Source organism: Alligator mississippiensis, chromosome 2 (genome assembly GCF_030867095.1).
Source record: "Alligator mississippiensis isolate rAllMis1 chromosome 2, rAllMis1, whole genome shotgun sequence".
NCBI classification, from domain to species: Eukaryota; Metazoa; Chordata; order Crocodylia; family Alligatoridae; genus Alligator; species Alligator mississippiensis.
The window spans coordinates 274782708-274926886 of record NC_081825.1 but is presented as its reverse complement, the minus strand read 5'-3'; the positions used below and the strand labels follow the sequence as shown (position 1 = coordinate 274926886).

The window sequence follows — 144179 nt, the reverse complement described above, 5'->3', positions numbered from 1 at the left end:
CCACCTTCCCACCACCTGGAACTGCCTGGGAATGGGCTGGCTTCACCCTAGGGCAGTGTGGATAAGCCGCAGGAGGGTGGTTGTGTTTGCTGGCAGCTGGAAAAGGCAGCAGGAATGGTGCACGGTGCACTAGAAGCTGGGTAGGCTCAGGGAAGTGTTGGATCCAGTGGGTGCTGCGAGCTGGAGCAGCACTCAGCCCACTAGCTGCCTGCCCAGGCAGCCTACTGCCACAAAGGGAAGGACCGGGGGCCCCCACAGGTCAGGGGCCACTCAGTCAGCTGGCAGCTCACATGGACAGGCTCCTCTGGAAAAAAAAAAAAAAGTGGCAAGGGACCCAGTCCTTTTTTTTCACAGATCCTGTCTGTGATCAGGGGGGAGCTGCCAGTGGCCCCTGAGCTGTGGGGGGCCCCAGTCCTTCCCTTCCCCAAGGGGGCTGCTAGTGGGCTGGGGCCTGCCCCAGCTCAGAGTCAGCACCCAGCCTGATCTAAATGTTGCCCAAGCTGGCCCACTCGCAGCCCCTGGCCCACTGGCAGTCCACTTGGGCAGCCCTGGGTGGCACTGCCACTATGGAAGGAAGCACCAGGGCCCCCCCACAGCTCAGGGACCACTTGACCCACTGGCAGCTCACCCCACAGCCTCTGGAGAGGCAGCCAGGCATTGTAGGTGTGGGGGAAAGATTGGGCCCTTTGCCATAACAGTGATGGAAGCTCCTAAATCGAAACAGTGGGTCTTTAATCGTCATAATTAAAAATCCACTGTTTCAACTTAGGGGACTAAACCCCTGTCACATGTACAAGCGCCCCATGGGACCCAAAGTCATAACTGTTTATCTAAACCACTTCTGTAATACTCCAGGAAAACTTCTGCAATTTCAGTTTCCCAGCTAGTTCCAATTTGTTCATATCTCAACTCTAATTTAGCATTTGGTTTGTTTCCAAATGGTTTTCAGTTTCTGTCCAAGAGAAGTCCAGAACCTGAGTAAAACTGAGGCATTGCTTAGACAGTTATGGGTAGGCTTTCCCCGTTCTGTTTATTTCACTCTCCTACACACTCCACTGAAGCTAATAGACCTGAGATACTTTACACCAGCTGAGGATATGATTAAAATTATAATGCACATGCACAGACCTATTAAAAGCTTCAAGATACTGAATTTCTAACATATTCCTTTCTCTTAGGTATCCACCTGTTTCTATAGCTATGATCCATTTAAAGAATGGTACAGTTGTCTGCCCTATAGAACTCAGGATACAAAAAAATTTTCTGGGCGAGTGGTGGCATTTCTTATTGACTATCAACAGGACACTGCAGTAGCTCTTATAACTATTCAGGTACAGTATGAAACCAGGGACAGTATTTGCTATTTTGAGCCTCTGAACTTTAGCTATTTTGATTCAGTTGCCCAACCTTCTTTGCCACACTGTTATTCTGTTAAGGAAAACAGTTTTTGAGACAGGATGCTGCACAGTGTTGATGAGTAGTTAAAGCAGGGGACTGAAAAAGAAGAGATATGGGTTGTATTCCTGACTCCAGCTTCTCCATCAGTTAAAAAAAAAGAAGGGGGGGGGAATGTGATAATTTACAGGAGTGTAGCAAGGATGAAGTCCTTCTGTGAAATGCACCCCAGTACAGAAGTCCAGAACAAGCTTATTGGAAATAAGTGGTTTACAGGCTTTATGCTGCACTTCTGGATAAGGGTGAGTTTTACCCTAAGCATTTGGAGATCTTGACTGGGACGTGCTACTGAAGTGGAACACAGAAATAAAAATACTGCTAGTGTGTTTTTATCTATTATTCTTTCTATTAAAATGGGTTCTTCCCTGGCACTGAAAAAGTTATCTCAGCAAATGCCTTTTCATAAGCACCAATATTCTGAAGAAGAAAATACAACATTTAATTCAAATTTGCAGGCTATCTTGAAGCCCTGCTAGAAATACCACACAGCTGTTCTTACTCCCAGCTCCTTTTCCCTGCATCAGAGGTAGTTCTTCATCTTCCAAATATCATAAAAAGCCTTTCCCTTAGATTACAAGTAATAAAAAATATTTGTATTTGATCAATCAGTAGAAAACAAAAATATGTTCCCAGGCACATGATAATATGCTTGTTATTTTATTCAAGTTCTATGTACTAGCTGCTGTCTCCAGATGTAAAATTCATTATCAACTTAACTGTGCTGATTCTAATACTTTGCATGCTAGTAGTTCTGTTATCTATTGTTAATAATATTGTTATTCATTTTTAGAATAAGGCAAAGGTTTCGGTATACAAGATAACAGACCACAAATTGCACACACGGACAAAATTTCCATCATTTTGGTTTCCAGATACTAAATTTTTTCCTACTGGAATGTTTTTCCATCCAAACAGTCACTTTCTCTATGTTTATGGAAACCAGGTGAGTATGCGTGGGAACAGACATAAGGTTGATGACTTGAGGAGGAAATTCTAATTCTGTTTCCTAGAAGTAATTTTATCAAACTCTTACTAACTTCAGTGGAAGCAACCCAAAATATCAAATTGTCACAGATTTTCTAAATGTTTGAAAAAAAAAATTACTTTACTTGATAGTGCTAACTCTGCATCCCTTACTTGCACTGAATGGTTTCTGTGAATGCTCGCATTAAGTCACAGTGGATGTGTCTACACAAGATGCTAACTTCTCAGTAGCCTAGTAACATTGTGCAGTAGCGTGCAGGACAAAAACCATGCTAATACACTACTGCGCAGTAGTATTAAGCTACTGTTCAGTTAGCATCACTAAAAAGCTGTGTGCTGGCGCTATTTTGCAGTAGCACCAGTTACTGTGCATTGATTTAGTACTTGGTTATACAAGTACTAAGCGTAATGCATGATAACTACAGTGCATTGATGAACATGTAGACACCCAGTGAGATTTTGCAAACTGAGGTACTATTCAGTATGAGTCAGGTTGTCAGAATTAGGCCTTAGAGAAAAAATCATTCATTTTAATAATGGGGAAAACGTTAAAGAAATATATTTTAATTTTGCAAGATGCAAAGATTTCTGTGGGTAATATATTTCATTGAGCCAAAACCATGGTTGGGATAGATTTAGACAAGCTTTTGAATACAGCACTTTCTTTTTGTCTATCTATCAATCTTTGAAGACCACTTCTCTACATGTCGAGCCCATCCTGATGGTAGCTTGCTAAATGGATTCCACCTTTCCTCCCATCACTGTTTGTTTCTCCAGCCATAGACAGTGATGACAGTGGCAGGCCCAGTACCCACCTGACACCCATTGAGAACAGTGGTGGGATCTACTTTGAAATCCTTTTCTGCATTGTAGGCACTGTATGTGTGGGCAGTCAAAGTGCATCATGCCCATCCCCCAGCTGCTTATCCTGATGTGACCTGGAGGTGGCACCTAGTGGTAGCAACACCAAAGCAAGCCTGCCTGGCCTGGTACACCCCATATGAGCTATCCTTCAGCAAGAGAACTGGCAATCTCCAATATTTCCATTTCTTGGTCCAGTCATGTATCACACATGAATTTGGACAGTTAACTTTGCAACAAAATGTTTATATTGCACTGGACCATCAAGGGTGCATTCTGCAACATGAAAGATGAATAGTTGGTCTTGAATATGTAACTCCATAAAAGACATGAGAGAGGGGGTTTCAGTCTCTAGTAATTTAGTGTTTTTGACATTCAGAAAACTAAGGGCCTCCATCAACAAGCTTGTAATGACCAGATCCCAGACCCAGTAATTCAGATTCAGGGTGAGACTGGTGAAGGTTGAGTATTTCCCATACCTCAGAGGCCACCTCTCACAGAAGGCTGACATTGACAAAGAAATCCAACATTGCCTCAGATGTGCAAGTGTAACAAGTGGAAACAAGTGTCTGAAGATCATAGTATCAAATCCTAAACCAAGCACATGGTTTATCAAGCAGTTGTGATCGCCACGAGCATCAAGACAATGATTATCCAACATTAATTTTGCTGGGCTGGCCACCTCATCTGGAGAACTGACTCCAGACTTCTGAAGCAAGTTTTATTCTCCCAGCTCAGTCAAGGTATACACTCAAGAGTAGGGCAGAGAAAGCACTTCAAAGATATCCTCAAGGCCGACTTGAAAAAATGCACCATCAATATCAACTCTTGGGAGACTATCATCCAGGGCTGCCTGAAATAGAGGAAGAGTCTAATGCAAGGATCTCAGTACTTTGAAACCTTACAGGAGACAGAAAAACAGAAGTGGCAGAAACAGTGTGTTGTAAACTGAACCAAGAACTCGAAGCCACCCACCCACACAGAAACATGTGCCCAAGCTGCAAGAGTCTGTCGATCCCAGATAGGCCTCATCAGCCATCTTCAGACCCACAAATAAAGCAAGCATGAAAGATAATCATCCTTGACTGTAAGGGATTGCCAATGATGATAAGTGTTTTTGTTGCTGACAAGTGTTTCATGCTTGGCCCCTAGGAGGGGGCCACACTGTTTTTGCACTTCCAGCCTTTTAAAATATTTTTATAATAATGGATTAAAAGCAAAAGTTTTTCTTATGCCATGCGTTATTCTTAAATTACTTATGTACAAATTATAGATATCAGGAAATCTGCTATCATCAGATAGGATCTAATATCTAGAAACATTAACTCCTGGATTTTGGATTAGCTTGGTATATTTGTTGTATATTTGTTGCATCTCTGTCTTAATAAAGAAAGTATATTTTTATAATTTGGGGGCTGGTGTCTCTGCCTTGAGTATACCAATATTCAATTAGAAGAGTCTCTATAGTGAATCTGTCTCCAATTTAAATGAAGGCAGTAATTTAAGAGTGCTATTTGGTTTTTTTCCCTAGGTATGGTTTTCTGATGATGGAGGCAACACTTTTGTGCTATTATTGAACCTGAAGAATGAAATAGTTGTGAAAATAAATACATGTGTTTACAGTCAGTCAATTACTTTTGTAACTAATAAGGGAAGTATCTTCTATACTAAGGCAGGTGAGGCATTCATAACTAGCTCTCTGAGGGTCAACCCAAACCAGGCCTGGAAAGGTTTCTCACTGAAGTTAATGGGATTGAGAGGTCCACCCCAGTGTGCAGTGCAGGATCAGGATGCTAAATGTTACATCTTTTAGGAGATGATCATGCCAGTAAATGTATTTGTTGTGTTGTTTCAAATGGCTATTTATTAACTTTACAAAGCTTGTTTAAGATTTTTCAAAGTAGGGGCATTAAGACCTCCCTACTCCCACTAGGAGTTGCCAGTAGGAACAGCAACACTCTTCAGTCACACTACTATAGTGGCTAGTGTGCCTGACCCATTTTAAACTTACTGTCCTCTGTCTTTTCTCTGTAGGTTTTGAAAGATATGCAAAACTTACGACTTCACAACACAGTGTTTTTACTTTGTACTTTGACCACTTGGGAGCTTTACATCTAATTGTTCTGAATGAGTCAGACCCTGATTGTGTGGATATAGATCAACTTGATTTTATTTCTTTACTTCAGGTCAGTTGTCTAACAAAATGTAATAAACTTGTAAAATATTCTTAAAACCCACAGAGAGATGCTTTTTAGGGATGTACAAAATGGGCCCTATTCAATTAGGATTCAGATTTGACCCAAATTGGGGACAGTAATTCAATTTGTTGATATGGACCACTGTCCCTGATTTAATTCGGCTGAATCTGAAGATTTGATGCTGATTCAGAGAATCAGCAATTCGGCCATAGACACAGCTTTAAATGTTTTTTCTACATACCTCGAGGTACCAGGTGCAGCTCGTGACCACTGCAATGCTGGGATGGATGGAGCATCCCACAGGAGGACAGGGTGAGCCCCCGCATGATTGGCAGCAAACCCAGAAGTGGACAAGAAGTACTTCCGGGTGTGCTGGGGATCATGGTGGGGGCTCCCTGGCACCCCCCCCCCCCACCAGCTTGACAAATGGCCATGGGGGGAACCCCCGGGGCCCCCCCCAGACCCAGGAGGCACCAGTCACCAAACTGGGGAAGTGCACGGGGGGGCCCCCAGCACACTCCCCGGCAGACCCAGAAGTGGACTGGAAGTACTTCTGGTACACTTCTGGTTCTGCTGCCGAGCATGCTGGGGAGCCCCCTGCATTCCTGTGGGATGCTCCATCCACCCCAGCATCGCAGCATTCGTAAGCCACCTGCTACCTAAAGGTATGTAGAAAAAACATTTAAAGCTGTGTCTATATCCAAATCGCCGAATCTCTCAAAATTGATTTGGAGGGTTCCGATTTGATTTGGAGAGAGTAAAGGGTCCTTTGATTTGATTCAGATTCAGAGATTCGACCACCAAATTGGGCCAAATCTCCACCAAATCGAATCAGAGACTGAAGCTTTGCACAGCCCTAATGCTTTTCCTTCCCCATAAACAAAGTGCAAGAAAAGGATGGGCTCTATCCTCAGCCCCAGAAAGTGTAAAGTGACAGTGCAGTCCCTGTATTTGCATTTTCAGTCCATGAGAAGGAGTAAGGAGCAGTCTTTTTGCACCTTTTTGCAGAGTACAAAGAAGTGCAGATCCTCTAGTTCCTCTCTCCTTCCTAATGGAAACAATCATCATCCGATTATCTTCCCTGTAAAGTAAGCAGGCTCACAAAGGCCACCTTTCACTGGCTGGTGAAATCATGCTGTACTTAGCTGTTGTAGAGGGTTTTGAGTGTATGCTTTGGCCATGGTGATTTTCACCTTAAGGAAAGAAAAGAGAGATTAGCAAAACTGTTACATGCTAAGGATGCAGTAGGAAGCTGGTATAATACTGTTAAATCAAAATCTCTTAAATTAAGAGGGCATCAGTACAATTTGTATTTTATATTATTTAACAAAAGAAGACTAAAGATAACCTTCTCTCTCTTATTCTAGGAGACTGACTTAGGTTTTGATAACCCATTGGTTTTACAATATGTCACTGAAGAGCAAGTGATATTTTTTCAACATATCGCTTTGAATAACAGCTCAAGTGATAGACCAGAGCCCAGATTTACTCATGTACATAAAGACCAAATACTAATTCAAGGGTAAATATTAATGATGTATCTAAAGTTAATATAGCAGGTATTAATCAGCTAAAATGACATTGCCAAATTCGTTATCGTAGTTTTTATTTTAAATAATTTAAAATACTATTTTAGGAACTTGGAAATATTTGGCAAAACTCTGCCCTCCATAAAATGGGCAAACCCTTTGGTTTCTGTAGGATTGCATAAGTAGATTAATATAAATTTTTCTGTCAATTATTACTTTTCCTATTCTATAAATGATTGGTTCAGTCTTGCAGTCCTAGTTCAAGCAAAGCATATACTGAAGACTTGTGGATGCCTTGTCACCACTGAAAAGCTTTTATTTGCCAATTGCTAACAGAAAAACTTCAGAAATTTGATTTGCTTGCCTTCTGCTTGGCCAATAGAATGCTAGTAGTAAACACTCAAGGTAAAATGGCACAGTCATGGGGAAGATATATACGGTATAGGAATGGTGTTTCTTAGACTACTGAGTTTAATGTGACTTCTCACGTGGAAATTCTGCTTGATGGAAAAGTGTAGGTTGTGGTCCTTGAATTTTTGTTTGGTGTTTTAGTGCAGGCCAGAATGACTCTGCTTGGGTTAGAAGGCAGACACTAGAACCTGGCCACTACTGCTGCCACTTCACTACACAGCAGTGTGAGGAAGAGTTCTCATGGCCAATACTTCTTCCTACGGTAGTACAAAGAGAGTGACTACCACCAAAGCCCCCTGCTGCCAAAAGGTGCCAAAGTCTGTAGGTCAAACAGAATGACTTTGCAAGCCACCAGCCCATGGATCTTTGGTTGTCATCCCCTATTTTAGTGGATTTTTCTATTTATTATAATAGCTTTTTATTTAGTTTATTCTCGTACACTGATAATAGGCACTAAATCCCTGTAGAGGCCTGTGCCGGCTGTAGGCGTTATCTGGCCTCTGACCTCTGCCAAGAGACTGCCGACCTACAGGTGGTGACAGGGTGGACTCTGGAGTAGGATTGCCTGGTCTGCCCAGAGGATGATCTTTTTCCTCCCACCTGCCATGACTAGATGGAATAAATTCTTAGGAGGCGGTTCCCTGTGAGTGATCTTCCTGGGTCCAGTCCCTGTCTTCTTTGTGGGGCTCCAACCTCCCCGTTACCCTACCCTAACCACTCCAGTCTTTGGTGGAGTTAAATCTAGGCTGAGGACTGATGATGAATACCTCAGTGGCTCAAAACTATAGCATGGTCAGTAGCTAGCAGCCTCGGGGCACAAAGCCCAGTGTGCAGCAGCAGCCGCCTCACCCCGTGCACAGAGCAGGGGGCCATGTGCCCCCGGGGCCTCTGCCAGGGTGCATGCAGCAGCAGGAGCCCCCATCCTGCACACCTGGACGAGTCACCTCGGCTCCGACCCTCCCCTGGCCCAGCCCGGTTGGGACCCCATTCAACCGGTGGCAGGGGGCACAGAGGGGGATCATCCCACTCACCCAGCCCGGCCCCAGTGGCAGGGGGTGCAGTTCAGCCTAGCCATGTGCATCCTGCCACTCATACGTCCTGCTGCTCCCGGACTGCATCCTGTCCACTCCCCACGTGCATCCCACTGCTCCCAATTGCAGAGCCTCTGACAGTCGATCTCAGTCTGGGGCAGCTAGCCCCCCAAATTGAAATAGAATGCCAGGGGCTCCCCAATCGACCAGTCGATCTCAATCAGCTGGTTGGTGACCAGTGCTGTAGAGGTATCTCATTCAGAATTTGATAAAGCCATGATGAAATCCTTGTTTTGCTATTCACCAAGCACTCTCCGGTTTGTCAGTCACTAGAAGTGGAGCACACAATGGTAAACACTGAAAGAATTCCTGTTACAATACAGGTAAGTATTTTCCCTTTGTTTGTCTCAGAATACAGACAAAAGAGTTTATAGTTAACAAAGCCAATCTGCATCCATGCTGTGCATATGTTAGTTACTTCCATTAACAGTTTAGTCTAATAATGGATATGTGCTTCTGTTAATGTAGGTCAGTAGGATCAGGTGTGATAGTCAATATTTTCCAACATGACCATCATCCATACTATTTATCTTCAATCATCCTAGACATTCTGAAAAAGTTTCACATTGAATCTGAAATAGACAGTCCTTGCGCAGTGAATGTGTTAACTATTTTTAAGGAATCAGACAGCAGCTCAGTTAGGCTTCATATTTCAAAATCTGGTAAGTATCAATATTGTAAGATATTGACTGTAATGGGGATAGTTTAAAAAACTCATATGTAAACTTTTACAGAAGTCTCCCACTCTAGTTGCATCAGTGTATGCTACGTTTAACCTCCATAAAAAGGACTTCATGTGTCAGGTGTATTAGTTCGAACTGTTTCTTCCCCCTGTTTCATTATGGCTAGATTTTTTTCATATTTAATTTCCAGGGCATATGGTTTTTGACTATCAGACAGATGACTATTTCGAAGTTTGTTTTTTTCCTTCTTTTCCCTAAAATTGTATCTGTTTATTGTATCCAAATAGTTTATATTACTGTATTTTCTTATATACCACACATTCTCCAGTAAGACCTTGCTTTGGGAAGGCAAAATGACAAACAAGATTTTTCCATAGCAGGGGATCCAGACTTCAGTGGCTGTGAGAGGGGTAATGCTGTAGCTCTGTCCCTGAGGGATGACCTCTACCCTCTCCCTCACTGAGGCTGGCAAGGGAAAAAGCACAGCCAGTAGTGAAACAAAGTAGGGAGGGCAATCAGGCCTGCTCATGGTCAGATAAATTGCCATATTTGAGGTCAGGAAGAAATTTTACCCTGTGGCCAGACTGGTATTGACTGTGGGGTTTTGCCTTCCTCTGTAGCAGGAGTGTGGCCCTCTTCCTAGAATCTCTTAAGAATATATTAACTCTAAAAGCAAGAAGACATCAGTTTGGCCAAAAATCTCATGATTTTTGGTGCTGTTCTTCATAGATTTCATAGACATTAGGGCTGGAAGGGACCTTGGAAGATCATCGAGTCCAGCCCCCCGCCCAAAGGGCAGGAAGTCAGCTGGGGTCATAGGATCCCAGCAAGATAAGCATCCAGTTTCATCTTGAAGGTGTTCAATGTAGGCGCTTGAACCACCTCCAGCAGCAGGCTATTCCAGACCTCGGGGGCTCGGACAGTAAAGAAATTCTTCCTTATGTCCAGCCTGAAACGGTCTTGTAGTAGTTTATGACCATTCGACCTAGTCGTCATCCCTTGGGGCGCTCTGGTGAACAAACGTTCCCCCAGATACTGGTGGTCACCCCTGATAAACTTATAGATGGCCATCAGATCACCCCTGAGCCTGTGCTTTTCCAGGCTAAAGAGCCCCAGGGCTCTCAGCCTGTCATCGTAGGGTCTGTTTCCCTGACCTCTGATCATGCGCGTGGCTCTTCTCTGGACTCTCTCAAGCTTCTCCACATCCTTTTTGAATTGTGGAGCCCAAAACTGGACGCAGTACTCCAGCTGCGGCCTCACTAAGGCCGAGTACAAGGGGAGAATGACGTCCCGGGATTTGGAAAAACTTAGCTCATTCTTTTAAAATATATATAAAAGAAAGAGCTAAGTTTTTTTTTCACATTCCCAAAGTGTAGACTTTAAGAACAGTGCCAAAAATCATGACAGTTGGCAATACTGCATCATCTACTGTGGTCCCCCTGCTTTACCTATAGCAGGTTAGGGTGTTGTGTAAAGGTTGATTGTGTAGTTTTGCTAAGAGGTTAGTGTAACTTGGGCTATGGACAAACATTCAAAATACCTGAGCGTGAATTGATTCAATCTTTGCAAGCAGAAAATGAAGAAGGGCAAAGTCTGCAAGGCCAGGGACCCACAGCCCAAGAGGGGTGCAACCTGAGAGGGTCAGCCTGAGAGGGGCATGACCAGAGCCCAAGCCCGGAAACCAGGTCCAGTGTATGGGCCTAGACTGAGAGGGGCCAGAGCCCAGAAACCAGGTCTGGCATAGTGGGCCTAGGCTGAGAGGGGCAGCCAGATAAAAAGAGGCCAAAGCCAGGAAGGCAGTAGCTCCAACAGGGGCATGGAGGCCTGAGGAGGCCTAAAGTGATAACTGGTAACATCTGTTAGGCATAGGCATGGCTGTAGGGATGGAAGGAGAACACAAATAGACCTCAAGACAACTGGTACCCTGGGGTGTAGACAGGCCAGAAGGGCCCACCTAGTGCTCAAGAGGCAGGACTGGAACCAGCTGGATCCAGGGGGCCTCTGCTGGCTGACAGACAGACAAGAGCTGGCTCTGGGACCCTAGAGCAGCCTTCCTTTTTACAAATTAACTAATTGCATCAAGGTGTAGCAGATGAGAGAAAAGGGAAGGTACCCACAGAGCCGGAGCAGGGCAGAAGCCATGTGACCACCATCATCACAGTTTCTCCTGGGGTCCAAACCAACTACAGTTAGACAATGGATTTATATAGGATATTCTGGATAGGGATGATCCTGCCTCAGGCAGCAGATTGGTCTAAATGACCTCTCAAAGTGCCTTCCAGCCCTACTTCTTTATAACTATAATTCTCACTGATTCTATGATTCCACAGTTATCTCTCTCCCTTGGATTATATATTGATAATATCTAACATCTGTCAAGAGGTACAGTTACCAGAGACTGCACCCTTGGGTGCTCAGGACTAGTGCTCCAGTCATCCACCCCTCATTACAATACTGCCTGTTCCTGAAAGCCCACTACAGTTCTTTTGTTGAATCCAAGAATAATCGAAGAATAACCCCAAGAGGGGTTCCAAAGACATCTCTGATGTTTTGGCAAAGAATGGACAAGCTAAGAGTCACAATGTAGCAGAATCTCTCCAGAAGTGCAGGAGGAGACTGGAAGAGATTCAGGCAAATATTTGCAGGATTCTTGGAAGCAAGTAGAGCTACGGAATAAGATGAGGAACAGGGGGCAACCATTTTTCTGAAGAGGGCCATGTAAGTAGGTACTTTATGGGCACTGAAAGAAGTGATATTTGTTGCACAATTAGCCCCCTGAAAACACTCTACAGCCATGCCTTGACAGAAGTGCACAGCTGCAAGAGCACTTTAAAAGTGCCCAATCACACAACAAATTAACCCTCATTTAATGTGGGTTCAGATTTATTAAGGGTTCAGATGAAGGTGCTCCATTTTGGAGCACCTTCATTAACTTCTGTTTGTCCCTGCTCATGAACAGGGCTGGGCTGCATCAGCCCTGCTCCTGGTACTGTCTTTAGGATGGGAGGGGGAGGGAGCTTGGTTTGAGGACAGGGCAGGTGGATTGGAGCTTCCACATTTAGGCTGAACAAACCCCAGACAAGAACTCCCTCACCTGCTCTCTCTCTCCTCCCATCCTGAAGACAGCACTGGAGCTGGGAGTGAAGGGCAGGGCAAGGGGAGAGAAACTGCAGACACACAGCCTCTCTCCACTGGATCAGCTCCAAAGTAGAGCTTGATTTCCTCTCCCCTCCCCACCAACTAAACAGTGAACATCTGTTGGGTCTGGGGGGAATGGGCATTGCTGTAATTCATGACACTTTCAGTGAGGCACCATGAGCTACAGTGGGAAGCTGCATGTCTGTCAGTGCCTGAAGTTGCTGCCTAACTAAGGCTAACCCCTTAGTGTGTGTGTGGGAGGCGGCGGCTGAGTGGAGCCGGGCCGGGTCAAGCCCCGCCCAGGCCCCTACTTGGCCCAGCCCCCCAGGGAGAGAGAGAGAGGAGTGGGGGTACTCACCAGCCCCCCTCCAGTAGGGCAGGGTCCCCCAAATCCTGGGCAGGGCCCCCTTATTGCCCTAAGAGCAGCTTCCTCGACGGCAGGCCCACTGTGCATGTGCGCAGTTTAAAAGGGCCCGCCGACCGGGAAAAAGCCCAGTTAGGCTCGGAAGTGGCGGGAGACGCGCGGGCGATAGCTCGCTGCGCCCCCGCTCCCCCAAAGCCCCCCAGAAACCCTCCAGCAGCCGTGGAGCCCCCCGCCGACCCCCAGCACAGCCGGGGTAAGCGGGGCCCGTGGAGAGAGGGGGCTAACCCCTTAGTGTGTGTGTGGGAGGCGGCGGCTGAGTGGAGCCGGGCCGGGTCAAGCCCCGCCCAGGCCCCTACTTTGCCCAGCCCCCCAGGGAGCCACGCAACCGGAGCCACGCAAACAGGCGCGCTTCTCTGCCGGCACGTGAGTTAGTGCGGAGTTTGCACGGGAGGGCGTGCGGGAGGGCGCCGGACCCTGCCTGCGCACCCCCCAGGGTAGACAGCCCCAGCCGTAGCCAGCCTGACAGAGGCATGACACGGATGGGCATGCGCCACACCCCGAGGGTCCCCTCGGGCTCCGCGGCCCCCCCCTCTGACACCTCAGAGACGGCCACCCAGACGGAGCCCCTGGTTCCGGGCTCCACGCAGACGGAGCCCCTGGTTCTCGGCTGTGGGGGCTGCCTGTCCCTTTTCCAGGCTCTGGGGCCTGGGAGCATGGTGACCTCCCCTTGCGGGGTCTGCTCCATTTTGGGGTCTCTGGTGTGCCAGCTGGAGGAGCTCCAGGCCACAGTCCAGAGACTGCATGCCATCAGGGACTGCGAGCAGGAGATAGACTCCTACTGCCAGGCCCTTCTCCCCCGGGAGGCAGAGGGTAGATCACAGTCTCCCTCCACGCCAAAGGAGGACTCTGGGACCTCCTGCTGTGTCCAGCCAGGGGCATGGACCAAGGTGGTCAAGGGCCCTAAGGCCCGCCGCACCAAAGCCCCTCCCCCACCAGAACTGAGCAACAGGTACGCACCTCTTGCTGCCTCAGCAGAACCTGCTGAGTTGCCGGCTCCTGCAGGCAACATGGGCCTAACTGCACCTACCGCCCCTGCTCTCCCCAAGACAAAACGTAAGGTGTTTGTTGTGGGAGACTCCCTCCTGAGGGGGACGGAGGGGCCAATCTGCCAGCCCGACCTCTTAGCCTGGCAAGTCTGCTGCTTCCCAGGGGCCCGCATCTGGGACATTGCGAAGAGGATCCCCAAGCTCCTCAAACCCACAGACCACTATCCCATGCTCCTTATTCATGTGGGCACCAATGACATGGCTCAGAGCACTCCCAGCCAGGTCATGAGGTGCTACAGGGATTTGGGAGCAGGGCTTAAGGGTCTGGGGGCACAGGTGGTGTTCTCATCGATCCTCCCAGTCTCAGGCTATGGGCTGAGAAGGGACAGGAGGATCTATGTGGTCAACAAAAGACTGCAGCGCTGGTGTCGTCAGGAAGGCTTTGGCTTTCATGACCACAGCCCGCTCTTTGGCGAGAGAGGCAGCGAGCTGCTGGGAAGAGATGGTCTCCACCTCTCTCCCCTAGGGAGGAGGCTCTTCTCAGCCAGACTGGCTGACCTGCTTCACCGGGCTTTAAACTAAGCCCGTTGGGGGACGGGGGGACTACCGCCACTGCTGGCCCACTGAGCAATCCTTGCAAAGCCAGCGGATCACGGCACTCAAGGGAGACCACCCCGGCCCCAGCCCTGGTAAAATCTGTGGGCAAGAAAGGAGCCCCCCAGGGGGCACTTGCCTGCCTGTACACTAATGCCAGGAGCCTAGGGAATAAGCAGGAGGAGCTCAAAGTGCAAACAATTACGATGTCATAGGGATAACGGAGACCTGGTGGGACTCCACCCATGACTGGACCACGGGGATAGATGGCTATACCCTGTACAGGAGGGATTGTGTAGAGAAAAGGGGCGGGGGTGTAGCTCTCTATATTAAGGAAAGCTACGCATCCCTGCAAGCCGATATTGGTGACCAGGGTGGACGGCTGGAGACCCTCTGGGTTAAAATCCGTGGGGAACACGGCACAGGGGACACAATGGTGGGAGTCTATTACAGACCTCCCACCCAAAGTCCTGAGCTTGACCAGGAGTTTGCCCAGGAACTGGCTGAGGCAGCTTGCTCCAGGACCATGGTTGTCATGGGTGACTTCAATTACCCAGACATCTCGTGGGAGGATCGCTCAGCAAAATCTGAGCGGTCGCAAAGCTTCCTCTCGTGCGTGGATGACCTCTACCTGACTCAAGAAGTCTATGGGCCAACGAGAGGCAAAGCACTGCTCGACCTGGTACTGGCTACTGGGGATGACCTAGTCAGCGACCTAGTGATCGATGGGAAGCTGGGTGACAGCGACCACGAGCTGATCACCTTCACCATCCGTTGAAAAGCTGGCAAGTCAGTCAGCAACACGGAAGTCCTTGACTTCAGGAAAGCCAACTTTGACAAGCTCAGGAGGCTTGTCAGTGAGGCCCTAAGGGACTGTGACCACAGGGAGAGGGGAGTTCAAGAAGAGTGGTTGCTCCTCAAGGGAGCGATCCTCAATGCACAAACTAAGTCTATTCCATCTCGGAGGAAAGGCAGCAAGAGGGCACAGCAGCACCCCTGGCTCTCCAGGGACCTAGCAGACCTTCTGAGGCTAAAAAGAAAGGCCTACAAAGGATGGAGGATGGGAGTCACCTCCAAGGAGGATTATTTTGCACTGGTCCGGTCCTGTAGGGAGCTGATCAGGAAAGCCAAGGCTGCAACTGAACTCCAGCTAGCTTTGAGCATCAAGGACAATAAAAAGTCCTTTTTCAGATATGTGGGGAGCCGGAGGAAAAGCAGGGGCAACGTTGGACCCCTGCTGAACCAGATGGGGCAACTGACAACTGACACCCAGGAAAAAGCCAACCTATTAAATAGGTACTTTGCGTCGGTCTTTCATCAGCCCCGTAGGACGTCCATGCCCGCTACAGGGCCGGGAAGTCCGGATGAGGGTGATCCCCTGCCCTCCATTAATGCTGACTTCATGAAGGAACATCTTGAGAAGCTGGATACCTTCAAGTCAGCTGGCCCTGACAATCTTCACCCCAGGGTACTCAAGGAGCTGGCGAGCATCATAGCCCAGCCTCTAGCGCAGATCTTTGAAAACTCTTGGTGCTCTGGTGTAGTGCCCGAAGACTGGAAGAAGGCCAATGTGGTGCCTATCTTCAAGAAAGGGAGGAAAGTGGATCCGGCTAACTATAGGCCCATCAGGCTGACTTCTATCCCAGGGAAGATCTTAGAAAAGTTTATTAAGGAGGCCATCCTTAATGGACTGGCCGACACCAACATCTTAAGGGATAGCCAGCACGGGTTTGTTGCGGGTAGGTCTTGCTTGACCAATCTCATTTCCTTCTACGACCAGGTGACCTATCACCTGGACAAGGGAGATGAGATTGATGTCATATATCTTGACTTCAAAAAAGCCTTCGATCTGGTGTCCCATGATCGTCTCTTGGAGAAACTGGCCAATTGTCGCCTTGGGTCCCCCACGATCCACTGGCTGGAAAATTGGCTCCGGGGTCGGACCCAGAGGGTAGTAAATGATGGAAGTCACTCATCATGGTGTCCTGTGATCAGTGGGGTCCCCCAGGGCTCTGTCCTTGGACCCATACTGTTCAACATCTTCATTAATGATGTGGACACTGGAGTCAGAAGCGGACTGGCCAAGTTCGCAGATGACACCAAACTTTGGGGCAAAGCATGCACACCAGACGACAGGCGGATGATCCAGGCTGACCTGGACAGGCTCAGCAAGTGGGCGGATGAGAATCTGATGGTGTTCAACGCCGATAAATGCAAGGTTCTTCACCTTGGGAAGAAAAACCCGCAGCATCCTTATAGGCTCGGCAGTGCTATGTTGGCTAGCACTATGGAAGAAAGAGACTTGGGGGTCATCATTGACCACAAGATGAACATGAGCCTGCAGTGCAATGCTGTGGCTAGTAAAGCGACCAAAACACTGGCTTGCATCCATAGATGCTTCTCAAGCAAATCCCGGGACGTCATTCTCCCCCTGTACTCGGCCTTAGTGAGGCCGCAGCTGGAGTACTGTGTCCAGTTTTGGGCTCCACAATTGAAAAAGGATGTGGAGAAGCTTGAGAGAGTCCAGAGAAGAGCCACGCGCATGATCAGAGGTCAGGGAAACAGACCCTACGATGACAGGCTGAGAGCCCTGGGGCTCTTTAGCCTGGAAAAGCGCAGGCTCAGGGGTGATCTGATGGCCACCTACAAGTTTATCAGGGGTGACCACCAGTATCTGGGGGAACGTTTGTTCACCAGAGCGCCCCAAGGGATGACAAGGTCGAATGGTCACAAACTACTACAAGATCGTTTCAGGCTGGGCATAAGGAAGAATTTCTTTACTGTCCGAGCCCCCAAGGTCTGGAACAGCCTGCCACCGGAGGTTGTTCAAGCGCCTACATTGAACACCTTCAAGATGAAACTGGATGCTTATCTTGCTGGGATCCTATGACCCCAGCTGACTTCCTGCCCTTTGGGCGGGGGGCTGGACTCGATGATCTTCCGAGGTCCCTTCCAGCCCTAATGTCTATGAAATCTATGAAATCTATCAGCCAGTTGGTCCTACCAGCTATTGGTCCTACCAAATAAACTTCAGTCTCAAGTAACACAAATAGAGCAAACCAAATCCTCCATCCTCTCTGGACATTAAGAGAAAAACCACTTTCCACTCGGTTTTCCCAGCACAGCAGTTTAGCTTCTCCTCCTTGCAAACTGTTACCTCACAGACTGCCACATCTGCTCTCTCCTCTGGGTTTTAACATCCCTGTGGGACACTCCTTTATTATCTCCTTTCTGAAGGTCCTTACCAGAATTGACTTCCCCTTTCTAAAGGGACAGGCCACCCTGTTACAGGCAAGTACAGAGGCAGTAACTATGTTCAATAGTTTTGCTCTGATTGAAAGCAAATAACCCAGTTTTGAGACAATGACTATATTTAAAGAATATTGTATGACTAAAACAAATGAGGATTTGGGGAGGCATTGGTTTCAAGACATCAAAGAGGAGGAGAGACTTTTGATTGTTTGCTAAGTCAAGAATGCAGTTTCAAAGACTAGACTTAAATTTGGTTCAAGTGGTTTGAATCTGCCAGGCTGCTGAGCTAAAACAGCACAGAACACAAGTTTTGGATGGCAAACAAGACTCAGCTACTGTTGAGCTGATTACAAAGCAAATAAAGTTGCAAACAATAGAAAATAAGCATGATGTTTCAGGCAAGGAAAGCTGCTAGTGTCGCCAAAAGTATGTTAACTGCAAGCAAAGAGTGAAAGCAGCTATTAGCAACATGAAGACTGCAGACAGTAGGCATGTCTACATACAGCGCACTATGGCAACACTGCAATCACGTGGGTCTACATATGATTGCCTGTTACACTGCCGTAGCAGCACACTCCCCGTGTATGGTGCACTGCTATGGTGATGTAGCAGGGAAATCTAAGCATGCTCTGCCCGCACAGTGCAGTAACTGCCCGTACTGCGCCATGCTTTAGCACAGCACCGTAGCAACATCACCGTATGGTTATACGTAATGCACCCACAATGGAAGAAAATACAGACCTAGACAATATTCGGACTATAGACAGAAATGTCATGCAGGAAGTTCTCTTAGCACTTAGAAATGAAAAGAAAGGAAGAGATTTTGCTGCAAATGGCAGATGCTAAATATTTCTCCACACTAGATGCCTCATATTGGTTCTTAGGTACCTCAAGAAAAAAAAAGCAACTAAGGTGGCTACATTCCTACAAGCCTCTTAAAGGGCCAATATCTTTAAATCTGCATATTGCTTTAATTCCCTTTTTGAAGTCTCCAGCTGCTTTAGATTTTGTTTTACTTTATTTTGGGCATCTTTGACTTCTGTGAACATCTCCATTATCTGTTCCCATATTGGTCCACCAAAAAACAAATTATATCTTCTCTGCCTGGAAACTTCATGTGGTTCCTGATGTTTGTTACTCTTCTTCCTACCAGAATGCTCCATTAAATCTGTAAGTTCACTTACCCAAAAATACTTTACATTAAAACTAGGACCAGTTGTTAGTTCCTGCTGCAGTGCACAAATAAACTTCAAAGCAGACTTAAGTAGCTTTCTGAGGATTTTCCTACCAAGTCAGTATCCCATACTGTTACAGGGCTTGTATAGCAGGTCCTATGTCACTTGTGGCTGACCCTTCCCAGCAAAAAGGCATAGTTGAAGCAAAGGTGGTTTGGTCAGAGAGCTTCCACATCTATTCAGTGCTTGGTTATTGTAATGGCACTTGGTGCTCTTAGCGGGGTTTTTTATTTGGTTGTTAAATAAAGCATTTCAAAATGAACTATGGGCACCATCTTATGAAACTGAACACTCTCTCTTCCACATTAAAATTAGGTGCTCAGCAGTTCACAGGACCAAGTTCCTTGTTTAATAAAATGTATTGCTGTTATAACTAACACGAAACCTTGAAACCCAATATGAAATATTGTTCATAAACTCTTACTGATGAATATTCTTTTACTGAATACAGATTCTGCCACTGTCATTCATATTGAGTAATAACTTAATTCATGCATGTTTATATGAGTAGAGGGATAAAATACCAGTACTGTCAGGGTGCAGCCAGGTGCCCTGGGACAAAGTGGAAGTGGGGATTTCAGTGTCATGTTGCAAATACAGAGCTGCCAGCAGCAGCCTTTTTTTCACCCCTTTCCTTCCCAGTCAGCATCCAAGTCAGTTGCCCCTATCGCCCCCACTAGTTATTCCACTGTAAAATACAGCTCAAAATAAGTAAGGGTGCCATAACTTGATCCAAGATTTGCATGCTAAAAATTAATAAACAGAAAATGTAACTATTCTATTTGCTTTATTTTAGAGGAGGGCAAAAATTTCTCTATCAGCAAAATATTCATGCAGTCTGATATAGAAAAGAGTGTGGTGATTCCAGGCTATAGCAGTTTCTTGATCATTGAGATTAAAAATGATCTGAATGCTTTGGCTCATCCTACGATGCCTGACAAAGTGCCTTTCAACAAAAGTTTCCAGCCATATACATGGTTCTTATATGACTTTGGTACTAAGAATGAAAGACAATGGAAGATTAAGGTAGATGACTGTAGGTACTGGATACAAGAAGTTAGTGAGCTACCAAAGAATGCCATTAAATACATGGATCTTGGAGAAGTCAACACATTTACATTCAGAGTAACTCCTGTTGATACAGGTAAGAAATTTGAAATGTATTGTTTATTTTTGAGCTCTAGTTTCCTTTCTGGAAGGTGAAAGAGATGGGCTTGAACCACCTCAGGCTGATGAGACCATTTAGCCTGGTTCTCCCATGTCCTAGGTGAGCTCTCTAGCTAGTATGTTATTCTACCAGGGCAGGGGCAGGCAATCATTTTGGGTGGAGGGTGGCTTACAGTGTTTAGGCAAGCTGTCAAGGGCTGCATAGGTAGCCCTGCCCTTTGACAGATGCATTCCCCTGGTTGCCATCTTGTGATCAGAAATCCCACCCCCTAACCCCTGGCTTTTGCCACCAGAAGGCTTTCCCTTTGCCCCTGGAAATACTCCTTTCAGCAAGGGTTTTTGCCATCTCAGAACCAGAAAAATACCAAATTATATTCTAAAAATTGAACATCTATTTAATTTGATTTTAAAAAATGTCCTGATTTACATGTTTGTGTAGTGCACATAGAAGTGATTGCTTAAAATGAAGTCTTACTTTTGTATATTGTAGGGGGTGGGGGACATGGAAGGGTGGGTATAGGTTTGTTGGGGGGCTGTTGGTGTGTGGGTATGTGGGGTGTGGGTAGGTATGGGAGGCTGTGTGGGGGGAAGGTGGCTGGCATGTGTGAGGAGGTGTGGCCTGGGGGCCTGCATGTATAGCAATGCAAGGGACAGGTGCATGTGTATGGTGGGGTGTGCGTGGGACTTGCCCGATGAACAAACACACACATACACACGCACACACACGCTGTCCCTCCTCCCTCACCACACACACACACACACACACACACACACACACACTCTGTCTCTGCCTCCCCCCCTCATTGCACGCACACACACATACACATACACACAGTCTCTCCCTCCCTCATTGCTCTCGCTGTCTGTCTCTCCCCCTTCCTCACTGCAGGGACGCATGTGCATGCAGACACACACACACATGTGCGCACACATGTGAGCACATGCACACACATGCACACACCTGGGGTACTGGCATGCGCCCTCTTCTCCTGCAATCTGGTGATGCAGCCATGGGCCAAGTGGTGCTCGAGCTGCTGACTGGCAGGCAGGGAAGCAGTGAAAGCTGCGGCAGGCAGAGGCTTCCAGTTTGGGGGGGTGGCGGTGGGAGGGGGCTGGAGGCCGGGCGGGGCTGGGCTGGCCTTGCTACTTTTAGCTTTCCCTGCGTCTTACTGCCCCTGGCTCCTGTCATTTTTTACAGGAACCAGGGACAGATAAATATAAATTTTCTAAATTTTTAAGGGTCCCTGTGGGCCAGATGGAATGGCCTGATGGGCCGAATCCAGCCCACAGGCCATATTTTGCCCACCCCTGTACTAGAGAATGGGTAGTGTTATCACTACCAGTACCACCACCTCTGTTTTAAAAATGAAATAGCTATAAATAAGTTTGCTGGGGGCATATCTTGTTGTGGGGGAATGAGGCATGTTCTAAGCACACCAATCAGATCAAATCTCTGAGAGGACCTATTCAAAGTCAGATTCAGAGAAGAGAGTGAGATGATCAATGAGGTGGTTAGCTATGTTACACTTAAGTCAGGCAGAATTTAGGACAGGGTATCAAGGTGAGACTAACCAGTTCAGAGAGGCATGAGCTTTTGTAGGCAACAACCTACTTTGCCAAAGGTTATGGTAGAAAGAAATGGTTTTACATGGAAGAGAAAGGGACAGGGAGGAGACCATGTTAAGAGATGTAAAAGTAGGTTGACTGGATCAACTGACAATTAATATCTTGAGGGGCACTGGAGTTAACAACTAGTTCAGGTAATGTGATAAGAATTCTGGTGAGACTATAGTTAAGTCAAGTCTGTGGATGATTTATTCTGCCATTTTGTATTCAGGCTGGTTTTTGAAGATCTTTTAAGGACGGTCAGTGATGGTCAGTGACGGAATGTCTGGGGAGGTTAATATGCTCTGCTGCAGACTTTTGTGTGTTTCTGGAATTGATTTTGAATCAGTGTCCATTAATTCTTTTACTTAGAGGTTGCCCCATTTGACCAATATAGACAGAAGAGAGGCACTGTAAGTGAATGATTACATATATGATGTTGATGGAAGAGCGTGAATGTGGAGGAAACTTAGCGGAGGCAGGAGAAAGGCGGCAGGATGCCGTGCCAGTGGCTGACAGCAGTGAAAATGAAAACACGGCAGTGGGAGTCGCCGTGGACCAAGATCAAAAGGAAAACCTGAGGTGGAGCCAGGAGGAGCCAGGAATGGCTCCCATGTCTGTTTGGACACGCTTTGTAAAAGTGTGCCAAGGGTGATTGGCCAGGTGGCCACCCAGTGCCAGGATAAAAGGCCCAGCAGGAAGGAAGCTGGGTGGACTGGAAGTAGTGTCCCCAATTGGCCCAGAGAGGCCAGAGAGTGCCAAGGATCCTACAGAGGAGGAGACATGGTGGCATCCCAGAGGGGGAACCACGGAAGGCAAGTTGGGCCAGCAAGGACCCAAGGAGTCACCTACGAGGCTGGCGTGGGCGGAGGCTGGCAACAGCAGGGGCTAGGACACCAGTGGAGACAATGGAGCCAGAACCCAGACACGGACACCAGACAACAGGTACCAAACCCAGTGTGGGAACGATGCACCAAAGGCCGTCCTGAGGCCCGGGCAGAGTCAGGCACCGCATGAACTGGGAGATACCGAAGAGTGGTGGTGGCCACTCAGTGCAAGTATCACCTGTAGCCCACAGATGCAGCCCCTAAGTAACTGACCGTCAGTGAGGGCCAGAACACCAGCCCTGATGGACAACATCACGGTTGGTGTTAGGCAGGGTGTAGGGAAGGTGGAGCCCCAAGAAGCAATAGCCACGAGCATGACCGAGGGGGAGTACCAGGGGAGACAGGACCAGACGCCATCCTCCCACTAGAAAACCAGTCATCATCAAAGACGTGGCAGGCGAGACCCCTGGGGAGCTGACCCAAGGCCGTTCCCAGTAGCCTGGCCGTGCAGCCCAGAAGGTGACAGCAGGTTTGAAAGAAACCCAGACGCATGACGCTCAGGGGGAGAGGCACGGAAAGCTACAACTTGGTGCCTTGGACGGTCATGATGAAGCCAGGGAAACCCTGGAGGCTGATACTGTTATGGAAGTGAACCTAAGTGAATTTCAACAAGGAGAAATGCAAAGTGCTGCACCTAGGGAGGAAAAATGTCCAGCACACCTACAGCCTAGGGAATGACCTGCTGGGTGGCACAGAGGTGGAAAGGGATCTTGGAGTCCTAGCGGACTCCAAGATGAACATGAGCCGGCAGTGTGACGAAGCCATCAGAAAAGCCAATGGCACTTTATCGTGCATCAGAAGATGCATGACAAATAGGTCCAGGGAGGTGATACTTCCCCTCTATAGGGCGTTGGTCAGACCGCAGTTGGAGTACTGCGTGCAATTCTGGGCGCCACACTTCAAGAAGGATGCGGATAACCTGGAGAGGGTACAGAGAAGGGCAACTCGTATGGTCAAGGGCCTGCAGACCAAGCCCTACGAGGAGAGACTAGAGAAACTGGACCTTTTCAGCCTCCGCAAGAGAAGGTTGAGAGGCGACCTTGTGGCTGCCTATAAGTTCATCACGGGGGCACAGAAGGGAATTGGTGAGGATTTATTCACCAAGGCGCCCCCGGGGGTTACAAGAAACAATGGCCACAAGCTAGTAGAGAGCAGATTTAGACTGGACATAAGGAAGAACTTCTTCACAGTTCGAGTGGCCAAGGTCTGGAACGGGCTCCCAAGGGAGGTGGTGCTCTCCCCTACCCTGGGGGTCTTCAAGAGAAGGTTAGACGAGTATCTAGCTGGGGTCATCTAGACCCAGCACGCTTTCCTGCTTATGCAGGGGGTCGGACTCGATGATCTATTGAGGTCCCTTCCGACCCTAACATCTATGAATCTATGAATCTAAACCCCCAGATCAAGTTGTTAGGCCAGATATTGCATGCAGTGTCAAAAGTTCTTGAGGTCCAACAACAACAAGCCATTCAACAACAGGAATGGATGCTCTGAAACTGGACTGCTTTCCGAATGCATCGTATGATGTTAGAGGATGATGTAGAGACCTACATTGAATCTTCCAAGAGAATGGCGATCCTGGCTGGGGTGGACTGGCTGCAATGGGCCAGCCAGCTCAGGTCCCCAGTATTGGGCAAGACGCAGGCCGCTTATAGGGTCTTGCTGTGGGAAGAGGCTTACGATTACAAAAAAGTTAAGGCGGTGATATTACAGCAGTTGGAACTCTTCCCAGACCACTATCGCAGGCTGTTCCAGGCCTGAAAGAGCAAAGAAGACCGCAGGCCCCAAAACTTGAGGCAGTTATGGAAAGATCTTAAATAAATGGGTGCCACCAGGAAAGGTTGATCGAGCAGCCCTAGCTGACCAGATCCTACTGGAATAATTTGTGAAGGATATGGATGAGGACACCCAGCTATGGATGTGCCAACATTTTTCTTGGATGACCGCTGAAGCCTTAAGGGTTGCAGAGGCTTTCACTACCTCAGAAGGGGAGCCACTGCGGAAAAAGAACTACAGAAGTACAGGAGCGACTCCTAAGAGGGAGGATGAGACCCGGCGGGGGCCTGTATACTATAGCAGGTGAGGAATTGTATGTTACCAGTGTGGTAAGACATGGCACATGTCTTGGGAATGTGCCTTAGGGGCCCCGGAGAAGTGGAGACCCACCGGAGAGGTGACAGGGTTGAAGGCGTACCATGAGGTCCATGAACCAGTCGTAGAAATGGGCTGTAGCTTCAGGCATTGCAAAGAGGTAGAGGGATGGGACCGCCCGATGGTGACAGCGTGGGTGGCAGGCAAGCCACTATGGGCTACACTGCTCCCAAACACTGATGCGGGCCGAGGTGATCCCCCAGAGTGTCATTGAATGGTGCCCTCCAGTCCGGATGCTCTGCATACACGGCAAAACCAAATAATACGAAAGGGGCTTTGTGGACGTGAGGATTGCCAGTCGCAAAGGCAGATTACTCATCAGTCTGGCTCCACACTGGATGGCCAGATGATTGTAGGAAGAGACTGGCCACCCCTCTGTCAAATATTAGAAGAAGTGCGCATTGAAGAACTAAGACAGGGAAGACCTGAGAGGAAGGTTGGATAGCAGAAGAGGATTCGAATTTATCCAACGAGGAATAGTAGGTTAGCCTTGGGGTGAGCACTGAGGACATGCACTTTCATATGGCCCAAGAGGAGGACAGCGAACTACAGAGGATACGGGAGATGGAAGTGGCCCTGGTGGAAGAAGAGACCATACAGCCTGGGATGGACATAAGTGACACTTATTTTTGGATATATCAGGGTTTGTTATATGAGGTGGCAAAATGCCCGGTCCAAGGGGAGTGGACCCAACAGCTAGTAGTCCCCATGAGAAGGTATGGAGGTTGGCACATGCCAGCCTGATGGGTGGTCACCTCAGGGCAGACAAGACCAGCAGGCATTGGGGGAGTCCCTGTTCCCCCGAACACTACCAGGAGTAACAAGAAATAATGGTCACAAGCTGGCAGAGGGTAGATTCAGGCTAGATATCAGGAGGCGCTACTTCACTGTCAGGGTGGCTAGGATCTGGAACCAACTTGCAAGAGAAGTGGTGCTGGATCCTATCCTGGGGGTCTTTAAAAGGAGGCTGGATGAACACCTTGCTGGGGTTGTTTGACCCCAGTACTCTTTCCTGCCATGGCAGGGGGTCGGACTTGATGACCTGCTCAGGTCCCTTCTGACCCTGCCAAGTGTGAAACTATGAAGACAGTGACCAGAGTGGGGCAGTGGTTTTTCTGGCCGGGGATGAGGGATGACATTATGTGGCACTGTGAGGCCTGCCCAGAGTGCCAGAAGGTCCAGGAGAGACGGCCCCCCTGGGCACCATTACAACCGATGCCCCTCATTGAGGTACCCTTTGATTGGATAGTGCTAGATGTGGTGGGGCCCTTAATCAAGAGTAGCGCTGGGCATTAATATATATTAGTCATCATTGACTATGCTACACACTACCTGGATGCTATACCACTGTGATCAGTGACAGCCCCCTAGATCACGGAGGAATTATTAGAATGCGTGTCCCAGGTGGGAGTTCTGAGAGAGATAATCACGGACCAGGGGACAAACTTTATGTCTGGGGTCATCTGGGCCATGTGTCAGCTGTTGAAGATATGGCAGCTCTATACCTCGGTCTACCACCCGCAGACCAACGTGCTGGTAGAACACCTAAATGGCACAATTAAATGCCTATTGCGGCGATGTGCCCAGGACAAAACGAGGATGTGGGATTTGATCCTAATACTCCTCCTCTTCGCACTCAGGGATGCCCCACAGGCGTCCATGTGGCTGTCCCCATTTGAGCTGATATATGGCCACAAGCCCCGGGGGCTGTTGCAAGGGATAAAAGAGGAATGGGAAAACACGGGACAGCCCAAAGTTGGGGTACACCACTACCAACAGGAAATGCTAGAGCAGTTAACGAAGGTGAGGCAGCTAGCCCAGGAACATTTGGCCGAGGCCCAGTGGAACAAGCAATGTGGGTATGACAAAGGGGCCCGCGCCCAAGACTTCCACGTTGGGGATAAGGTCCTCATACTGCTCTCCACTACCGCAGACAAATTGCTGATGCAGTGGCAAGGCCCATTCGAAATTGTGTGGAAGGCAGGGCCAGTGGACCACAAAGTCCATAGCCCCAGGCAGAGAAAAGAATGGCAAATTTACCATGTCAACTTATTGAGGGCATGGCAGGAGCCAGAAGGCTGGCTGTTGAGCCCAGAAGACCCCTGGGAGGACCTAGGACCCGAGGCAGAAAAGCTACCAGAAGGGCCAGAACCAGGTGGTCCACCAATGTACAGCTCTGAACTCAACGCCCGCCAGTGCGACCAGTTGGGAAGGATGATGGTAAAGTTCCGGGAAGTATTCGACGAGAGGTCCAGACGGGCCCAAGGGATACAACACGAGATAGATACACTGAAGGGGGTCGTCATATGAGAAAGGCGGAGGCCCATCCCGCATCATTGGTGAGAGAAGGTCTGGGAAGAGCTACGAAAGATGCTGACCCAAGGGGTCATCATGCCGTCGCATAGTCCCTGGCGCAGTCCAATAGTAATAGTGCCAAAGAGTGATGGTACGTTCCGACTATGCATTGATTTTTGGAAGGTTAATGAGGTTGCCAAATTCAATGCCTTCCCCATGCCACATGTAGAAGAACTACTAGAGCGGATAGGGCAGGCTCAATATATCTCCACTATCAACATGGCAAAAGGATGCTGGCAAATCCCCATGGCAGGAAGAGACCAGCCAAAGACGGCCTTCGGCACCCTCTGGGGGCTGTATGAGTTTACACGGAAGCCCTTCGGCCTGCACAGGGCCGCTGCAACCGTCCAATGGCTGATGGACCACATGCTAGCCCCATACACAATGTATGCAGCCGCATACATCTACGATGTACTAATTTACTCACAGACTTGGGAACAGCACTTATGCCATGTAGCAGTGGTGCTGCAAGAAATACGCCGGGTAGGCCTGATGGTTAACCCAAAAAAATGCACCTTAGGGGTGCGAGAGACGAATTACTTGGGATTTAGAGTAGGGCAAGGTAAGATATGCCCTCTAGCAAGTAAGATAGATATAATAAAAAGATACCTGCCTCCGTGGACAAAGCAACAGATGCGGGCTTTCCTGGGACTAGCGAACCATTACAGGCAATTCATTCCCTGCTTTGCGGAGAAAACCATAGAGCTAATGGAGGCTATAAGAGGGAAAGTACAGGGCCCCATAAAGTGGACACTTGAGATGGCGAAAGGGTTTGAAGACGTCAAAAAAGATTTGTGTGGTGAAGTGGTTGTCATAATACCCGACTTCTCAAAAACTTTCATTCTACAGACAGACGCCTCCGAGACAGCCATAGGGGCAGTGCTTTGCCAGGAACAAGGGGGTGTAGATCGCCCGATCACCTATGCTAGCTGAAAGTTAAACAGCACAGAAACCAGGTATTCCACCATTGAAAGGGAGTGCCTAACCATAAAGTGAACTATTTTAGATATTACTTAATGGGGCGAGAGTTCAACCTAGTTACTGATCATGCACCCACCCCTACAATGGCTGAATATTAAGCACAACAATGCCCGGATAACCAGATGGACATTGTCACTACAGCCATTTCAGTTCAAAGTAAGATATTGACCAGGGTCGGCTAATCATGTTGCTGATTTCCTATCGAGGTGCGTTGAGAGGAAAGAAATGGACAATGAGACACCCCAAGGCAACTTAAATGGGGGGGGGGGCGTGGAGGAAGCTTACTAGAGGCAGGAGAAAGGCAGCGGGATGCCGCACTGGTGGCTGGCAGCAGTGAAAGTGAAACCACGGCAGCAGGAGCCGCCGCAGACCAAGATCAAAAGGAAAAGGAGACTCCGTGGCAGAGCCAGGAGGAGCCAGGAATGGCTCCCGCATCTGTTTGGGCATGCTTTGTAAAAGCAAGGGCAATTGGCCAGGCGGCCACCTGGTGCCAAGATAAAAGGCCCAGCAGGAAGGAAGCCAGGGGGGACCGGAAGTAGTGTCCCCAACTGGCCCAGAGAGGCCAGAGAGTGCCAAGGATCCTACAGAAGAGGAGACGTGGTGGCACCCCAGAGGGGAACCACAGAAGGCAAGTCGGGCCAGTGAGGGCCCAAGGAGTCACGTACGAGGCTGGTGTGGGCGGAGGCTGGCAATAGCCGGGGCTGGGACACTGGTGGAGAAAATGGAGCCAGAACCCAGACACGGACACCAGACAACAGGTACCAAACCCAGGGTGGGAACGACGCACCAAGGGCCGTCCTGAGACCTGGGCGGAGTCAGGCACTGTGTGAACTGGGAGACACCGAAGGACGGTGGTGTACGCTCAGTGCAGTTACCACCTGTAGCCCATAGCCACAGCCCCTAAATAACCAAGTGTCAGTGAGGGCCAGAACACCAGCCCTGATGGACAACATCACGGTTGGCGGTAGGCGGGGTGTAGGGGAGGTGGAGCTCTGAGAAGCAATGGCCACGAGGATGACCAAGGGGGAGTACCAGGCAAGATGGGACCTGACACCATCCTCCTGCTAGAAAACCAATCATCATCAAAGACGTGGCAGGCGAGACCCCTGGGGAGCTGACCCAAGGCTGCTCTAGTAGCCTGGCTGTGCAGCCCAGAAGGCAATGGCGAGGTTCAAAAGACACCCAGATGCGCGATGCTCGGGGGGAGAGGCACAGAAAGCTACAGTGAATTAATCTCAGATGTTATAATTCATATTGTTTGATCCAGTGATGATGTGGTCTGCATTAATGAGAGGCACAGCAAGTCCTAGTGGTTTAGTGAGAATTGGAGTTAGGTAGTCTTTTACTCCAAAGATATCATTTAAGTTTGGGAGATGTTTGTAAACCAGGACAGACTTGTCCCTCAATGGTACACTGAGATGGTCATCATTGTCCAAGAGGTGTTGGAAGTCATAAGTGGTGTGTTGCAGGTGTTCAAGCTGGGGGCTGTAAGTAATGACTTGAGGGATTCTCTTGTCATTATTATGGGGTTGATATTGGTCAGTGGGGGGTCTTAGTCTGGCTCTGTTGATTTAAGTGGCTATGGTTTTGGAATTGTACTGTAAGTGTAGGAAACCCTGTTCTAGAATCCTCTGGTATCAGTGGGATCAAAGCAGATATGGCTGTAATATAGAGCTTGGCTGTAAAAAATGTCTCTAGTAATTATTTTGGTTGAAGACCTATAGCATGATCACTATAATAAAAGATAACAGGAAATATGAAGATATGTCTTTTGAACCCACCTTCTGCATAATGCATCAATGGCAATGAGAGATCAAATAATAAATTCAGCCAAATGAAGAAGCAGTTACTGAAGATGAGGAGGACATGCTGAGCTATGTGTAAGGAAAAGGCCATTCCTTTTCCTGTTCTTAGTCACAGAGCTTGCATTTTGAATGGAGCTCTTTGCTTAAATGATTATTTCCTAAGTGTTTCTATAACAAGGAAATATAGGATTCCAAGTCATTATTTTCATTTTTATTCTTTGTTTCACAGGCTTTCCAGTTTTTCATATTCCATTGATGAAGGTAGTGGTTGGAAATCCTTCCCTAGTTGAAGTGGAAACCAAAGAATACTGGGATGATACTGACAGTTACATAATAGAATTCTCTGTTATAAGCAAGTTTTATAAACAAGTAAGAACAGACAAATGATAAGTAATATCCTGTCTCCTACAATAGTATCTGTTTTATTTAGAAATGTTTTAATAATTGAAAGGCAGACCTGAAGATTATGCATGCATCAGGGACTGGTGTTACTGTAGTTTTGTTTCATATAGAATACATACATCCAGTCATGTGAATTAACTAGTTAATTAACTAGTTAAAAAGTTAAAGAAATGGCTAACTTTTAACTTTAACTAGTTAAATTTTTCAGTTGTCAACTTTTAACTTTAACTAGTTAAAAAAAAAGTTAATTTTAACTTAAAAGTTTTAAAAAGTGAAATATGGTTTTCCCAGAGTTTTTCCTGACAGCCACTCTCTAGGACTTACAAGGAACAATATTTCTTTATTGAAAGTCTAGGACTTCTTGATGAGAGACGGAGTAGTGTGCCTTCCTATGAGCTATGGTCTCTTAAGAACTACAAGTCCCAGAGTTCCTTAGTTCATCCTGGCATTTTCAGAAGTCAACAGGGTAGCCAGTTGGCTGCAGGAGAGGGAACAAGAACAAGCAAGCAGAGACATTGATCGCAGTAGGAGTGGCAGCAAGTAGTGATGGTGAAGCAGATGATGACTTTTTTAATTTTAATGAAGATCAGAACCAGCAGCCCAGGGCCCAAGAAGTTGAGAATTACTTCTCATCTGTGAAAAACTTATCTGAGATGTCACCTACTATAGAAAAGCTATTTATCTGTTATAACACAAGCATTCCCTCATCTGCCCATGTAGAGCGATTGTTCGGTAGTGGGGGTTTAGTTTTGCAAGACAGATGAGGAAAATTGTCAGATGTAAATTTTGAAATACAGCTTTTGCTGCAGTTCAATAAGCATGATTAAACAGTTTCTGCTATGCAACTGAACATTCTTTTTCTCATTTAAACTGATTTTCTTATTTCAGTCTAATTTTGATTTTCAGACGCTTTCATTATTTCTAATTCAGATATATTTCATACCCTTTTGTTACCTTTTGAGCAATACAAATTGTAACAACAGAGGTTTTCTGTGGAAACAGCTTTAATTTGTCACCTGAATATCTCCTTTCTGTTATTCTGGTATACCTCTATGATGCATTAACTTTTACAAAGTACTTCACATGGAGAGGGTGAGAAGGAGCTAACATTATATAGGTATTGGTAAATTCTTATTCTGAAAACTGTATGACAAGTATAACATTGTTTTTAGGTAAAGCAGGGTGAGTTCTGAGTAAATTAGTGCGCTTCTGTGGGCTTATGGAAAAGAAACCCACTTATTGCATTTGAAAATGAAAAATGATGCCAAGAGGCAATTCACCATGTTTCATGCATTTCTCATGAATTAACTTCACTTTTACCTAATTACTCTCTTTTTAACTTGCCTTTTAACTAGTTAAAAGTGGAAATATTTAACTTTTAACTTAACTCAAGTGAATTTTAAAGGCTGCTAACTTTTAACTAGTTACATTTTTCATAAACTTTTCCCATGACTGCATACATCTGATCAACATTTTACAGAAAGTTATTGCTGTTGATTCTTCACCCTTGCATAGCTCTCATATAGATCTATGAGCTCCACCAGTGGAATGAGTATTGCCCAAGACACATACAGGCTGTTGTTGAAAATGAATATATGGAAGGTATCCCCTGTCCCTGATGTTTTGTTCTTAATTCTTTCCCCTTGTTGTGATCTATTGCAATTTGTTCATGTTATTCATTACCCTTGCAGTTTATTTTCTAATCTCAGAGTAGAGTCCTTTTCATGTTGGATTTATACATGGGTGTATATGATTTGATTTGCTTCTAGATGTACTCGTTTAAGATTAATATATACAGATTGATATATCCCTATAATGTTAGGGATGTTAGTGAGAATGTCCCTTGGGAAAGGACCATGATAAGAGTGAAAATCTTAAATTTGTGATATGTGAGTCACCCATCTGGCTTTCCTTTCAACAGTGACTTTCAACATATGTAGCTCTAAGATTAAAGCAAAAATGATCAAGTAGTAGAGAACAGCTTGGGAAAAAACATGCCTTATTGAAATGCCATTTCTTTCATTCTGACAGTTTGTATATATTCCTCTTCCATTGATGTGGACACTTTCACAGTTGCCGCATCTACACGTGCACTTGACTGTGGAGTAGACTAATTAGTTGTGGAGTAAAGCATCACTGTCTACACGTGCAACAGTACTGGGCTGCAGTAAACTAATTAACACCACCGTAAGATAGTACTGTTCCTATCAGTACTATCAGGGACACTGTTATCTTACGGCAGAGTAACTGACTGCAATTAAATGCACATGTAGACGCTGATGACCGTGGGCGTGAATTGCATCCCATCAGCCCAGGCAACAGGGGGGCACACTTCTGCCTGCCACCTAGCCACACATCTCTGCACTTTCAGCACCCTCATACTGCAGCCAGCCCCTCCACTGCCAGACACCACCACCCAGAGCCTGGGGCAAGGCAGGGCAGGAATGGGCTTCGTGTAAACTGTTCCGCCTTGGCTCAAATTGTTGCTGTCGTGGGTTCACATGTAGATGCTACATCCACTTGTAGTTTACTCTTGCTCAAACTGCACCAGAGTTTATTGCTTCAAATTGATTGCACATGTAGATGCACGCAGTCACTATAAATGTATGTTATCATAGATAACATTAGCATCAGTAATATGACCTGCCTGTACACAGTATTTACTCACCTTAATTCTGTTAGTCATAATATTCTCCTTTTTTATCCTCCCATTATCCTTAACTCACCCTTTCCCAAAGTGTTATGGTATAAAAGGTGGCTTTGATAACATGTACTTTAAAGTACAGAACTCCTGGCTTTGGTGGAGTTAGTGAAAGAGTGAATTCCCGAGTCAAGGACCCCTCACAAAATACAGCCTGCTCCATATAAAACAGTATAATTTAAAACTTCAGGTTTATTTTATGGGAAGAGATCAGTTTCTTGTTAAACAGTCCCAAACTACATCAAAGTCATCCTCTTGAACTCTTCCCTAATGACCAATAGGCCATGAAAGCAAATCATGAAGCACTGCTATAATGTCTATTGCTATAAAACCATTTCTAGAGAAAATGTTATGATCAATAGGTCATTTTTTGTGTTGTTGCCTATGTTCATTTAACAGGCACTCTCTGTTTTGGGTGTACTAATATATTTTCAACATATGAAATTCCACAGGGTAAATCTTCAGTAGCTGTGATACTCACAAGAGCATCACTTATTTGTGACATATCAACTTTTGTCATAACACTAAAAACTGCCTGCTCGTATGGTAAATCTATGCACTACATCCCTCCTGTTACAATCTCATCTGCAAATTGGCTGCATGGAGATCCAAAAGATGACCACGGCTTCAAACTGTTAACACAGCTTCCAGTAAGAAAGAGCATTTGTTACATAATATCTGCAAATCTGTATATAAAGAAAGAAATGGTCAAAAAGCCTCAAGGGAGCCTTTCGTTTTATGCATCCACATAGAGGTATAACATGAGAAGAATGTACCCTCACTCACTTTTCCCCAAATAGGCAGCGCACAGAAGCAGCCACGTAAGCAATGCGGATCGTGGATTGTAAGGTGCTTTGGGAACTGCAGTTCTCTAGAGTGGCAGTGGAGTTTGCTGCTCCTGAGGGAGGACTTTCATCCCATTTTTTGTCAACAAAACCTATGCAAAAAGGGGAAAGAGTTGCTGATTTTGATAGCACAACATTAGGTCAGCTCTTCCTCCAACAGCAACAAACTCCACTGCCGCTCTGTAAGACTATGATTCCCAGCACACCTTGCACCCCATAACAGACACTGCCTGCATTGCTGCAATGTGCAGCTGGGGAGTGCACTGGAGAGTGAGGCACCCTGCTCTCCTCCTTCTAGTGCCCCTCCCTTTAGGCCAGTGATTCTCATCCAGGGTGTCATGGCACCCTGGGGTACCTTGAGAACTTTTCAAGGATGCCACAGGGTGTCATGCAGTGTTAACACTGTTAAGTGTACAGATATGATTCATATGAGAAACTCAGAGATTTCAAATAGGAATCCATAGTGTTAAATACATTCTTCCCTTTTGTGGACTGAGTTATTTGCAACAGAAGAATTGTTCTTTTATTTTCCTGTAGTCAAAAAACAGATGAAAGCTAAGGGTTGGCATTTTCCTAGGGGTGCCTTAAGTCTAAAAAGAAAGCCACTGCTTTAGGTGGTATCTGAGGCACATGTCCCCAGACATATGGGTTTTCCAGAAAATTTTCCAGTGCCCTAAGTAGAACGTCATCTGATTTAGCATGTTTGTTTAACTTTTATTTAGTAAACAAAACTAAAAAAGTATCCCATGCTAATTTTATGTCCCAGTAGCCATAACTATTTAAACTGAAATATTTGATTAGGAAAAAAAATACAGCACACTTAATGTGGTTTAAATGGTATATTCAAACAAATGCAAAGCTTTATGTGGAAAGAAATTATTTTTATTGGAATACTTGTAAAAATGTAAACACAATACACAATAGCAAGTACTTCCCTTACATTGTTTGTTTAAATTGGAGAAAAAAAATAAGGCGCTGAAAACTGTTGACACACTAATTTTAGCACACCCAATAAAGTATGGATATGCTGTGGTTGTCCACACATCTACTTCAACAGAGTTTAACTCTCTTCCACTGAGGTCACTGTGGCACCTCCACTTTCACTGTCACTACCCGTAGAATCACTTGCATTACTTATTAGTTCCATTTTGGAATCAGATTCAGAACTACTTGAACCACACACTCTTTCACTAAAGGACAGTTTTACCAATGAGTCTATGGGCAAGGGCAACTTATCATCACACTGCATCTTCTTCGCTGATTGTTCTTCTGACTGATTCTCCAGAAGCAAGAGCTTTTGAGAAATAGAAACAAGCTTACCAGTGCATTCATTTGGTTTTGATTTGACCTGCACAGCCAATTAAGTGAATTCATAACTTGATTTTTGGTTGGATTTAGAAGTGCACCAATACATCGGTCCGATATCAGATCAGTACCAATATCAAGAAAACTGGCTGTATTGGAAATTGGCCTGATGGGACCAATAATTTGGCCAATAAATGCCCATGCTGCATGCAGCCACAGCACAGCACTCAGGCAGTGAGGAGCACAGCCAGCAGCATGGAGAGCTGCCTCCAGCTGGTAAGTCTGGTGTGGTGGAAGGGTAGAAGGAGGGAAGGGGCATGGGCGGGGAAGATCAGTATCCTCCACAGTGAGGGAGGGGACAGGGGCAAGGGCAGGGACTGCCCAGGCAGGGTGTGGGGAAAGGGCCAGAGCTGTGACTTGTGCAGGGGGAGGTGGCTTCTGCCACTGCTTGCACCCTGGGAGGGCATAGGGGTGGGGCATGTGCCCCCCAGATCTGTGTGGGCCAGGGCAGGGCAGGTTGTAGTGAGGGCTGCATGAGGCTCTTCTCAGTGGAGGCTGGGCTCAGAGCAGGTGCCGGCAGTGCTGGGAGGATGCTGCATCCACCCCAAATTTCACCACCGCTCCATTCCCAGCGTCGCTGCTGCCAGCCTCCCAGTAAAGCCCCAGCTCTTCCCAGCTGTACCAGGTGGCTGGGAGTGGAGCAGTGGTGAAATTTCGGGTGGATGCAGCATCCTCCAAGCACTGCCGGCACCTGCTCTGAGCCCAGCTCCTGCTGAGAAGAGCCCCGCGCAGCCCTGACTGCAATCCGCCCCAACCTGCCCTGCACAGATCTGGGGGCACACGCCCCCCTCCTTTGCCATCCCAGGCTGCAAGGAGTGGTGGCAGCCACCTCCCCCCCAGGAGCCACGCCTTTGGTGTCATCCCACCCTATCCCACCTGGGCAGCCCCTGCCCTTGCCCCTACCCCCACCCCGGCCCCTCCCTCACTATGGGGGGAGTTGATCTGCCCCCCACACACAGCCCTTCCCCCCCTTCCACCACACCAGACTTACCAGCTGGAGGCAGCTACATTGGAAATCAGATCGGTATCAGCCAATATGCCTCCTTAAATATCAGCTATTGGTATCAGCCCCAAATTCTCTATCAATGCACCCCTATTGGATTATTATGTGAGTGTATTTATTTCCCTGTATATAAATCAATAAAACATATATATACTCTCACACACTTCCTAGGGATAATCACCTGAAAAAACATTAATTACAACTTCCATAGTTTCATAGTTTCATAGTAGCTAGGGTCAGGAGGGACCTGAACAGATCATCTAGCCTGACCCCCTGCCACAGGCAGGAATGAATGCTGGGTTCACAAGACCCCAGACAGGTGATCGTCCAACCTCCTCTTGAATATGCCCTAGGTAGGGGCGAGGACCACTTCCCTGGGAAGTTGGTTCCAGATTTTGGCCACCCTAACTGTAAAATATTGCCTTCTGATCTCCAACCTAAACCTATTCTCCATCAGCTTATGACCATTGTTCCTTGTCACCCCAGGTGGTGCTGGGGAGAAAAGAGCTCTGCCTATTTGCTGTTGATCCCCCTTTATGAGCTTGTAGACAGCCACCAGGTCACCCCTCAGCCTCCTCTTGCTGAGGCTGAACAGGTTCAGGTCCTTCAGTCTCTCCTCGTAAGGCCTGTCCTGCTGCCCTCTCACCAAGCGGGTGGCCCTCCTCTGAACCCCCTCCAGGCTGGCCACATCCCTTTTGAAGTGCGGCGCCCAGTACTGGACGCAGTACTCCAACTGCGGTCTGATCAAAGTCGCATAGAGAGGGAGTATCACCTCTCTGGACCAGCTTGAGATGCACCTTTGGATGCATGACAAGGTATGGCTGGCCTTGCTGGCTGTGGTCTGGCATTGGCGGCTCATGTTCATCTTGGAGTCAATAATGACTCCAAGATCCCTTTCCGCCTCTGTGCTTTCAAGAAGGGAACTCCCCAGCCTATATTTATGTTGTGGATTCCTTCTCCCAAGGTGCAGCACCCTGCATTTGTCTATGTTGAACCCCATCCTATTCTCATCTGCCCACTTTTGTAGTCTGTCTAAATCTAGTTGCAGCCTCTCTCTCCCTTCAAGTGTGTCCACCTTGCCCCACATCTTAGTGTCATCAGCAAACTTGGACAGTGTGCTTTCCACCCTCTCGTACAAATTGCTGATGAAGATGTTAAACAGTGTGGGCCTGAGGACCGAGGCCTGGGGTACCCCACTGCTCACATCTCGCCAGGTTGAGTACAACCCGTCCACCACTACTCTCTGAGTGCAGGCATCAATGCCGCAGTCGCTTAATTTATTGATGAGAATGGGGTGAGAGACAGTGTCAAAAGTCTTCTTAAAGTCTAGGAAGACTATGTCCACAGCGACACCATCATCCAAGGATTTAGTTACTTGGTCATAAAAGGCAATCAGGTTGGTCTGGCAGGACCTGCCTTTGGTGAAGCCATGCTGATTGCCCCTGAGCATGATCTCCCCTGCAGGCCCCCCACAGATATGCTCCTTGATGATCCTCTCCAAGAGCCTCCTGAGCACCGAGGTGAGGCTTACAGGCCTATAATTACTTAGGTCCTCCTTCCTCCCCTTCTTAAAAATAGGGACCACATTAGCCAGTTTCCAATCCCCTGGCCCCTGGCCAGATGACCACGAATGCTCATACAGCCATGCCAAAGGCTCCGCGATGACCCCTGCCAGCTCCTTCAACACCCTTGGGTAGAAGGCATCTGGACCTGCAGATTTAAAAATGTCTAGCCCTTCCAAAAGATCCCGAACTACATCTGCACTGACTAAAGGCTTGATAGAGCTATCCCCAAGATTGTCCCTACCTCTGGTAGGTGGGATGTCCCGGTCCCTGTTCAGGAAAACAGAGGCAAAGAAACTGTTAAAAATATCAGCTTTCTTGTCTGGCGTGGCCACCAGATTACCATTTGTGTCTTGCAGGGGCCCTACATTGCCTGGTGCCCTCTTCTTTCTCCCAATGTACTTGAAAAAGGACTTTTTGTTTTCCTTAATCCTGGATGCTAGCTGAGTTCCATCTCTGCCTTGGCCTTCCTAATAGCCCTCCTACACTCCCAGGCTGAGGAGGAGTACTCCTCCTTGGTGATAGTTCCTCCCTTCCACTGGTTGTACACCTCCCTTTTAGTCTTCAGGCATTGCTGAATGCCCTTGCTGAGCCAAGGGGGTCTCTGAGAACTCTTACCCCCCTTGCTTCTCTCAGGGACTGTTATCCTTTGGGCCTGGAGGATCGCCCCCTTAAGGTACGACCATCCCTCGTGGGCTCCCATCTCCTCTACCTTCTGGGCCCTTAGTGCCTCCCCCACTAGTCTTCTAAGCTCATTGAAGTTGGCCCTTCTGAAGTCAAGGGCTTTAGCCTTGGTGTGAGCCCTCAACGCCCTGCGTTGGATAGTGAAATCCAGCAGGTGATGATCGCCAAGCTTTGAAACTGCCAAGCTTGCCTAATATTGTATTGGCATCCATTCATTGTTACTAATGAATTTTATGAAACAATTAATTTTTAGAAATGGAAAATTTCCCACAGAAAAATGAAGCACTGGAAAATTTTCTGCCCCACATCCCCTGCATGTCCTCCTTGCTCACCCCACATTATGTTACTGTATCCATTTCTGTAGACAATCCAGAAGGGGTGCATACTTATTTTCACACTTAACTTGGGGAAGTGAATGTATAAAACAGCTCACCCTTTTGTGTAAGTGTAGTTGGTTGGACACTAAAATGCAAGTGTGCAAAACCAGAAGCCAAGGCTCAAACATTGGACACAAAATAAATATACCATGTTAAAAACATGTTGTAAGCATTTATCACATTTAAGTTGAGAAAACTGAAATATTAAGTAATTATTTCAAGGGTGTTGGTTGTAGCTGTGTTGGACATAGGTAGACAAAGCTGTTTGGATAAATGTAATATCTTTTATAGGGACCAACTAAATAGTTGGAAAAACTGTTCTTTGCAAGTTTTTGGGCACAAACACTCTTCTTTGAGGATAGGGAGAATCTGCTGGTGTTTTGTTTTCCCCTGGATGAAATAGAAGCCAATATGCAAAATGCAGGTCTGTGAAAATGCAAATATATGGTAGTGAGGATCAGAAGCTATGAAAGACAATAGGTGTGAGATGGGTAGGTGGGGGGAGGAAGGGGGCATGTTGACCTGGTGATAGAATGTAGCTGGTAAAATGTAGAGAGGTTACCCAGGGTTATTGGATGGCAGGTAGGTTATAATGTACCATAAATCCAATAGGTCTATATTTAGTCCATGATTTTTTGTATCCAGTAGGTTGATGAAGTGAAGTTGATAGGCTTATCTACAAAAGATGTTTTGTAAATTCCCTTTGAGGATTAAAACTGAGTGATTGGAGAGAGAGTGGTTTTCTTGTGAGAAATGTGATCCACCAGTAATGGGGTATTTTGTTGTTGATAGATATTCAGTGTGCGTTCATTCTGGTAGGCAGTTGTTTGGTTTCTCCTACATATTTTCCATCAGGGCATTTGGTGCACTGGATGAGATATTACATTTCTGGAGGTGCAGGTGTAAGATCCAGGAATGGTTCTATTGTGGGTTGTAGGTATTGTGGAGTAGGGGAGATGTGTTGGCAGGTTTTACATTTTTGTCCTGTCATGGTCTGGATCCATTCATTTGTTTTGGGACATAGGAAGTTTGCTTCTGGTGATGAGGTTGATGAAGTTCGGTGCCTATTTTCCGTATAGGTTCCAGGGAATAATGGTATGTCATCATTAGTGGTATGAGATTCATGGAGATTTTCTTTTTGTACTGCAACAATTCTTCATGTGGTATCCGAGTGGCTCTTTCAGAAGTGCAGTCTGTCTCTCTGGAGAAGTGTCCTTATTGAGTGAAAGCCCTTTTGAGATTTGGAAGATGATGATCAGGGTGTTCTCCTCAATGCAAATTCAGTGGTATCAGTGATGCAGTTCTTCAGGAATTTTTTTACAGGTGGCCCATATTACTGAACTTATACACTTCATCCTTACACACTGTTACAGCAGGGTCCCTCTGGAGGGCCGTGATCTCCTCAAGGTCCCTTGCTCTGTGTCAGGCCGGCCCAAGGCACCCTCTTATTCTCGCCCACCATGTCTTGTTGGTAAATATAAGGTTGGGAGGCTGCCTATGACTCCCTGGGCACAGCTACTTGGGACCTCTGTCCCCGCGGTTCTCCCAGACCCCCTGGGGGTCTCCCGATACAATGGGTGCTTCCTAGGCACCCCAGCCTTATGGGCTATGCATGGCTCCTACCTCCCCTGATACCATGCCCCAAGCCTCGCAGATGTTCCGGACTTTGGTCCGTCAGAATACCACGCCCGTTCTCCCGGGCTTCCTCTGTAATCTTGCCCCCTCCTGGGCCTCCCTTATAGTCTAGCCCACTCTGGGCTCTCTCTAATACCCAGCCTCTCACTGGGACTCTCGACCAGCCCACTCTGGGCCTTCCCAGACGGTGTGGTCCCGCTCAGGGACTCTGTAGCGGGCCTCTGGTCCTTCAGGCCAACCGCACGGGTACCCTCTCTGACCCCGGATCACCGCGCTGCTACTCCCCGTCTTCTCGGGGGCAACCGCAGCGCCTTGCCTCGGTCCGCGGGGTGTTGCCGCACTAGCCTGCAGCCGGGCTCGCTATGCCCGCCTCGGGCTCCTCAATATGGCCCCGCTCTAGGGCTCCTCAATGTCCCCCTCTCTAGGGCTGCTCAGTATTGCCCCTCTCTAGGGCTGGGGTCTAGGTACCCCACACGTGATCCAGGGTCTATGTTCCCCATCTGCAACCTACCGGTTGTGCCCACAACCCACTGGTTGCGCTGGCGCTCCCCCTCTTTGGGGCTCGCCGTGCCCACCCTGGGCTTCCCAATGAAATCACCCCTCTCTCTGGGGCTGGGGTCTATGCACCCCGCACGCGATCCGGGGTCTATGTCCCCCGTCTGCAACCTACCGGTTGTGCCCGCAACCCACTGGTTGTGCTCCTCGCCGCCAGTTGCTCCTGCCCTGGCGTGCAAGCTGCGCCTTCACTGGCGCTAGGGCACCCCACCCCTATGGGGTCCCTATGAGGCCTCCTCCAACCCCTACAGCCTCACCCAAGCCTCCGGGTGTAATAACAGAGCCAAACAAACTCAAGCCTCCTGGCTGTAACGCAAACATAAAGCCCCCTGGCTAAACCATAGTGCCCAATCCTCTCAGGGCTATCGTGAGCTGTACTTGCAAATCAGGCTTCTTCCCACATCTTGGCTGAGGGAGCTCCTGCCTCTCCAGCTGCTGGCAGGGAACTGCCAGCCTGGCCTCAGCCCTGGGCTTTATAAGGGCCAGGCCCTGCCCCCTACAGGCAGCTGGCTCCCCTTATTTGCTCCGGCAACCCGCAGCTGTGTTCAATTGGCTCTGCCAGGGCTCTCTCCCTGGCAGTTTCTCCTCTCTAGGAGCAGGCACTGGGGTGCCCTGCAACACACACAATAACTTCAATTTCAATAACCAACACTTCCTCCAGACCAAGGGCACAGCTATAGGCACAAAAATTGCCCAACAATATGCCAAGCTTTTTATGAGACACCAGGAAGAAGAATTCCTCAAAAACTGCACCAAACCCATACTAAAGCTAAGATATATAGATGACATCTTTGTCATTTGGATTGAAAACCTGCCATCTCTGATTGATTTCCATTAAAAATTCAATAATGATCACCCTTCCATCAGACTATCTTTGGAATACTCCAACACCAACATTTCCTGTTTAGACACTATGATCAAGATTCAGAATGGTAAAATACAAACCATATGCAAGAAACCCGTGGACGAACATATATATCTACACAGAATCAGCAATCACCCTAAACCAGGGGCAGCAATTATTTAGGTTTGGGGGCCACTTCATGAGTTTTGGTGAGCTGTTGAGGGTCACAAGGGTGCCCCCCCCCGCAAGTCACCATCTTGGGACCGGAAGTCCCATCCCCTAACCTTTGACTTTTGCCAACGGATGTCCCACCCCTTACCCCTGTAAGTACTTCTTTTGGGAAGGGGGTTTGCCATCTTGGAACCAGGAAAAAAAAAACAAATTACATACTAAAAATAAAACACCCATAACAATATATTTTAATTTTATTTTTTTAAAATATTTTTGTCCTGATTTGCGTGTGTTTGTGCTATATATATATGGAAGTGATTGCATAATAGCTCAAAATTAAGTCTTACTCTTGTATGGTATAAAGGGGTGTGGGGGGTATGGGTGGGTGGGTATGGGGTTTGTGGGGGACTGTGGGTGTATGTGTGAATGTGTGTGTGGATGTGTGTGTATGTGGGGTGTGAGGGAGGGTATGAGGGTTTGTGGCGATGTGGGATTATGGGGATGTGTGGGTGTGTGTATGGGTGTGTACGGGGAGGGGGAGGGTGGCTAGGGTTGTGCCTGGGTGAATGTGTGGTGTGTGCATGTAGCAGTGAGTGGGGTTCCCCCAGAGGCATGCAGGTGTGAGTGTAGGGGAATGAGTGGGAGGGTGTGGGTAGGTATGGTGTTTGTGGGGTGTGTGATTGTGTGTGGAGACGGTTATGGTTGTGGGGTTGGGGGGAAGGGTTTGAGAGCCAGAAAGAGCCACCCCAGCCCCTCTGCACGCACAGGGGGCAGCAAGATACGCCATAGCCAGGCAGTGTCTCGGCCGGGCAGGACCAAGAGACCCATCGTGACCAGTCAAAGCCCCTTTGCAGGCCAGATCCAGCCCATGGGCCATATTTTGACCAACCCTGCCCTAAACACACGAAGAAAGCTATAATATATAGCCAAACCCTGCGATACTACTGAATTTGCCCTGTGAAGAGAACAACCACTCTCTCTCCAATCTCTCAGTTCTAATTCACAAAAGGAATTTAAAAAACACCTTTCATACATAAGCCTATGAACTGCCCTTCATAAATCTACTGGATATAAAGAGTCATGGACTAAATATAGATATTGGATTTATGGCACATTATAACCTACCTGCCATCCAATATCCTTAGGTAACCTCTCTACATTTTACCAGCTACATTCTATCACCAAGTCAACATTCCCCCTTTCCCCACCCCTGCATCTACCTGTCTCACAACTCTTCTCTCCCATCCCCTCTGATCCTCACTGCCACGCATCTGCAGTTTCACAGACCTGCTTTTTATATATTGGCTTCTATTCTATCCAGGAGAAAACAACACATCAGCTGACTCTCCCTATGCCTGAAGAAGGGTGTTTATGTCCAAAAGTTTGCAAAGAACAATTTTTTCAACTATTTAGTTGGTCTAATAAAAGATATCATATTTACCCAAAGAACCTTGTCTGTAATTATTTCAAGGGTTTTATTTTGTAGCATGATATTTTGAAACAATAGGAACATTTTTTATGTTTTCTTCAAGATTTGTAGGTCCCACAGATATGAAAGATCTGAAATGGAAGCAGTGGGGGCAAGGCACAGAATAAAGTTACCCAGTTGTAAAGTTATTAACTTGACCTTTAAATGGCTTTTTTCTCGCATTGGTTATCTTATAAACATTATCTATTTATGTATGTGTGATGTGTGTGTGTGTGTGTGTGTACATAGATATACAGGGACTGTTTTTTGTTCCTATCTCGTAGCTCAGTGGCAACAATGAGTAAGACAGTTGTGTTTGTGTGTGTGTTTCCCCATTAGGGATGCTAGTGGAAACTAAAATGATTGATAAAGATAAATCATCAGATATATTTGTATCCTTTATGGTCTAAATATCATGTACGTCTTGGTTTAAATATCATGTACATTTCTTCTGTTATGTTATTCAGAAATTAAGAATTTATTTTATAATCCCTTTGGTTATATCTGAACATATATTTATTCAGTATCCATCTGTCCCTTGTGCATTTATATACAGGTAAATTATAGGCCTCCATCCGTTCTGGGAATAGCAGTTCCACTCACTGATAACTTTTATAATGCAGACCCTAGCAAACCTAGAATGAGAGATTATTTTGAGAAATCAAAGGTAAGTCTTCTGTCATTGTTTTATTGGTGTTGAAGATGTTTGAGGAGCATGCATGCTTTAACATTACACATTTTAGTCTATCCAATTTTCTATCACTCACGTTAAATAGCCAATATGGTAAAAGTTCAAAGAAGGCAGAGGTTACAGACCGAGCAGGTAAGTGATATGCCAGCTTTGCATCCTCTTCCATCTTGTTCAAGTTAAAATCCTCTTAGTTGCACGCTAGATCTAGAATAGGGCTGAAAACTGATATTGCATTGTAAAATGGTACATTTTGCTACTCTCGGGAAAATGGACAGTGGAAAGGAATGAAAGTTGTGACATAACATTAGATAACTTGATTGTAAACTCCTAAATCCCAGCTAATCTTCTAGACTACCATCAGCAAGAAACTATCTGGCTGGCAGGTTCCCCTTTGTAATTTATTTCTGGCTATGTTGCCAGAGGCATTGATAATGTGTCATGAATTAATATAAAAAGGTAAGATAGGTTCTACCTAGCTGGAATTAAATCTGTCAGCTTTCCTAATACTACAGTCAAATGTGCTGCTATTAGCATAATTCAGGAGCATATTGCAGGAGTAATGAGTGTTTTGAAACCATACCACGTTTGGAACTATTTTTTTTTACCTAGATTTTGAGCTTTTTAAACCAAACATTATTGTCTGTGCTGATAGATTCTGAACAAGGTAACATGGGAAGTCATGCTATGTCCCTACCAAAGGACTGCTAATAAAGTACTTACATTTCTTGGAAACCATGGCCAGATCTAGACATGCAGGCATATACATTCTCCTGGGGACAAATAGCAGTGGCACAATATGTGCTGCTGCTACTCGATCCCCAGGGAATGCCCATGCACATGCACTCTGGTGCACAGCACGTTACCTCAGGTCGGGCAGGGGAGGCTGGGACCTGCACCCCTTACCTGGGGTTCCAGGGACTTCTTGGGCTCCAGCGGTGGCCCCTTCCCCAGTAGGGGAGGTATGGGGGGGGGCACATGCCCGTCCTGAAATTGGCTCTTGCCAGCCAGGGAGTGGGGAGCACCTGTGGCACTTCTGGTTTGCTGCTGGCGCTTCTGGAGTCAGTGATCAGCTGCTGGAGATCCCACCCCCCCTCAGTTGGCAATCAGCCCCTGGGGGACCCCCCCCCCCCCCCAGTCAGCAATTGCCCTCTGGTGCCCACTCCCCCAGGGCCAGGAGGAACCAGTCACCCATGAGCAGTGGTGATTTGACAGCAGGGAGCCTGGCTGGCAGCCAGAACATAGGTCCAGCCAGCCAGGCTCCAATTTCAGATGGTGCACACTGCTGCCCCATGCACTGCTCCACTTTTTCTGCTGCGAGTTTTTTTTTGACACCGGGGTCTCTCAGTGTCAAAAAACTCCTTGTGCGGAAAATTAGCACTGCATGTGCAGCATGTGTGCTGTGCAGTAGGGCTGTGTGTAATTTCAGCAGCCTTTTCATTTCAGAGGTGTTTTGGCCCATGTCAGTGCCAAAAACACCAAATCCAAGATGAAATAGAAGACTCCAAAACATCTCCAGAACTCAATTAAACCATCCAAAACATTTTGGAAAATTTCAGAAAATGTTGGAATTTCAGAGTTGGGCTTGCAGGAAAACAGAAGCTCAGAAGAGAGGGAGGAAAGAGGTGGGGAGAGGGACTGCTCTGATATTGACATCTGTAGCTGTTCAGTGTCTGTGATCTGTCCCTGAGGTCCCTTCCAATCCCAGTGCTCTGGGGGAAGGATGGAGAAACAGCATATAGGGCTCTGTGTGAAGCCTTTCTGTCCCTTTTGTGAGCTGGACGCAAAAGCATGTGAAAGGTACTGTGGCTGGCTGCAGTGGCTGGCTTCCTAGTCAGTCTCCTGCTAGTCTCTCTTTATGGAAAGGATTGGATCCACCTTTCCAATATATTGCAGATACAAGACATAGTAAACAGATAGAAGAAAATATAGTAAATAGAAGGTATAGTAAAATAAGCAGATAGAAGAAGATATAGTAAACACATAGAAGATATATTTTACACACACATACACACACACACACACACACACACACACACACACACACACACACTTTCCAGCACAGCAAACATTATAAAGCGTGCTGTAAAGGCAAGTACCAGGTCTTCTAGAAGAGGAGCGAGAGGGTGCAGCAGGAGAGCTGTAAGTCCTTCTCCACCCCCCCGCCCCAACTTAGACACACGGTCTTCCCTAGCAGGCATGAGGCTTCTGCTGCTAGTGGCAGCAAGGAAGTGAGAGCAGTGTCTGCACCTGTCCCACCTCCATTAACACCTGCAATAATAATGACCCCCAGCACCACCACCATGACAAGCACCAACATGACAGTGTCCTCCACCCTAATTTCAGTTCCCAGCATGAGCCTCCCAGTGCCAGAGGAGGAGCTGGATCTGGAACCAAGGGAGCTCAGTGCTATAGACAGGGAAATTCTGGGGAAGGAGGGGGAGCTCAGTGCTATAGACAGGGAAATTCTGGGGAAGGAGGGGGAGCTCAGTGCTATAGCCAGGGAAATTCTGGGGAAGGAGGGGGAATCTGAGTTTCTGTTCCATACCCCTTAAAGTTCCCCAAGAGCCAGGTCTCCTTCTCCAGAAGGTACTGCAAAGGAGGTTATGGGGGCAGGTGGTTCAGCTTCCCATGTTGTTGTGCCTTTGCCTGCTGAGGAGGGGGATAAGGCAGGATTCTCACCCGCACCCCAGAAGTGAGGGGATAGTGTAGTATGGGATCATTTTGAGGTAGCAGATGATCCCAAGTATGCTATTTGCCTGCACAGTTGATGCAAGACCAGCTGGGGCAAGACAAGAATCACTTCAGCACCATGGAGATGCTGATGCATATCAGGAGACACCACCCTCTTGCCACTGCTCCTCCTCAGCCTGGCACCAGTGGGAGTGTGCCCAAAGGGAAATCCCCCTCTCACTCCAAAGCCCCTGTCCCCCAGAAGCAGAAGCAGGCCACCCTGGATCAGTGGGTGTGACGTTGGTGGACCTCATGTCCAGTAACACTCTTCGTCAGGAAGTCACTCCCCCTCGTCCTGCCTGCCACAACTTCGATGTTATGGGTGATTCAAGGAGGGGTTCAGTGGAGTTCTACCCGAGGGGTTTCCCCGACACAGGTGTACTCACGGTTGAGGTGTGCCATTGTTCCACGGGGCTCCGCCACCCCTACACCCCGTCCACTCGCCAACCGGTCACTCGCGGGTGAGATGGTACCTCACCGCTATTTGCCGGCCTGTCGGCCAGTAGGTACTCCTGACCGTAGGGAGATAGGCTAATGGTTGCCCTCAGTCAACCTGCCTTAGGGTCCTGCTGATCCCCGCTGCTGGCTTGGGTCTTCTCCCTTTTTCCTCCCCTGGTTTTTAGAAATAATATTCCTCCGGGATGGGGAGGCTTCCCAGAACAACGTTTTGGCCCTGGCAATCTCCCGAGACCACTCCTTCCACCCCTGCCAAGGTGCCCGTTTCCTGCTTCAGCTGTTGAGCTGAAGCCGAGCCGCTTGTCTGAAGCGTTTGCTCCAGGGGAGCCGCAGCACCACCGGCGTGCTGCCTGTCTCCTCTCTCTCTCCCTCGCTCCCCCCCAGCCGCAGGGTTTGCTGGGGTTTTTAAACTTCCCGGGCCTGCTGCTGCGGCTGCTGCGATTGGTGCAGCTGCTCCCCTTGCCGGGAACAGCTGTTTAAACAGCCGGCATAACGCCGGCTCGCGCGGCCGTAATGGCGGCTGCTGCTGTGGTCCTGGCTCTGCCGCCGCCGTCCCTCCCAAGGGTGAGTAGCTCAGCCCGGGGCTTTCTTGAGAAGGTGCTACTGCCCCCCAATCCTCTCTGTGCCCTTCCTGTGCCCGTGACAGCGGCACGCCGCCGTCACAGAGGGGAAAAGGCAGAGGGAAAGCAGGGCGTGTTCCCAAGATGAGCGAGGTCACCCAGAACATTGGGGAGATGCTTGCTCTGGAAGGCCCTTCTCCTTAGTTGAGCTGCTCCAGCCCTTCTCCTTAGTTGAGCGGCCAGGGTTCGGGTGGCTCATGGCGCTCATGGCCCCATCATACTGTGTGCCTGCACACACCACCTTCAGCAGGATAGTGGTGCCCTCCCTGTGTGAGGCATGCAGGGAGTACTTGAGGGAGAAGCTGCACAAGGCAGGTCTGCAGGTGGCCTTACACTTCACCTCAGACATCTGGAGCAGATGGAGTGGAGATCATGCCTATCTCTCCCTCACACGGCACTAGTACAATCAGTCAAGCTGTTGGTGGGCTCTCTTTCAACCAGAGGTGATGGATGAGTCCCACGTGGCAATGGAGACCAGAGGGGCCATGAACCGCATAGTGCAGGGGTGGCTTATTGGGCACAGTGAGCTCACCCATGGGTTCATGGTCACCAACAACAGAGCCAATATGGTCAAGGTGGTCTGTGATGCCAACATTGTTGGCATCCTCTGTGTGGCACACAAGTTCCACCTCATAGTCAAGGACACCTTGGAGGGGGACAGGGCTGCTGGTGATGGCACCATCACTACCACGACCAGACAGTTCATTTCAAAATGCAGGAAGATGGCAGGCTACTTCCACCAGAGCTTCAAGGCGGGCAAAATGTTGCGGGACAAACAGGCAGAGCTGAGCATCCCACAGCACAAAATCATTCAGGATGTGGAAACTCAATGGAACTCCACATACCTGATGCTCGAAAGACTGGTCAAGCAACAGAAGGCCATCCATGAGATGGCCTTGCTCAGGGAGATTGGGATCAGTGGGGCCTGTGAAAAGTGGTTTGTAAATTCCCTTTGAGAATCAGGCCTGAGAGATTGAAGACAGAGTGGGTTTCTTGTGAGAAATGTGACCCCACAGGTAGTTGTGTATTCTTGTCTGTAATAGACTGCATTAGTATGTTGGCAGGTTTTGCATTTCTTATGGCATGGTCTGGATCTATTCAGTGTATTTTGGCTGTAGGAAGTTGGCTTCTGGTGATGAGGTTAACGAGGTTTGGCTGGAGTGGGTGAAGGAGGCAATGTGTGAGGCATGGGCCACAGTGTTAGGGGAAGTACGGAGCTGTGGAATGGATGTCACCTCAAGACACCTAAATGGAGAGCCACCCACCTGGGAAACATCTAAATCAGTTTTCCATCAAGGCGTGGCAGACCCAGAAATAGGTGGGTGGGTGGAGATCTAACCGGCACCAGGAAGGCCCCCTGTTACAGGCTACCATCCCTGCTGGTTTGATCCCACATCACCTTAACACACACACAAAATCACACAAGTGTCACAAGTTTTGCTTTGAACAGTTTGAGATGCAGTTTCCCAGAACTCCCCTGCACCTATTTCCTTGAAGCCTGGCAGACTTCATGGTCTCAGAAGAGGCTATCATGCCTGCTGTTTTCATCCCACTGAGCCTTAACACACACACAAAGTCACACGTCACAAGTTTTGCCTTGAACAGTTTGAGGTGCAGTTTCACAGAAACCCCTGCACCTATCTCTTTGAAGTTTGGCTTTGAACAGTTTCACAAAAACTCCTGAACCTATCTCCTTGAAACTTGGCAGGCTTCATGCCCTCAGAAGGGGCTACCATCCCTACAATTTTCATCTTAATCATGCAAGAAATGACAAAAGTATAGGCATTTTAGTGATTCCCCATTATAGCCTGTGGCTGAACCTCCAAAACGGCCTTGAAATTCCAAAACAGATTCAGCTGAATCAAAACAGAACAGTGATCCAAAACACTGAAATGAAGCACTGTCCTCTGAAACAGCTGAATCCAAAATTGAAATGATACAGAGCCGTTTCATACAGCGCTAGTGTGCAGCACTGCAAATGGGTCTGCAGTACCGCATACTGCACATGCGCACTCGTCTGGATGCCCCCCATATATGTATCTCCATGATCCTAGTTTTGACCTACACTAACAAAATGCTTTCCTCTTTAAAGAGGGCCCTTGATACCTAATGCACACAGCATAAGACTATCAGACAGATCCACTTTTTGCTTGACACAGGAAATGAGGAGGGCCATCGGAGTGCTGATTACCCATTTCTGATTCACAAGGTACCAGAAACCTTTGGCAGTGGAGTAGACAATGAGTACCTTAGACAGTTGACTAAGGTCCTTAGAAGACTGTATGCCAGCTAAGAATTTATTAGATGAAGCTTTGCTTCACCAATCCTTTTCCTTCTACAATATGTACCTATCTTATCATAGCAGAAGCATTCAGTGGAGGAGATACAAATTCTCAAGTGCAGTCATGCCATCAGGGAGATGCAAATAGGACAGGAACCAGGAAAGAGATGCAGCAGATGATCAGGTGGCCTGATCATCAGAGGTCCTATAGAACCCTGCATGTACCACTGACACTGATCTTTGATTGGTAGAAAAAGGTAGAAACTGTAGTGCACACAGGGCTAAGACTACTGTTGTAAAAATACATGAAACTTGTATGTGCTGCAGCTTCTGTTGTCAATATGACACGTAGAAATACACTGACAGCAAATTGCCTGAAAATCTATTTTTATATATATATATATATATGTTAAAAGTTTAGAGGTTCTCAGTCTCTAGAAATCAAGCTTGTAACAAAATAAGTGTTTTATTTGTAGTGTAAGCAGGCTTTTTTATAATGACTACAAGTTATGTAATAGGACTGAAAACCTTCCAATAAATTGGTAAACTAATCTCTGACATCAAACACACTTTAAAAGCATATTAGCTCTGGTTTTTAGAGATTATTTTAGGAATTCCTAGTAGAGTTGTTTGAAATTTTTAAAGTATAATAGTTCTTCACCAGAAAAGGCTTATTTAGTGAAATCAAAATATTGAAGTTGTCAATATTTTCACAGGAAATTACTAAATTATTGAAAAGGTCAAAACATTGAGCTTTTTATATTATTGCTTTCAAATAAAATTAAATAATATAAAACTAAATGGAATATTTCACCCTTATAAAAATGTTGAAAGGTTGAAGTAGAATATTTTTGGAATATTTAATTTCATGAAACAATCCAGGATTTCAACTGTTTGCCCTAATTTGAATCTCAACCAGATTTTAAAAAATTTTAATTTCTCATGGGAGGATTTTGACCAGCAACAATATCACATGTGGTCTGCAGCAAGCAGCATGTATACCTTTTAAACTATCTACTTTGTATTTGTTATTTAAAAACATGTTTATTTCAGAATCCATGCAAAAATGAGGTCAATTCAGGTTATATGTCTTTTTACAGACTTCAGGAACCTACAAGAAGTGTGCTAACAAGTCATCTCGAGCAAAATGCAACTGCACTGACAACGAGAAACTTTCTTTTTCTGTAGCCTTCTCAGACTGCAAGGAGAAGGTAAGAACTAGTAACAAGTTGGAAACAACTCCTATTAGGAATAAATTCTGCCCTTAGACATAGCCAGGAAACCACCCTGGATTCAGTACAAATTGCCTGGGGGGCAACATGGGGGCAGAAACTAACTCTCTAAAGAGACATTCTAGTTCACAATTGCAGGTGGGCATGGCCTGAATGTTTAATAAACGTCTTAAATAACCAACACAATTTACCTTTTAAATGCAACTGTATGACAATATATAATTTACATTTTAGGCTTTTAGGATGAAGTATCCAGTTAGAAAACTTCCGATCTACTTCATTATTAAAAGTAAAAGAGGATATAAAGACCTGACATCTCCTTATTTTGTCACAATCACAGAAGTCAATCAGCGGACAAACTGGGAAGTAGCAGGTATGGATTGGGGGATCTGAAAAAATCTGCTCTTTCATAACCATAGGCATAGAAATTATTATTTACTTTTTCTGCTGGAAGTTCACTTTTGAAAGAATTGCCGTTTCTGGAAACACACTTTTTTCTTCTTACCTGTCTCCTTAATGGACAGGACTCCTGTTTAGACCCAGAATTATGACATCAATGTTCAAACAGGACCAAGCAGGATGTGATATTGAGCATTGTATGACTTCTCTCCACTAAAGAGTTACTCTTTTAAAAACAACAGGATAAAGATTCAAGAAGAAAAAGTATAATGCAAGACAGACTTGTTTGTTGCAAGCCATCCATTCACTCAATTATAATTGATTTAAAATTAAAGCAGGATTGAGACAAACTGTAGCAGGAGTACTCCTGGGGATATGCAAGACATCTCTGGGTGGTATGCGGGAGAAATTACATAATGGATTTAATTTTCATTATCATAATAATTGGCATTTAAGGGATTAAAATATAAAAAGCATGCTGGTAGGAATATGTGGGCAGCTGGTAAATCTGGAAGGGGATATGCAATAAGAAAGTTTGGGAACCTCTGCCCCAGACAAAACAGTTTCCCTGATACTCCCTCCTGTTGCTGAAATGCACCAGCAGCAGGCCTCTTTGTGGTTGTACAAGTCAGCCTTCATAAGCTACAAAGATGTTCCAGCTTGTCAGCTGTAGCAGCCTTTACATAGCTTTTTGTGGATATAAGGCATTGTTTGGTAGTTGTAGTAAATATTTTCAAGGCCTGGAAAACTGACCAAGCTATTTTTTATCACAAAGGGCAAAAAATACTTTAATATTTCCTTTATAAAGCTCAAGAAACTCTAGGACACAAGTGATCCAAACTGGGCCAGATAAAAGGAGATACTGAGTACCCCTGACACAGTTTCCATTTCTCTTAAAGGTTGAGGGTGTGTGCACTTTGTAGGGAACTAATGGGTCTGAAGGCACCCCTTGCCTGTCCATGACTGCTTGAACTTCTGTTTCATACAGACATCAGAATTTTCCAGCAAACTAGGAGGAGAGAAAAATATGGAAGAACTTTACAAATTGTTTTTTACTTTACAGGTACTAATGCAACACCAAGCATGTTAAAAATGAGAGCATATTTAAAAGGAAAACTCAATGCTACACTGTATAATCCAGATGCCCTGACCCTAAATATATATGTAAGTTTTATCATTTCAGATGAAAGGAAATTGAATGCTATTAACTTAGAGGTAGTTCCAATATGAATCTAAACATTTTTTTGTAAAATCCAGATCTGTGAACTCATTTGTAGATCAGTTTGAGCTCTAATTCAAATGCTTTGACGTCAACAACTGAATGAAACAGGTGAGTCTTAACCCCCTGTCTTTTATATCTACTTCTCATTCCTGCTTCTTCATGTATTCAAGGACAGCAAACAAGGTGAGTAGTATGAAGACAGTTTGCAGACCAGTTCACAGGTCAGTTTGCCCCCAGCCCCATCCTCCTTTTCAGGGAAGAGTTTTTCAGTTTGGTGTGAGGAAGCAGGAAAAAAGGAACCTTTTGGGGCCAATGAGCAGTAAACAGGCCAATTTCCAGGCAAGTTTGCTAGGGAAGGTGTGCTTGGAAGAAGGGCAGTAAGAGAGAAAGGCAAATTAAGAGACCCAGGGAAATGGCTAGAGAATGTTGCAGTGCCAGAGCCACTGCCTCTGCTTGCACCTGTGAGGTTTCTGTCCAGGCAGGACCACTTACCATTGAGGCTTCCACCCAGGTCCAGATTTGCTGCTGTGGGGACTGCGGCTTGCAAGTTCCTTCCAGTGACGGCCGGGTCAGGGGTGCCTATGGTGTGAGCAGTACCTCCTGGTGGTGTCTTTCAGGAAACAGGCAAGAGCTACAGGAGGAGGTGGTGATGCTCCAAAACATCCTCCACCATGAGGAGTTCATTGATTCAATACTGGAGGAGACCTCCAGGACTGTGGAGGAAGAACTGCCAGGGGCAGCGCTAGAGAAGAGAGAGGGCATGGACTCCCAGGAAGGTGGAAGCTGGAAGCTTGTGACCTCTGGCAGCAAGCAGAGATCTTCACTTCCACTTGCAGCAAATTGTCTAGAGAAGAGATATGCAGCCTGGAGCCCAGATCCAAGATGTCGCAGAGGGATTACCAAGACTCATCCAGCTCTCTAACAACTACCCTGTGTTGCTCATCCATGTGGACACCAACGATATTGCCAGGCGAAAACCTGAGCAGATCAAAAGTGACTACAGGGCTCTGAGTGAAGGGGTCTGGGGCTCCGGTTGTGTTCTCTTCAATCCTTCCAGTCAAGGGATAGGGCCTGGGCAGGAATGAGTGCCTTCTGCACAGTGGCACCAGTGCACCTCCTGACAGGCTGAGCTTGCTGCTTAGGCGGCAGGCAGGGGGGGCAGGCAGGAGCACCAGTGCCCCCCACCCAAGAGCACCAGCTGGGGACTGGGAGCACCACGGTCACTTCTGGGAGCACCACGGCTGCTTCACAGTGGCCATGGGAGGACCCACCCTCTGTCACTAACTGGTCACTGGGGGTGGGGGGGTATGTGCCCCCCCTGACTAAGGTGGCAGCAGTTGCCCATGCTTCTTCAGATCAATACCTGGTGTAGCCAGCAGGGCTTTGGGTTTGACCATAAGAGTGTTCCAAGAAGAAAGAAGAGATGGGATCTACCTAATGAAGAGAGGGAAGAGCATCTTTGCAGGCAGGCTCACTAACCTAGTGAGGAGGGCTTTAAACTAGGTTCTCCAGGGGATGGAGACCAAAGCCCTGAGGTAAGTGGGGAAGCAGGAGACCTGGAGGAAAAGCAAGCAGGAGAGGGCAACAGGGAAGGTGTTTTCATACTTCCTGAGAAATCAGGGCAACCTCAGGTGCCTGTACACCAATGCAAAGAGCAAGGGAAACAAGCAGGAAGAACTGGAAGTCCTCGCACAGTCATGGCACTATAACGTGATTTGGAATAACAGAGACTTGGTGGGATAGCTCGCATGACTGAAGCACTGTCATGGATGGTACAAACTGTTCAGGAAGGACAGGCAGGGGAGAAGAGGAAGAGGACTTGCACTTTATATAAAAGAGCCATATGATTGCTCAGAGCTCCAGTATGAAACTGTAAATAGACCTGTTGAAGGTCAGTGGGTTAAGGTTAGAGGGGAGAGCAACAAGAGTGATGTTGTAGTGGATGGTGTCTGCTATAGACAACCAGGCCATGAGGAAGTGGTGGATGAGCTTCCTCCAAACAACTAGCAGAAGTTTCCTGATCATAGGCCCTGGTTCTCATGAGGGACTTCAATCACTCTGACATCTGCTGGGAGGGCAATACAGCAGTGCACAGGCAATCCAGGAAGTTTTTGTAGAGTGTTGGGGACAACTTCCTGGTGCAAGTGCTGAAGCAGCCAACTAGGAGCCATGCCCTTCTTGACCTGCTGCTCACAAACAGGAAAAAATTGGTACTAGTAGATGGCAACCTGGGCAGCGGTTACCACAAGATGATTGAGTTCAGGATCCTGAGGAAAGGAAGGATGGAGAGCAGCAGAGTAAGGACCCTAAACTTCAGAAAAGTAGACTTTGATTTCCTCAGGGAACTCATGGGCAGGATCCCCTAGAAAGCCAGGCTGAATGGGAGAGGAGTCCAGGAGAGCTGACTGTACTTCAAAGAAGCCTTTCTGAGAGTGCAGGAACAAACCATACTGATATGCAGGAAGGCTCTCAAGTATGGCAGAAGAGCAGCTTGGCTTAGCAGGGAACTCTACAGTAAATTAAATCACAAAAAGGAAGTTTATAAGAAGTGGAAACTTGGACAAATAGATAGGGAGGAGGATAAGAACATTGCTTGGGCATGCAGGGATGAAGTCAGGAAGGCCAAAGCACAATTGGAGTTGCAGCTAGCCAGGAATGTGAAGGGTAACAAGAAGGGTTTCTACAAGTATGTCGGTAGCAAGAGGAGGATCAGGGAAATTGTGGGTCCCTTACTGAATGGGGAAGGCAACCTTGTGACAGAGGATGCATAAAAGGCTGAAGTGCTCAATGCCTTTTTCACCTCAGTCTTCACAGGCAAGGTCAGCTCCCAGACTACTGCACCTGGAAGCACAGTTTGGGAAGGAGGTGAGCCAACAGTGGTGAAAGAACAAGTTAGGGACTATTTAGAAAAGCTGGACATATACAATAGAGGTGTGCAAAACGGACCGTATTTGATTTGGATTCGGTTCTAATTGGAGACAGTGATTTGATTCGTTGATTTGGATCACTGTCCCTGATTCGATTCAGCTAAATTTGAATCTGAAGATTCAATGCTGATTTGAAGAATCAGCAATTTGGCCATAGACACAGCTTTAAATGTTTTTCCTACATACCTCAAGGTACCAGCTACAGCTCATGAATACTATGATGCTGGGGTGGATGGAGTGTCATACAGGAGAGCATGTGTGTGGAGCGGGGTGCCCACGTGCTCAGCAATGGACCACAACTACTTTCGGACCACTTCCGGATCTACCGGAAAATGCGCAAGGGCACCCCACAGCTTGGCGATCGACCACGGGGGGACTCCAGGTGCCCCTCTAGACCAAGGAGGCACCAGTTGCCAAGCTGGCAAAGCCCAGGGAGGGGGGCCCTCACACATTCCTCGGCAGACCCGGAAGTGGACCAGAAGTGCTTCTGGTCCACTTCTGGGTCTGCTGCCGAGCGTGCTGGGGAGCCCCCCGTGCTCCTGTGGGACACTCCATCTGCCCCAGCATCTCAGCATTCATGAGCCTCCTGCTACCTTGAGGCATGTAGAATAAATATTTCAAGCTGTGTCTATGTCTGAATCGCCAAATCTTTCCAAATCTCTAAATTGATTTGGAGGGTTCTGATTCAATTCAGAGAGATTAAAGGGTCTCCTGATTCAGATTCAGAGATTTGTCCACTGAATCGAGCCAAATCTCTGCCAAATCAAATTAGGGACTGAAGCTTTGCACAGCCCCAATATACAATTCCATGAGGCAGGATGGGATGCACCCGCGGATTCTGGGGGAGTTGGCTAATGAGATTGCAGAGCCACTGACCATCATCTTTGAAAATTCATGGTGATTAGGAGAGGTCCTGGATGACTGGAAAAGGGCAAACATAGTGCCCATATTTAAGGAAGGGAAAGAGGAGGATCCAGAGAACTACAGAGCAGTCAGCCCCACCTCAGTCCCTGGAAAAATCATGGAGCAGATCTTCAAGGAATCCATTTCTAAACACTTGGAGGAGAAGTAGGTGATTAGGAACACTCAGCATGGATTCACCAAGAACCTGATTGCCTTCTGTGATGAGTTGACTGGCTCTGGGGATGTTGGAAAACCAGTGGATGTGGTGTACCTTAATTTTAGCAATGTTTTTGATATGGTCACTCACAACAGTCTCGCAGGCAAGCTAAGAAAGTACAGCTAAGATGAATGAACTGTAAAGGCGGATAGAAAAATGGCTGAAGCATTGGGCTTAGAGGTTAATAATTGCTCGATGTCAAGTGGAGTGTCCCAAGGGTCCCAGTTTTTGTTCAATGTCTTCATTGATGTCCTGGAAGATGGCATAGAGTGCACCTTCAGCAAGTTTGCAGATGGCACCAAGCTGCGGGGAGTAATAAATACACTGGAGGGTAAGGCTAGGATTCAGAGTGACATGGACAAATTGGAGGATTGGGCCAAAAGGAATCTCATAATGATCAACAGGGACAAGTGCAAAGTCCTAAACTTAGGATGGAACAGTCCCACGCATCGGTATAGGCTGAGGCCTGACCGGCTGGGCAACAGCTCTGCAGAAAAGGACCTGGGGGTTACAGTGGGCAATAAGCTGAATATGCGATAGCAGTGTGCCTTTGTTGCAAAGAAGGCTAATGGGATACTGGGCTTCATTGGTAGGTGTGTTTCCAGCAGGGCAAGGGAAGTAATTATTCCCCTCTATTCAGCATTGGTGAGGGCACATGTAGAGTACTGTGTTCAATTTTGGACCCCCACTACAGAAAGGATGTGGACAAATTGGAGATAGTCCAGTAGAGGGCAACAAAAATGGTGAGGGGGCTGGGGCACATGACTTATGAGAAGAGGCTGAGGGAACTGGGTTTATTTAGTCTTCAGAAGAGAAGATTGAGAGGGGATTTGATAGCAGCCTTAAAGTACCTGAAGAATGGTTCCAAAAAGGATGAAGCTAGACTGTACTCAGTGGTGACATATGACAGAAGAAAGATCGATGGTCTCAAGTTGCAGCAAGGATGGTGTAGGTTGAATATTAGGAAAAAATCTCTCACTAGGAGGATGGTGAAGCACTAGAACAAGTTACCTAGCAAGGTGGTGGAATCTCCAACCTTGGAGGTTTTTAATACCCTGCTTGACAAAGCCCTGGCTGGAATGATCTAGTTGGAGATGGTCCTACTTTGAGCGGGGGTGGGACTTGATGACCTCCTGGGGTCCCTTCCAGCCCTAATTTTCTATGATTCTATGATTCAAATCAAACTAGATGGAGGCTTGTTTAATGTCATACAGTTTAAAGTAGGGATAGGCAATTATTTATGCTGGAGGGCCACTTCAGGAGTTTTAGTGAACTGTTGCGGGCTGGGGGTGTGGGGTGCTAGCCTGGCCTGGCACAGCGTGGTGGCAAATTGATCCTATCTGGGCCCAGGCCTGTCTGACCGGCAGCCACCACTAGGGGCACTGGACATAGTGAGCAGGCAGGCTATCCATGGAGACCAACCAGGGACCCCTGTGGGCAGAGCACACTCAGCTGGGTGGATTGTTTGGGGCCACAGTCAGATGGGGAACAGTATACAGGAGTGGGACTGGCGGACAGAGCCTGGATCACAGGGTGGTGCCAGTGTAGAGTCAGGGCCTGGAGCAGAGCCATGATCTGCTCCCTGTATATCCTGGAGACGGGTGCTGTTTCTGCAAGCAGGGACATGCAGGGGCAGATCACAGCTCTGCCCTGGGCCTCAGCCCCACACTGTCACCACCCTGCAATCCTGCCCCAGACCTGCCTGCCCATCCTGCTCCCCAATGCTGCTTCCCTCCCACCCACAGCCATAGGTGTCAGAAGGCCAGGGCTAATGGGACTTAGCTGCCCCAAACATGGGGCAGCGGTAGCAGCACAGAGGGCTGCAGGGCAGCCCAGGCATGGGCTCTGGGCAGCTGCAGCAGTAGGGGAGGGATACGCACAGACTCAGACACACAGCCACAGCCTGCACACAGCCAGGATCGCAGCGCAGCAGCATGTGGATCCCTGCCCAGCATGGTAGGAAAGTCTGTGAAGGGGGAGGGGTGGGGCAGAATAAGGCCCCACAGTAAGAAAGGGTGTGAGGCAGGGGCTGGGGTGAATGGGGCCTTGGGGTGGGCTGTGGGACAGTCAGAGCCTGGGCAGCTTATCTAGGGGTACGGGAGGGTTCTTGCTGTTGCACGCACCCCAGGGCAGCCATGGAGGGCATGTTACCCATAGATTTGTGCACAGGGCAGAGGTGAGCTGGGCTCTATACCCCACTACTGCTGCCTCAGGAGCCATGTGATGTCACATGCCTGCCGCTGCTGGTAGGCAAATGGCAGGCAAATGGCATTGTGCAGCTCTCGAGGCAACAGCAGCAGGGCACAGAGCCCAGCCCACAACAGCAGCCTGCCTCCACCCTGCACACAAATCCAGGGGGTACATGTCACTTGTGCCTCCCCCAGGGTGTGCACAATGGCAAAAGCCCCTCTGAGCCCCTGGATCAGCCACCCAGGCTCTGACCATCCCACAACCTACCCTTGGGCCCCATTCATCCCAGTCCCTGCCTCTGCCCCACTCCCTCCCTCACTGTGGGGGCCTCGATTTGCCCCTCTACACTTTCCCTTTTTCCTGCCACTTCCCCTCCAGAGGCTTACCTGCTCTGTGTGTGTGTGCATATGTGTGTGTGGGTGGGTGTACACTCAGCCCCCAAATAATATAGTCTCCCTCCACCTATGCCCACAGCCCCATCCCATCCCATCTGCCTGGCTGAACACACCCTGCCCATGGGATTCCACCTGCCCACTCTGTTTGGTGCTTCTGGCAGTGGGTGAAGATCAAATGGCCTTGGGTGCCCAGGCAGCAGAGTTAGGTCCAATGGTGGCAGAGACACTGGTGGCAGCTGTCAGGCAGAGTGAGCTGCTGCCATTGGGGCTGCCAGGAAGCCTCCTGCCATGCCACCTTAACCCCACCACATGCCTGGAGGCAGTAGGACTGTGGCAGTATGTGTGCAGACTGGGCTTCCCTCTATGCCTGGGCTAGGCAGGGCCAAGGGACCCACTGTGGGCCAGATAGAATCGCTTGGTGGGCTGGATCCAGCATGTGGGCCAAATTTTGCGCACCCCTGATTTAGAGTGAAAACCAAGGTTAAAAAACTGGTCCTGAAAGATTTCCTGTATGTGGATGATGCAGTCATAGTTGCACACAGTGAATCTTCCCTGAAAAATCTCTTGGGCAGATTTTCTGAATCATGCAATAGCTTTGGAATGGCAATTAGTCTCAATAAGGCTGTGATCATGCACCAAGAGATGAGAGAATCAATAGCAGACATCACTCTGGAGGATAAATCTCTTGGTGTCATTGACAGTTTTTTGTACTTGAGTTCTACAATCAGCAGAAATCTTGACCTACAGATTGAACTGACTAACAGAATTGGAGAAGCAGCTAAGAAGTCCAGGCTACTACAGAAAAATGCATGGAATAACAGCAAACTATCAGCTAAGGTGAATATATGAATCTACAAGACTTGCATGCTGTCATCCCTGCTTTATGGTTCAGAAATGTGGACTATATATGCTAGGCATATCAAGAGACTGACCTGTGCAAGATCCTTTAAATAAAGTGGGAAGACAGAATACCAAATGGAGAGGTACTGAAGCATGCAGGACTGACACTTAGAAGCCATTATCAAGAAAAAAAGGTTGCAATCAATCGGCCATGTCAGGAGAACAAGAGAAGACTGTATCCTCAAGAATATTTTGTATTATGAGATTTGAGATGGTTCTAGAAATTAGGGTCACCCTCTATGGCATGCAAACATTACATGAAGTTGTTCGACATCAAAGTAGAAAGCTGGGAGGAGCATGCAGAATCCTGTCCAATCTGAAGGGAACATCTGGCACTGGCAACTCAACATAGAATCATAGAATCACAGAAGTAGGGTCGGAAGGGACCTTGTAGATCTTCAAGTCCGACCCCCTGCCTGGGCAGGAGGGAAACTGGGCTCAAGTGACCCCAGCCAGGTAGGCATCAAGCCGCTTCTTAAAGACCCCCAGGGTAGGAGCCAGAACATGAAGCAGCTTTGATCCAGAGGATGGAAGCAAAGTGAGAAAGAAGAAAGCAGTATGCTGTAAACTTGGGCTCCAACTCAGACCATATATGGCTCTGCAAAACTTGTAACAAGCCATGTCATTCTCAAATTGGGCTCATCAGCCACAAAAGGATTCATCAGGCATCTGACTAGACCTCTTACATGTACACCATGATCCAGAGGATTGATGTTGCCTACCAGTTCCAGTATGAATCTAAATCTTTCTTTGTGAAACCAAGATCCATTTACTCATTTGTAGTTCAGTTCCAACTCTAATTTGATTATCAAAACTGTTTTTTATGTCTTATATATATGCCACAGGCAGTTCCGAAACCACTAATCCTTGAGATATAAAGGAAATTTTGACAGTGCCTTCTTATACTAACCTTTCAAATAAGTTACATTACAAATCTTGTTAAAAACTTTGCTGATTTTTACTCATCAACCTACTTTGCATGCAGTAATCCAGATGTTTTCCCTCAGAAATATGCTTGTTAGCAAATATGGCTGTATTTGACATAATTAACATTACCAATATCTAAATTTGTTTAATGTTATTGATTTGACCTGTAAGGCTTCTTTTTTTTTTCCAGAGATATCAACATTAAACAGCATTTTTTTAACTTGGTCAGTTGGTCTACGTTGTGTTGTGGGAAATGTAGTCCTCCAAGTAGCTTGACCCATGGGAGACGACCAAGGGCCAAACTATAATTCCCATAAGGCAGTTGTCGTGGAAACACACACAGAGTACTTTTGGGTTAGGTCAGCAGAAGCTTTTATTTAAAAGAAACTACAGCTGTAGGGGGAGTTCCAAAGTGACATGGATTTTTCAAGCACTTGGAAGGGGTCCCCCCCCAAGAGCAAAATTAGGAGGCTTATATACTTTTTAACAGTTGCTTACAACTCACGTGATCATATAGTGAAATTAGCATGAAAAGTGGCTATAATATTACTTCATTATTTCTTTGCTGTTATAAGGATGGGAATTATGGGGGAGATAGGGTTAGTTCACAAACCTCCTTCTTGCACCTGGAAATCTACTTTGTACATACTTTTTTTTTCTACCTTCAAGGCCGCGGTGAGCGAAGCATTTGCAGAAGAGTTACAAAGAACAAACACTTGCCCTTATCTGTTCTACTGTACCGAGCCAGCAATTCTACACAAAGCGGTTATGTCATCTTATAACTAAAATAATCAAAGTTTAAGGCATATATTTTTTCTGATTCCACACAATGTACAAGGAAATGAAGTTTAATAATATTTTAATTCATTCAAAACAAATCATTTAATCAAATAAAATATTCCTATTTATCTTGAATCAACCTGAAGAGAAATATTTTGTTTTCATTTTCCTGACAGAAAATCAAAAGGTTAAAAAAAAATTCTAAGCTGTGGAAACAGCATATTCCATGGGAGCTATTTTTTCTGACAAAAAATTCCTGACCAGTTATAATGCATATAACTTAAGCTACCCTTTCTTTAAATGTCTTTCTAAACCAATTGTATTTAACTGTATCTGTGCAGTAAGCACTGATTTATTTATAAAAATTATATATTGTTTGTACTTTTAGGATTCTCTAGTTTTCGATAAAAATAATAATTTAAATCAAATTAAATAAATTGAATTTTTGAAAAATAACATTTTAAAATACATTAAAATAATGCTTAACTTACAGGTACCTTTAGAAAGATTGTTCTGTGTTTGGAAGAAGCTTTACACATTATTTTCTTTTGTACAAAACCTAGTGTGCCAAAATTAGTCAGGTTTAACATTCAAGGGCTTGTGTCTATTTATACCATGGCTGAATTTATCATTTTGGTTTTAATTTTAACTTCTTTCAGAAATGAGATTGCCTTAGCAACAGTAAATTGCTCAAGGCAGCAGAAACTAGTATTTGAGTCTCTTACAAGGATGCCAACCAGTTGGCTGACTTTCTTGTCTGATGTTTTTAGGTGTTTGTTTTGCCCCTATTTCCCAGTGAAGTCACTTAGAGATGCCGGTTTCTGGGAGCAATCTGAGCTGCATGTTTTGAAGGAGCACAATGTGTGTTTCCTGCCTCTTTAAAATGAAAAAGAATCTGGAATTTGTCTCAGGGCACATAATAGGACGGGGAAATCCTCAGTCATGTGAGCAGATGCTCTGACGAGTAGGTAACATTTGAACCCTTTGCCTCCATTTGTGTGGTCTTCCTTCTGGGTCTCATTTGGTAAGGAGGAGATGAAAGTGATCCATTAGTTTTCAGGAGGACATAACCTAGAAAACATGTAGCTGGCCATGGTCAGAGGAAATGTCCGATTACTAACTGTTGTTGTCAGTTTCCCTAAGATCACAGTATACAAGAATGCAGAAATCACACATTACCAAAGAAAAATTTCTGTTTCCTGTTTAAATGCTATTGCTAGTAAGAGCAAGATAATCTATAGATTTGTCACTGTCTTGCTCCTCTGACTTTTGCTGGCTTTATACTCAAAACAGCAGAAAATCTTCAAGGAAGGGGTTGAAAACTGCAGTGTGAGATATATGTGTGTACACACACACACACACACACACACACACACACACACACACACACACGTTCTTTAATTTAAAGGCGTTTTGTCCTTAGATCAAGAAAATAATCAATGGTGCTGTTGTTTTCTTTTAACAGGGATCTGAGCTTTTCCATTTCAGGGTATCAGTTATTCCTGGAGTTTCCTTCTGTAACCTGTTTGATGAATTTCAGGTACCATAAATAGCCATAATCAACCAAGCGTCATTTAAAAATAAATGATCACAGCATTTCAAATGAAAGAAAAATGAGCTATAACAGAAGCTGTACTTACTAAATTTAGATTGATGCGCTGTAGAATGGGGCACTAATCCCACATTTAGTCATTTGTGCAGTCATTTTTCCTCAGATGTTTCCCAGGTTCACTAGCATGGTTCCCACATCGTTTCTCCCTTCAAGGAGAATTATTCAGCCAAGAAAATTTGTATTAATTTTCACTTCATCTACAGTCCTCACTCTCCTGGCACATACCCACACCTCCAGAGAGGTTTCTGGATGGAGCACAGCTGCTGAGTGCTGGCCCTCTTTCTATGTGGAGAGGAAGATCAGCGGGACTTCTTCATGTGCACACCATTTCATTGGTTACCTTGCGTTGTTCACAACACTATTCATACCTAGCAGTTCTGCGTAGCACTTTCCATCCACATATCTCATAAACAGTTCATGCCCTCCATTTTCAGATGAAGGAAACATTAGCACAAATAGAGTTCTAAAGTGACATGGGGAGCTGCATCCATTACTATTACATACAATCAAAGAAGTCGATACTGCCCCTGTCCAAAGCGCCTGTAGTTACAAAAGAAAAATGATAAAAGTAAAAACAGGGAAATACCTAGAGATTGCTATCAACACCTTTTTTTTCAAAAATATTTTCTCCACGCCCCCCACAACACAGCTGATACCCAGTAAACAAAACTGTCTTACTTGCATTCCACCACTGAAATGATTTTGCCTTGCTGACAGTCTGGCCCCCAAATTTGAACTTAGCCATTTTTGTTGGAATATTCCAATTGAAGCAATTGCAAACCTGCAATTGATTTCAGCTGAAGTAAGATTGAGCCTTTGATTGTCAGCTTCTGGGGGAAAGAACCTTTAATTTCTTTCCATCTGTTGAGAACACCAATTACATTAACAGATAAGTTGTTGGAAATATGAAAAATTTGCTGTAGATTTTTAGTAATTATTGGAGGTAAACAATAAAACGGTTTGTTAAATATTTTCTTTTGCAGATTTATGTTGATGATGCTCCATTAGCCTTCCCAGGACAGTATCTTACTATCTCACTAACAGCTGTATTAATAGGAGGCATTATCTTTGTGACATTTATGGTGCAAGTGTATGATGTAAATATATGGAAAAAAATTAAAAGTAGAAGTTGGAGAAAGAACAAAATAGGAGCATCTGAAACGAGAACTACTGATACAGACAATTCTGCTTCTTCCTAGTTTGGATAACTGTATATTTTCAAGTGAACTGCAAAGCCAGCTGAACTCAGTAGCCAGTTACCAGCCCTTTTCCCTCACCTTATTAAGTCTATGTCTTTCTTAGATATTTTAGTAGTACTTAGAAGTAATTTATTTTATATTTTATGTTATTAATCTTCCTCAGTTGATGTTCCTGAATATGCAAATTTTTTGTCAGAATTTGTTTTATCTTTTGAAGATACGTGTTTTGAAATCTACAGGAAAATATACATGTTTGCAAAATTTTGTTTTACAAAAAGCTTTTGAGAAGATGTAAAGTATTTTGTTATGTTTGTTTGCTGTGAGGTACTACTAAACCTGAGCAAAGTAGCAGAATATGGCAGAATCTAGCCGTATTCCTCTCCTTACAGAATATCTTGTGATTAGTTTATCTAAGAACTTGCAACAACCAAAAGAACTGTAATACCTTGTTAAAAATAAAGACTACATCTGAATTAGTAAAGACAAATATATGAATGAATGTTTAATAACCCCTAAGAGTTATGGAAGGGCTAAGGTGACTTGTGGTAAAATATTCAGTAGTGCAGCTGAAGGGGTAACTTGAACAGCAGCCCTGGATCCTGCATGGGTACGGGGTGCACAAAAATAGCCACCACCATTGGCACTGTGAAACTGGTGCTGTCTCGATCATCAAGGCTTCATGGCTGCCCTGCTTCATCTTTGAAAATATTTCTGGGTAGTTCTGATCACATTTTACACTTATCTTGCATTTTACGTACTTCAGCTTCACTTTTTGCTACTAATAAAGCATGCCACTTGAAGGCAGTAGACACTCCCTACCCACAATACCGATAACACTAAGCTTCTGGCTGAACCAAACCAGAAGCTATCAAGTTACTTTTTTTCTCTATAACCCAGCAAATCTCTTAAACAAAGGAACAGCTCCAACAGGAGAGGATGAGGAACTGACTGTATAATCTAATGGCTAGAACACTTGCATAGGATAGTTACTGGCTGTGGAGTAAAACTTACCTAGGGAAGGTTACTGGCTCAGCTGGGATGAGGCAACTCTTCTGAGATCAATATTGGCTGTTCTGAGTGAGTCTGAGCTACTGAGGGAAGTTAGGACATATTAGGGTTCGATGGAAGAATGGCTGAGGAAAGCAAGCCCACTAATTCTTGATGTGCCAGTCAAAGGAGTTATAACACCAAGTGCTTCCTAACTCAGAAAGCTAACTGTGTTAGCTACTGTAATTAAAGTATCATATATATATAGGGAAATCATTTTCCTTGACTCTGTATTTTCAGCTAATTTTGAAAAAAGCAAATCGACAGGCGTATCTACACATTGCCCTATGGTGATGTTGTTACTGCGCTGCACTTTAGTACTTCCTTTTAAAAGTACTAGAGCATGGTGCAGTAACTGCCCATACTGTGTCATATGTGTGGCGCATGGTTATTTTTAGCCTCTACTTCGCTGTAATGGCACACTATAATGGGGGAGCACACCACTACAGCAAAGTAGCTGCTGGTCATGTGTAGACTCAAGTGGTCAGTCACTATGTCACCATAGCATGATGTGTAGACACATCCTACAATGTCCAAAACAAATCTATGTCCTCTTCTTGAAGACTTCCTGTAACTGGATGGACTGTACCTTTAAAAGGGAAATCAACCATTGTGAAGTCCAGCTGCAGGGCATTCTGTTAGGAAAGGCAGCAGTGCTGTGTCCTGCTAAGAGCTTTAAAAAGCTCCTGGAAGAGTAAGAAGGGGAAGAGGAAGCCACATGTGAGTAGAATAGTTTCCTACAAGGAAGTGTTTAGGCTGTGGTGCTGGGGCTAGAGCCAAAGCCAAAGCCTGTGGGACAGGACAGAAGCTTTTGGTTTGTTAACTGATTCCTTGTTTGTTGTTTAACACCTGTGTTTTATTTGGAAGGACTGGCTCAGAAACTTTTTAAGGAGCAAAATCCACCTGTGGGGGCCAATAGGCTAGGCAACCTGCTTATTCTCCCCTCAAATACACTCTCTCTATATATAGAGAGAGAGAAAGTTCACAGTTCTCTGAAACATGGTTAAGCATAGTACTACCAAAGACAAAAATAACAAATTTCCTTTAATGGTTTTTTGCTAGGTACATGACTTTTGGGGGGTTTAGGACTTATTTTGGTGATTGTTGAAGGCTTATGACTTCTCAGTATGAGAAGGGCAGTCTAGTGAAATTGAATCTGTGTGTGTGTGTAAAAAAAAAAAAAAAAAAAAAAAAAAAAAAATATATATATATATATATATATATATCAATCCAAGCTACTGGATGGTCCTGTGCTAGTCATCTACTCTATTGCTATTTTACTCCCTATAAAACAGTGATAATTATCTTCTTTACCTCCTTAGGCAACTGAGAATTAAATAGTGATTATTTTTATCACTTTAACTTTGTAAATTACAGTTCTCCACAATGTCCTCTGAACACATTAACACCTTACCTGCTAATTTGGAGCAAATGCTGCACTACTTTTTTTTATGGGATAAGAATTTCTTTATGGAAAAAAGTAAATGGTTTTTGTGAATTGGGGGTGCATCACCTCACTTGCACTCCAAGGCAGATCAATTCTATCAAATAAGAGATGATGGTACCTCTGACAGTCTAGGAAATTATGGTAGTCTTTCAAGTACCTGTTTTTAAATACAAACCAAAGACTGGATCCTGAGAGGTGCTAAGAACCCACACATTTAATTACCCTGGTTTCAGTAGGAAATGTAAATGCTGAAGAAAATGTCTTAAGGTACCTTCATAGCATGCATTAGCCTAGTGCACCGCTGCTTTTATGCTGAGGACAGCGATGGCTTTCCACAGAGCTCTGATAATTGAGCTTTTCTATGTACTCCACTTATGTGTGTCTAGTGGAGAATTTAAAGCGTTTATCCTGTTTTGAGCAAGATAATTAAGATCTTCATAGTGTTGTAAACTCAGAATAGCAAAAGGTGAAGCAGAGAACATCACTTGAGGTCACTTAAAATGGGCTTTAAGTTTCATACTAATGTTTTGCTATTTTTCAGAAGGCTGAATATAGCAGGCATGAATTTTCAGATGGCATTTGCAGTGATGTGATCTTGTACAGTCTATAACCACATACAGCATCAATTGTATAAATTCAAGAGATGATGGGACTCTCAGCTGTGGTCTCAGTGGAAGTTGTATAATCTGTTTAGGAAGGAGGGGAGTTAAGCTAATGCTGAGTACTTCTTGAAAGTCTTACCTAGATGGTCCAAACACTAGACAGTATTTTGCATTTAGATGAAGAGGTGTACTGAAAAAGTTACACTGACAGAAAGCTGGGTTTTGGCTTTTATGCAATTGCGTATACCAAAAAATTGTTCGGGCAGTATTGCATCTACTAATCCATTTGTCCACAAGGCCTATAGCTCATCTTAGAACAGGGGTGTCAAACAGCTGTGGACTGGATCTTGCCTGCAGAGCTGCTTCACTTGGCCTGTCAGGTTACAGGTGGGACAATGGAAGTTGCAGGGCATAGCCAAGGGAGTGGCCTTCTGCAGAATCCAGGGTCACTGGGCCCTGTGGAAATGGCCTTTAGCAACAGGAGGGCAAGCACAGGCTGTGCCAACAGAGCCCTACTGACCCTGTTGCCACTTGGCTTGCTACTACTTGCCCTACGGCCACTGTTTGTGCAGTCCCTGGGCACAAATTCTGTTGCCTGTGCCAGTCATGCTGCCATCACCCTATGCCCTGGATTGATCCCTGCAGTCTGGGCACAGAAGGAGTATAACACCCCTGCCCAAGAAAGGAATCCTGTTTGTTAGGCATGATTTGCTCTTGATGCATCCATGTTGTTTGCTACTTACCACTTTGTTACTCTGTAGAAGCTTCCAAATTTTTTATGGCTTTCTTCAGGTTCTTTTCAGTGTTAGTTCATAATCCAGTCCATTATTCCTGAGTCTTCTTCTCCCTGCCACCTTTTTTAAAAATGGTCATTAATTTTCCTCTTCTGAGACCTCGTTTGACTTTCATCATTTGTAGGCTGTAAGTACATTAGCCTACTCCTTGATCCGAAAACATTTAATCTATGTAGGTAATCACTTACTAGTTCTTTCCCTACTATATGTAGATATTTACCCCATCTTTGACAGCTGACCTTTTTTTGTGCAGCCTGAAGGCAGTAAACACTTCAGTCTTCTCTATTATTCAGTAGGGGACCAATGTTTTTTCTGGTCTTCCTTTTATTTCGAATGTGTTTATAGAATGCTTTTTGTTCCCATTTGGATCCCTTGCTAACTGTGTCTCAGTTTGTGCCTCAGCCTTACTGATTTTTGTCCTTATGCTCATACTATAGTCTTATACTCATCCTAAGTAACAGTGCTTGAACATTCAGGGTACACTGGGCGACAGCGACCATGAGCTCATCAGATTCACTGTCCACTGCAAGGCTGACAAATCAGCTATCAGGATTGAAGTCCTGGGCTTCAAAAATGCTGACTTCAACAGGCTCAAGGCATTAGTAGGGGAGGCAATGAGGGACCAGGGATGGAAGGCGAATGGGGTGCATGAAGAGTGGTTGTTTCTCAAGGACACAATCCATGAAGCACAAAAGAAAACCATTCCCATGAAGAGGAAAGGTAGCAGAAGGGCTGGCAAAAAGAGGTGTACACACAGTGGAAGCTAGAGACAGTCCTCAAGGAGGACTATACAACAGTGGTCCGCACTCATAGGGAAATGATTAGAAAAGCTAAGGCGGTGGCAGAGTTTAAGTTAGCCAAGGGAGTCAAGAACAATAAGAAGTCCTTCTTTAGGTATGTAGGGAGCAGAAGGAAAACAAATGAAAGCATGAGGCCCCTGATTAACACCTGGTAATGGACACTAAGGAAAAAGCTGAACTCCTGAATGCCCACTTTGTTTCAGTATTTCACCAGATCAAGGGGAATGACAAGTGAGATAAAGATCATATGGAGCATGGTGGGAATGATAGCCTTCCCACTGTGGATGCTGAGATGGTGCAAACCAACTAGAAAAGCTAGACATTTATAAGTCAGCAGCACCAGATGGACTTCACCTGAGAGTGCTGATGGAGCTGGCTGGGGTCATTGCGGAACCCCTAGCAAAACTCTTTCAGAAATCATGGCACACAGGGCAGATCCCTGAGGATTGGAAGAGGGCCAACATTGTGCCCATCTTCAAGAAGGGGAAGAGGGAAGACCTGGGCAATTATAGGCCTATCAGCCTAACCTCCATCCCAGAGAAAATCCTGGAAAAACTCATTAAAGGATCTATGTGAGATATGCTCATTGAGGGTAAGATTCTGAATGACAGCCAGCATTGTCAAGAACAAACTCTTCTGCACTCCTTTTCCCTTTAAACTTGTCTAGAATGCTGCCTACTAGGCTATTGAGTTTATCTTCACTTACAAGGCTCTTCAGGGCCCTACATGTTGTTTTTCATTCACAAATGAGACATTGACTCCCACTTCTGACTGGTCCCGTGATGCCAATCCCTATGCCCACCTATTACATTTTTAAACATGCAGCTTTGTTGTTTCTTCCATGATGTCTTTCCCTTACAAGTCTTTTTTGTTGTGGTGCTTTCAAAATATTTAGGTCCCTGTTGTACTGAAACCAGTACCTGTCCCATTGACTAATATTGGATTGTTTCCTGTTATCTCAGGGGTGGGCAATTATTTTGGGCAGAGGGCTGCTTACTGAGTTTTGGCAAGCCATCCAGGGCCGCATGACAGGCAGCCCAGGGGAGATAAATATTAATTTTCTAAATTTCGTAGGGGCCCCACAGGCCAGATAGAATGGCTTGGTGGGCTGCATCTGGCCCCCAGGCCACATTTTGCCCACCCCTGTCTTATGTCTTGTCATATACTGAGATAATAAGCTGTCTGGAGCAGTGCTTTCTTTTAATTCAGTGCTTAGCATGCTGGTCTTGACTAGAATTCTTAAGTACTATGATAACTATGCAAACAATATCTATGTTGTTGATATAAATCTTCAGTCTGCATTTTCCATATTACCCCAACTCTACAGTGTCCAATCTCAGGAAATTGGCTTTGTTTCTCCTATCCATCATCATCCTGCTATGATTTCTGGTTTATTAGTTCTTGTGTTTAATGTTTAGCCTCCTTCAAAAAGACCAAATGCATGATGAGCTTCAGTGATGTTAAGAGTTTGCCATGTCTTGCTACATTTTCACAAGTGAAGACATCATTGCAACATGGAAAATGGACTATCTAGCCTCAGCCTGAATGCCCCTGAAGATGGTATGTGGATAGCAATTTTGGGCAGGGTTCGGAAGCAAGGGTGGTAAGACCCTATCTATTACTGTGTAATTAGTTTTGTCATTGTTCCAGCTCACATGTCCCCAGCTTCTATGTTAAGTTCTCAGTGTTCTGTATATTTGGGGGTAATTTGTCCTTCTAGTATCCTAGTGTCCTTCCATTGGAATAATAGGAAAGGAGGGCAAACCCCTAAATTTTTACAAGATGTCCAGTCAATTTTCCTCACCCTGTCTCCCACTAATAGAATCCTCTGGACTGCTAGAGACTATTGGGACGATGTGATTTAATGCTTGGATGCTTATCTTGCTGAGGTGATCTGCCCCAGCTGACTTCCTGCCCCTTGGGCAGGGAGCTGATCCTGATGATCTCGCAAGGTCCCTTCCAACCCCAGTGGTGACATGTAGGGGGTGCACAGGGGTGCATGTGCACCCCCTGAGTGTGCTGGTGCACCCGTGACAGCCAGCATTCCCCGCTTAGGTGATGGGCGGCGGGGCAGGGCAGGTAGGAGCGCTGGTGTCCCCCTGAGAGCACTGGCTGCGGAGTGGGGGCACCAGGAGAAGCATGGCAGGCACTTCCGGGTTGGTGTGATCAGCCGTGGGGGGATCCCACCTCCGGTCGACTCAATTGTCCACAGGGGGACTCCTTCCCTCCCCCAGTTGCTGACTGGCTGCTGGGGAGGCAAGGTCCCCCGTCCTGACTCAGGAGGCAGCAGTCGCCCATGTCCAGCCCTAACGTCTGTGAATCCATGTGAGGCAGGGGGTGTTATACCAGATAGCCAGACACTAGGGGGCAAGGGAGGTCCTTCCTTGAGGGTCTTCGAAGCTGAAATAGGGAGGGGCTCAGACTATGTTTCTTTATTGATGCATCATCTTTCTCTAATGTTTAATGAACACTTTACTTGGTATACATTTTTCCTCCAGAGGGACCCGAACATCCCTGAACATCAGATCCAGGTATGTATTTTTGGGAGTGGAGAGGCATCCTGTTAGTCTGACTCTTGCAACTTGTATAGAGTCAATCATTTCATAGACTTCATAGACATTAGGGCTGGAAGGGACCTCGGAAGATCATTGAGTCCAGCCCCCTGCCCCAGGGGCAGGAAGCCAGCTAGCTAGGGTCAAAGGATCCCAGCAAGATAAGCATCCAAACGTTTCTTAAAAGAGTCTAGAGTAGGTGCTTGGACCACCTCTGGAGGGCGTCTATTCCAGGCTTTGGGGGCTCGGACAGTAAAGACGTTTTTCCTTATGTCCAGCCTAAAATGGTCTTGGAGGAGTTTGTGACCATTGGTCTTTCTCATCCCTTGGGGCACTCTGGTGAACAGGCATTCACCCAGATCCTGATGCATATCCCTTATGTACTTATAGGCTGCCAGCAGGTCACCCCTGAGCCTGCGCTTCTCCAGGCTGAAGAGTCCCACGGCTCTCAGCCTCTCTCCATAAGGCCTGTTCTCTTGCCCTTTGATCATGCATGTGGCTCTTCTCTGGACTCTTTCAAGCTTCTCTACATCCTTCTTGAATTGTGGAGCCCAGAACTGGATGCAGTACTCCAGCTGTAGCCTCACCAAGGCCGAATACAGTGGGAGGATGGCATCCTGAGAGTTACTTGAGAAACATCTATGGATGCAAGCCAGCATTTTGTTTGCTTTACCAATTGCGACATTGCACTGGTGACTCATGTTCATCTTGTGGTCAATCATTCTTGGTTGCGCTGCTAGTGAACATAGCACTGCCAAGCCTATATACATGCTGCAGGTTTTTTCCCCCCCAAGGTGGAGCACCTTGCATTTATCGGTATTGAAAGTCATCAGGTTTATATCTGCCCACTTTCTGAGCCTATCCAGGTCAGCCTGGATCACCAGCCTATCCTCAAATGTGGACGCTTTGTAGCAAGAAACCTTTTTTTTGCCTGCCCACCCCCCTCCAATGTGAAACCCTTCCATATGGCAAAAAGCCCCTTTTGCAGTATTTGCCCCCTTTGGGGGATGCTTTCTCTTTTCTACCTTTTCTTCCTTCCTCCCTTTTCTTCTATTGTTATTTTTATAGAATATAAGGTGTACTTGTAATAAAATATAGTTTGTAGATGCTTTTATGGGTATAAAATAGTATTCTGCATCAGTATGTCCCCCTTCCCCCATTGTATTTGGTCTATTTGTTGCATGTGCCATGGTATTTTACCCTTCTATGTTTTATATTCTATGCTTTTTAACTTTGTAACAAATGTACTTTAAGTTTAAAAGTAAGTTGTACCATGTAACAATATTAGCAAGGGCAGGAATCAAACCACAGCTTCTCTGTATGCAGTGGGTCCCTGAATGAATCTTGGTTGATTGTGTAACACAGTAGCTAGACAGGATAACAGGCTAACAAGTGGCAATTAACACCTACCAAACCACAGACTAAGGAGAGGATTAATACAGAGCCAGGAACTCCCTGAAACTTTACTGTTAAAGGTACAAAGGCCCTGGTTTGAACTAATCACAGCAGTGAATTAATCAAACTTTATCAACAGACTCCCAAGACTTATGTACCTGTGGATGTGACCCCTGGGGCTGACAGATGCCATCCAGCAACCACCAAGGGGGATGTCTCACGAGGTCAATTACCCCTGGATTGGGTTAGCCCGAAAATTGGGGAGTCACCAAAGTCTGCCAGAGAGGGATAAAAGGCAGCAAAGAATGATCCCCCAATGGCGCCCTTTCTGACCTGACCAGCACCCTGCCTGCCCAGCCAGAAGGACCAGCCAGCAACCCCCTTCTGAAGCAACATCACACTGAAAGAACCCTCGACTGGCCATCGACAGCAGACTCTAGCACTTGGGGATAGGTATATCTTGACATCGGTGCTTAGTGTTCATAGCTAGCTACTGTGAGTAGGTGTGCATGAATGTGTGTGTCTGAGGGGATCAGCCCCAAGGTTTATGATCTGACTTTTGCATCCGTCTAATAAACTAGAATTCTATGATGATCCTGTGAGTTGGTCCTTTGTCGCCAACAGCTCTACCCCAAAGTTTAGTGTCATCGGCGAACCTGGCCAGTCCACTTCTGACACCAGTGTCCACATCGTTAATAAAGACATTAAAGAGAACAGGTCAAAGAATGGAGCCTTTAGGGACACCACTGGTCACAGAGTGCCATAATGATTCACTTCGTCAACTACCACTCTCTGGGTCCAGCCTCAGAGCCAATTCCCCAGCCATTGGACTGTGATGTAGCTGAGGCCACAGTTGGTCAATTTTTCTATGAAGAGATTATGGGACACCAGATCAAAGGCTTTTTTAAAGCCTTACATCAGGGGTGTCCAACCTCTTTGAATGTGGGGCCCGATCATGAACTTTTTATCACCTAGTGGGCTGGTGAGCCATATTCAAAAACCTCACAGGAAGCGGTATCACATCAGGAAGTGATGTCATGTGACCTTTGACATCAATTAAGTTGCAGGAAGTGACAATGAAATGGGTCTAACCAGTTCAAAACTCTCCCTCTATAGCATCCACCTCTGCCACTGTTTGGGACAGGATACTGAGCTAGATGGACCATTGGGCTGGACAAGCATGGCACTTTTTATGCTCTTCTGTTCTTTGGCTGAGCTTCCAAAATATGGCTGAGATTTGTAAAAAGGGGTAGATAGACATGTTACAAAGTTGTCATAAAAGATTTGAAGCCCTCTAAATTCCATTCATTTTAATGGAAGTTGACCTTTTGATTCAGCTTTGAAAATCTCAGCCCAAGGTGCCAACCAAATAAGTCAAAATATATTTTGCATTTCTATGCAGTGCATCTATGTGGGGCTCTCCAAGCATTTTACAAACATTATATTAACCTCAGGATATCCCTGTTTTTCAGAAGAAATGTGATGGTGAGGACATTTTGGGAACATCTCTCACTCTCTGTGTGATCTGCTTCTACTATCCTTGGACCACCCTAGAAGGGCCCTCACTACCTCATTTCCAGTTCAAAGCAGGTAAAAGTGTAAGTGGGTAGGAAGGGTTTATATTTTGGCAGCAGGTTTGAGTGGCTTGAAGCTAGTGAAGATGTACCCACAATTAGTCACTGACCAGAGTGGGAATACAGTTGTCCTCACTTATTAACATGGCTCCAAGGCCCGGCACTGTTTGTGCCTACATGTTGCTCTCATGTCCTCTTGCTTTCCTAAATCTCATGAGAGTAGAGGATTCCCATCATGCCTCCTGGACTGCCGTCACCCAATAGCTGTCCTAGTTTTAAGGTTGTGCTTCTGACTCTTTCATGGCTTCTTTTAGGGTGCACACTTAGAACTCTGCCTTTTCCTTCCCACCCATTTTGCTGAATTGTGATTATTCCTATGGGGCATGAATTTAGTCCAGTGGCTATGATTCTGCTTTCTCATACAGAGGTAATGACTCTCACAAAGCATGGCATATTTTAGTAGGATAAAAACATTTTGAAGGCCATACAGAAAACAATAAGCAGTTTTTACTCACATGAGCTTACCAGGTATCAACCACCTGCTACTTGGGTTCCTGGCAGATACAGACACAAGTTTATTAGCACATTGTTCCAGAGTGAGTCTCTGTGCCATAGCCTACATCAAGTCTCAGATCTAGGGAGCCTGACCCCTCCCCAGCCATAGGCTGGTCATGTAATACCAATCTGCTGGCCGGTGCAGACCCGGCTGGGCTCCTCCCATCCTCAGAAGCATGTGGGAAGCCAGCTTCAGCTGCATGCCACTTTTCCTGGCTAGTGCTGACCCAGCTGGGTCCGTCCCATCTGGAGCAGCACACGGCTGAAGTCGGCTTCTCACAAGCTGCTGGGGCTGGGAGGAGGCCGGCCAGGTCTGCACTGGCCAGCAGAAGCGGTGGCGGAGCTGTGTGCCACTTGGGACTGACTTGGTGCAGGCAGGGGGAAAATGCAGCTGAGCCCCTGCTGCTCCGGCCGGGCTCATCCCATCCTGAGAGGCACACGGCTCTGCCACCACTTCTGCTGGCCGGTGCAGACCCGGCTGGGCTCCTCCCGTCCCCAGCAACATGTGGGAAGCCGGCTTCAGCTGCATGCTGCTTTTCCTGGCTAGTGCAGACCCAGCCGGGTCCATCCCATGCAGAGTATGTTGGACAAGCCTGCCTTAAGTCACCCTTGTTTTAGCAGAGTTTTTCAGATTGAAGCCCATGGGACTGTTTTCTTCTTCCTTCTTTCTAATTCTAAATGTAGTTTTAGCCAAATATGACACAGCTAATAAAAAGCTGCTTGGAGCAAGGGAAAAGAATGGCTAGAGACCACCCCTGCTTACCTAATATGCTCTCAGATGCACTTTGCTATGCTTGCAGTGACTGCCAAAATATTTTTAAATGCCCAACTACAGTGTCAAGCATACAAAAGAGACCTTAAAACTTTCACTTAAGTTGGCTGATTTTGTATAACAAGGGAAGACCATTCATACAAAGTAGTATCTCCCTACCATTCCCCAAAGTAGTATCACACTATGTGGCCAGAAGACAGGAGGACTTTCCTATGTCTCGGGCCCAAACCTGTGCTTTTCAAAAACAAACAAACACAACAAACTCCAACCAACCAACCAACCAACAAACACTTTCAGACCATTGCATACAGCAGTCAAGGAAACAGTTGCATACAGTTTCAGCCATGCCCTGGCTGAAGTCCCACTCTTCAGAGTTTGTGCCGGTGGCAAGGTATGATTTTACCATCTTTGTTAAATGTTCTCATTTTCATTAGGTAGATAAATACATATTCACAGCCAGTTGTCTCATGGTCACTGCTGAGGCCCAGAAGTAGGTCCCAAATAAATGCCCACAGTTGAACACAACTAAACTGTGGAGGAGTTCAGAATTGGTTATTGATTTTGTGATTAGCCACAATCTCTCTTAGTGGGGTATAGCAAAAAATTGAAGATGGGGAAAGAAAAGAGTTAGCTGGAGAGAGACCTTACCAGGGTGGGGTTGTAGCACACTAGGCTTAGCAAAATTTATTCTTATAAAAAAATGTCAATGTCCACTGAACAAAAAAATCAAAGATTTAATCCTCTGAATTAAGTGCCTTTTGCAATGGACCTCTGTATGCAGCGGAAGGATAGGAAGGTCCCAGAGACACCAGTGAGGTTGCCTACTTTTTCAATTTTGGTGGAGTCTTTAAGGAAAAATCTGTCAAGCATATGCTCTGATGTTGGCAGCAGCAGCAGCTTCTGTTTGTTACTGCAGCTGGTGAGACGCATCTCAGTCTGTTCAGTATAGTCCAGAAGCCGTGTAACTTTTGCACTGCTTAGCCATGAATGAGCCTAATAGAAAGGATGCTTTTGCAGAAGGATTACTTCATCTGCATTGGACAAAACAGAAGCAACCCAACATCTGAAGCTGGGCCTTAAGCATGATCTATCTATGTAAGCGGGAGGAAGGAAGGGAAAAAAGAAGCTTCTTAGAGCACAGGCTTCTTTGCCAGCTGGGCGTCTGCTAGGACTGCCTGACCACAACCTCAGCCCCCCACTCTGCTCCTACACAGGCAGTTTCAGGAGCACCAAGGCATGGTTTTGCCATCTCCGGTTGGCTCCTTCCCCTCAGATGAGCTGTAGGCCTGTCTCTGCCACTCTGGGGGCAGATCTTGGTACCCCCAAGCTGCTCCTTACGGCTGCAGTTCCTGGCTCTAGCAGCTTGCTATTGACCCACAAGGGCAGCTCTGGAAACACAACCCAGGTGTTTTCTCACCCCGAGCAGCTTCGTTCCCAGAGTACACTTCAAAGCCCTGACCCACCGGGCGGCTGGGAGCCACCTGGGCCGTGCCCCCTATGCCATCCCACCTGGCCGAGCCCCCACGTGCCAGAGGTGGCCACGCGAGGCAGCCCTGCGGCTGAGGGGAAAGCGCCGCGAGGTGGGGCTGCCCCGGCCTGGCACTGCGGGCTGGGTGTGCACGGCTGGGGGGCTGAGGTGAGGCGCTGCCCCGGCACGTGCCGCAGCGCCGACACCTCCCGCCCGCGAGTGCGCTGCCCCTTTAAGCGGCGACGGCCCGTGCCGCCGCTGGCTGGGAGACCCCGCGCTGTAGTGAGCGGTGAGACCAAGATGGCGGCCGCGCAGTGACTGAGGCGGAGACGGACAGGCCGCGCCGCGCCCCCGCCCGCCGACAGGACCGGATCGGACCCGACCTGACCCGACAGGACCGGACGGGAGGGGGCCGGGGCCGGGGCCGGGTCGGGCCGCCCGCCCGCAACGCAGCGAGCCCGCGGAGCCAGGCCGCAGCAGCAGTAGCCGCCGCCGGCGGAGGAAGGAGAACATGGCGGCGGAGCCGGGCCAGGAGTGAAGCCGCCGCCTGCGAGCGGAGCCCATGGGGCGGGCTGGGCGCTGAGGCCGCCGCCGCCGGGCCGAGCAGGGGGAGAGGCCGCGCCGGCCCCGCGCTGCGAGCGGGGCAGGAGCGAGCGAGCGAGCGGCGGGGCCGTGGCCGTGGCCGGGGCCGGGCAGCTCCGCACAATAGAGCCGGGCCGCCGCCGATGTCCCTCTGACGCCACTCGTGCTCCCTGCCCTTGACCGGGCTGCGCCCCCTCGGCCCGCCCGGGCCATGCGAGCCGCGGCCTGAGGAGCGCCGGCCGCTGCGTGGGGCCCTGCCCGCTGCCGCCGCCGCCGCCTCCCGTGCGGGCCGCCCCCTCCTCCTGTCTCTCCAGGTGTCCCAGGCCGGGCGGCTGCGGCGCGGCCGGCGGCAGGATGACTGACACCCGGCGGAGGGTGAAGGTTTACACGCTGAACGAGGACCGGCAGTGGGATGACCGGGGCACCGGGCATGTGTCCTCTGGCTACGTGGAGAGGCTGAAGGGCATGTCCCTGCTTGTCAGGGCAGAGAGCGATGGTAAGTGTCTGAGGTTGCGGCGCTTCCTTGCTGAAAGCAGCTGGGGCTTGGCTTTCTGTAGTGAGCCTGGCCCCTGCCCTTCATCTGGGATCCCTGAACCAGCCAGGTAACAGCTCTGGGTCACTCCTGTTAGGCGCGGGGATAGGGCTGGAGATTGGCGCCTTGCACAAACATTGTAGTACGCGTGGTGTTTACACTGGATACGCGGGCACTGGCCTGCCTGCCAAATACGCTCCGTTCTGGTTGCAGGCTGCAAACCAGGCTGTCTTCTGCCTTTGCCTGTGGGATTGGCTTTGTGGGAAATGTTTCCCTGGATCCTTTCTGAAAATGATGACAGGCTTCCCCTGATGGAAGGAACTGTTCAGAGTTTTATTAGTGTCTTTATATCTGTTCTGTAGGCTTAAAATGCAAACGCGCATCTTGTGCCAGATCCACACATGCTGTAGCATTGCTGGTTTCAAGGCAGTACAAAAACACCTTTTGGGTATCTTCCCCCCCCCCCCCCCCTTGGACTAGCCACAGCGCTCAACACTCACCAAAACTGATTTTGAGTTGCTGCATAATGCTTCATTTTAAGGGAATTTATGAATTTATTACCCATTTGCCAGGCACTCCAAACATGTTTCTCTAGAGCACTGTGTGTAGGTTTTATGTAAGAATTATCCATGGCTATTGGATCAACAAGTTAATGGTTGTTGTGGTTACTACAGATTTTATTTTAAAATACATCTTGCTTCATGTTAATAGTGGTACGGAGCAGCAAAGAAGATAGATTTAACTGGTTAAACCTCAAGTTTATAGTTGTGAGAGCCTTCTGTCCTGTGGACCATCTTGCAGACTGCTGTTGGTTGCAGGCAGCAACCAAACTGAAATTAAAGCTAGACAACTTCAGTGAGGTCACAGATTTCAGCCAGTGGAGGGAAAGGTCCTGAGAACCTTCACTATTATGCTAACTCATGACATCCTCTAGTGAAGGACTTTAAACTTAGGAAACTAATAATCAAAACCCTTCCTGATTGATTCAGTTAATGATAATTTAGCAGTTTAGAGAATAACAAACTACACAAAAGCTGGATGTATATATATAAAATAGGTTTTTACCAAATCATTTCAAGACTGTCCTCTATTAGCCCTTATGAAATAAGACAGACATTCAAGATTGGAACAGACTTCCACTGTTGAATCTCAGTACCAGAGTTGAGAGGTAGAGGGAGGAAACCATTAGTGGTGTATCTAAAACCTGGCTTACTTTTGTGTTTATTTAGCATCTTTATAATGGATATAATTATAGCACATTCTGTCTCCATGACTGCTGTTGAAGACCCTTAATAAATAAGTAGAATAAAACTGAAACGCCTCACAAAGGAAACTGAAACATAGAGTTAAATATATAAAATGGAGTGGGCTGAATTTGAAGCGTCAACAGAGCCTGTTTTAAAGTATTGTCTTTGCGTTGATTTCAGTAGAATTTGTGTGTTGTCTCAAGGCAGAATTGAACCTAAATAACATTCAAGTTGGTAGTTTTTTTGCTGTAATTTTAAAGTGGGAGTGAGATGAAGTATTTTAAATAATGTTTTAATGTTTATTTTAGCATGACTAAATACCCATTTATATACGTTATATTTTCAAAAAAATATGTAACTGTCCAACTGAAAGTGTTCAAACTTGTTGCTTTCAGTTACAGTAGTCTTATTTAATGAGATGTCACACCTGTTGTACCTTTTACAGTATATGCAGTTTGTTATTGGGTAATGAAATCCTCTGCACAAAGTGTTTGTGGCTAATACCAGTAGGACTTTGGTAACTGTTACTTTTTTTCCCACAGTTTACCATATCAGACAAGACCAGAACTTTACAAATGCATCTTCTTTCCAAAAATAAGCTACTGGAAATTGGGGTGGAAAATGGAGGGAGCAGAGGGTCCAGTCCTCTGGGAGCTGAACTGGTCTTCCCTTCCCTTCTTGTTGACCTGTCCAGTAAGCCAAACTGGCTGACCATTAATTCTCAAGCCGGGTGGGCAGCCAGCAGTACCTGCTATGTCCCACAGCTAGGGGGTTAACAGAGCAGTCATAGCTTTTTGCTTCTCCTTCCCCTGTCACTGCAGGTGTCTGTTTTCATTGGGGAAAAAAATACCCTATGTGTATTTTCAAGGAAAGATTTTTCTTTTTCTTTCCATTTCTACCCCTTCTCTTTCTCCCCCTCACCCACCCCATTCATCTCAAGAAAAGGTGTGTCCTGTTCCCGGGAGGGCATGTGATACCCAAGAAAATACAATATGTAGCTGTCTGTTTTAAGTTTAACAGGCTAGAGCATGAGAGATGACAGACTTAATTCTCTGTTATTCCTAAATTTAAGCAAGCAAATTAACCAGATAGTTTCAGTATCAAAGTCAGCTGTTTACAAGCCAATCATTAAGGCTTGCTCTTATGTAATGACTTTAATAAATGACAGTGTAATGTGCAGTTATTTATAAATATGAGCAAATAATTCTTTAAAAATAGTCAAACCATATTTCTAGTGCATAGGTATGACAGGTCTTAATTTGACTGCTGCCCCTCACTTTGTCTCCACATCCCCATTAGTTCGGTGTTTGCTCTCTGCTGTCTGTTGCTCCCTTGTTTGCTGTGGCATTATTTATTTCCTTCCTCCTTTTGATTCCTTTTTTCCTGCAGTTTGGGGTTGTGGGTTGGTTTGCTTTTGGTAAGGTAGTGCACCTGTTTCAGTTTACTTAGGGAAGCTGATGGAAATTTCTGCCTTCCAGATAGGTCAGAGAGGGAATGCAACCAGCAGTCCATCTTATCTACTGTCTGGTCAGGTGGTACAGCCACTCACAACAGCTAGAACATTGGAACTGCTGTATTTATATTAGGCCAGTAGGGTACATGTTGTCAAAGAAATGACAGTTGACACTGGTTAAACCCAGATGTATTCCAAATTGTCTGCCACAGTTTTTAATATTACTATACTTAGTTTGTTAGAGAATGGATTATGCCCTGAAATATCAGGGTTTATAGCACTATTTTTTTTTTTAAACCCACCTGTTGCGACTTTAGAAGTTCATATCATTATTTGTCAATCCTTTATTTAGGTCTTGTAAATCTCTTCTTAATATAAGCTAATAATGATGAGCTCAGCCTGTTGGTTATGTTTCTGAGACAAAAGTTGGTTTCACTTTCATTCAGTCCCCTTGTTCTCATTTAAGTCATGGGGAGGATAATTTCTGTTCTCTCTACCATTCATTTATTAAATACCAGTATTGTATTTTCCCTCCTATTCAGTTGACAGAGAAAGACCACCTTAAAATCTTTTCACATTTTTAAAAGTTTTTTGTCCATTTGCCCACCTTTGGTTTCTGTTATATTCTGTTTTAAAGTTGAAAGACCTGAATTAAACACAATAGTCCACATGAGACTGTACCATTAATTAATGAAACTTTCTATTTCCAGGGTTTAAAAAAATTATCAAATGTCTATTAACTTGAGGACCAAACCTACCAGCCAGGCCAAAATATACAAACTTTCCATGCTGTGCCTTTTTCAAACCATTTTCTCCCCCACTTCCATGGCCCAAAGACCCTATTCTTCAAGTGACTAAATTCTACATCCTTCTCAATTCTGTGCTGCTCCTGTGATGATAAATTCTGCACAGCCCTTCCTTTAATAGCAGCAAGGTCTACACTCCTGTAACTATAAGTGAGCGGAAGCTATACTTATTCTCTTCAAGATTAGGAACTCGGATGCTATCCCTAGTCTATCCCATTTTCTAAACATTGTTTGCTTTTCTGATTGCTACTTATCTCTAGACCATGACAAAGATAAACTGTTACTCGAGCTGGTTATGGATTTTTTTCAGTTAAACATTCTAATTGGCCAATTCCAATTCATAGACATGCGTATTGGTTTGAAAATTCTTATAGGGAGGCTTTCTCTTGTCCAGGGTAGAATTTTTGTCCAAAATGAGAGAAAATAAAAGTTTGTAAAGTTTTCCTCTTGACTCACTTTAGAAATCAACTGAGAAGCATCTGTGAAAGGTTTGGGCTATATTATCACTATTTATGGAGAAATAAATATGTAATTATACTTGAGATCCATTGGCTATAATTGGGAGTAATGGATTGAAGTTAAAAGGAACATCTAAGATGAAGGGTGGGGGAAAAAATGTTGACATTTAAATTTCTTAGTCTTTCCTTTTAAATAGTACGTGCTCTGTACCATATGTTCTTGGGCCCTCCTACAGACCATTTTATAAGAATGTTTTATGGATGGGACTGAGCAAGTTCTGCTGTCACAAAATTAGCCGCAGAATCTACCTTTGCCTGTATATTGCAGAGTTGTACGCCCAAATTGAGTTTAAATTATTTTTAAAAAACATCCTCTTCTAAAGCTTCTGTTAGCTGAAATATTGAGGATGTATGTAGTGTTTACCAAGTCTACACACAGTCATGTGGTATTTAAGAGATGTTTTCTAGGATTGTGAAGAAAAACAGCTACCTATGTACCAGTATCTTTGTGTCAGTCGTGTGCGTGTGCATGTACACATGCACATATGCATGGCCTTGAGCTTTAGGAATTTAAATGATGATTCTTTGCTCGAGTCTAAAATAGGTTTATATGTTTGTTGCTGACTTGCAAATTCAACATGCTTTGCAAGTAACAGCCATCCCCTTTTCAGCTCTGTTAATCTGTCCTGAACTGTCCAATTTATGATGGGTTCTTTCTATTTTGTGTTCAGTTAGTAGCAATATAGCTTCTGCAGACCAAATAACAGCTCTTCACACTGGATTCCATGTATTTTTTTTTTTTTTTTAATATTTCTGCAGTGACATCCACATATTCATGCTAGTCTTAAGTAGGTTTTTACAAATGTCACTTAGTGGATAATTTATCCTGCAGGACAAATTTTTGTGGCCATATAAAGAAAAAAATCCAGCTTGACTCTGAGACAAAGGTGAGTTTTTTCCAATTGATGATTTAAAAGAACTTCTGGAAAAGCAAATCACTCTTATACGGAATCATTCTGACATAAAACGTAGAATCACACTGACCTTATTTTTTTGTGTTGTTTTATAGAGTATAACTGTACTTCCAAAAATAGAATGGAGAAAATCTTCGGCTATATCTTAGCATGAGGCTGAAGTAGTTATATTTTACAAATTCACTGGTCATGTTTTACAAAAATTTTTAAAACGTGACAAAGTAAAAACCTCTCAAATTTATTATGCCATAAAACCCCCCATACCTGGATCTATTTTGAGAATTTAATAGCTTGCATCAACCATTAATTTTCCATAATTTTTTTTTTTTTTTTACATGAAGGTTAACAGTGGTAATGTCTTACAGGCTTTTATTATTTTTAGTACTTGCAAATATGCTTCATAAGACACCTAAGGCAAGCTTCTGCCTTGAAAGACTTTACTGCCGAGGCGCCCTATTTTGCAAAAAGTTAATGCATAGAAATAACTCTATGTGCATAGAGTAGTTTTATTGACCTAACTACTAGCATGTGTTGCATACTTGAGTAATTGACTGGAGTATCCTTGAAGGACATAAGTAAGTACCTAGCTAAATCGTAGTGAGACAAAGGGATTTTTGCGGGCTGCTCATGGCGCATGGAACCAATTTTTCAGTCTTTTGCAACAAGCCCCCCCCCCCCCCCCCCCCATTTTGCTGCTGGTTGGCCAAGAGACATGGCATAATTAAATAGCAGAGTCCGCGGAAATATTTGCTTTCTTGACTGGCGCTTCACTGAGACTACGTCACTAGCTCAGCCTCTCAGTAGCTCTCTCTTTCAAACCACGTGCTCGATGACTGCAGGGATTGCCACTTTTTCTTTATATTCCAGTAAGCTTTAATTTTTTTTTCTGGGCAGTTCGTTGCGTGAAGGAAATGCCATTTTTCATGGTGATCACAGAAACTACTGTTTTTTTGTGACTTCTGTGAAAATTGTGAAACTACAATTTAAGTAGGTCCCTAGATGTAATGCATACATTATGTTGGTTTTTCTTTAGTGGTGGGGATGAAGTCATGGGTTATAGAGCTAACTCATCTTGCATGATATTGTAACAATTGCATGTTTTGGGGCTCTCTTCCTCTTCCTCTCCCTCTCCCTCTAAATCATATAGTTATATTAAGGGAGGAGTAGGTACAGTGCACAGGTAGGTCTTCGAGCAAAGTGAATTATATGGTGGTTGGTAACTCATTTTCAGAAGGGTGTCTGTCTGTTGGATGCCTCCGGTACAGTATAGAAGAAAATATTTTGGGAATAGAGAAATACTGAGGTTGACTTATTTAACAGAATGGAAAGATAGAACTCGAAAGGAGAATAATTCAAGGATAGGCAAGAGCTTCATTATTTTAAGCATTATTGTGTGGGGGTTTTTCCACATTATTTGTATTGTCTTGTCAGATGTGGAACTAAAGATGTATGCAAGATGATCTTGCCTATTCCCTTGACATTAATTCCTGAAGCTAGATAGTGTCCAACAGATGCTTGTCAAAATGCTTAGGCAGGGTGGGCAAAATATGGCCCGCAAGCTGGATTCAGCCCGCCAACAGATTCAGTATGGCCTGTAGGCAGGCAACCACCAACTCATTGGATCTGGCCTGCTGGCATCCAGCGGCTCTGGCTCCAGCTGCTGTGTGGTGCTGGGCAGGCAGACAGGGCTGCTTCTGCTTCACTGAGTGGGCAAGCCATGCTATTTCCATGCGGTTAGCATTGGCTCTTGACATGGTGGCATCAGCTCTGGATCTGTGTGGGGGGCGTCCGCTGCAGCAGGCAGGCAGCAGTGTCAGCTGTGGATGCCACTAGCAGGTTCAGGAGCCCTGACATAGAACCTGCCAGCCAGATCCAAAGCTGATGTGACTACCCTTCAGGGTCCAGAGCCCTGACCTGGAATCTGCCAGCAGTGTCAGCTGTGGACCCAGGCAGGAATTTCTGCTGCACCAGGTGTGTGGTGGCAGCTGTGGACACCACCAGCAGGTTCTGTCAGGGCAGAAGTCCCCATCAGAGTCCACAGCTGACCGTTGTGGGCTCCTGGTAAACTACTGTTCCGTCCAGGTTCTGGAGGGAGAGAAGAGGGAGAGATGTATGTGGCCCTTGGCAAATGAGGTCACGAAAACTCACTATGTGGCCCTCCAGCCAAAGTAATTGCCTACTCCTGGCTTAGTGTGCCTACACAATCAGTGCAAGACATTGTTGTCAGAGGTGCCAGGGTGAGTTCTGGAGTCGGAAGCAGTATAGCTGTGGTAGTGTGGTGCATTACAATGCTTATGTGGTTGTATTGCTTCCAACTCCAAAGCTAGTGTATGCAAAAGGTTATCCGTGTGGCATTTTCTTGCTTCAGGTATACTAACTGGACTATTTGCAGCAATGCACTGTTATCTATAGAAATGCCCATAAGTTAGAAGATTTTTATTTTTTTTTTATTCTGCTATTTCTTTTGAAAAATGATTTCATGACATTCAACTTTACAATTCCATTGCAAGTCTTTACTTAATATTCCTAATTCAATAAAATATATTTTAGCAGTTATTTGGCTAGGTTAATGAGATGGAGGAACATTGCATGCGAACATTTGTATGGTTTAAAAAAAAAATTTTTTTTTAATCTGCCGTTTTGAAGTTATCCTATCTAAGGATATGTCCAGACAAGCCCTCATGTGCCTCTTGCCGCATCTCAAAGCAGTTTGAGATGCGGCAAGAGGCACTCGGGGAACAAAAATAACATTCTCCACACTGCATATTTTCAGTGAGGGGGGGGGTCAAAATTTGATATCTGGGTATCCAGGTATCAAAATAAAGCACCGGGGGGGAGGGGGAAAGGAAGCAGGGCAGACAACTAGAGGCTCTGGTCCTCCAAAGAGATGCTCTGGTAGCCAGCTACAGCGTCTCTATGGCTGCCCCTTGTGCTGGTGCTGAAGCACGCTGCCTGCCCATGTAGGGCAAACTGGTGCAGGCTGCAGGCACCGGGACCCGGGCTCCGTTTCAGGTAAGTAGGGGGTGGAGGGGGCCGCGAGGTGCAGGGGACCATGGGAAGGACAGCTTGGGAGGGGTGGGTCCCCTGCCTGCCCCCCACAGGGCCTGCATTCCCCCCCCCCATGACTCGCACCTCACCAACAACAGCAGTGGCCCTCGGGGCATCATGGTACAGCCCCCTTGTGTGGTGTGGGGCAGTGTGCCTCAGCCCCGGCTACCTGGCACTTGGCACTGCTTCTGCCTCATTTCACGGGTGCAGTATGGTGCTGCATGGGACCACATGCCTTCAGGCAGCTCTGGGCCACTCGGGCTGTCACCCAGAGCCCCATGCCGCACGTGGGGACCGCCTGTCACGCTGAGCCGGGTCTTGCATGCATAGAACCAGCTGGCCCAACAGCACATGGAGCTGTGTGTGCAGGACCCGGCCTGGCACAACAGGTGATCCCCATGAGTAGTTTGGGGCCCCAGGTGACAGCCCAAGTAGTCCAGAGCTGCTCAAAGGCACAGGCCCCACCCACGCAATATGGCAGAGGCAGCACCGGGTGCCAGGTGACTGGAGCCGCACTGTGTTGCCCCATGCCGTGTGGTGGGGGCTGTGCCAGGAAGCCCTGAGTGCCATGATGGCTGCTGCTGTTGCCAGTGAGCTGGGGGGGGGGGGGGGTGGCTCTGGCCCCTGTGGGCAGGCTGTGGCCCCTGTTGGGGGGGCAGTCCATGAGCTGTACATGTGGGCTGCACCCTGCTGGGACCAGGGGAACCACCCCTCCTGAACAGCCCCCCCATATGGCCCCCCGCTCCCGCAGTCCCCCCCACAATCCACCCACAAACCTCATGCCCCCAAGCCACCCCCACAAACCCCTCACCCCCTTACCTGGCCCTGTGGGTCAGGAGTGAGGGGACTCAGGCAGGGGGCAGGCTGTGGGTTGAGAGTGAGGGGCAAGGCACTGGCATATCTGTGCTGCTCAACGCTGTACATCTTGGTAAACGAAGGGGATAGGGGCAGCTCTGACTTTTCTATGACAAAAACGCCAAAAGCAAATGCCAAAGTGAATAGATATTTAGAATCTATTTTATGATGATGATAGAGGCACTGGTAGGCTTCCAAATTGCTTTAAACTTGTAAATATATTAATAAACCATTGCCCAACTGATCTCTCTGTATATAGTGGCATTTCATTTTAATAATGAAAGAACACTATTTTTGGGTATTTTAATGAGATAATTTGGGTTTCTTATCAGAGAATTTGCAGTTTTTAAATAGGGAACACCAGGATCTCTCCTGGTGAGACAAGTGGCAAGACCCAGGCAGAGGAGTCTGTCCAGGGCCAGCAGTGGGGACCCAGCTGGCGGGCAGACGAGGTAGCTGACCAGTTGGCAATTTGGGGCCAAGAGGACACACTTCAGAGTGGACCACTGCAAGGAGCACATCTTCTGAGCAGTAGCTGCCCAGATAGCAGAGCCGGGGCACCCCATCCAGGTCTGGCAGGCATGCAACCATGAGGGCCGCAGGTCCAAGGGGGCAGATGCTGCCACAGGTGGCAGCAGCAGCTCACACCCAGGCAGCAGCCCCCACTGCCAGACTGCTGCAGTACAGTGGGCTGGGGCCACTCCAGGTCCGGGCTGCTTCAGCAGTCCGGCTGGCACAAGGGGTAGTGTCCCCAGTAGAGATGATCCATGCAGGGTGCGGGGCCCGGGGCAAATCGGCCTGTATGGGACCTCGCCTCTGGACGCAAGGAAGCTGGCAGTGACGGGGGTGGGGGTGGGTGCTGAGTGGCCGGATGTGAAACTGGCGGCAGTGCAGTCACTGCAGCCACCCCGCCCGGCTCTGTAGGGCCTGGGGCAGTTGCCCCAATTGCGGCCCCTTCACCCCGGGAGAGCCCTGGTCCCCAGGTACCAACTGGCTGGGCCTCAGAAGCTCCTGAGGGCAAGTAGCCCTGAACTGCTTGCAAGGGCAGGTTTTTATATTGCACATGTGCTGGTCCCAGGCTCTAGCTCCCTTGGCTACAGATATGGGAGGAGCTGAGCAGGGTTATTTTGCCCCAGGTGGCACAATTTGCCCCACACCAAAGTGCATGTCCAGGCACATGCGCTGAGGCAAAAATCCCTGGTTCAAATTTGCTGCTCCTATTTGAGCTGCTGCAAGCACACATGGCTGCATGTGTGGATGGGTCCTAAGAGTTTATTGTAATTAGCTCTTTTTGTATTTCAACTTTCATTTTTCTCTCAGTGCTATTTACCATGGTAAGTATGCATGCTGTCTATAGTTAAATTCTTCCTCATTGGTTCCTTTACTGGTGCCACTATTTAAATATATGAGGCAAGCACTGTAAGTAGTAGTAGTAATCTGAATCAAAATCCTAGATTGACATATCAGAGTTGGTTGAAAGGATTACAGGCTTATTTACATATGGTGCTATTTGGGAATAGCAGTCCCTGAATAACTCTGTGTGAACACTTACTCAATAATGAAGCATTCCTTGTTCTTTTAAATTTTAGATGAATTAAGTGAAATGGGAACAAGGAGTTCTTTCTACTGGAATAAATATTTACACATGGAGTGTATTCAGGAATATTCAGCTATTCCTGAATATAGTTCCATGTGTATTTTGATTTTTCACTCTTGCTATACACTTGGTTTTGCCATCAGTTAAGTGGAAAAGAAGTGGGGAAAAAAAGATTTTTAAACTAACACCCACTGAACTGAGAAGAGCCAAGTGACAGGATCATCTCAAGCCATCTGTGGTTGTTTATATTTTTGCAGAAAGAACTGGGTTAACAGAGATGATTAACTGACAAAATAGTAACATATCCTGTGGAGTTTCTGAAGAGAAAAGTTCATGATTATATTGTGAACTTCAGTGTGGTAATTGAATTTAAAACATTTTTTTTTTTTGAATATTTGAAAATCCACTTCTCATTTTCTTTGTCAACATCTTAAAGATTGTTATACAACACAGCATAGCATCATGATATATGGAGAGCCATCATCGATCCATAATTCCAAACAGAAAAGGCTATTGGTTTTTAGATGTTGCAAGGCAAGTGCAAAATCTTCATCATAAGTTTTGGCGTTCGGAAGCAGTAATGTAGTAGCAGAAAAGTAAAGGAGACAGAAACAGTGTTATCTTTTTCAACACATTTGTAATGAACATTTTTTATATATTCAAAACAGTACTAAACATATTTTTAAAAGCTTTGAATTGTAAAGCTTTTGTAGTAATTCAGATGTTTAAGGTAAGCACTCTCAACATGGAGGAGTTAATATTATGGGGCTTTTTATTTTGCTGATAATTAACCCTGTTATTGAAAATGGGATGAAGTCTGATTATTCGGTCCTTATCCAGAATTTGTCTATTGAAGTCAGTGGCACTTCTCCTTAGACAGTTATGGATTTTTGGATCCATGATTTGTGCCTGACTACAGAAGGAACCAGCATAAGATTTTTTTAGGAAGGCTTTGTCAACTGTTAAAGCTTTGATATAAATTTATAATTTAATGTACTCTTCACATACTGAAAACTAGCTTCCTAAGATTTCATCAAGGTGGCTTCCACCATTAGTCAGGAATGATAATTGGAATTAGTATCACTTTTCAGATTCATTTTATTAATGGTGAGTTGCTGCTTATATCTTAATTTCTGATTTTTACACTAAAATAGATGGAAGTATTTTCATTTTTATTTAAGTCTCTTAAATTCCCAGACAAAAAACTGTATTAAAGATTACCTTAGAGTGTAGTTAAGATTGAGAGTACATACAGGCCATTTAAGGGTAGAAAATGCTGGTGGTATAGTCATGCCTAAAACAACCATTAACTTCAATTCTCAATTTACTGGTTTTGTAATCTCAAATCCAAACAATTAACTCTGCTTTGTTGTTATAGGTGCCTTAACTGTGCATTTCTGTATCTTGATTTCTAGATTTTATTGCAGTTGTGTAGTATATCTCTGATTGGTAATATCATTCTTGTAGCATCAACAGTGACTGTTCCCATGGGAAGCAGTATCAAGGCATTCTTATTGGTCTTTAGCTTTTCTTACAAGTTGAAAACAAGGAGAGAGCCAGTACCATGTGTCTATTGACTTTTAGCAGAACATTAAGTGCTGCATGAACTCCAGTTCAGGACTACTTGGTTGTTTGGTTGGTTTGGTTTGGGGTTTGTTGTTTTTTTTTTTTTTTTTGGGAGGGGGTAGTTTTGTTTCATTTTGATAACCCCACCTGTAACTGTTTGTAGAAGGAATTGTGGAGTCAGAAGATTAAAATGTAAAATTCTGTTTTACTTTATCTGCCTAAATGGCAGTTTTCCAGCTGCAGAAGCAGATTTTTAGGCACTGTATGTACTGTGCAATTGTGTTGTTCCTGCAGAGGGAGTGGGGATGGGGGTCAGGTGCGGGCAGGGGTACAGAGAGAGAGAGAGTGAGCGAGGCAGGTATTACCTTCTAGTGGTTTAGCTCTCTTTTCCACTGCCCCTTGAATTTAATAGATGATGGACAGTACAGCAGAGGAGTTTCTGCCTTGAAGCCCTAATCCTGCAAACACTTTAGCATGTTCTTTAATTTGCATAAGGACTCTCTCTAAAGTGGGAGAAACTACCCAAGAGAGCAAATTGAAGCGTATATGTGCAGAATGAGGAATTTAGTTCTGAACGTAGCCCTGGATCTGTGTTCTGAATGATTCAGTGATTAAAGACAACTTTGGTTCCTAATCAGATTTTGAAATCATGATATCACTGTAGAAGTTAAAAATAGATCTTTCTCTTTTTCTTTTTTTTCCTTTCCATCAGGTTCTCTTCTTTTGGAGTCCAAAATTAATCCAAACACTGCGTACCAGAAGCAACAGGTAAACATATTAGCTTTTATTTTACTTTGCCTCCTTTTTTTTCTTCTTTCTTAAAAAGGAAAAGTAATCTTAAAGGAGTTTTTTTTTTTATAGCCTCCTTACTGCAAGTGACGGTGTGTTTCTCTGCAATATCATCAGAGAAATTCTTTTCTTTTCTTTTTCTTTCTTTTAGTTGTTTTGTGCAATTTCTAGTATTTTGTATGTGGTAAATTTCACTGCTTTTGTATAATCAGTTCCCCATTAGTATTTGTGTATTTTATATAGTAACAAAAGAGAACTATCTGGAAAAATAAGAAAATACAATTGTAAAACATAAATTAGCAGGGGCTGCTAGCATACCTAAAATTCTTTTAAATTATTTTTTGAAACAATCTATTTCAGGTAACTTGAGTTGTTTCCTCCTCCACCATGCCTCCCCTTTATATAAACACATTTTTTCACAGTTTAAAGTCCTTTATGTATATGTAAATTTCCATTTTCTTGGTGGAAGAGGTTTTAAAGTTTTATGAGGCAGTGTTCAGAACATGTCATAGCTTTCCAAACAGCTAGAAATATTAATGCCTGCTTTTTTTTTGTTGCAATTCTGGAGTTGACTGCTCTTTTGCCTGTAAGTAGTCTGCATTGCTAGCTTGGGGAGCACTTTAGTGAAAAGTGCAGTAACGTAGAATTTGGGTGTCTTTTTAGAAAGCATATTTATAGTGCAACGTAGCTAGCCTCTAGATATTATGTTAAAGTTGGTTTGTATGAATAAAACTGATTAGAAAATAATTTTAACAATGGTTGAGAGAGGTTGAAAGCCTCAGTAATGAATCATGTAATCTGAGCAAAGATGCCTGTAAAATTATATATAGGCTTTACTCTCTTTTAATAAACGTTTAGAAATTTTTAGAGGCAAAAAAAGAGTTCAGAATGTTTGTAAATGTTCAGCTTATTTGAATAGATTTTTTTATCTTTCAAAGATCTTCTTCCTTCTATAGAATAAGAATTGGATTCCAAACCTCTAGGGGGGAAAGCTTACTTCTGAATTCTTATGGTTACAACCTGATGCCCCCTCTTCCTCTCTTTCCTCCAACTGGATCGGTATTCATTAAGAGAGCCGTTTTGTGTAATATTCATTGCTGCTTTTTTCATAGTGTCCCATAGTGAATAGAGGTTATCTCTGCTTTTTTTCCTTTTCTGAAGCCCCCAAGCCGTGCACTATAGCAACTCTCTCAACCTGAGGAGAGTCAGACTATCTGTATTGCTTTTTCATTGATCTAGGACTTGTTTTTACTTTGAGAAATTTGCCATACCATCAGCTGTGTCTACCTTACATGTCTACTGCTGATCACATGAGTAGAGTCATTCTGTGGCCTAGATCTGTTTTTAGAAAATGAATTATTGTATCCGTCTCCACTGTAATAGATTCAGCATGAACAGAGATTCCTGGCATGACAGCAGTTAGACAAATATTGATGCCCTAGAATAAATCATCTACACTTCAGTTCTAGCTTTCATGGTTGGGAGTGTCTGTCATTCATCAAGCTGGTTGTACATAGACCCAAGAAGAGCATTCATTGGCCTTGCTGTCTGACATTCAGGCCACACGTCAGTGAAGACTTGCAATTTGAAACAACCTCATTAAATGAAACCTAATGGAATTTCTTATTTTGTTTTTTTTGTTGTTTTGGGGGATTTTTTGGTCTGGAAACAAAGCAGAAATTAGCTTTTATTTTAGATTGTACTTGTACGTGGTGACAAAAGCCATAATACATGTATTTTAATTGAGGGTGATCAACTCTATTTAGGATTCTTTTCATGTCTCTTAGCTCTGAAAAACAAAATGTAATGGGGCACTTGTAACAGATAACAAAGCTATCCTGGGTCTCCCTACTACTCTAATAGGAAATGAAATGCCTTTCCCTGTGGCTTCTGTAGCGGAATTACCACCACTGTCCTTTTTTTTTTCTTTTCTTCCTCCTTCCATTGTGAGAATGTCATTAGTGCCTCCACCCAAGTAAGTTGAGTGGGAAAGTAAAAGACAAGAAATTTGGCTGCCCTGTCTTCAGTGGGGTCTGGTTTAAGAGCCATGCCAAACCTAGACCAGGATATTTCCTGTCTTTAATTATAGTGGACAATATAAAAAGAAGGGGGAAAATTGAGCTATAGCAGCAGTTGACACAGACAGTTTAATTTGAGATCTTATAGATGCAGGGCATTCGGTGAAAGTTGTCCTGTTAGCCAGGTATGGAGGGAAAAGCCTGTTATCCAGGACACCTGAAAAAATTGTAATAATGTGGCCAATGATATTCCCATGCTGCTCACAATGTAAGTCTCCTTGTATAACAAAATAACCAAAAAACCAAAACTGAAAGTGAACAGGTGCTAGTATATACTGTATACTACAGAAAAAAATACACCTGTTCAGGGAACTGTGGAATAGGGAGGTTTTTCCAACAACTGTGGAATAGGTACCAAGTGAGCATATATATATATATAAGAAAAGAGAGAGACCAGATATAGATAGGTGGGTAGTTGTCTATGGGGATTGGTGGGTGGGTGAGTGTCCATGGGGAGGGAGGAATGGATATATGGGTGGGTAGGTGTCTATAGGAATAGGTGGGAAGGTGTCTATAGGGATCTCTCTCTGTCTCTCAACACTGCGCATTTAGTGTTTTGTTTTGTTTTTTGTGGCGGTTTTTCTCTTCTGGCCTTGCTTCATAACCACATAGTATTGTTTCCAGCCCTGCTTGCCTGTGATTCTCAGTGCAGAGCCTACTGGGCCAAAGCAAGGCACTTATTAATGCAGTCTTACAGAGCTACCTGTTTCTAGGGATGTGCAAAGCGGGCCCTATTCAATTTCGGATTTGGCCCAAATCAGAGACATTGATTTGGATCACTGTCCCTGATTCGATTCGGCTGAATCTGAAGATTCAATGCTGATTCAGAGAATCAGCGATTTGGACATAGACACAGCTTTAAATGTTTTTTCTATACACCTCAAGGTACCAGCGTGGCTCATGAATGCTGTGATGCTGGGGTGGATGGAGCGTCCTACAGGAGTGAGGGTGGGATCTCCACATGCTCAGCAGCGAACTCGGAAGTGGACCAGAAGTAGTTCCGGTCCACTTTCAGATCCACCCAGGAGCAGGCTGGGAGGCCCCCTCTCCCGCGGCCCTCCGGCTCAGTGATCGGCTGCAGGGGGACCCTGGGTGTCCCCTCCCCCCACAGATCCAGTAGGCACCAGTCGCCGAGCTGCGGCCACCCCCCCGGGCACGCTCTCTGATAGACCTGAAAGTGAACCAGAAGTGCTTCTCATCTACTTCTGGGTCTGGTGCCGAGCGCACTGGCGAGTCCCCCGCGCTTCTGTGGAACGCTCCATGCATCACAGCATACATGAGCTGCCAGCTACCTAGAGATATGTAGGAAAAAACATTTAAAACTGTGTCTATGTCCAAATCACCAAATCTCTGAATCGATTTGAAGGGTTCTGATTCGATCGGAGGGTTCTTTGATTTGGAGAGGTTAAAGCGTCCTCTGCTTCGATTCAGATTTGGAGATTCAGCCACTGAATCGGGCCAAATCTCCACCAAATCAGATCGGGGACTGAAGCTTTGCACAGCCCTACTGCACAACCAGGAGGACATAAAGGAACAGGTTGTCCTTTGCCCATGTATGCAGTTAGAAATTGATAAGTCTTGGTAAGAGGCTGACCAGATCCTCTGTGGCTCTGTACTCTGTGGGGGAGGAAGGAGAAGGGGAATCGAATCGAATCAGGGACCGAAGCTTCACGCAGTCCTGCTGCTTAGCACTGTTATAGTACATCTCGCCCTTTGGGGTTACTGTGTTTTTCATCTTTCCTGTAGATGTCTCCCATTTTGGTTCTCTTTCTCCGCCTTCTCCCCTGCAGCCTCCATATTCACATACAGTACTTTTGAAAGTATTAGGTTATTCTTCCTCTCGGTGCTTGTTTGGAGGCATGGACAAAGCCTATCCTGAGTGATACTGAATTACGAGGATCAGTATAAAGCTACTATCAGGCTTTTATTTTAAAGGCCAGATTATTCTCTTGCTTAACTCATTTTAGCATCCTTTCTTGCGTTAAATTTAGTTTTACCTGGTATGTTTCTGTTTCTGGAAAGTGTGCAGCTAGTACTTGTATCTAATGGCCATGCTGTATCATTTGAAATGGAGTTCAAAGAAATATAGAAATTGCTTGTTTCAGATCTGATTCACCTGGACTTCAGGGCCCCTGGATAAATAATAATTCATGAAATATTGACCTCCCTTTCCTCCTCTACCTACCCCCTCCCTACTTCTGTGCTTGAGTTTTGTGATATCTCATAGAAATGGTCAAATCTTTGTCCTGTTCAGACTGCTTTTTTTCACACTGATGGGACAAAGGAGCCAGAAAGCTGGGTATCGTTGGACTGCCTTTTAACTGGTCCATTCGTTTGTTTGTTTGTTTTTTTTAAATAATCCAGCACAAGCTGGAGCAGCCCCTAAATTAGTTTAACTTGTGCAGCAGGCTGTGCAACAATCCTTGCTGAAAGATTCTCCTACCTACTTTTGTATAAAGCTTGGGAAATGTCAGCTGCACCTGGCCCATCATCGCTTCTAAGTTTCTGCCTGTATCTGAGATGGCAGCAAGAACTTGGTGTGGTGTTTTTGCTTTTAACTCAACATGTTTGATCCAAGTATTCCATAGCAGGAAAGTTACAAACTATCAGCTGATATTTTTAATAACAAGAAATATTTTTCTTCTCCTTTCCTCATAGAGCAAGAGACCTTTTCCATTTTGCATTCAGAAAGACAGACAAGCCAATGAAGGCATACTTGGTGTAGTGATGCATCTTTATTTTGAAGTCTACGAAAATTGTTAAGATATTATACCTTTTTGAGAGTTGTCTAATGGGAAAAACTTGGTGTATCTTCTATTTTTAAAAGTGTTAGAGTTCTCCTTTTTCTAATTGGAAGAGGAAGAAACTCCGAAGGAAAAATAATTGTTGAGATGCTAATGTCTCCTGACTTCCCTGTAACTCAAATGGAGAGAAATCCTTAACTACCCTCAAAGAAAGCACCAAAATTGCTACCTTCTGACTGTTTCTTTAATGTAAGGAATATCAGACTTGATATAACTGCTTCCCTTCTCATTTTGTATTAGCGGTATGTTCCACACTATAAAAGACACTGTGCCCCCACAGTGGCCACTGTCTTCTACTAAAGAGTTTACTTTCTAATTTGGAGAGCTGCTACAAGTCAGCCGTGCAATACACTACATTTAATATGTGAATGGTGTGTGTATATGTTAATATTCATTTAGTAAATTGTGTTAAATTTTGAATTTGAATGTGTTGTTTCATCTTTTGGTTTGGTTTGTTGGATTCCCATCCCTCCCTTCCAAGTAACCATTTAGGGCTACTAATTAATATATAAGGGGCACGTCTACATGAGGCGCCCACTGCTCAGTTGTTACTGCACAGTCATTTAGTACAGTGTTTCTCAACCTTTTAAGTAGCAAGTACTGCCTAAGTTCTGAAAATGTTAATAAGTACCCCAACACTCAATTTTCCAGGTGATTTTCTATTTACAGACTAATGTGTGCTATATGTTGGAAGAAGGGCTGTGTGTATAAAGCAGTGATATGACAGATGTCTGATCTGGTGTGGATAGGGTTGCCACCTTTTACATCAGGGATGCACAACTCAAGTATGTACCTGGGCTAGAGGTAATGTTGCCCAAAGCTAAGAGGGCTGAACCCAATGCCGCACAAAGTGTGGCACGCCAAATTATTACTGGGGAATTTAAAGTGCCGCGCAGTGCGTGGCGCACCAAATTTTTTGCCATAGTTTTGAGAGGAAAAAAGGGCGAGAGAGTGTGTTTGGGTACCTGCATACTACAGGTTGGGAAACTATGATTTAGTACTTACATAACTGAGTACTAAATGACTGCGCAGTAACGTCCCGGGACAGTTGCCTAGTGACAATAGCGTTGCATTGTGGTTCGTGCCCGGTGATGCTACTGTGCAGTAAGCGTCTTGTGTAGATGTGCCCAAGATGTATTAAAAGGGAGTATTAATTGGATTATCCCAGTGAGTATGGAACGCTGAACTGCTTTTGTAGGGGGTGGGGAGGTAGTTAGTCATGTTAAGTCTGAAGTCAGGCAGAAGGCAAGGCAGAGTGGCACCTTAGAGACTAACTGGATCAGAGACGCATAACCTCTTCTAAGCAACAGCTCACTTTGTCACATGCTCTGAAAGGAAGTGAGCTGTAGTTTACAGAAATTTATGCATCTTTGAGCCAGCTAATCTCTGAATTGTTGCAGGAATGCAAGCCCTGGTACATTTAAAACTTCAGGTACTATAAACATTGTCCGTTCAGAATAAGGACTGGGAAGATAATTTCAGAGTGGGAAGAAGGCAGAGCAAAAGAGTGATTCCTTTCTTTTTTAATAAGAGAGGAATATAAAGCCCAGCTGATTCTTTTTTTTTTTTTCCTCACGGGCATACATTTTCCTGCCTAACACTTCTCATGTAGCTGAATAAAGATAACTAAATGGATTGATCAGGGCCAGAATGATTAAATTGATGCATTAAAATGAACTGTACAACATTTACCAGAGCAGAGTGCCCAAAAATAATCTTTCTGTGAGGGTGTGCAATGGATAGATCTTACAACTCTTAAGGTAGTGCTTCCCAAACTCTTCCTCAGCATGACCCCATTTATGACCCCACTGTCTCAACATGACCCCTCACTCCCAAGCTAGGGCCCACAACTCCCTGCCCCCACCCCAGCAGCACCCATGTCCTGGCTGCTGCCCAGGAGAGGCAGAAGTGTTGCGGCCAAACCCGGCTCCTGCCCCCCCCCTTCCCTGTGGGTGGCATGGCCAGAGCACAGCCCATGGGGATGGGGGATGAGGAGGAATGGGGAAGATACAGGCTGCCTGCCCTGCTGTCCTTCCCCTGGGGGCTTCACAGGCTAGTGGGTGGGACCTGTAATGGGAGAGAATGCCACGCTGCCATGGTGGCAAAGCTGAAGTACCCCCCCCCACACACACACACTCGACAGCAGCTTGGGCACAACTCTGCGCCACAGCCGAGGGGGTGTGGCACTCCCTCCTGTGCTGGGTCCCACCCACTGGGCTGCAGAGGCGGCTTCTGCCTGGAGCTGGTCCAGCCCCATTGCAGCCCTGCACCCTGCTGTGGGCGTAGAAATCTCACAACCCCAACTGCTGATTTTGCGACCCCATTTGGGGTCATGACCCACAGTTTGGGAACTGCTGTCTTAAGGTATACAGAGCAACATAAAAGGCAGATACCAAACTGAATAAACTCACGGCATCAAATTTAGAATTTGAAGGCTTAGCATCAGCCATGCTGATAGTATATACAGAAACACTGTTTGTATGCCCTTCTAAGCCAGCTACAGGAAGTTCCTACGGTCTTATTACAAGTAGAAATCTATTTTTAATAGGAGTTCAATACTACTGTAGGGAAGGATCAGGCAAAATTCCAGTACTTGGCGTAATCTTGTAGAGACAAAGAAATAACTGAATAAAAGCAGTGCTTAAAGGATCGGTAACCAGGGTATAAGTATGCCAAGAACTAGAACAGCATGCATTTGTAATGGGAGCAAAATAATGTGAGTTAGGTCTTCAGTATAGGAGGTGAATCTGTCACAGGCTAAATCTGTTCAAGTCAAGAAAGCTTCCTGTTTTTGAGACCACATAAAACCTCTTCCTAATTCTAGGGAATGTGGAATCCTGGTCAGACATAGGGCTATGGGGTGCTCTAGAGAATGGTTTGAAACTTGGTTACTCTGCAGGTCAGTTTACAACATGGTTAATAGAAAACTCTGGGTAATAAGTCAGGTTCTCATGTCTTCCACACCGATAACATGCCTGCAGAGTAAGCCTGTGAGCTGCTGTTTTTTTACACCTGATAGGAAAGGCTAAAGAATACTATCAGTTTTATACAACAAAGATAAATCCCTTTGCTGCAGCATTCACTTCACTCCATATTTCCTGCATTCTAGCTGCTGTGGAAGTATTCACTTTTAATAAAGTCATAAACTTTTTACTTTGCAGGCTTTAGGAGTGCTGACAAAATACTGCAAACATTAGAAATATGCTTTTTCTGCAAGCTAGTAAGCTACTTTGGGATAATACTGAATTTTTGTTGGGTTGGGAGAAATTGAGACTGATCACATCCCTACCAAAAGACCTTAACTTGCTTTAGCCCTCCCCCTCCCAAACCCCCCCCCAAAAACAAACAAAAAACCCCCCACCTCTTAAGTGAAGGGAACTGAACTGAGACAGATGTTCAGGGTCACTAATTTCGAAAGGAGTGCCATATCCAACTACAGCAAAGTAACTCTTGATATGTAGTAGCAGATTTAAAATATTGAGTTTAAGAACACGCACGCAATGCTAAATTTTAAGAAGGAAATCTGAAATGTGGCTGTGGCCTATATCAGTACATAGGGCTTTAAAAATCAATACTATGCACTTTTAACATGGATATAATATGGTTACCAGTATTCAGCCCAGCAGCTCAGTATTATGTTTTGTTTTGAATGATTATCAAAAGATGTATAGCAAATGAAGCCACATGTTCTTAAGAGTAAAATAAGGATATAAGTAGAAAAGTAATAAATTTAATATTAAAAACACAGCTTCACTTGAAGGGACATAAGAATAATTTGTGGTTGGGATTCTTAATTTTATTTCAGCTGAACAACTAATAAAGGAGGATGTGAAAGAGAACATCTATTTTGATTACCTCAAAGAAAAAGGAAAACTTTTGTAGGACAAGGTAGTTGTTGACACATCCACCTGGCACTATCACCAAAATGTCTCAATATTTAAAGCAGCTGGCAAACATGCGTGATTCAGAGTAAGAGAGTGCATTGCACAACAGCAGCTTGTTGATAATCTTCCCCTGTGTGTTTGGAAAAGATCTTGCTAAGAAGTCTTTAATATATGTTGAAAAATTGAGGTGGGGGAGGTGAGGAGATTGTGGTTTGTTGCATATAAAAATCTCTCATTAGTGGTTTATCAGTTCCCCCTGATTTGGCTCATGTCCCCTTGCTATGGCTTGAGCTACATAACGTCAGTTCCTTATACAGTACCAAGAACATTCTTGAAGCAATGCAGCAACATGGTGATTTGAGTTAAAATTAATAAGGACTCTCATGAGATGAATGATGAGATCCTTCATTGACTACCTCTAACAGAGTTTGAGATGCTGATTTTGGCCCAGCTCATTGAGAGGTCTGTCTCCACCACTGATTTTTCTGTAGTCAGAACAGTATGTGATTACAACTGTCCTTTGGGAATATTAAAAATCTCAACCACAAAGTAAATGCCTTCTTGGGGAACTGAGCCAGAGTTGCCTTGAGTGACCCCAAACTGAAGAATTTACAAAACATGGCAGAATGCAAAACCTGCCTCTCTCAGTAATACATCCATAAATGTGTGCATACACTTTTTCATTCTTGGAAAGGGGAAGAGGAAAGCAAACTTGTATAAATTACCTGTTTAGACTTACTGCAAATTTGTGTGGTTAGAAACTGTTGTTAGTCCCATTTCAAAGCAGTTGAGGGATGCAGAATAGCAAATTTACCTTATCTCAAGGCATCAAGAAATTCTGGATCTGAGTATAAACATGTTTCCAGATGAAAGCAAAAAGACAGACTGAATGAAAGGTACTATGCATTTGATCTCTTAAGTGCAGTACATTTGACCAACAGCCACCTCTCCCTCAGTGACTTACCTCACAAGGTACTTAATCTCTTTGAAGGACATATGATCTACCTTAATGCACTGGATCTAAATCTAACTTTACAGCTTTTAGAGGGTAAATTAATCACATTTTACAAGTATATTGCATCTTGTATGCACAAATTTTGTAAGAATAAAAAATGAAACTGGACTAATATCTGTCTACTTTGAGCAAAAACTATAAAAGTTGACTGAGTATCATGTTATCTAACACAGAATTTTTCAACATGTGGATTGTGATGCAAAAGTGGGTTGCAAGAATATATGCAAGGGTCGCAAACAAACTTTAAAAATGGATTCTTCTTTAAAGGAGAAAAACATGGGAAATAGAGGCTATCCCCTTGCAGGTTGGCAGAGTTCCAGCCTACAAAGGGTTACTTGGGGCCCTCAGTGCCCCACCCACACACTATGGGGGCCTGGGGCCTAGAGGCAGGGAGCAGCAGGTTGGGAGTAAGGGGCACTGGGTTGGGACTGGCCATTGACCTTTACAAATGGGTCCTGATACAATAAAGGTTGAGAACCACTGATCTAACAACAAGAAAAGTTTTCTTCTTTTCAACACATATTGTGGGTTGGTATAACTATATAGCTGAATATTCTCTTACTAGAGTTCCGTATAATCTTAGAACAAGCCATTATACTGCTATTTTGAGCAGACACAAATGTATTTTATAATATTAAATTTGTAAGTGACAACATTTGAAAGCAGCCAGACATATAGCACGTCAAGTTGGAAGACAGCAGTGTGGGAAATTGAGTGTCCTTTTATCAGCTTTAACAGAGTGGCTTTTAAGATGTTACCTTATTCAGAGCATTTAGTAGTTTTCACAAATAGAGCGCTTTGGAAACTGAATGTTCGGGAAAGGTGGCGAAGGATGATATCATCTGAATTTATCTGAAAAGTAGGAACTGCTCAATAAGATCATCTTGGCAAGAAAGACCATCCATACCTGTGATATGCTAAATTAAAGCCTCTTGGCCTGCTATATTTTTCTCTAGAAATCAAGCAAATATATACATTTCAGGTTGAGCATTAAATTATGTGAACATTATGTTTATCCTACATATTTGTTTCCTTCTTGTTGTGAGTCACTTCTCAACCCATCTTACTAGTCATGTCTTTGGTACAGAGGAAAATGTGTCTTATCTTTTGCCTTTGTTTTGAAATAGCTAATTATGCAATCCAGCTACATGTTGTTAAATGACATTTTTATGTAGACTCCTGAAGTTTAAGCTGTTACTATTTAAGATAAAGCTAACCTTGTAAATAAACCAAAGCTAAGCATAATTAGGGCTTCTGGGTCCTGGTGAAGTTACATGTAACAGAAACTTTCAATATAAGTGGTGCCAATCTTTTGTTAGGAGAGAGTTCGAATTGGTGACCTATCCTGTAGAGGATGTCGTTAATTGCCTGGTTTTTTTTCACTTTTGTATTTTGGAGGTGGTCTTCCTAAATCTCTTGTTTGTGTATCACCTCTTCTTCAAATCTCTGGAAAAAGAAAATGTAATTGGTTTGCCATTTGCAAGCTAAACCTGGTACAGGTTGAAAGCTGGATAGTTGATCTGGTAATGGCAAATTGAGGATATCTTGATTGACTCCTAATAAATCAGGATCAAGTGCTGTGCTACTTGATTTTATAATTTAATTTAAAAGGAAGGGGGAGAGAATTTGGGATCAGATGAGTTAGGAGGGAGGAAGCAATGAAAGTTTGTTTTTCCTTTAAAGGTGCCTTTAAAATCTATGTTGGCTTTCCCTTCGTGATTAGCATCTGTTTAATGGTAGAAGTGAACAAAAATCAAATTGTCACTTCATTCTATAAACGATTCTTCTAACTTTTCACTTTGTTTAAATGTATGGTTTTAAAATGAATTAATACAGAAGTTAATTATTCCAGAGGATGCAGGTTATACATAATGTTGCCCAGAAGTGCAACATTGTCTAATTCAAAATTTTGAATGTAAGCAGAAAAATCCAAGTCTTTATTTGTAATATACTGAGTATTGTATTTGACCACAAAGGTTGTCTTTTGTTATTAGATTATATGATTAACATTTCAATTCAGCATTTGGGTAAACTTTACAAAAGAGAAAGTAATTCCTAAATATTCAGTTGTTCCTAAGATGAAACTAATTGTTCTAGAATAAATAAAGTAAATTGCACTTAGCCTGAAAATGGAACTGTCAGAATCCTGTTAAAATTGACATGTATTGTTAGCCCTACTTAAAGAGTGAATTGATACATTCTCTGAAAATGCACCCTGCTGCTGCTCAGTTTCCCAGTCTCTATTTCTTTCTATCACTCCTGCATGCAATACATTGATTTTCATGAATTCCAAACCCATTAGGCAGGTTTGTTTGTAAGTGGTAAATGAAACTTGGTGTCTTTAACCAACTTTACAAAGTGGCGAAAATTTCATGCTTTCAGATTTAAAATTTTGAGGGTAATAGAACATGCTGTTGAACTATATTGTGCAAATAAATAGTCTATTAGCTCTGTGTTTTATTGCAGGTTTTGTAGTTGGTTTCAGTTAAAAGGCCTTTTAGAAGTATTTTTCTGTAGTATCTGGCATTATATCAGCATAGCATTTTATGGGGGATGACAAAAATCTAGAGGGTGACTGGACTTGGATTCTGCTTAAGACTTATGGATGTATTTATTTTTGTATGTTATGAACAATGTCATTGAAGTCCACTTAATTTAATTAATCAATTGTACTTTTTAGGTTTTTTTATTAATGGAGGGAAGAATAATAATTTTATTCTGAAGATAAAGAACCTGTCAGATCTATGGTATTCTGATACAGTTTCTAAATCACATAAGTTACATTTAAAATACTTCAGTTTGCTTTTTGCTTTTTCAAATACTGTCCCAAAGGATCTGGACATATCCATACAGTTTTAAAATATATATGAATCTGTATTGTGTGTTTTCTTCCAAATTTTGGTATCATTGCTGTATTGTTTGGATGGATACGCCACTAAGATTTATTAAAATCTGTTTTATCTGAAATATAACTCATCTGAAAGATGCTTCTTCATCTCTTTCAAGGACACTTTGATTGTGTGGTCTGAAGCTGAAAATTATGACTTGGCACTTAGCTTTCAAGAAAAAGCAGGATGTGATGAAATATGGGAAAAAATATGTCAAGTAAGTTTGAAGATAAAAGAATATCTTAATATTTCAATCATGTAATTTATGAAAGAAAATGTCTTTTTAAGTAATGCTTCTTTCTTTGTTAAGAAATGTGCTTAGTCTCTCCTACTGTACCTCTCACCCTGACAGTAAAAAGCGCATTAAGCATGCTTCATGTGCCCTTTCCCTCAAAATCAGCCCTCCAAAATTGGGGCGCATGTCATAAGCGGGGAAACTGATTTTTCTTTGCTGGAATAGAGTAAGCAGACATTGGGCATTTATACACATGTTGGGGTGAGGAGGGGGTTAATTAGCTCATGTGACAAGCTTTAGGTAAAGTGTCCCTGCCACCATTTTGAAGCATGGGGATGCTGATACTCTAGATGCAGAATGCTGCTGGAGCACGGTAATTGCCACACTCCAGCAGATTGAGTCTGCTCCAATGTACTGGAATTACAGCGTGTCGGAGCAGCCTCCCTGCTCATGTATAGGCATCCATTGATTCTTGTTTGCCAAGATGCCTGCCACTTCTGGAGCTGCAAACAGTAGGGGCAGTGTCTAAGTGTTAACCCTCTCATTGGCACTGGGAAAGTGATAGGTTTTGGCTGAAGAGCCACTGAGCTGGTTGATGGTGAGTGAGCTGCTGCATCCAGTTTGTAGTATATTGATTAAACTTGTTTTGAGATAAGACTTTATTTTTGACATGGACTTACAAAGCAGCTATTTATAGCCAAGTAATAACTGCCTTTGCAAGGATCTGGGCCTAGCCTTGTTGCTCTCATGCTATACCAGGAAGTTCCCTACTGCCTTACCTAGACTGTCTCTTGGGATACCACAGTTCCTGGATACCTGTTTCCAGAACGGATTTACTTGCTCCATGTCATGCAGTCAGGCATGACTGGAAAAAAATCTGTTTTTCTGCATTCCACTGCCTGTTTTATTTGGGGAGGGAGAGGTGGTATGTGAAAAAAATATAGTAAACTGCATTACATTCTTAACAGCTCTTCTATTTGTGCTTTTATTTATTTTGGCTCCCCAGAGCCAAAACATGTAGACAGTCCAGATTAGTCTCCTAATCAGTTTTATTAAAATGATTTTGCTGTCAAGGAGTGTAAAAAGGGTAATTTGCCTTTCTCTTGGAAATACAACTTTTTAGCTATATATTAAAAAATGTCTGAAAATTAAAAATGTTTGTTAAAACATCTTGTTTTCATAGGTTCAAGGAAAAGACCCTTCAGTAGATATTACTCAGGACCTTGTAGACGAATCTGAGGAAGAACGCTTTGATGATATGTCATCACCTGGTCTAGAATTACCATCTTGTGAATTAAGTCGGCTAGAAGAAATTGCAGAACTTGTGGCATCTTCACTGCCTTCACCGTTGCGGCGTGAAAAACTCGCACTAGCACTGGAAAATGAGGGCTATATTAAAAAGCTCTTAGAAATTTTTCATGTGTGTGAGGACTTGGAGAACATTGAAGGACTGCACCACTTGTATGAAATTATTAAGGGAATCTTCCTTTTGAATAGAACTGCACTTTTTGAAGTCATGTTTTCTGAGGAATGTATAATGGACGTAATTGGATGCCTAGAATATGATCCTTCTTTATCACAGTCACGAAAACACAGGGAATTTCTGACAAAAACAGCTAAATTTAAAGAGGTGATTCCTATTTCTGATCCAGAGCTGAAACAAAAAATACATCAAACATACAGAGTACAGTATATTCAAGATATGGTTCTACCCACTCCCTCCGTGTTTGAGGAAAATATGCTGTCAACGCTTCACTCCTTTATCTTTTTTAATAAAGTGGAAATAGTTGGTATGTTACAGGTAAGTCTGAGACTTAAATTTTAATTTTGGATTCATGGGAATAGATTAATAATTCTTGGAATGTTACAGATTTCTTTTTGGAGCCTTGAGTTGCATCTGGGTGTCAGCATCATAAATACACTATGTGCAAGAAATGCATAGTGTCTGGGATACTGAGCTACAAAGTTTCTATTCTGCAAATTAAATGTGAACCCCGTAGGCTTTTACTTTTAGATTAAGTACTTTACCATGGTGTGACCTTTAACAATTAAGACTCCATACTTGTATTCATTCCTACATTGCTATTTAGGGTCACTTTTAAGGTCCCGCTCAAACAACTTGAGCCCCATGAGCAACTATGTCCTTGTCTACCAAAGCTGTCAACATTGCTTTTTATTTCTTGAATACAGCCTAGAATGTATGCCACTTGTCTTACAGAGCCCTCTAGGAATCAGTTTGCATATTGCTTATGTCTGTTTATAGGCTGTCAAAAAGGAAGTGAGGTGCAAGAGAGCTGAAAGTTAGGAAATTGTGGGATTGCTTTTTGGGCTTAAGCTCTACAGTTTGCAGACAGACACTGAAAAATGGGGATGACTGATCAGCAAGCAAGGAGTTCACTCAACTTTGTATGTGGAAGTTCATCAGAGCTTCTGGGGTTAGGTTGAGCTGGTGTTTTTGCTCTGAGAAATTCTGAACATCTGTATGCTCATGGTTTCTCCTAGGAGAGTATTAACTGTCTGCATGACCTTAGAGAGAGGGAGATGTAGTGGGCTGTGTTATGGAAAGAATCGGAGGGTGAGAGAGCAGCAGCAGAGTATTCTCCCTCAGTCTAGGAGAAGCAGCTGAGGCAGGAGGGGTGTTTTAACTCACAGGAGAGGTAGATTGAATGGAATAAAAACCTTCTGAATCTCCTTCCTTTCTTTGAAAATGTAACTTTCTGGGCTGCTTCTCTGTCCTTTTGAAAACAACTAGTGAACCATGTACTTGTTGACACTTCCTCTTCTGTTCTCTCCTGTTAAAGGAGCATTGGTGCTGAGCCTATTATTTTCTTTTCCCCCACTCTTACGAAAATCAAGTGGCTCCTTGGTTCCACTCAGTGCGTTCATCAGGTAACACTACTGTTCAACCTGGATGAGTAGGTTTTAAATCTCTGGATATGAATATCATGTTAGAAATATTTGGTTTACTTAACAGTACATACAGTCTGGGCAGGATTGCATTAGCCTTTGTGGAATTCACTTTATTTTACCAAAAGCTGAGTTTTTATTTTAGAGTGTTTATAAAATACATCTAAAAACTTAAGCTCTGTCTGCTTTATGTGGACATGAGGGAAGCCCCTGGTTGACCATACAAAATTATTTTTTCCCTGACAGTTAATTCTGTATATAAATTAGAAGTTAATCTTCACCTTGGAAGCTACTGTAGCAGCATGTGTTTAGTGTTCTTTTCCCTCTTTCCTATCAACTCTGGCTGGATACTGGAGCTTCTGTTACTTTTAGGGGATTAATGCTTTTTATAAGTCTTCTTAACTGAGGAGTCAGGCTGGTACAACTGAAACTCAGGCTAGCATCCAAGATTAAGGACAACAGAAAGTCCTTTTTTCAAGTACATTGGGAGCAAGAAGAGGGCACCAGGCAATGTAAGACTCACATGGTAATCTTGTGGCCACGCCAGACAAGAAAGCTGATAGTTCTAACAGTTTCTTTGCCTCTGTTTTCTTGAACACAGACCAGGATATCCCACCTACCAGAGGTAGGGACAATCTTGGGGAGAGCTCTGTCAAGCCTTCAGTCAGCACAGCTGTAGTTAGAGATCTTGTGGAAGGGCTAGACATTTTTAAATCTGCAGGTCCATAGGCCCTCCACACAAGGGTGTTGAGGGAGCTGGCAGGGGTCATCACGGAGTCCTTGTCCTGGCTGTATAAGCATTCGTGGTCATTTGGCCAGGTGCTAGGGGATTGGAAACTGGCTAATGTGGTCCCAATTTTCAAGAAGGGGAAGAAGGAGGACCCAAGTAACTATAGGCCTCTAAGCCTCACCTCGGTGCTCAGGAAGATCTTGGAGAGAATCATCAAGTAGCACATTTGCGGGGTGCCAGCAGGGGAGATCATGCTCAGGGCAATCAGTATGGATTCATCAAAGGCAGGTCCTGCCAGACCAACCTGATTGCCTTTTATGACCAAGTAACTAAATCCTTGGATGATGGTGTCACTGTGGACGTAGTCTTTCTAGACTTCAAGAAGGCCTTTGACACTGTCTCTCACCCCATCCTCATCAATAAATTAAGTGACTGTGGCATTGATGCCTGCACAGTTGGATGGGTAAATAATTGGCTGATGGGGTGCACCCAGAGAGTCGTGGTGGACGGGTTGTACTCAACCTGGCGAGATGTGAGCACTGGGGTACTCCAGGGCTCAGTCCTCGGGCCCACACTGTTTAACATCCTCATCAGCGACTTGGACGAGGGGGTGGAAAGCACTCTGTCCAAGTTTGCTGATGACACTAAGATGTGGGGCGAAGTGGACACACTTGAAGGGAGAGAGAGGCTGCAACTAGATTTAGACAGACTACAAAAGTGGGCAGACGAGAATAGGATGGGGTTCAACATAGACAAATGCAGGGTACTGCACCTTGGGAGAAGGAATCCACAGCATACATACAGGCTGGGGAGTTCCTTTCTTGAAAGCATGGAGGCGGAAAGAGATCTTGGAGTCATTATTGACTCCAAAATGAACATGAGCCGCCAATGCCAGACCACAGCCAGCAAGGCCAACCATACCTTGTCATGCATCCAAAGGTGCATCTCAAGCTGGTCCAGAGAAGTGATACTCCCCCTCTATGCGTCCAGTACTGGGCGCCGCACTTCAAAAGGGATGCGGCCAGCCTGGAGAGGGTTCAGAGGAGAGCCACCCACTTGGTGAGAGGGCAGCAGGACAGGCCGTACAAGGAGAGACTGAAGGACCTGAACCTGTTCAGCCTCAGCAAGAGGAGGCTGAGGGGAGACCTGGTGCCTGCCTACAAACTCATCAACAGCAAATAGGCAGAGAGCCCTTTTCTCCCCAGCACCACCTGGGGTGACAAGGAACAATGGTCATAAGCTGATGGAGAATAGGTTTAGGTTGGAGATCAGAAGGCAATATTTTACAGTTAGGGTGGCCAAAATCTGGAACCAACTTCTCAGGGAAGTGGTCCTTGCCCCTACCTTGGGCAAATTCAAGAGGAGATTGGATGATCACCTGTCTGGGGTCTTGTGAACCCAGAATTTATTCCTGCCTGTAGCAGGGGGTCAGGCTAGATGATCTGTTCAGGTCCCTCCTGATCCTAGCTACTATGAAACTATGAGTCTAGGGTTTGATGTCTAGAGGAAGCAAGGTATGAAAGAATTGCATGCTTGGCTTTCTTCCATGTCCTGGTTGTTGAGGTTGCAATGGTGCTGCTGCTGACTGCATGTCAGCTTGGGATTCCTGGCCCAATGAAGGTAGGTTTATGAGAGAGAGAGGGTTCCTGTTTTTTATTGTATTCAAATGCATGGCATTTATGTAAAATGTAAGACAGTTTGCGCTCTGTCTACAACATGAGGGCCTCTCCCTATGCCATCTGTACCTTTCTTCCCATATATTAGAGCTGTCTGTCTGGTTGCCCACAAAGGATTAAATTAAGGCCCCCATATTCCTACCCAGTTTCTGCTCCTGCCATCAGTCTGGCTGCAGAAGCACCAGGGGCTCCTTCCCCCCCCTGTGGCTTCTTCCCTACCCTAGGTGGCACAGCCAACAATGCTGGGGGCTATAGCATAACTGAGAGGGTGATCATGCTGCCTTCATGAAGGGGGACAGAAATAGCCATAACCTCAGCAGTGGCTGATCATGCCATGAGGTGTTGCCCTGGGTGTCCTGCAGCTGCCCTGGATACAGAGCTGTGTTGCTGTGCCTCTGGGTAGGGGAAACTGTGTATGGCCTGAGGCACTAGGGGAGGCCACAGCTGGGGAGCTTTGGGCAGGGTGGGGCACCTGGGCACACAGTTTAGTCGGGGGTGAACACTAAGGTGAATGGTGCAGCAAGGGTGAGCATGCAGCCCTGGGGGGTGCATGGCCTCTGGTCGCTTAGAAGTTGGACAACCCTGCCATTCATTATCCTTGTCTTACACTTCAGTCTTATTCTAACATTGCGTACCTCACATGGTATCTCAGCCAAATCCTCCCTCTCTGTGTATGTTTCTGTGTTAGAAAAATAGGGCAAACTTTGATAAAAGGGGGGCTTTTCTTAGTCGGCCCCAACCAGAATCTCTTTTGGCCTTGACTACGCTGAAAGATGGCCATTTTCATGGGAGAGCTTGAATACTGATACTGTTATCTTTGACACACTTTGGTTGTTTTGGGATAAAAGGGAGTAAGTTAAGTGTTTTCATAAAAAGACTTGTTATAGACTTTAGCCCAACATTGCCTTATTCAAAGTTTGGCAATCAAATCCCCCAGCGATTCTGCAGAGACCATGCTCCTACGTTCCAAGACTGCAGGGTCTGAGCGAGGTTTCTCTGAAGTGGCTTCTGGTAGCCAGGAAGTACTTTGACAGGAGGCATCAAAATAGAGAACAGTAGGGTTCTCAGTGGCGTGTGTGTGTATTGTTGCGGGCTGTTGTAGCTTTGACTGAGTGCCAAAAACATAGAATGGATGTCTGTTGAGTTGTGTACATATTTTATAAACATACGGTTTAAAAAAATCACACTTCCATACATTCTTGGGGGTGGAGTGCTAATAAAAATACATCTTTTGACTGACAGTAAGCTATGTATATAAATAAATAGGATTCAGGAAGGCTGAGCTGGTCATGATCAAGCAGCCATTTCCATTATATAGATGGGTTGACCTAGGTAGGTAGGTGTTTTTCCATCCATGATCTTGTTTTACCTTTCAGATCAGTTTTAATAGCCATTCAAAAATTTTCTCTCTCGCTCTCCCGCTAGCCTAGTGAGGGAAAGTCCCATTGAGAGAACTTAGCCATCCCAAAGAGGTTGGTTTTTTTGGTTCTGAATAGAAGAACATTTGTAAAAATTAGATGAATAGATAAGATACGCATTTAACTGGTTGCAAATTTGCCAAGTAAGGACAGCTTTTAGTGCAGGATCACTGCAGGGAGATCTTGGCAGTGTTAATTGTTTCTAAAACAGCAGTACTTGGCATTTATATATAACAGAATGTTTCTTCTTGGGTCAAGGCTTTACAAAGATTTATAAACATTATCCTCATTCTATAGATTGGGTAACTTGGGCACAGAAAGATTAAGACAGTTTCTCTAGTCTGTATAGCAATGATTGTGTTTACTATTCAAATACTGGTTTTGTGTTCTGTTCTCCATTCTGTTACCAAAATCTCAAAAAATTAAAAATGGGAGGCATCAAGAAGATCGGGAAAATTTGTAATTTGCACCTTTATAAAAAGCTCTTGCATAGAGATAGAAGAGAGCTCCAGAGGAACCCCTTGCTTTTCAGGCTTTCTTGATTGCAGAGTTCTCTCTTCTCAAGTTATCCTAGCTCTGGTGAGATTAGCTGCAGAAGAGCAACTGAATTATTGCATAAAAGTATTGGATTAGCAGCTGACAAATACTTACTAATTCAAACAGTAGCCCAGTGGGGCCCAGCCCATGTCCTCCCATAGTACCACTTGGATCCCATTCTCCTGCCTGTTCTACTGCTCTGCTTTCTGCCCTATTTGCTACTTTGCTGGCTGCCCCCTCCTTGATCTGCTGCATGCCACACAGGATGTTTTTACACAGTCTCTGAGAGCGGGGATGTGCTTTAAGTATAGTACTTCAGAGTAGCCTCCTAAAATGTGTACAGGCACCCACAGAGACCACCTGTGCTTCTTGTGGGATGTGCGCTGCAGGTTGGCCATCCTTGCTGTAACCTATGTCCCCTGATGGGCTTGTCTGCCAGCTGAAGTCAAAAGTATTGCAATGCTTGAGTCATGGTGCTTTCTGTGTGGATGTGACTTAATTTATGGGTAACTCAAGTTAATTGCAATAAAGACAGGTCCTCAAATTGGAGGAGAGGCTCTGGGGAGCTAGCAAAATAATTGGTTCTCTGACATCCTGCACTTGATAACTCAACATTTTGAAGAAAGAACTGGAATGATTAAAAAGGGAAAATAAGCTTCTACTTTGGAGATGACGAGTAGGAAGATCTTGGCTTAAAAGGATCATCACCAAAGCCAAGAAGAAAAACCAGATCACCTGATAAGTCAGTCTTGGATCTTTTATTCTTCCCACCAGGTTAACTTACTCAGCATTCTTAGTAACTTTTACAGAAGTGTTTATCCGGACTTGTTCTTCTGAAAAATAGTGGTGCATTTATTTATAATAGTATGTAATTATAAATTAGAATTCCAAGTTGTAGATTATAACTTTGAAGTCTGCATTTTATCGTTTTAAATAACTTTGATCAAGATCTCTCACTATTTTTGATGTCTTTGATTATCACAACATGGTAAAAGCAAAGTACATAAAAACCCATGCTGCCAACACGCTAGCTTAACTGTTTGCAGCCGTGAGTCGTCATATGTATTATGATTTGCATAGCAGAAATTCCTTATAAGAGCATAGTGCTGTGGAACTGCATACAAGAAACCTTGGTCACATATACACAAGATGCTGACTACAGTCATTTAGTACTTGTTTGTGCAAGTACTAAATGACTGCACAGTAACTGGAGTTACTCTTGAAATCCTGCTCTTGAAAATGTCCAGGGATGGAGATTCCACAACTTCTCTAAGTATCCTGTTCCAATGTTTGACAACTGTCATAGTCAGGAAGTTCCTCCTAATCTCCAACCTAAATTTGTTTTGCTGCAGGTTGAGACTATTGCTCCTAGTCCTGTCTCCTATAGGGGCAGAGGACAGGATGATGGGTTGTCTTGTTATCACTTGCTACTTGTCCTGAAGATGGGTTGTCCTGTTATGATTTCTGTAGAAAGCATCTAATGGATGTTACTCATTCATTCTGAGGCCCATGTGAAAAGACCGCTCAAGATCAAAGAGATCAAGGCGCTTGATGTTTAAAATAATCACTTGTGTTTAGTGTGTGAGGGAGTGCTTACCAAGTGCAGTATTACAGCAGGAGAAATAATAACCATTGTATCTCTCTTCTATTTTTTTTTCTTGTACCTTTTCTGATACCCTTCTTTAACTCATATGTTTTCTAATCCCAAACATTGATATGTAGGAAGAAAGAAGGGCAAGGAAAATGTTCTTCCCAGTATAGGTTGTCTTATTTCTTTTTGTTTTTGAGAGCATGATTTCTGCTCATACAGATCTGTTCTGTACATCTGTGAAATGTGTGGCAGATGAAAATTAAATATTTTTCTGTGCAAATAGCCCTGATTGAGAAGTCACTTAAGAAATGCTGTTTTACAAATTACATCAAAAAACCCTACAAAGACTGAACAGTTCTGATGCACACTTTAGGATTTTACTTGGCTTTTCTAGATAAATTTTAATTAAGGCCTAGTTGTTAATAATAGGGTGGTTCTTGTTTGTTTGTTTGTTTGTTTGTTTGTTTGTTTGTTTGTAGCAGTGAACACCATGTTCCTATTTACATGCACTTCAGTTTGAAGTATAAGTGCAAATATAATTGAAGTGTATTTCTAAGCGGTGTGTGTGTATGCAATATATAGTACTGGAAAATTATATACAGGTTTCCCTTACCAACCAGTTCTGAGTATCCATGCTTAATATTCTATACACCAGTTTGGCTACCATGGTATGCAGTTTTGAGTAACCACGGTTTTCTGTGGGCGCACATTACTCTGCCACCTGCCATTTTTCCCATAAGTCTTTTGTCTGGCCAGTCACGGTTTTGCCACCACGGGAACTTTCAGGAACCTAACCCCAGTGATTGGCAAGGGAAACCTCTATTTAGTGATTTCCCTCTGTTTAAAATAGCTCTAGGTTATTGTATATATTTTAAAATAAGGTGTTTGTTTGAGTAACAGAAGATGGGAATTTTCAAAACTATTCAGCTCTGTCCAAGTTTTATATTAACTTGACTAGGATCAGGGTTAAGTCAGGACTGTGAACTTTTGAAAATCCTATCTGTAATAATACTACATATTTAATTGAGGTTTGGGAGATGTGAATTGTGTGATATAATATTGCAATTAAGTATGTGATCACTATATTTCAGTAATTATACAGTGAGACTTTGCAGTTTTTTTTACCCTTTCAGGTAAAATGTGCCAAATGGCTTAAGCTGGTGGAGGGCAACCTTTTTGGCAAGTGTTCCACAAATTAGTTTTTCACCCACCCCAAATACCACTTCAGTTCCTTTCTTCTGCTTGCTCTGCTGCTCTCTGCCCCATACTCTGTTCTTTGCCCAGTCTCCTTTGCCATCTGCCTCCTGACCTGTATGCTGCTGGGCTCCTTGTCCCCTTCCTGATCTGTTGCATGCCATACCAGAAGTTGCCTACGGCACTTCTTTCTGCAGGTTGACCACCCTTGGCTCAAGTAATCTGGGAGTTGAAGTCTTATTTAATTTTCAATGAAATGAGGATTTGGGATGTATGAGTTTTGAGTGCTAACCTTCAAATGTAAAGTGGTTTTTTTTAGTAAGGAATTTTACCTGGTTCTGTGCAAGTTAAGAAGCATTTTACTAAAGAAATTGTACCATGGGTCAGTGAAAAAGTGTATTCAAGATTTTGTATCTTCTGCTTATGCAGATTCACGCTAACCATGGTTCTGACATTTCAGTTGAAAGAAAAATTTCCATTTTTTTTCTGGTGGTGGTAACTCCCTCTGCAGTGTTAATTGTAGTTACAAGTTGTAGTTGAGATTAGAAAGATGTAGGAGGCCATCCACTCACTTCCAGTCCTAATAAAGAGAAGAAACGTGCTGCTGCTTGTATTTTATGAAGGGAACAAAAAATGTCAGAGACATGGCACCTGTGAGTTATGCCTTACCAGAAGGGATTGTGTTACTGGTTTAGTGGCATCTTGTTACTGGTTTCAATGGCAAGAGAAGAAAATATTTAATTTCTTTCCTCTGGCTGGAGGTAGAATTACTGTTCTAAGGTTCATTGTCCTATTAGGAGGAGACTACATCTCTCTGAAGTTTGTGTGCTATTAATGGTGAATAACTCGGAACTTTTCTCTGAAGGAAATATTTCTCTGAGAGTTTGCTATAACATGTTTTTTTGCGGTGTTTTAGCAGATAACTGTCATGCAGTTGTCCTGTCCTAATTGTATCACCAGCTATAATTCAGTTTGAAGAATAAGTAAGATTCCAATAATGTTCTTCAAACTTCTTTTTTCTTTTAATTTTGAAACAAAGTTTTCTTATGAATAGTGTCTGGATTTATTCCATAAAAGTATTTAGTCCAGTTGTAACTGGGAGATTGGGGCTATGTTGCTGTTTCTCATTTGAGCCAGCACTATTAAGTACTGTATAGAATCATATGAGTCTGGAAGGAACTTCAGGGACCTTCCCTCTGGTCTGGGAGTGTCAAACTCGACCAGCCCTCTGAGCCAGATCTGGACCACAAATCTCCTTGTCGACCAGATATGGACCTGGCAGGGCAAGGAGCTGTAGCAGTGGAGATGTAAGAACAACCATTGCTTTCCCCACTGTCGACCCACATTCACAGGGGGCTTCACAGCCAAAAATTTGCCATCAGGCTCCATCTCTCTGGCAAGGGGGTCCTGAAGCTGCACTTAACAGTCTCCAGTGATAGATATTCCACTGCCTTTAAGCACTGGAACAAGATTATTTAGAATCACACCTACTTGGAAAGTTCATCTTCATTTCTAACATAAACCTCCCTTGGTACAAATTAAGACCATTACTTTTGTCCTGTCTCCCGTGGACCTGGAGAACATTTGATTACCATCCTCTCTTATTGTATTTACTCGAATAGGAAACAACCTGATTATGAGATGACACCCCTCCCCCCCCGAATAATAGAAAATTAGGGTCAGAAGGGATCTCAGGAGGTCATCTAGTCCAACCCTCTACTCAAAGCTGGACCATCCCCAACTAGATCATCCCAGCCAAGGCTTTATCTAGATGGGTCTTAAAAACTTCCAAGGATAGAGACTCCACAGCCTCTCTGGGCAACCTGCTCCAGTGTTTCTCTGCCTTCCCAGTGAGAGAATTTTCCTAATATCTAACCTAAATTTCCCTTCCTGCAACTTAAAACCATTTCTCCTTGTTCTGTCATCTGAAACCACTGAGAACAGTCCAGCTCCATCCTTTTTCAAAACCCTTTTCAGGTAGTTGAAGGCTGCTATTAAATCCCCTCTCTCTTTTTCTCTAAACTAAAATAAGCCCAGTTCCCTGAGCCTCTTCTCATAAGTCATGTCCCCCAGCGCCCTCACCATTTTTGTTGCCTTCTGCTGAACCCTCTCCAATATATCCACATTGTTTCTGTAGTGGGGGGCCCAAAACTGAACACAGTACTCCAGATGTGGCCTCACCAGTGCTGAAGTAGAGAGGATTAATCACTTGATCTGCTAACAACACTTGTACCAGTGCAGCCCAATATGCAATTAGCCTTCTTGGTAACAATGGCACACTGCTGGCTCATATTCAGCTTATTGTCCACAGTAACCCCCAGGTCCTTTTCTGCAGAGCTGCTTCCCAGCCAGTCAGCCCCCAGCCTGTACTGGTACATGGGATTGTTCTGTCCTAAGTGCAGGACTTTGCACTTGTCCTTGTTGAACCCCATGAGATTCCTTTTGGCCCAATCCTCCAATATGTCTAGGTCACTCTGAATCCTAGTCCTACCCTCCAGTGCATCTACTATTCCCCCACAGCTTGGCATCATCTGCACTCTTGCTGAGGGTGCACTCTATGCCATCTTCTCGGTCATTGATGAAGATGTTGAAGGAAAAATGGCCCCAGGACCAACCCCTGGGGCACTCTACTTAATACTGGCTGCCAGCTAGCCATTGAGCCATTGCTTACTGCCCTCTGAGCCTAATTCTCCAGTAAGTTTTCTGTATACCTTACCACCTGTTCATCCAGCCTGTACTTCCTTAGCTGTGAGAATGTTGTGAAAGACTATCAAAAGCTTTGCTAAAATCATGATATACCACATCCACTAGTCTCCCTGCATCCACAGAGCCAGTCATCTCATCATAGGCAATCAGGTTGTTCAGGCATGACTTGCCCTTGGTGAATCCATGCTTACTGTTCCTCATCACCTTATCCCTCTCTAAGTGCTTAGAAATGGATTCCTTGAAGATCTGCTCCATGATTTTTCCAGAGACACAGGTGAGGCTAACTGGTCTGTAGTTCCCTGGATTCTTCTTTTTCCTTTGAATATGGACACTGTTTGCCCTTTTCCAATCATCTGGGACCTCTTGTGATTGCCATGATTTTTCAGCGACGATGGCCTATGGCTTTGCAGTCGCATCACAGCACCCTTCATAGATGTTGGAGTTGGAAGGGACCTCAGTAGGTCATTGAGTCTTACCCTCTGCTCTGGGCAGGAAAGAGCTCTGAGGTTAGATGACTCCAGCTAGGTGCTTGTCCAGTCTTCTCTTGAAGACCCCCAAGGTAGGGGAGAGCACCACCTTCCTTGGAAGCCCATTTCAGATTCTGGCAGCCCTTACTGTGAAGAGGTTCTTTCTCATGTCCAACCAAAATCTGTTCTCTGTCAATTTGTGGCCGTTGTTCCTAGTTATTCCAGGGGGTGCCCTAGTAAATAGAGCATCTTCTATTCCCTGCTGCTCTCCCCTGATGAATTTATAGGCAGCCACAAGATCACCTCTCAGCCTTCTCTTGTGAAGGCTGAAGAAATCTAGGTCCCTCAGTCTCCTCATGTATTTGAAGGCTGGGGTTGGGGTGGAAAGGAGATTGAGGAGGGCATGCATTAAAAAAAAAATGTTGATTAATGTAAGGATAGATGGAAAGAATGTAGCATTGGTAATAAAGCATACTGTAGGAAAAGAGATCAGAGGGTGTAGATATGGAAAAGAGATGCATAAAAGACATTACAAGATGCCCTGCAGCTGGGAAAGTGGAATGAAAAAAGGAAAGAATGGTTTGTAACAAAGTGAAAAAGGATGCCTGATAAGTTTACATTTGAAAATGGTATTAAGCAGAAAATTGACAAACGCTAAGTATGATACATGGCTTGTTAGACTTTTAACTGTGGGAGACGGGGATTTGAGGAGTTTAGTATTCTGAGGTTTAGATATAAAATTAGCAAGTAATCAAATGTTGTCTTTCTTTTGTAGGAAGATGAGAAATTTCTGACAGAATTGTTTGCACAGCTAACAGATGAAGCCACAGATGAGGAGAAAAGACAAGAGTTGGTAAGAATTTGAATAGTTTGTGTGAAGTGACAGTTCCAGCTGACAGAATTTTCTTATTTACCATTCATATGTTTTTCTAAATTTCAGGTAAATTTCCTTAAAGAGTTCTGTGCATTTTCTCAGACGTTACAACCTCAGAATAGAGATGCTTTTTTCAAAACATTGTCTAATATGGGTATACTGCCAGCATTAGAAGTTATTCTAGTAAGTAAACTCAAGATTTTTTTCTAAAATGACTTTCTAAATATTTTCTATAACTATTTTATAATTTTTATTTTAGAAAGGTCAATTGGTTGGTTAAAAAGTTAATAAGACAAAACTTGAGTTATGCAGCTTTCTGAAGAACTCTTATTTGTCCTATCACATAGGGAATATTACCAACTTGCAAGTCAGTTGATTTAAAAAGTAGTAATAAATCTTATGTGGCTTTAGGCTTTACATCAGTTACTCCCCTCTCCGTATTTTTGATGTGTTGTCACTTTCCCATCATTATATGTTTTTCTGTGTACCCAGGGCTAACAAAATTGACCAAATAACAAGGAAAAGTGTAAAATTATATATAATTATATAAATAGAGGTATCAAATGCGAGAGAGAGAGGTGAAGTTGCTTGTGTTCCTTTAAAAAATGACTGCTTCATGTCTTCCAAGCTCAAGGATTTTATTTTTGAAAATTTGTAAGTGGTTTTACTTGACTTCCCAGGGTATGGATGATGTACAAGTACGAAGTGCAGCTACTGATATATTCTCATATTTGGTTGAATACAATCCATCCATGGTACGAGAATTTGTCATGCAGGAAGCTCAACAGAATGATGATGTAAGTAGGAAGTCCTTTAAGGTGACCTTTTTTTTTTTTAAAGAAGGTTCATACTTGCAACTCCATTAACTGAAACTAAATCCTGTTTTACATGGTTGCATTTTACAAATGTATGCTACAAATAATTTGAGTTTTAAAAGCTTCCTTTTTAAATAAAAACCATTTGGAAACTTCTTTGTAGTACCCTTCACTGCAGTATCTCCAGTGAAATTGTATAACTGTGTTGACATCTACAGCAAAAGCTGTGTTAACTGGCACTTTGTTAGCTGGAAAACTCTACTAACTGGCATCCGAGGGACGCGGCAAAAGCGAAACCAGAAGTACCACTTCTGGGGCACTTCCGGTTTCGCTGCAGCGAGCCAAATTTTTCTATGTCACTTCTTTGGCCCACGGCCTGGGGCAAAGCAGCCTGCGTGGGGCCCCCCTCCCTGTCCCCCAGCACGAGACGGTGCACATTTGATTAAGTGGCATCCCCCAGGAATGGGAGATGCCAGATAACAGAGTTTTTACTATAAAAAATTAAAATTTCAAGTTATTAGTTAACATGTGGAAGGCTGCTTACAGTCTGCTTGGGTCCCAGTCCTTGAAGCAGTTAGTTGTGTACCTTAGCTTTAAACATGTAGACAATACAAATAACACACATATGGAAGGGAAAGCTTCTCATATGGAAGGGAAAGCTTCTCATTTGTCTAAAGATAAGCATGTCTTAATGCTTGGAGAATTGGATCCTTAAATTTTTCTACACCTGTCAGTTTGCCTTTCAGAGTACATCAAGCAATATGTAAATTTCAGACTTCTTGTTTAGTTTCAGGTGGTGATGATATGTCATTAGGCCTTTGTAATATCTTTTGCCCTGAATATACACCAAAGTATACAAAGCTTGCATCTCTTATAGGGAAGAAAAGTAATATACAGTAAAGTAACTTATTTGATTTAATGAACCTTGCAAACCTACAGTAGGAATTTTAATTTTATATATAATAAACAGGAACTCTTTTTAAATGTAAATAAGATACAGTATTCATCTATTGTTAGTTGACAAGTACAATATTCTGGACACAGATATAATTCAGGCTAGAATACAATAATTTAGGAAAGAACAACAGGGAAACAGCATTGGCAAGGGAAATGCAAAGATAAAAGGTAGGATTTTTTTTTAATCCAAAATTCCAAATTAGTTTAATATTAAAGATGATATGTTTGGTAAATTATTAGCTTGTAGAATCAGGGTTCTATAACAATTTGAGAGAAGTGTCAGTTTCCAGATAGCTCTACTAATGCTGGTAATTGCATGTGCATGTACAAAAGAATTATGTAAGAATGTTAAATTGGTTTGTGATCCCTTTTGTGCAAATGCGCATGTGTTTTGAGTATATTTACACGCGAGTCATCACATGCGTTCATGTTTTTAAAGCCATGTGTGTGCACTTGTAGGACTAGGGATTTGCTTTTAGCAATAACAAGTTAAATCCTCTAATAGAAAAACCATTATGCATGTATATGTATATATAGAATTTGAAGCACCTGCCTTCTCACTATGTCTCAAGTTTTTTCTGCAAATCTTTTTCCTGTTTTTATAAATTTTCATTAGCCAACTTTTGTATTTGCTCTGAAAGCTTCTCCATGATTAAAGCAGTAATATTAGGCATACAAATAGTCATATTTCATTGGAAGTTTCAAAAATGTATTCTAAGGATCTGGTTGTAGTAGTACTGCGTTGTGTAATATTTTTATTTTTTACAACATTTTTAATTTTGGCCAAATTTGACTGATTTCCCCTTTAAAGGGACTTTCATTTTTCTTAGTTATAAATTATATGTTTTTGTCTCTGTCTTCCTTACTAGGATATTTTACTCATTAATCTCATCATAGAACATATGATCTGTGACACGGATCCTGAACTCGGGGGGGCAGTCCAACTCATGGGTCTGCTTCGAACTCTAGTTGATCCAGAAAATATGTTAGCAACTGCCAATGTGAGTTCTAAATTCAGTTATGGCTGGTTTCTTGAAATGTTAAATGCTCATGGTAATGTATGTTAGAAATGCAGGCTTCAATATTAAAAAATATTTTTTCATTCTTTAGAAAACGGAGAAGACAGAGTTTCTGGGTTTCTTCTATAAACACTGTATGCATGTTCTCACAGCCCCCTTACTGGCTAATACTACCGAAGATAAGCCTAGCAAAGGTGAGACCCAGCAAAGTTTGGCTGTCCTGTCAAAGCCTATTGAATTTCAGTATTTAATGCTGACTACTTTATTAAAGGGTGTATGAAACTCTGCATGATCAAAATAAGTATATTTTGGATGATTAATGTCTGATTTGAACTAAAACAATGATTCATTGTTTTACAATGCATAAAAGACATTAGAGATCTCTTATGAGGTGAACACAACATTATTGTTCCAGTTTTCATCTAGCAAAGCACTTAAGGCATCTGTGTAACTTTTGGTGTATGAGTAATCAGGTCAACTTTTCATGGTACATAAAATTATTCAGGTGCTTAAATACTTTTATTGTCAGGACATATATAATTATAGAGGATCCAAAATTTGTCCCAATAAGCAGTCCTTAATCATACCCTGAAAATTTCTAGAGTAATTGCCAAGCAACTTAAGATCTTGAACCTTAGCCAACATTAAGGAGAGTTTGAAGTCAAATGTTGGTATTCCCAAAAGCACTGTTGTAATAGTTTACACCTCAGCAATATTTTCAAACCAGCTAGTGTTACATTTAAAAAAAAAAAAAAAGAATCTGCCTGAAAGTTTTTTGAATTTTTCCATTGTTTTCATCTTGTCCTTTATCTTTTGTTTAACGTTAGTAGCTTTCCAATAGCTTCATCTTTAATCTTGCGCAGGGATGTCAAACTCCCCCTGCCCCCTGGGCCACATCTGGATCATGGGGCTCTTCACATGCTGAATTCTTGTTCAGTGGAGCTCAGTGTCCCAGAGTTAGTTGTCAGGTCCCACCCCTGCTTGCCCCATCCCCAAATTCCCTTTCCCACTGCCAGCCCAGCAGGCCATACAACATAGTTCCATAGGGTAGTTCCGGCCCACAACCCATAAATTTGACACCCCTAATCTAGTGTGATTCTTGTATTCTAGATTCCTAAAACGGCTAATGTCTTTTAAATCTGTTTTACATCTTTTAACAAGAATAATATACTGACAAAAATTTTTAGAGTGGACATGACCTAAGATAATGTCCAGGATGATATTTTAAGACCGTGGAGACTGGCCTTTTTCATAGGCATGACAAAAATTAGCCCTGCACCCTCCTTGGGTACCACTCTGATCTCCTTCCTCTGTCTGATCTGCCATTCTGCCTTCTGCTCCATTCTCTGTACTCCCTGCCCAATCTCCTGCTCTGCCTTCAGCTTCCTGCCTATTTGCTGCTGTGCTGTTTGCCCCCTTCCTGATTTGCTGTATGCCTCGCACATAGGCTGCATGTGCCACTTACGACACTTGTGTAGCAGATTGGTCACCCCTGTTTTAAGACGCGTCTAAGTAGGGAGACCCCCTTGTATAAGGGCAGTTATAACTGTACTCTTGCTAGTATAGCTTATTGTTCATCAGACCAGTGTTATAGTGGCAAAAAAACTCATGTTGGTATAAGCATGTGCAGTATAAAAGGGTTTCTTGATACAGCAGGCTAACATTTTTAGGGTAGATATTATCAGGTTGCTGGTGGACTTTTATATGGGGTTTTTAGTTTTTGTGTTTGGTTGGTTGGTTGGTTTTTTTTAAGGGCTAGATGTAGATTCCAGCTTTCTACCCAAAACTAGTATAACAGTTTTTACAGTGGGATTTAAAGATCCAACTTTGATTGTACCTGCAAATTTAGATTTAGTATTTGAAAATAGGGCCCTAAGTATTTTTTTTTAAATTATGTTCTTGTTAATAAATATATTTTTTATTTATAGATGATTTTCAGACAGCACAGCTGTTGGCATTAATATTGGAATTGCTAACTTTCTGTGTAGAACATCATACATATCATATAAAGAACTACATTATTAACAAAGATATCCTGCGACGAGTATTAGTTCTTATGGCCTCAAAGCACGCTTTCTTGGCATTATGTAAGTTTTTAACTTGTTTGTGTGATGAGTGTTATTTGTAATAGTGGTATTTTGTTGGAAAATATGTACCTTTACATAACCATAACCTTCAGTACAGAAGTTCCATCTTCATAACTATATCGTTTATTTCTCATACCAACCTGTGGCTGTGTCATTTAGAATTACCAAATAATTTAGTATTTATCGGTGGGGAGGGTTGCTGAAACTTAGCCTTTTTTTTGAATGCAAGTCGTATGAAGAAAAGTTGAGAGAATAAGATATGCTTAGGGAAAAGAAATGAAAGGAGAACATAGCAGTCTTCAAATATTCAATAGGCTGTTATGAAGAAGTGTGGAGGGGGATGTTCTACCCTGCCACAGAGGGCAGTTCACCAAAGAGATGGGTTTTAATTTTATCAAACCAGATTTAGATCAAACCTCAAATAGCTTTATACCCTGGGAAGAATAGGACAATGGAATAAAATGCCTAGAGAAACTGAGGAATCTCCTTCATTTTAGGTTTTCAGGAAAAGGGCTGAGTACTACCCCAAACAGTTGCTTATAGGAATCAGACCATTCTCTATTTGTTTAAGGCCCCTTCCAGCTCTGTGACTTATTTCAGGACTGTCCAGCTGGCAGCCTAAAGACTGAGCCCATGCAACCACCTCTCTCTGGCCTGTAGTGGGGGAGGGCCTTGGAGATTAGGAAGAGCTGAGCAGTGGTGGTCAGCCCCACACAGTTGGAGGGGTGGAATCCCAGGGGCCTGTCTGCACAGTGTGCAGACCAGGGCTGCCCCAAAGTTTGAACAGTCCTGAGTTACATATTTAATTTATTTCCTGAGAGAGCCCTATTATAAACCAATTTGCAGCTTTCTGTAGCAAAGGACTCGGCCCACAACAGGTCATAATGATTTTAAAAACTATGGGTTCCTTTTTTAAATTTCTGGCTCTTATCTTGTGAATCATGCTTGCACACCTAACAGTGCTACCATTGCATGGTACCCCACAGAATCCTTGAAAAGATCTCAGGACAGTCCAGGGTGTCATGGTACCCTTGTTGAGAATCACAGTCTGTAGATCAAGATCTATTTACTTGTGCTTGTGATGTTACTTAATTTTGGAAAGAAAGAACTTTTAGAAGTAAATGTCAGGTTTTATTTGGTTTTTTTACTTGCTAATAAAACACAATGCACTTCGGTGTCAAAACTTAATAGGCAGAAGGTCTTGAAGAACAGGTCTTTGAAGACCTGAGCAACTAGTTGAGTAGTTCCTTCAACCTTTCCAAAAAGTTTGTTTGTCTCTCTTCATGTTCACAACTAACAGTTGGAAATGGGAAGAGAAGTAACTTGTAGTTTAAAGTGCCTTTTCACTTAGGCTAAGTGACTGTTGGAAAACCCAAGACTGAATTGATTCAATCTTTGCAGGTTAGTCTAAGCTGCATAGACTAAACTGATAAGCAAGTGAACAGACATTCACTTTCAATTCCAGAAATGCAGCCGTATGCCTGCAGTGGCTCAAGCCAGAAGCAAGGGAGTGCTAGAGCACACCTCTTTGCTCAGCTGGAGCAGACAGCTTAGGCAAGGACTAGGTTGCCCACCTGTGAGGGGGGAGTTTGAGAGAAGTGCAAAGCATCCTGGGATGCTGGGGACTGAGAGTTGATTTGAATCTGGAGGGGATCTGAGACAGAAGTTCAGTAAACTGATTTAACCTAAATCAGTTAAGTCTGATGCAACATCCTTCCAGCTTTATCTTAAACCGGCTTCAGCCATTTTGAAAGTAGTTTATGTGCACTGAACTTCTGTTGTGATACGGATTTGAACTGATTTCTGATCACTTATACTGGTTTATGTGTAACTCTGTCCCTAGCCTTAAAGATCACGTTTGATTTTGATAGAATTAGGACCCTTCAGTAAACCTATTTCACATGTGTACAGCTTATCCACTTGGAGTACTTTCACAGACCAGTGGAGGGAAAATAGCCTGGTTTTAGATGTGCAAAAGTAAGATGCTTTGAGAGCTCAAAAGCTTATAGAAGCTTTGGAACACCACAATGAAAGCCTCAAAGGCAGGCTTCAAAGGGGATATAAATAGATCAAGTTTCAGCATTTTCTTCACTCAGAAAAACCATTTCCTGTTTAATGTTGATGACCGCTTACTTTGTAGACAAAATCAATGAAACAGACTCAAGTCATTTCTTTGAAAAAATAGAAATGATTAGAAGGAGGGGAAAAATGACTGTATGAGTCCAACAGTGAATACTGGTAATGAATCTTGCAATTGTGAAATGATTTTTCTTTGAAAACCTGAGTTGTTTCAATGTTTTAACAGTTAGCATGCTAGCATCATGCTTAGGTTAGTGTTACAGTTCATTTAAAAAAGGATGATCTATACATCTAGGCTGACTTGAAGGATTTTTTTCGATGGTATAGTAGGTCATTACACACTCAATTTGTACTTTTTTAAAACCTTTTTAACCTATTGATACATGTTGTTTCAATAGTATACAATAGTATACAATTTATTGATAAAAAGCTAACTTTCTTATCTATAGTCCATGTGAAATAACTGCTGTTTTGGTTTATTTTTAATTCTGTCTATAAAAATAATTGTAACTTTCAACAACCACTTCCCTGGTTTAGGTGCCCTTCGTTTTAAGAGAAAGATAATTGGGTTGAAGGATGAATTCTACAACCGATACATAATGAAAAGTTTTTTGTTTGAACCTGTGGTCAAAGCATTTCTCAACAATGGATCCCGCTATAATCTGATGAATTCTGCCATAATAGAGATGTTTGAATTTATTAGAGTGGTGAGTACTATTATATCTTTGACAATGTTGATCTTATAATACATGATATAGTTTAGGAGTTTAGATTTTAATTTTGAGACAGATGCAGTTATTGGTGTCTAATTCTGGTAATGTTTAAATAAAATGATTATAATGACATGACCAACAGAAATCTGAAATTGATGTAAAGTTTCTTGTCCAGAATGACTGACTGTTCTGGAAGGGCATTTCATTCAGAGATAAATGGTAATGGTTGCACAATGTTAAAATTGCATTCATTGTTCCCAGATTTGAAAATACTGTCCTTTATTGAAATCTGTTGTATAAACTAATTCTGGATTGGAATAAATATTAAAGTAGGAATGTTTGAAATTGAAATTACTTAAAGGGATATACTAAGTCATTAGTGCTTGAGAGACAGTCCTGATGGTCCACTCATAATTCTTTATTAAACCATTTGTTGTTCCCCAAATATAAAAACCTAAAAAGGATTTTCAAAGCAAATAGCAAGTTAAATTAACAGTAATCTGCACATAGGCCTGCCTTTATGGTTCACTTTTCTACTTGCACTGTAAGGATTTTGCTGTTTGCAACCCACTATATATGTACCTTGCAGATCTGTCAGTAAAGTATGTGTTTTGCACCCCAGGTCTAGACTGACTGAATTCTGTAAAATATGGAAATATTTCCAAAGCAGAGAGGTAATTCTGTCAGAAGATGGAAGTATAGTGGTTTAGTTTGACAACGTTGATCCTGCCAGATCATGGTGTATGCACGAGAGGTCATCCAGACCTTTGACACATTTGCCTAGGTAGGGGTTTGGAGGAGTAGAGGCTGCCCAGACCTCCTATCTTCCCCTTTAGTCCACTGAGACAGAATCCAAAGGCCAGACTGGATCCAGATGTTTGGAGCCTCCATAGCCATAGTTGTATAAGCATCCCAGGAATCAAACCCAGGTCTCCCATGTGGCAGGCAAGCAGTCTACCACTGAACCATAGGAGACTCAATATAAATGTAGTATTCCCAAGATTTTAGCATGTGGGAGTCTAACACACACAGAAGGGATTGATTATCTTCTTCCATGGCACTGTTCCCTCAATACTGACTTCACCCAGACTAAGTAGATTTAAAATTTGCATGGGAAAAAGTCAGGCTACTGAGTGGGTAGGTTGCTGTTGAATGGGGGGAGGTGGGGGATGCTAGGGTATTTTTGGTGATATTTTTTTTTTTGGACCAGCTGCATGGGGGGGGTTAGATAAGCTTTCAGGAACAAAGTTCACATCTTCAATTGAACTTTGTCCCTGAAAGCATGTCTAACGTCTCTCCCAACTATTCAGTGGGTCCAGTAAAAGAGATCACTAAAAAACCCTGGCTGGTATATTTCCTGGACTATCAAGGCTACAATATCATTCCAGTCCTACTACTCTAATGGGTATGTGCATTATTTCCCACCTCCCCTGCTCCTGTGTTTTGAAGGATACTTGAGAAATGTAACATGTTGAGGGCTTTATTTAAGTGTCTTTGAAGTGAGCGTCTTTGTCACTTAAATGAGGCCCTAGGTGGTTAAGGCTAGTGAAAGTCCTTGTTTGAATGGAGAAGGTGCTTGAGCTCCAGAGCCAGAGCACTTCCCCCTGTATAATCCTAGTTTCCTACAAATCCTTCAGGAATCTGAAATTAGGAGTTGGCCACAGACCTCATTCTGTGGTGAAATAAACCATCTTTTCTTTTCATGTGTATCATGGCCCCAATCAGGGAGAAGCACCACATAGGAATACTTAAAGAAGTTATTTTTCCCCCTTCATCTTCTCTTACCTGCACTAGTGTGAGAGAATATCCTTTTATTACATTACAGAGAAATCATGAATTATTTGCTTTTTGATCTTTTTTTTTTCCTTTTCCTTAACATCATTGATATTATTATGATAAAAACAAATTGACATCGTCATATATGTCTGTGTAAATTAAGTACAGGTATTTTAAGTCTAGAGCTGATTTCAGTATGCTTGATTAATGGCTCTGTAGAAAACTTACCTTTTTTATTTCAAAAACTGTAAAAATCCAAAACTGTTACTCTTACATCTCTCTTTCAGTCGAATTATTTATTTGAAGTGCCAGATTTTACCCACAAATGTATTTGCTATATTTGTTAACTGAGCACTTTTAGGACATTTTATGAATATTGCATCTTCCTTGTTTTTCCTTTCCTGTTGTATTAAAAAAACATACTTGCATGCATACATTTGTTTTCCTTTTCTTTTTGAATTAAGTCACTTGGTTTATGGTTGTATTTCTTTCCTATAGGAAGATATAAAATCATTAACTGCTCATGTAATAGAGAATTACTGGAAAGCACTGGAAGATGTAGATTACGTGCAAACGTTCAAAGGATTGAAACTACGATTTGAACAGCAAAGGGAAAGACAAGATAATCCAAAACTTGACAGGTAAATATTAATGCGAGTGTTTCTGTGCTCTAGTAGGAAGTAAAAATAATTCTAATAGCTACTGTATGATACTTGGGCATTGCTGAATAATCTAATTGATAGAATGTTTTCCAGAACTGTTTGCTTAAATCTTAAGGGTGGTTTCAGATTGTAATAAATGCAGAAATACTTGCACAAATTATCTAATTGAGGTTATTAGTAACTGAACCTCTTTTGCTTAAAAACTTAGATGTGCAGTAGATATTATAAAAGATTGTCCTCAGATAATATATTTCAGTTTGAAAATCTGCAAATAAATGCTGAAGCAAGGGAGTAAGGTTACAGCAGATTTCTTTTAGTATATAGGGTATTTTGTAACACTCTCTCTCTTTGTGTCAGATCTGCAATTTTAGGAATTCTGGTTCATGCCAGATAATGTGAGCATTTTAATAAAAGTAAAACACAAACCCTAGATTTTTTACGTTGGTGCATATGTGTAGGGAAGAAAACATGCAGTCTATTTATTTAGATGTGAAAATGTGCCATGTTGGTTTATTCTTGTACTTATGTAGACTTGCAATAGTAGTTGGGCTTCAGACATTAAAAACTACTTGTTCCACAGCATGCGGTCCATTTTGAGAAATCACAGATACCGGAGAGACGCAAGAACTCTAGAAGATGAGGAGGAAATGTGGTTTAACACTGATGAAGATGATATGGAGGATGGAGAGGCAGTGGTACCCCCCTCTGATAAAACTAAAAATGATGATGATATTATGGACCCTATAAGTAAATTCATGGAAAGAAAAAAATGTAAGTGACTAGAAGGAAAATATTTAATTGTCTACTTTAAATGGAAGGCTTAATTTGCATTTTAAGAAAACAGTTGTTCTGTGAGAGAGGATTTTCCTGTATTTTCATATAAATTATTACATTCACCTTTAGTACTTATACAACTAGACTGGCAGTTTATTTATTCAGACCAAAAAACCTTTTCATATTATATTATATGCAAAGGCTTAAAAATATAGTTTTGTGTTCTGAATGAATTTGTTTTTCTTAAAGCACTAAAATGAGAAATACTAGGCAACTAATCAAGTTGTCATATATTTTGTTTGCTCAGATTTATACCTTATCAACTTGTCTGTGCATTAAAGTAATACCGCTAATAGAATATATATATATATATATATATATATATATATATATATATGGGCAACCCTAGCACTCTTAGCTGGTTCCAGAAAAAATGATCATTAAGCAGAACCGCACTAAGCTCTACCCATTTCCCCATAGGAATTAATGTAAATAGAAATAATTGGTTGCTGCCACTTCTTGCTGCCGCTGCCTCTCTAGCCCCAGATGGCAGCCTGGATCCGCATTCCTTCTGCCCAGCCCTGGGCCTCTGCCAGCCCAAGTGCTGGCGCAGGCCCTGCACTCATGCTCACCCCTCACTTGCTACTTCACACCACCACTGCCTTTCCTCACCCGCCTGCCAGCTGCTTCAGCCCTACGTGCCAGCCCGGGCACCGGCACTCCTGCCGGTTCCTGCTGCCTGACTCTGGACACAGGCTGTGCCGGTCCTGGCCCCAGCGCGGGCCCCACACTTTCCACCACTTCTCCCCAGCCCCCCGTGCTCAGGCCCGCCCCCCCACTTGCCACTGCCACAGCTGCTTCTCCCTGCCCATCCCGACTTCTCGCTGATTCCACTGAGCGCTATAGTAAAACTGGCTGAGTGTGCAGTGAAATCGGGTATCAATCTTAAACGAGCACTATAGCAAAATAGCACTGAAACTGCGTTAAGCGGGGGTTGCCTGTACTGGGTTGTAATCCATGACTACAGCTCTTGGGTAATACAGTAGTATACATGAATAAATCACTGCACTCTGTACACCAATGTAAATTAAATTAGACATATAACTACATATTCTATTTTCAACACGCAGCAGTACTCCAGTGCAAATAAATATATTACTTAAAATATATTTCTTTCTTTCAGTGAAAGAGAGTGAAGAAAAGGAAGTCCTTCTGAAAACTAATCTTTCAGGTCGTCAGAGCCCAAGTTTCAAACTATCCTTCTCTGGTGGTACAAAAACTAACCTTACCAGCCAGTCATCTGCAAGTAACTTGCCTGGGTCTCCAGGTTCCCCAGGATCTCCGGGTTCCCCAGGATCTCCCGGATCAGTTTCTAAAAGCACATCTCAGATGGCAGCTATTACTACCAAGGTACTTTTTGAGCTTCCTTTGGGCAACTTTCATTATAGCAGAGTTGGAGCCAATTCAACCACCTGTATAAACCTGAGTGTGAGTTCCAGTAGCTTAAAGACGAATTATTTTGTTTGTGTCTTTAGTTTTTTCCTTGTATATCATATTTATCCAAATCCAGGATGACTTTGAATTAAAGGCAACCCCCAATAATTAGATTCCATTAATGGAAAATTATAACAAATTTATAATTTTCCATTTATAAAATCTAATTATTGGGGTATTGTCATTTAGATTTGTCCCCAAACATGGGGAGGGGGCAAACATCATCTTGCTCCCCCACACACTTGCCCACTCCTGCCTGTCCCCCATCACTGCTGCTTCCCCCCCCCACTCCTCACCAACCCAACCATTACTGCTGCCTGATTCCCCCATTCCTGCTGTTGTCCCATCCCACCATGCACTGCTGCTCCATCCCGTGACCTTTGTTGCCTATTGGGCAACAGCATGGGTCAGGGAATATAGCAGCAGTATGTTGGGATGAGGCCACAGCACGTGCTGCTTCCCTGTTTTCTGACTCTCTCACTTGCTGCCCAATCCCCCACTCATGCTGCTACTGCATCCCCTAAACCAGTTGCTGCCAATCGGAAGCATGGGTTGGGAGGAGGCAACAGCGCTGTACTGTTTCCTCATACCCTGATCTGTGCTGCTGCCCCACCTCCTGACCCATGCTGCTGATTTGGATAGGGAAGCAACATGTGCTGCTTTGCATCCCCCAACATGCTGCTTCCATATCCCCTGACCCATGCTGCTGCTCAATCAACAGAGTGGGTTAGGGATAGAGCAGCAGTGTACACTGCTGTCCATCCCCCACCCATGCTGACTCCCTGTCCCCTGCCCGATTTTCCCCCCCCCCCAACTATTGCTGATGCTCACCCCCAAACTGTAGTGCCACCCAATCTTGTACTCTTGCCATGACTCCCAACTTGCACTCACCACATCATTACTGACGTCATGGCTCCAAGCAGCAGCGGCATCCCAGCAGGTCCTGGTCCTGCTCCTGCCCCTGGATAGAGCCAGAGCACTAATACTGAAAACCAAGATGAGGTGTGTATTTCCCCTCTCCTGACTGAAGAGGGAAACCTCATCTTGGATTTGAGTAAATGCGATAATACAAACACACTGAGTTTTTAATTATGACTATGAATTTGTGACCAGTGTTTTAAAAATTAAGTATCAGGTGTTTATTTGATTCACTGTTTTGCTTTTGCCATGACTTGAATTATGAAATACATATAGCAGTTTACATTCAGTGAATTTGGTAGGGATACTTCATGAGCAGAAATAATTTATACTTGAAATTGTTAATGATAACCTTGCTAAATTTTGCTGTATATCACCTTTTGTCCCCAGTAGTAGTTTCATAATAGGTGTCCAATATGCTGCAGCTATATATATATATATATATATATATATATATATATATATATATATATGAAAGGAATTTAACCGTGGCAAAATACTCATGAAGGTGTCATCATTGCAAGCCACCACATACATTTTTTTAAATCTCACTCTGAAAGAAATTCAACTTGCTTTTTTTTCAATTGGCATTTCGGCAAGGAACTTCCTGAACTATTGGGGAAAAATGATAAAAAGGGTCACCAGTAACTTTACAAATATTCAGAAGGCACATTTAAACTCCTACAAATCTACATTTTTAAGTTAAACTATTTTTCTATTAATTTATATTTAAAAACACTTTTATATACTTTATTTGGCTTTTGAAGTTGGGGGGAAATTATGGCTTATAGATTTCATAGTAATGCAGTACAACAAAAATGGAATCGACTGTTAAATTCTTCAATTTCTATAATGCCACATGGATTTTCTTTGCAGCTGGCTGTTCTCTTAGAAGCTTGAAAATTGATTTTGCTTCATGAGTGCTTTTTATTCACTTCAGATTCTCTTTTGCCTGAAATTTTTTTTTTCTTTCACCAGTTACAGCTGTAACTGAATCATTGTAGCTTTAACTCCTTTGGGTCTGAATTTCCTTTTCTTTACAAATATCTGAAAGAAGGAAGCCAGATTGGAATGAGAACTAAATGAGTCCTTTTTCCCAAATTCTTCTGGAAGTTGAGGGAAGACACTTTGTGCCATCTTTGGAAGGAAATAGCAGGTCATTCTCTCCACACCTGGAAGCATGCATGGAATGCAGTTCTTTTTCTTGGGTAAATTTTCTGTTTATGTGGAGACATCTTCTAGCCTTCTTGAGCATCTTGACAGTGCATCGAGTACTTCACTGTCAATCATTTCCACACCTGTTACTGTTCACCTGAGTTAATATTACCCCAACTGAGTTAAGATTTTTAACTAGAGCTAAAAGCAGTCTGCAGGGCTGTGAAATGGGAGATATTACCAGGAATGGCTAATAGATATGGAAAATGCATTTAAAAGGTTACCTTTACTAATGGAACATCAAGACCATTGAAGAGGAGAGAGGGTTATTAATAGGCCTGTGCGAAGCGGTTAGTGTTTGCTTCAGATTCGGGTTTGGGGGACAGTGATTCTAATCACTGTCCCGAATCAGCTAGGCCAGGCCCATCCCCCGCCCACTCTCCCAGCCCAGCAGTGGCTGTCTCCATCCGCCCCAGCTCCCGGCACTTGTGGGGGCGGGATCCCCAACTCACTGAGTGCTGCCGGGTGGGGGCGAGCCCTGCTGCCCCATGCTGCATGGGGGGGCTCTGCATGAGCCACCCCACGAGGAAACAAAAAACCTGGGACTCGCTGCTTCTGCCAGCGGGGGGAGCGATCCCCACTGCCCCATGCCACGTGGGGGGGGCTCTTCCACAAGCCCCCTGAGGCCGCTGCAGGAGCAGTGAGTCCCGGGGCTTTTCTTGGTTCTTTGTTTTTTTTTGTTTTTTATTTTTTGTTTTTTTTTCTTAAAGGGCCTGAGTTGGCCTGGGCAGGGCACCTGTGTGGGGGCTGGGACAGTGGGGGGGCAGCGAGGATCGCCACGCCCCTCTTCCCCCCCCCCCCCCAGTGAGCACCGGAGCTTTTTTTAAAGTACTGGGAGCTGGGACAGGCTGGGGGAGCAGTGGGGGCTGGCAGGGGTCCCCCCATGGTTTCCTCCCCTGCCCCTAGTACTTACCAGCTTGGAGTCGGCTGCAGCTCCCTGCTGCAGCCACCGAGGACTGACCGAATCATCAAAGCACTCTGAATCTTTTCCGAAGGTTCAGAGAGCTTTGAATCAATTCAGACCTTTAAATTGGTCCTCTGATTCAATTCTGGTTCGGAGATTCGGCCACTGAATCGGGCCCAATCTCCTCCAAATTGAATCACCACCCAAAGCTTCGCACAGCCCTAGTTGTTGATACCTATACAATGAAGAAATATTAACAGGAATCAGGTAGATTATAATGAACTATGCAGAAATAGAATAGAAATGCCCCTGCCCTTCCTGAGCAGTAGGTTTTAAAGTTTGGGTGAAGCAGGAATCTGTGGACCTGCACTCCCCTGAATCCAGCCCTGCATGGAGGCGTTTCCTTTCTCCCCAAGTTCTGGTAGGCCTGCTACTTTCCCTATCCAGATGGACCATGTTAAACTTGACATTCCTCCAGGACTTTCCTTATTAGAGGTTCCTCAGATTAGAAAGACTTCTGCTGAACTTGAATAAAGGAGGTTGTCCGCCTCTGCCTCTCTGGCTGCCTAGATCACTGAGGCATACAGGAGAGGGGAGCCGTGCTTCTAAGCAGGATTATTCATCTAAGGGTATGCAAAGCAGGCCCTATTTGATTTATGATTCAGCATGAATCGGGAACAGTGATTCAGTATGTTGATTCAGATTTCATAGACATTAGGGCTGGAAGGGACCTGGGAAGATCAAGTCCAGCCCCACACCCGAGGGGCAGGAAGTCAGCTGGGGTCATAGGATCCCAGCAAGATAAGCATCCAAATTTCTCTTGAAGGCATTCAATGTAGGTGTATGACAGATCACTGTCCCTGATCTGATTTGGCTGAATCCAAATCTGAATTCAATGTTGATTCGGAAAATCAGCGATTCGGACATAGACACAGCTTTAAATGTTTTTTCTGTGTACCATGAGGTACCAGCATGGCTTGTGAACACTGCAATGCTGGGGCGCATGGAGTGTCCCACAGGAGTGTGTGTGGGGGGGGGGGGGGGGGTTGGCCCTCTACATGCTCGGCGGCAAACCTGGAAGTGGACCGAGGGTACTTCTGGTCCACTTCCACGCCCACCGGGGGGGCCCCAGCACCGCCCCCTCTGGCTCAGTGGTCAGCCACAGAGGGACCCTGGGTGTCCCCCCAGACCCAAGAGGCACCAGTTGCCGAGCTGGGTGGGTGCAGGGGGGGTCCCCAACATGCTCCCCAGTGGCCCTGGAAGTGGACCAGAAGTGCTCCTGGTTCACTTCTGGGCCTGCTGCTGAGCATGCTGGGGAGCCCACACTCCATGTGCCCCACCATCGCAGCATTCACGAGCCACCTGCTACCTAGAGGTATGTAGAAAAAACATTTAAAGCTGTCTCTCTGTCCAAATCACCGAATCCTTTGAATCGTTTCAGAGAGGTTCCGATTTCGATGTGGAGAGTTTAAAGGGTCCTCTGATTTGATTTGGATTCGGAGACTTGGCCACTGAATTGGGCCAAATCTCCACCAAATCAAATCGGGGCTGAAGCTTCGCACAGCCCTGTATTCATCTCCTCTAAACAAGATTGGCTTTCATTGACCAATATTTGTTAAAAAGTTACTGTCCCCTCTTCTGTGGTTTTGCTCGTTTTTAACGTGTATAAACTGGCTTTTTCCTTATGTTAGGAGTGAAAATTCAGATCCAAAAATGCATTTCTACCAACATATCCTTACTGACTTCTTTACCCTGATAATAATTCTTTTTGCTGTTATGCACACAGTCCTTCATACTATTATATGTAGATGTTTTATATTGCCAAGTTGTCGTTAGTAATAGGAAAAGGCTTTCTTACAGTTTATTGTTTTAATTTTTATGCCTTCGTGCATAAGGTACCTTTTTCATGATGTAAATACATTTTCGTAAATTTTCAGTGTTTTAATAAATACCCATTTAAAATAACATTGGAATTCAGCTTTCTAGTAATGTTAACTTGTTCTTATTTTATCTATAATATATACACAAGGTATTAAGCTTGTATAAAAATTACTGTAAACAATGTTAATATAGTAAAAATACATGTTTCAGTGTACACTGTGATTGTTACATTTGTGCCTTAGCGTACAATGGCCATTTTTTTTTAAATTTGGTTCCATACCATTAGACACCTAAATAAAGTTCTTGAATTTTAGGAGATGGTGAGCAGAGATGTGGGTTTACTGGAAAATTTTGAATTGAAAAATGCTCTAAATAGAGCATAATCTGATTTAGCATGTTTATTTGACTTATATTTGACTGACATTCAGTAAACAAAACTAAAGATGTTAATTTTATGTCCCAATAGCCACAAGTATTTGAACTGAAATATTTGATTAGGAGAAAAAAATAAATACAGCATACTTAATGTGGCTTAAATGTTATATTCAAACAAATTCAAAGCTTTATGTGGAAAGAGATTATTTTATTGTAAAAATGTAAAGACAATACACAATAGCATGTACTTCCCTTGCGTTGTTTGTTTAAATTTAAGAAAAAAAAAGCCAACTCACTGAAAACTGTTGACACACTAGTTTTAGCATACGCAGAGAACTGTGCATGACATGCCATGGTTGTCCACACATCTACTTCAACAGAGTTTAACTTTCTTCCACTGAGGTCATTGCGGCACCTCCAGTTTCACTGTCAGTATCTGTAGAATCACTTATTAGTTCCACTTCAGAATCAGATTGAGGCAAATCTGATTCAGAACTACTTGAACCACATTCTCTTTCACTAAACGACGGCTTTACCAATGAGTCTATGGGCAAGGGCAACTTATCATCACTTATGTTCACTAATTGTGCTTCTGACTGATTCTCCAGAAGCAAGAGACTTTGAGAAATAGAAACAAGCTTATTCATTTGTTCGTGTATTCCTCCTTTTTGTCTTGATTGAGCTGATAGCCTTCCAGTTCTGTTCACAATAACTACTGTTGGTGGAATACTTAGGATCCTTAGCGCAATGCTGGACAACAGTTGGGTGTTATAGTAATCCCTTCCACCATGTGAGAGGAGACGTATTCTCTGCGGCCCGCCAAATGATGTGTTTGCTCCAAAGTTTTTCTTTTGTGTGATACTCAGCAGTGTCTGTCATCACGGCTATTTCGTCAATGTTGGGGACATGCTTAGCTTCTTCCATAATTGTATCGAGAGCAGTAGATAATTCATCTGATAAATGTTGTCCTCTCTGTTGAGGATCCAAAAGGTTTGCTGCCAGATGAACTGGATGAGCGGAAAACTCAGATCTCTTAGTAAACATTTGTTTTGCTGCTACTACTACTACTACTTTTTTGGATAGAGGTGAAGAAGGCAAAAGCTCGATTAGATTTTTATTCAGTTGTCTGAATATCTCTGGAACATTTGAAAGGCTTGGTGCATCTCATTCAAGTTTCTCAATAACATCTGAAACTGGTAGTAGCAAATTGAATGTTCCTTGAACTCAAACCCAGAACACATCATTGTCAAGAATCTGCTTGTGAATGTTCATGGGAATAATCTGGGTTACTGTGTCATCTATTGAAGCACACTGCAAACAGTTCTTTCTGCATAGCAAACTATGTAAGCACTTTGTAGCTTTCCTTCCCTTGCTTCTCTTTCTGTAATTTCTTCAAAGTCTGATTAGCAACACGGTTGTTGAATACTTTCACAGTTGCTTTGCAGTTTATTATTGTCTTCATTGTATTCACACTTACTGTGTCCTTTGCCAGAAGATTCAACCCACGAGCAAGGCAGCCAGATACTATTAAATGAGGATACTTTGCCTTTAATATTTGCCATGCAGCTTCCATGTTACTCGCATTATCAGTTACAAGGGCTTGTACCCTGGAGGGACCTGCACTTTCCATTTCTTCACTCAGTAATTTGGCTATGTATTCCCCTGTATGACGAGAAGATTTGGTAACAGTTGCTTTCAGGGATATGAGTTCAGGTGTTGCTAACATAATGTTCAGTAAAGGATTTCCTTGTGCATCAGTCCATCCATCTGACATCAGAGTCAATGATTCTGCTTGACCAGTCTTTTGAATAACCATTGTTTGAACTCATCACACTCTCTCTTAGTGAGTATGACAAAGCGATAACGTGATGGTAACTTATATGATGGGCAAATTAGTTTGTAATGTTCCTTCCAATATTGATTTTTTTTCAGTTATGGAAAGAGGTGCACGACTTGTGAAAACAGCTCAAACAGATGTCTCATCTGTCTTGTCTTGATCTTCTTTTGACATTTTGTCTACAAAGCTTGATAAAAAGCTTGACTGTCTTGAACAGTTACTCATGGTGGATTGCATATCTGGTGACAGTGATCTTGAAAGTGAGGATCCTGCTTCTTTCCCCAGACCTGGTAGCACAACATTTTAATTTTCCATTTTTTGTAAATCTGCTATTTCACTTGAGCTACCAAGTTTCCTGCAACAAAAGAGAGGAAAGATTTTTATTTTAGCCTATTCTAGTTTGGCCTCATCCATCAGAAGTAAGGGAAGCGGCAGGGAGCTTGCTTCCCCCCTCCCTGCCAGAAAGAGCACTGCAGCTCAATTTGCTGCTCAGTTGCCCTGGGACTGCAGAGCCAAAGGGATGTATAGTCTGGCCTCTGCCATCCACTAGAGGACTAAGCTTGCTCTGCTGGGTTGAAATAGTTAACTCTTTATTTTGTAACTTTAAAAAAAAATTGTTAAGCCTAAGCCACTTTGGGTGGTTAGTGCAAGCAGAAAAGCAGGGTACAAATATTTTAAATAAATAATAGTCCAGAGATGTATTAACACCTTTTAAAATTATAATGTTTTAAAACAATATAGATGCTATTCTATACCGTGTGTTGTTTAACATTAATTTGTTTACTTACATAGGATTCCTGAAGTAGACTTTTCTCAGATGATGTTGTTCCACTACTTCATTGTATTAGCTTTCTGTATCTGGCTTGTACTCTTTCAGGACAGTTTCTACATGTTATTAAATGTTTCTTCATTCTTATTGCGTTGGTAGCATGCTCTTGCCCGCAATATTTCCATCTACCAACTTTCTTCCTTCAGTGGCTTGAACTTCACTAATTTTTTTCTGATTTAGGCATTATTGTGACTACTTCAAACCAAAAGCACTAAAAAACTAACAGATCTTATGCAAACACTTCCAAGTTCCCCAACCCAAGAAAAGAAGTGCTGCTCTATGTGTTTGCTGAACTGAAAGTGAAACAAAAATTAATCACAGTTGTAGCTTTGGTTTTGATTTGACATGCTCAGCCAATTAGGTAAATTCATAACTTGATTTTTGTTTTGGATTATTATGTGAGTGTATTTACCCTCCTGTTTACAAATCAGTAAAACATATATGTACTCTCTCTCACACTTCCTAGGAAATAATCACCTGAAAAACATTAATTACAACTTTGAAACTGCCAAGCTTACCTAATATTGTATTGGCATCCATTCATTGTTACTAATGAATTTTACGAAACAATGAATTTTTAGAAATGGAAAATTTCCCACGGAAAAATAAAGCATGGAAAATTTCCCGGAAAATTTTCCGGCCCACATCTCTGGTGGTGAGTGTCTACAATTCCCATTGTAGTCCTATTAGAGGTGCACCAATACATTGGTCCGATACCGGATCAGCACCAATATAAAGAAAATTGTCCATACCAGAGATTGGCCTGATAAATTGGATGATAAATGGCCCATGCATGCATGTAGCATCAGTGCAGCATGTAGGCAGTGAGGAGCACTGCCCAGCAGCTTGGAGTGCTGCGTGCAGCTGGTAAGTCTGGTGTTCTAGAAGGGGAGCGGGGAGGGAAGGGGCATGGGGGGGGTGCAGATCAAGGCCCCCGCAGTGAAGGAGTGGGGCTGGGGAAAGCACTGCCCAGCGGGGGTGGGGCGGAGCTGTGGCTCATCAGGGGTCGGTCCCACTGGTGCACGTAGTTTGTTCAGCGGCTCATCTGACGCTCATCTGGTGGCTCCTGCTGCTGCTCCCACTTCTCGTATGGGGGGGGGGGTTGTTCCCCAACCCCAGATTTGTGCAGGGTGGAGTGGGGTGGGGCCGGGGCTGCACTGGGCTCTTCCCGCCCCGTCCCACGCAGATCCAGGGGCACGCGCCCCCACCCTCTCAGACCAGCAGCGGGAGCAGTGGTGGGATGCACCGGATAAGTGGGCAAGCACCAGATGAGTCCCTAGATGAGCAGTGTGTGGCAGCAGGAGCCGCCCTCCCTGTGCCCCCAAAACAACCCATCACTCCATCCTGTGTCCCCCGTCCCCACACCAGGTGGGCAGTGCTTGCCCCAGCTCTGCTCCTCCCTCACCACGGGGGCCTTGATCTACCCCCCACATGCCCCTTCCCTCCCCCCCGCCCCCCCTTTCCACCCTAACAGACTTAACAGCTGCACGCAGCTCCAAGCTGCCAGGGTGGTATCAGAAATTGCATTTGTATTGGCCGATATGCCTCCTTAAACAACTATTGCTATCAGCCCCAAAAATCTCTTATCGGTGCACCCCTAAGTCATATATGGGCTAAACTTCAGAAATCTGAAAGTATTTTAGTAATTGGGAATTCTGAGAGTTCAGTATCTCTGAAGATCAAATTATTTATTTAGATGTAGATACTCTAACCTCAGGTCCTCGTGTTTCACTTAACATGAACTTGCTTACAATGCTGTTAAAAAGCATTTTAAGTTTTACATTTCCCAAACTTGTTTAAATTGTGCGACCTTCACATCTCATTCATGGAGTTATTTAACATATAGTACAGTTATTTAAAATTACTATATTTTAAAATTAGCATTAGTGAAAAGAGACCGTGTTATAAAACTATCTTAATTGATGATTCAATTTGAAGGATGTTCTGTATTGTCTTTGAAGTGCTGCCAGATCGCTCATTGCTGCAGTCCGGTTCTCAATCTTAGATAAAAGATATTTCCACCTTTAAACAGATAGAGCTGCAGTGACTATTTTTGCTAAGCAGTTTGGATTTTCTTTAATTTCAACCTAATATATCCCCATTAGGTAGGATAGTTTCACTTGGTAGAGCTCTATTTTGGATGTATTCTAATAAGCACTTCCAAAAGACATTAGTTTTGTGCTTATTGAATTTTTTTAACGAAGTTTCAAATGTATTGGTGATCCTGTAAAAATATACTGCAGTAACAACATTGTCATTTTCTTTGGAAATTAGGCATACCTACTTCATTTTCATATGAATTAATTGCATCTTTTTTTCTTTTTGTTTTTTGCAGGGAGGCTTAGTGGGGCTTGTAGATTATCCTGATGATGACGAGGAAGATGACGAAGATGAAGATAAGGAAGAAACTTTACCTTTGTCAAAGAAAGCAAAACTTGAGTCATCATAATGGCAACTGCCTAAGATCAATACCAGTTGGGGGGAGAGTAATTTTTCCAAAACCCACAAAAAGTAGCAATCTTTTGTGAATTACTGTGTATGACACAGATCAACCTATACAAATGGATTTCTGCCAAACAAGTGCCAATTCAAAGGAGCAGAAGAAGGGGAAATTCTACATTTAGGGGAAAGGACCTTTGAGCTCTCCAGCTTGGACCACACATTGCCCTTTTCTCAGGGAAGGAAATGGAAAAAAAAAAAAAAAAGAAAGAAAGAAAGCCAACAGGGCAGGAGTTTTGTTAGTGGAACTCTGGATTGGCTGGTCAGTTGCTACAATCAGAATATGCTTTCTTGGACCATGTATGAGACTTGTGAAGAAAAGGCTCTTTTGCCATAATTCTTCACTAGTTAAGAATGCCAGCAGTTTCTTTATATAAAGAGACCTGCCTTTGAAATCATACATTCTGAACATTTTAGTCAAGCTACAACAGGTTTTAAAAACCTCTATGGGGAGGGCCGAATATAAAGTTTCTTCTTTTTTTTTCTTTTTTTTTTTTTTTAATCTGTTCCCTTTTGCCCTTTAAACTGCAGAATTTTTTGGAGGTGGGGGATTTGTCTGTCCCTTCTTGATTAAAGATTGAGTGGAATTCTAGATGTGGTCACTTTTGTGTCATAATTTTTATTTTTTTTTTTATTTTTTTATTTTTTTTTTTTTGCCCCCTGAGTGTATGCTTAGTTGTTGAGTATATATTTGGGACCATTAAAAAAATTTTGATGTAATATAATCTCACTGTTGTGCTGGTACCTGTTTCACCCTGTGTAATTTTGTTCTGCATCACAGTTCTTAATATGTTTAGGATTTTATGGAAGATGGTATAGTTTTTATTGAAAAAAAATGACTCTTGCCACAATGTGCATAAAAAGCAATACTATTTTGTGACTAAATATTTTATATTAAACTTTACATCAGCAACTGTCTTGAGAAACTATTCAGGGAAATAGGGTGGAATAGAAAAGGTGAAGAAACCTTATAAGTATGAAATTAGTATTCCAAAGAGACTTCAAAATTTCATAACTGAAAACAATGATAGTAAACTAACAAATCAAAATAGAGGATGGATGATTTAGGAATAATACTATATTGACACATTTGACTTCTAAAAATAAAAAAGAATAATCAAAAGTGAAGAAAAAACTGCTTTTATTGGTATTTTTTTAAACCTCTTATTCCCTTTGGAATACCAGTTTTAGTGATATAGACGATGGTTCCAGAATTACTTAGCAAAATACCATCTATTGAAATCTATTCTGATATCTAATTGAAAAACAGTAATTAAACTTTGATTGCAACTCAGTGACCATACTCTTCCCCTGTTTTCCAAAATCAGAATAATATTAATTCTTAGTAAACTGAAATACTATGTATTACTTCCTTAGTTGCTTTTACAAGTGAGGAGGGATGCATCTAAAATAAGCAGTAAAATTGTACAAATATTAAGTTAGAAGTTTGTTTGAAAAAGAGTGAAACAAAAGATGTTTTATTTGCATAACCAAAAATTGATCCCCTGTCCTCATTCACGACAATGTCACATACTTTTATTCTGCTGTAAATTAAGATCAGCAGGAAACCAGAACTTGACCCCACACATAAAAGGAGCTTAGCTTTTTGCCTCAAAAGTGTTGCACTGCATGCTAGAACAAGGAGTTAACTTTTATTCTCTAGTTTTCTCTTTCCAAAAGAAAGAGGCTTTTGGATGTTGTGCCAGCTATCAGTGTTGGTAAGCTTCAGCTTTCATTAATGCATGCATTTCCAATTTTAAATGAAAGACCACAGCATAAAAAATATGAATTGGTTACTCTAGCATAAAATGAGAGTTGTTTTCACTTTGCCTTATTCACCTTTTCCTCCAAAATTTACTTCTGAAATTAGTTCTTGAGGTCCAACAATATTTTTAATTATAAATTGTATTCAGAGTGTGTGGTATTTGTGAAGGGATAATTTTCAGTAATGGAGGTTGGGTGGACAGAAGAGAATGAAGCCATCTGTTTTTAACAGAACAGGTACTACATACAGTTGTAATAAGAGTTTGCACACTGCACTGTTGACATGTTTCAACACTTACCTGGAGGGATTATATTTATGGATCAGGCTGTTTCAGTCGACCTGGATTTTCAAATGCAATTGGTTAGAAAAGTTTCTAGGAATTCTGAAAATCTGGACAGCAGTAGCTTAGTCTAAAAAGTATCATTTGTTTGAAAACTATTTGCTGTTTCACCATTGTGATAGGAGCACTGCTCTTAGGTCTGGATGTATCCATGAAGTAACAGTGGTATGATATCCACCTGAATGCATCATGAAGGCAGAGCTACCCTTGAGGTTAAAGGCTTTAGGAAGAACCTTACTTT

At 44.0% G+C, this 144179-nt stretch overlaps 2 protein-coding genes across 3 annotated transcripts in view; both read left to right on the top strand.

Moving 5' to 3' along the window:
• The window catches only part of CATSPERB (cation channel sperm associated auxiliary subunit beta), a 122041-nt gene extending 56504 nt beyond the window's left edge, over positions 1-65537 (top strand). The window contains exons 13-27 of the mRNA XM_059723176.1: positions 1179-1331; positions 2246-2398; positions 4832-4976; positions 5335-5486; positions 6866-7020; positions 8998-9191; positions 19638-19985; positions 30019-30158; positions 33345-33542; positions 43958-44068; positions 51280-51390; positions 51646-51784; positions 52874-52974; positions 63737-63811; positions 64867-65537. Coding sequence (XP_059579159.1) covers positions 1179-1331; positions 2246-2398; positions 4832-4976; positions 5335-5486; positions 6866-7020; positions 8998-9191; positions 19638-19985; positions 30019-30158; positions 33345-33542; positions 43958-44068; positions 51280-51390; positions 51646-51784; positions 52874-52974; positions 63737-63811; positions 64867-65082 — 2391 coding nt within the window. The 3' untranslated portion in view covers positions 65083-65537. The remainder of the gene's footprint in view (positions 1-1178; positions 1332-2245; positions 2399-4831; positions 4977-5334; positions 5487-6865; positions 7021-8997; positions 9192-19637; positions 19986-30018; positions 30159-33344; positions 33543-43957; positions 44069-51279; positions 51391-51645; positions 51785-52873; positions 52975-63736; positions 63812-64866) is intronic.
• Positions 65538-78363: 12826 nt separating this feature from the next.
• PPP4R3A (protein phosphatase 4 regulatory subunit 3A) lies at positions 78364-143127 on the top strand. 2 transcript variants are annotated; one of them, XM_006275954.4, is made up of 15 exons: positions 78364-79166; positions 91919-91974; positions 104783-104881; positions 106083-106700; positions 118901-118978; positions 119066-119182; positions 119680-119796; positions 121641-121772; positions 121882-121984; positions 123719-123877; positions 126494-126663; positions 128944-129086; positions 129688-129878; positions 131065-131291; positions 141670-143127. In XM_006275954.4, exons 1-15 carry the CDS (start codon positions 79025-79027, stop codon positions 141781-141783), a joined length of 2466 nt encoding a protein of 821 aa, XP_006276016.1. In that variant the 5' UTR covers positions 78364-79024; the 3' UTR covers positions 141784-143127. The 2 variants fall into 2 exon arrangements, with proteins under 2 accessions (XP_006276016.1, XP_014451983.1); XM_014596497.3 differs by lacking the exon at positions 91919-91974 and having other exon boundaries at positions 79077-79166.
• The last annotated feature ends 1052 nt before the right edge of the window (positions 143128-144179 follow it).

Excerpts from the sequence above, each read along its gene's own strand:
- PPP4R3A (XM_006275954.4), top strand. The coding sequence starts at position 79,025 with ATGACTGACACCCGGCGGAGGGTGAAGGTTTACACGCTGAACGAGGAC. Across the intron at positions 121,985-123,718 it reads CGAAGATAAGCCTAGCAAAG|ATGATTTTCAGACAGCACAG; the intron begins GTGAGACCCAGC and ends TTTTATTTATAG. Across the intron at positions 129,087-129,687 it reads GATAATCCAAAACTTGACAG|CATGCGGTCCATTTTGAGAA; the intron begins GTAAATATTAAT and ends CTTGTTCCACAG.